The following is a 134227-nucleotide window of genomic DNA, read 5'->3' on the forward strand; positions in this document are numbered from 1 at the left end:
AATTCCTGACCAAGATCAGCCCGATTCAGCCAGGATTCGGATCTACGCCCACCTGGTTCCTCTCTTAAATGTCACTGCTGGGCCTTGGTGAAGACCAAACCAGCTCAGGGTAAGTGCTCAGCATGGCACCAGGCACACAGCAAGTGCTCAATAAATGTACTGTTTCTTGTTCCTGGGGTGACTTCTCAGCTATAATCTCATCCGGCTAGATGATTGATTCCCCCATTCCTACTCCAGGCCCTCCCTCTGACCTGTCACTCACTCTAGTGCTGGGGTGAAATCACGGGCTGGCCTCACCCACACCGCACTTGACCCTTGTCCTTCATCATCATCAAAATGCTTTCAGGCAAAGGCAGACCATCTTCTCTCAGGGAGTCTTCCCGGATGGGCACCTCCCTGCCAGGTGCACACTCCCTTTCTTCCTGGGCTCAGGTTCAACGCCGTGTTCTACTGGTTCTGCATTTGCCCACGGAGGCCGTGTGCCTGCCGTGCTCCGTGGGGCTCTGGAGCCAGAGTGCCTCCCCCCCACCCCGCCCCGAAATCACCAGCTAATGTCATGCGTGGGGCCCTAGGCTAAGTGTTCTCTAAATTTGTTCCCATAGCAACGCTTCCAGAGGGAGAACTTTTATTCTATTTTATTTTGTTGATGTTGAGACTGAGGTTTTCAGAATTAAAGTGACTTTCAGGCTTGAGGTGAACCTGAGGATGGAGGGGCTATGACCTCTGCCCAGGGGAATGAAGGGGTACATCCTGGTGGAGGTGATGTTTGGGGAGGCTCTTGATCCGGGGCTGGCCTGTCCTCAGGCAGGGGTAGGGAGATGAGAAGAGAGGAGAAGATGAGCCAGGAGAGCCATGTGAGTAAGGCTTGAAGATATGGCAGCTCTGGGTGTTTTCAGAGAGCAAATGGAGGAGAGAGTGGTAAGCGGGGTGGGTTGTGGGGGCTCACAGCGTGGCTGGACAGTGAGACCCTGGGACCGAGATCAGGCAGAAGGAGGAAGGTTGCTGGGGTTGGGAAGGGAGTCATGGCCCAGGTAGGAAGTGGATCCTGACCATCTAGGAGGTCCCTTCCACCCAGAACACTCTGCTATTTTACTGCCCTAAAAGTCTGCAGTTCTCACATACTTAAGCTAAATGAGTCTACGGGTTTCGTGTTTGTTACTTTGAACAAGTAGCATCTGAAGAAGATCCCCTAATCCTGACATTTTAATGGTCTAAGGTCATGCGTTTCTTCCATCTAAGCTTCTACTAAAGCAAGAGCTTACAAGGTCGGAGGTTCTATAATTCACACCTGCTGAATCAGAGCCCTTTGTGTCTCAGATCCCGTGATTTGCAGATTCTATGATTAATTTCAGGAAGGTGCTAAGCATGTAGGTGGGGAAGGCAGGGACAAGGCTGGTGCATAAGCATCAACCCCCTCCTTGAGTGTCAAGTTTCCAAGGGTTGGGTACAAAAGAGGAACCAGGAAATAGTTACAGAATGAATGTTTGGGTGAGAAAGGACAAGGCCAGCTTGGGGGTGGGGGCTGGGGTGGTTCTGGGCCAGGTGCAGGGCTGACGGTGGCACCATTAGGAAGACAGTGTCAAGTGCCTCTGTGGGATGGCCGCAGGAAGTTGCAGATAAGGGTTGAGGATTTGAGCTTGTATTTGATGTTGGCACGACGACATAGCTTGCTATGAAGTCAGATTTGCAGTCCCACCCCGTGGCTGCTGGGAAGCCAGGACAAACCCCACATGGGGGTGGCCCAGCCTTTTTCATAGATGGCCAGCGGGTAAATATTTTAGGTGCTTTGGACCAAGATATGTATTGTTTTCTTTTAGCAGAGATACAGTGCCCTTGCATAAGTACAACGCTTTGCCATTAAATTCACTAACAAAATAATACGCACGCTCGCCTGTGCCTGAAAAGTGTGACGTCTGACCATCAACAGATGGAGGGATAAGCATATTGTAGTATATACATATGAGGGAATATTATTCAACCTTGAAAAGGAAGGGAATCCCACTATCTGCTGCAACATGGATGGACCTCGAGGACAGTCATCTAAGTGAAGTCAGCCAGTCACAGAAAGACAAATACCATATGATTCCACTTCTACGAGCTTCCTCGAGTAGTCAAATCCATAGAGACAGCAAACAGAATGGTGGTGGCCAGGGGCTTGGGGAGGAAGGCTTGGGGGGTTAGTGTTTAATGGGTGCAGAGCTTTCGTTTGGCAAGACGGAAAGTTCTAGAGACAGAGGTGGTTGCTCAACTGTGAGAACACATTTAGTGCCACTGAACCATACACTTTGAAAAGGCTTAAGATGGTTGAATTTATGTGGGGTGTATTTTACCACAATAAAAAAAAATTATAATATTCAAAGTCCATGTTTTTCCATGTTTTGACATGATTGGAATGCACTGGTAAAAAAAAATACATATGTATACTGTGGTGATCTGCACACTGTCACCTTAGCTGTGTCACTGTGATTTGTCGTGCCCTGCGCGGCCACGCACAGCGAGGAGAGCGGCGAGATTGTCTGTAACTACTGAGCTCAGTGGTTGTGGGGCGAGGGGACCCTGGACAGCGAGTAGGGAGCAGGCACGGTCGTGTTCCACTGGAACTTTATCTATGGACATGGAAACAGAATTTTATTTAGTTTTCACGTGTCATGGAATATTCTTCTTTTGATTTAACTCCCCTCCCCTAATCAATGTTAAAAAATGTTAAAATCGTTCTTCGCTTGTGGGCTGTAGGCACATCTGCCGGGGGATGGATTTGATTCCTGAGTTGTAGTCAGTCAGCATCTGGTCTAAAACATCAGGTTTTGCGATAATTTGGCCAATGGCTTCCTTGGAGAATTGATAATGTGGTGGACTGACTTTTAGTCTGTTTGCTCTGAATCCGTCCTTCTGCCTCCACGGGCAGGGAAGGATTCGGGCTGCTTGGGCGCTCCTTTGCCTGAGAGATCTCTCTCGGAGGAGAGAGACGCCTGGTGGCCTGAACATGTGGTTAGGATACTGTGGCCCAGATCAGGTGTCTGGCGGAGAAACGCAGGGGATCAGGGGCAGGGTTTCAAGACTGTGTCCCAGAGAGGAGCCCCTCCACGTGATGCTCTTGGATACTGGGGGCTCGTGTCCTTCACCACCGTGGTAACTTTGGGTTTTTTGGTTCCAATCCCAGTTACCTCCTCTGTGATTCCTATAAAATACGTCTAAGGAAAGCGAAATCATTTTTTTTAAGGTCAAGCCGGAGACATTAGCTTGGCATAGCTCTGGAGAGCCTGAGACCTGATCTCTTTTTGCCTGAGAAGGAGATTGGCAAGTGTTAAAGGCAAGAGTTGTGCCCAGCTGAGACTCTCTCCGAGGTGACCAGAAGGAACAAAGAGAACCCTAAAAGGAATTACTTGCTTCAGGGGAATTTAGTGTTACTTAAAGCTGTGTTCATTTCCCTGTACCTATTGAAAGGTGTCTGGGGGACCACTAGTGGCATTTTTGATACATTGGAGAACGAGAAAGTAAATTACTGGTATGCCTTTAATGTGTTAGTTTCTCCAGGGCTAGGTTACTTGGAGAGCATGATCAGAATAGGAAATGGTTCCATTGGTTCCTTCCCCATGGTTGCTGGTTGAAGGGAGGAGGAGAGATGGGGGGTAGCAGGAGCAGGTTGGGGGGAATCTCAGGGTAGGAGGGCTGGAGAAAGGGCTCAAAGGAAGGGGGGCATTGCATCGGCAGAGAAACACTGAGTTTGGGGGATCTGCTGCTTTTATGGCAAGCACAAGGAAGCTGGCTTCATCCTGGTGTGGGGGGAGTGGTGTTATCCCCTCATCCCTCCAGTTGCTTGCTGCAAACACGAGCCTGAGACTTGGCCTGGGTAAGGAGCAGTCAGGACGTGGCCGTTTTGGGAGAACCAGCAAGAAGGCACAGAGATGCGTAGGGCTGGTGGCCAACTGCCCGTCCTAAAAGTGACATGGGTGGGTGCAGATCTCCCCGGGGGCAGGAGGAGAGAAGAGACTTTTTCCACAAAGGAAATGCATCTTGCTCTGGAGCTGTAGGGACAGTTCAAGTCTGCTTTCTAGGGTAACTTTCACTCCCCCTGCCTTTCAGGATCCAGCTAACTGATGGAGTATCTGCTCCCTGCCGGGTGCTGCACTGACCCTGGTGGTGCACCTGCTCTGTGCAGGGCACTGTGTGGACCCTGTGAAAGGTCTGAGATCTTACCCTCCCTTTAAGCTAATAGGCCACCTGTTACCGTTTCATGGACGCTGGTAGATGACCTGAGACCTCTCCTTTGTGCTGAACCCTGGGATTCAGGAATACATAGGAGCAGGTTCTGGCCTCAGGTAGCTCCAAATGGGAACACTAATATAGGTTTCAACCCAGCACCTGCTGAAGCAGGAAGTGCTTGCGTTCAAATGGGAATAAGGGAAGGCTTCCCAGAGGAGGTGGTGTTTGAACCGAGTTCTAAAGGGCAAGCAGGAGTTTGCCAGGCAGAGGATAGAGAAGGGTGTTCCTGGCAGGGGGATGGTGTGTGCACTCTGGAGATGGGAGCAGTCTAGAATGTTCTAAGGAATGGGTCTGGCACGTTGGTCCTGCATCCAGAATCCTGCCCATTTAACCACTTGCTTATTCAGCTCCAGCACCTGTGGGCAGGAGAGAGCACAGAAGAGAGGGTTGGAAGCCCCTGACTTTGAGGATGCCCGCATTCTGCCCAGCACGGCATGATCTGTTCCCAGGGAGGGGCCGGAGGAGGGAGAGGTGGTTTGGGAACACTTTCCAGAGGGAGTAAGTCATTTTATTTTAAAAAATTACTATTGCATAGACAATGCATGTTTGTAGAAAAAAAAATCAAACAATACTAAACTATACAAAGTGAAAAAAAGTGAAAGCTTGCCCTTCCCCACAATCCTTCTTCCCAGAGGTAACCACTTTTAGCCATTCAATGTGAATCTTTCTAGAACATTCCTAACATATATAACCATAATTTATGAAAATTTTTTCCAACAAAAATGGGATCACACTAATATATATCTTATTCTTCAAATTGTTTTTATGCACAATCATTATTGGTGCAACAAATATTTATTGACCAGCTACTGTATTCCAGGCAGTGTTGGTCTACTCTGGAATGAAAGCAAAGGTCAGGTCAGGCAAGGTCATGGTTCAGGCTGAGCTTACTTTTACAAAGAGAAGAATGATAAGCAAGCGAACAAATGTATAAATAATTACAGGGTATTAGAAGTGCTGTAAAGGAAGTAAGCATGATGTTGTCACAGAGAAAGCAGAAGAGACCTATTTACTAGGGTGGTCAGGGAAGGCTCCTCGGAGGAGGCGATGTTTGATGGGAGATTCAGAAGAGGAGCAGGCAGAAAGTCACTGAAAAGCCAGGAAACCAGCTTTAGGCAGAGGGAAGAGAAGCACAAAAGTTTATGCCAAAGTGCATCACCTGAGTCTAATGATGAGGAAACATCAGATAAAATGGAGGGACAGCGTCTGCAAAAACTTCAAGAACGTCATTGTCATGAAATGCAAAGCAAGTTCGAGGAGCTGTTTCAGATGAAAGGGGACTAAAGAGACATGATGACCGGATGCAACAGATGATCTTGGATTTTGTTTTGCTGAAATGGACATTATTTTGACATTTGGTAAAATCCACATTAAGGACCATGGATTAGGTAATAGCATCGCATCGTGTTAGCTTCCTGATTTTGATAATTATACTGTGGTTATAAGAGAATCCTACACTTGTAGGAAACACATAAATATGTATCTATGGTAAAAGGTCATCATGCCTGTAGTTTGGGGAAAAGCATGTATATTAAATATATAAAACATGAATATATATATATAGAGAGAGAGAGAGGGAGAACATTAATGTAGTAAGATGTTGATATTTGGGGAATCTAATTGATCTAGATGGTGGGTATCTGGGAATTCTTTGTATTACTTTTACAGTTTTTCTGTAAATCAGAAATTATGGGGGCAACTGGGTGGCTCAGTAGGTTAAGCCTCTGCCTTCGGGTCATGATCTTGGGGTCCTGGGATCAAGTCCCACATCGGGCTCCCTGCTGAGCAGGGAGCCTGCTTCTCTCTCTACCTCTGCCTGCCACTCTACCTGCTTATGTGCTCGCTTTCTCTCTCTCTCTCTCTTTCTCTGACAAATAAATAAATAAATAAAATCTTTAAAAAAAAGAAATTATGTCAACAAGAAAAACTGCAGACAAAGTATAGGGTTGATTATTCTATTCCATTTTATCTATATAATGATAGATATTAAGAAGTTCCCTTCCAAAAAAAAAGGCCATACCCTTTATCTTGGTCCCCCCATGCTAACATCGAGCCCATGCCCATGCTAACATCGAGCATTAGTAATCTTTTGAATCTCTGCCATATCGTGTAGATTGAAAATGTATCTCATTTGTTTCATTGGGCTCCCCTTATGCTTGGGGCTGAGCGTGTTTTTTTCTTTGCGTGCTGCCTATTTTCCCTCTGTGTAAGTAAGGAAGCAAAGGGGGGTCCATGACCAGACCCTGGGCCCCTTTGGAGGAGGAGAAGAGACGTTGAAGGAAGCCCAGAGAGCATGATGTTGAGGAAGCCGGGGAAACAAAGTGCTTCTGGAAGGAGGGAGGCCAGGTATGTCCAATAAGGACATACCTGCTGAGAGGGCCAATAAGATGAGGACAGAGGAGTGGCCCCTCGGGTTGGTGGCCTGGAGGGCACAGTCTCAGTGACATGTTGGGATGGGAGCCTAATCACAGTGGGTGGAGGGGGGATGGGTGGTGATGTTTTGGAGAGACAGACTGTCCCCACACTTTCGGAAATATTGCTAGAAAGGAGAGTGGAGAAATGGAGTGGGAGCTAGAGGGGAGGTAGGAGGGTGACACTCCTTTGTGTTTGCTCATGGGGACATCCACATCCTGTTTTGAGACAGGAGTGGGCAGAGATAACAGGAGTAAGATCCATCAAACGAGAGGGGACATTACATTCTCTTTTGGGGACCTCCTCCAGTCCCATGGCATAAATCCTAACCAGACACCGGTGCCTCCCAAAGGTAGCTCCTCTCTTCACCCTAACTGCTTCCCTGAGCCCCAGTCGTGGCCATCCGCCTGCCTGGTTGATATCTGTCCGAAGATAGCCAGTGGGCACTCCAGCCCAACTTGGCCAAAGAACTCATGACTTTGGGGCACCTGGGTGGCTCTGTTGGTTAAGCGCCCGACTTTTGATTTTGGCTCAGGTCATGGTCTCAGGGTTGTAGGATTGTGTTTGGCTCCGCACTCAGTGGGGAGTCTGCTTGGGATTCTCTCTCTCCCTCTGCCCCCTCCCCTGCTCACTCTTGCGCTCTCTCTCTAAAAACAAAACAAAACAAAACAAAACAAAACAAAACAAAACAAGACAACAAAAACAGAAACTTGTCAGGTGCCCAGCTGGCTCAGTTGGTAGATGGTAGAGTGTGTGACTCTTGATCTCGGGGTGGTGGGTTTGAGCCCCACGTTGGGTGTAGAGATTACTTAAAAAAATAAAATCTTCAGAGAAACAAACTTCTGTCTGAACCAGCTTCCACTCTTGCCTTCTGCCATTTTTTTCCCTTCTAAGAGAAAGCACCACCATCTTCCCAGTGTTCAGGGCAAAACCCTTTGAGGCGTGTCCGGATCCTTTGGTCTCACTGCAGTGCCCTTCTGAGTGGCCCCTCGCTCTATAAAATCTGTGGACTAAGTTCTGGACTTTGTGGAGAATAACAGGGCAGGTGCCATGGACCGTCCTTTGCCGGATGCCCCCATTAGTAAGTTACACGGAATAAAACTCTGTGTAAATTGTACAGGGTCACCTGCTGTTTTCTGGTCTCAAAGTGCCTTCTCAGTTTGGGGGATACTTTACTGTCCCTCCCACCTTCTAGGAGTGGTATATTCTTGTTCTCCCCTCACTAGATCATTCCAAGAGTGGGTGACCTTGTGTCTTTCACCCTGTACCTTCAATGTCTACCACAGTGCCTGACATACAGTAGCTGCTCAATGAATAATTGTTGAATTGATTTGAAATTACCTGGTTCACCTCTTCATGATTTTTACCATTTTTCTACTGAGTTATTATTTATTTGCAAGAACTCTTTGTTTATTAAGGATATTAGTACTCCGTCTTCTGATTTCTTAGAAGGTGTTTGCTGAAAATGGTGCAAACTTTTCACTGTGGCAGCAGGAGCTAGAACTACTTGGATGAACCACTCCAGCCTCAGAATATACAGAGAAAAGAAAAAAAAAACCACTAATAGACACTTAAAGATTGCCAACTCATATGCAGAATCAAAGGGAGGGACGACTTCCCTTCCTCGGAATGCTGAGGAGCTTGGACTCCCAGATCCTTGCCCTGACTTAGTTAGTGGCACAAGCAGGTGACTTTTTGGCAGGTCTCTTTGTCTGAGCTGAGTCACTCACAAATTGGAGATAATGATGTTTGTTCCTGGCTCATCAGCTTGGGGTGTTTTAAACTTTTCAGGTAGAAGGATTTGGTGTTGGGTCAACAGGTCTGCAAACATTGAGTGAGTTCCCTCTCTTGGCCACAGCCCTGTAGAATAAGACATCATCGATGTTTGAGAAGCTCACTCTCCACACAGGGAGAGAAACAAGTAGGAGAATCAGTCCAGTGGCTACGGGAAATGGTGTGTGTGTGTGTGTGTGTGTGTGTGTGTGTGTGTGTGTGTGTGTTTGTAGAGCCACAGACAGGATACCCACAAAGTGGGTGGTTGCCTAGAGGGAGGGCAAGAAAGGCTTCCAAAGGAAAGGACATCTGAAAGGGGCAAGGGGATAAATAGAATAGAAGTTTGTCCGACAGACAGTGGGCAGGGCAGTCGGAGGGAGGGACGTGCAGGTGCGGAGAGGCTGGAAGGCTCGCAAAAACACAACCGAGATGGGGACGCTGGCATCTGTGGGATTCCCCTCTGGCTGACCCAACTCTTCCTCTACTTCTTGCCTTTCCCGACTTCGGCCTGAGCCAAGGTGGCTTTGGTGGGGAGGTGGCTGACGTGTGACTACAGGAGTGGCCAGCCTCCCTGCAGACAGCTGGAAAGCAGTCCTTTAGGAGGCACTGCTTGGGGAAGCCAGTCTTCGGGGGCTTGTCAAATCTCCCTTCTCTGCACAACAGGGAAAGAGGCAGAAGGAGACCCTGCACCATGGCTCTCTTGCTTGGCCCAGCAGTCTTACCTCTCCTGGGGGAGAATCCTTTCTGGGAGCAGAGAAACCACAGGGATGGGGACTCTCGGGGGGACTGGGAGATACTGAGCTGAAAGGCAGAGCTGGGGAGAGTCTGAGCTACCTTAGTCCAGGGAGGGCAAAGTATTTCACCCTCCCTTGGACCTCTGTCCTTGTTGCTTGGTGCCTCAAAAACCTCCGTATTTGAGGCTGAGATGTGTTTCAGCAGGAAAGTGTGCTGGGATCGATTAGCAATGTCTGCTATGGATGCTGGAAGGCAGAGAAGGGGCCTGCAGGCTGTATTTCTTGCTCTCTCTGACCTAGTCAAATGCCTTTTATAGAGGGGGAGACTGAGGAACAGAGAGTGGCAGTATCTTGTTTGTTGTTCTATTTCTAGTCCCAGGACTATATCTGTCACATAGTATCAGGAAAAGTCTGTGAAACTGGCTTGTGTGAGACAATAACCCAGTCCTCAAGCCTCAATTTTGTGTTCTAGTAAAACTGGACAAGTGGCCGTTTGGTGCATGGATCTTGCACGTTCCCTGGGAGTTTTTCTGCAAAGGGACACCCTCCAGAGGAGGAACTAGAGTGCCTTCTCCTGGCAGCCATGGGCTGACCAGGCTTCAGGAGAACTGATTTTGCCCTCTTCAAACAGATCAATTCAAAAATATTAAGTGTAACAGTAGAATCATAGACCCTCAAGTCTGAATGCCCTCAACAGATTTTATTCCAGTTCAGCAGGGGAAAAACAAAAAACAAAAAACCCAGACATGGGCTCAGAAATCAGCTCGATTTCTTTCTAGCTGTGTGACCTTGGGAAAGTGACCTAACCTCTCTGATTCCATTTAGTTTCCTCATTTGTAAAAGAAGAATAATGTAATCTCCTGCTCAAAGGTTTGAATGAAATATACAAGCACATTGCCAGCCAGAGGCTTGACACTGAAAAGAGGTGTCTGCATTTTACAAAGTGGAAGAAAAAAAAAAAATGAAAGAAAACTCAGCAAATTCAGGTTCCAAAGACACTAGTGTCCATATTTCTAGCAAATATTCATATAAAATGTAGGCACATTTACTGGTCTTCCACCCCTTCCAGAGTATGCCATCCCTCCACTTCTCCCACTAACTCTTCTCTCTTTTAGCAGTTCAGTGTGGAGTTCTGGAATGGCCTCAAAGACCCCAGGTTCACTCAGCGCCTACTATGTGCAAGGGCCCAGGCTAAGTGCTAGGGCCCCAGTTTAGTGTAGACAGGAACAGGTGATGACATTCGGTGACCAGGGAAGTCCGGCTCTGCTGGCCCCAACCAAGTTCCTTCCTCTGGGCCTCAGTTTACCCATCTGTGACATGTGGATATGGGCGTGACCAGAGGAACTGTGGGGTCTCACCCTGCTGTAGCCTGCGGTGTGGGGCGGGGAGGAGGGGGTTGGCTGTTGCTGTTGGGGGTCTGGAGGTGAGAAAGGGCGAACCGCGTGGCGTGAGCGGGGCGAGAGAGGCGCCCTGACCTGTGACCGCCCTGCCCGCCAGGGAGTGAGCCCTCAACCAGGGTTTAGCGAGGCTTTAGCGGAGGATTACCGCGGATGGCCAGCTCTTTGGTGACTAAGCTGCTCATTCGTAGCCCGAGCCCCGCCCTAGGCGCCGGGGCTCCGAGGGACACCCGCCCTCCTCCAATCACGGGCTCCGTCTCATCCCGCGGCCGTGGCTCCGGAGAAAAGCCGGAGCCCATTGGCTGATGGCTGCCCTCCGCCAGGCCTTTGGAAGAGCCCTGGCCCCCACCCCTCCCTGGGATCTGCCGCAGTCTGTTGGGGGGAGCGGTTGTCCCTCTGTTCAGACCCCCCAGTCCCGCCCAGGTTTGCTGCTCGAGGACATCTGTGCTTCCCAAAGCGAAGTCTTGGCGCCCCAAAGGGAGCCCCCCTTTTCGGTGGTCCCAGGCTTCCTTCGGTTTCGTGGCAGCCAGGTGTACTGATGCTGTTGTGGGCCCTGGGTTCAGATGCCACCTTTTCCTTTTGCCTGATCCGTGACCTTGACAAGTTAAGCTCTCCAAGCTCCAATTTCCTTGCGGGACCGTGGTTAAACTCATTATTATTAAAAACAACACGGAGCACTTATTAAGAGGCTACACAGAGCATGGAAACTGCTGGTGTGGTCTGTGGACCAGCAGCACCGCATTTCCTGCAAGCTTGATAGAGACCCAGCGGCTAGACCAGCAGTCAGACCTGCTAAGCCACTCTGCATTTAAAAAAAAAATAAAAAGAATAAGAATAAGAATAAGAATAATTATTTATTTATTTGAAAGAGAGAAAGAGTGAGTTCGGGGCAGAGGCAGAGGGAGAGGGTCTCAAGCCGACTCCAAGTTGAGTGAGGAGCCCCCAGGGAGACAGATTCTTGACCCCAGGACCTGAGCTGAAATCAAGAATCAGAGGCTCAACCTACTGAACCCCCCAGGTGCTCCCCAGCCTGCATTTCAACAAGATTCCAGCGTGCTGTGAGGAGTAACCCCAATGGGGAACTGCGAGAGCCACGACCTATGGGCAGACCCCATCCGCCTCCTACCACCTGCTAAGTTTGGGCAAGTTATTCTGGGTCCAGTTTCCTCCTCTGTGAATGTAGAGGATAATAAGGTGAACTGTGTACTTTTAGAGAGTTGTCCTGAGGATCAAACAACTGAAAAATGAACCCCCCCCCCAAAGCCACCCCACAACAGAACAGCGGCTGGTGCAGAGAAAGACTCCATCCAGGACCGTCCAGCATAAGTGGCTCTCACACCCGGCCTTCGCTGCCTCTCCAGCCCCAGCTGCTGCATGCTTCCCTTTCCTGGAAAGCAGCTCCCAGCTGCAGCGCCTGCCCCTCTGGGCTGGGACTCCCTTCCCTCCTTGCAGAGACCCCTGTCTCCCTCTGTCCATGTCCCCCAGCAGGGAAAGGACATGTGTCCTCCAATTTCTACCATCCTTAGGGCTTTATACATGGCAGGTCATTAATAAGCAGTTGTCCAGTCTGGGCTGACTTGCCCTTGTGGCTCTGTGTGCATATGGCGGGGTAAAGGGGCTTAAACGGAATTTAATGTTAGCCTTTATTAAGTACTTGCTGTATACCCTACATGGTTATTTATCTAGTGCTCAGTAAATAGCTCTGAGTGGGGCAGGCGCTCTTATTACGCCCCTTTTCCCCATGAGGAGGTGAAGGTTCAGGGAGACGGACGGACTCATGGATTCAAGTTCCCACCAAGGGCAGGTGGCTGATCTGGGATTTGGCTTTGTCTCTCTCCTGCTGTGTGATGATGCCTCCTCTCTCTTAAGTCTCTGGGGACAAAGAGCAGGGAAAGAACTGGGGAGAGGGGAGTCTGATCTGGGTCTGGATTGAAGTGGCTCCTTTGCTGTCTCCCTGGAGAGACTATTAGCCTTGGCGTGGCGTGGAAGGAGAGAGGAAAGGAAGGAGAGGGTGGGGATGGGGAGAGAAAAGGAGGATGCATAGGAATGGGAGCTAGCTTTTTCTAGAACACTTCTTCCCCATTTTCCAGATGGAGAGAGCGAGGCTTACTGCCTTGCTGGGAGTCCCGAGATCAGAAGCTGAGCCTCCAGGTGCCTGTCTCCCTCCCCCAACACCCCAGCTTCACCCAGCTCCTGGGCCAGGACCTAGGCCCTGCCCCTGTTTCTTCCAGCCCCTCCCAGGACTCTCCCTTAATCCTTTCTGCTTTGGCCTGACCCTGCAGGTGGCTGAAGATCAAAGGTCCAAAGGAAAGCTTGGGGTGGTGTTGGGCCAACAAGCCTCACTCAGATGGGGAGACAGGCTTCCCAGCAGAGGGTGAGCCTCTTCCCCTGCCCACTGAAGAGGAGGGAGACCCCATGTAAGTCGGGCTTTGAACCCTAGACTTTGTGATTTTAGGGCTGGGCTCTCAACCTCAAGTTCTTCTAGGATTCCGGGGAGATTGGTGCTGTCACCGATTTCCCAAATGGGGAAACTGAGGCTCAACATCTGTGGTTGTTTCCTGTGGCTGTTCTAACAAATTGTCGTGAAGTTGGTGCCTGAGCCATATACATTTGTTACTTTATGGTTCTGGAGGTCAGAATGCTGAGGCGAGTCTCACTGGGCTAAGGTCTGTGTCAATAGGGGCGCATTCCTGATGCTCTAAAAAAGAATCATTTCTCTGGTTTTTCCAGTTTTCATTCACTGGTGCACAGCCTCCTTCCTCCAGGTCCAGAGTTAGCAGTGTCGCGTGCTAGGAGAGGTTCTGTCCTCTCCTAAGGGTTCCTGTGATTAGATAGGCCCAGGTGGCTAATCCAGGATTATTTCCTTATCTCAAAATCCTTAACTTGAAGCATATCTGTAAAGTCCCCTCTGCCATTTTTGGGAGTTCCAGGGATTAGGATGTGGACCTGTTTGGCGGGGGGGATTATTTTGCCCAAAACAGAGGGGTTTTATCCAAAGGGATCTGTCCAAAGCCACACAGCCCAGGAGTGGCAGAGCTAGTACTTGAACCCCAAAACCCTAAGCCCCAAATCCTGGTGACCTCTCCTACTGGACGCCCCTGCTGCTCTGTTTATAACTTCTGTTGACTGGTTGAAGGTTTACCCAAAGGTTTCAGGAGACTTCTAAATTAATAAATGACTTTATAAACAAAGATGTCTCGGTAGACTGGCGCTCAGTAGATACCATTAGTTGGAGGATGGAAATGCCAAAGGTTGGATGGAGGAATTGGACTCCCCAGTGTCATTGCTGCCCTCAAAGAACCAGGCTCCATTGTGGGCACCCTAACTTTGCCTCCATGCTTCTCCAGCTGCCTCTAGGACTTCACCCTAGAATTTGCATGGAGTATAACCATGAGGTTTCATTTAGCAAGAACTGTGGAGAGAAGTGGCAATATGGATGGAGCTGGGGAGCGCCTGGGTGGCTCAGTGGGTTAAAGCCTCTGCCTTCAGCTCAGGTCATGACCCCAGGGTCCTGGGATCAAGCCCTGCCTCAGGCTCTCTGCTTGGTGGGGAGCCTGCTTTCCTCTCACTCTCTGCCTCCCTCTCTGCCTAGTTGTGATCTCTGTCAAATAAATAAATAAAATCTTTACAAAAATATGGATGGAGCTGGAAGATGAGAGGCCATGTCCCCTTTCCCACTCGCCTACCATATACCTAAATAATAAGTAGTGGTCATAAAATCTCTGTAAGAATAGTCAGTGTATTTATTGTGGGGCTATTCCTAAAACTGTTTATATTTGTTAGGATATTTTTCAGCAATAAGGGGAATTTTATTGGCTCATGATACTAACAAACCAACAGGATAACCTTCAGGTATAGCTTGATCCAGCAGCTCATACATGCTCAGTTCTGTGGCTCTATCCTCAGTTGGATTCTCCCCTTGTGTCCCTAAGATGGCATGAGAAGTTTCTGGGACTCTATGTCTCTAGATTCAAATTCAGTAGTAAAGAGAAAGTTCCATGGTAGTAGAAAAAAGTTCTGGAATGGGTTTGTTGGTCTCAGTTGGCCTGTCTGGGGTCATCTGTGTATCTCTCAGTCAATAACTATGGGCAGAAGGATAGGACATGTTGATTGACTTGGACACCTGCCTCTGAAGCTAGAGACGAGGCTAGTTTCTCTTAAAGCACCAGATTGGCAAATTTGGGGTTCCATTAGGAAGGGGGAATGGATGTTGGGCAGTCTATGGTATGGCCCTCCCAATCATTATCATGTCCTCTTTGTGAGGACACATCCCTTTGCTCTTTCACAGTAATGGGCACATTTGTACCTATGGATACCATGACTCTTTTTTGGGCTGGGGGTGGAGAGAGAGGAGAGAGAGGCAGAGGGAGAGGGAGAGAATCTTAAGCAGGCTCCACACCCAGGATGGAGCCCAACATGAGGCTTGATCTCACAACCCTGAGATCGTGACCTGAGCTGAAATCAGGAGTCAGATGCTTAATTGACTGAGCCACCCAGGTGCTCCCGGATACTGTGACTCTTTTGTGTGTGTGGGTTGGGAGGGTGGGGTGAAAATCAGAAAAAAATTGAGGAGAAGAGAAAATGATGGTTAAATAGGATAGAGCCCGGGAGAATTAGCACGTGGAAATTAATGTCACAAGCTCGTACTTTGTCCCCACCTCTGTGAGCCTCAGTTTCCTCATCCATAAAATGGGGATAGTAATACCAGCATCATGAAATTAAGTGAGAGGCACTTTGTAAAAGTGTATAACTAGAAAGGGGGTGGCCATCCAATCCCTCAACAATCATTTATTAATCACCTGTATGTGCCAGGTGCCTTGTTGGGGATCTAATGATGGGCAAGCCAGATGCGGTCCCTAACCCAAAGGGCCCAGAATTTTCCAAGGATAAGAAGTTGTTGTTACCATTATTTAAAGATGCTAATTTCAGAGGGGGCCTCCCCAACTTCCCAACCAACCACGGGTGTGTAGGGACTTTCCCAAGGCCACAGAATGGTAGAGCTGGGACTTGAACGTGGAGCCTCCAGCCCTCTCCAGTATGACCTGGGACCTCGCCCTCCCCACAGTAGCTACTTTCTGGTTAATGGGCCAGACTTCCTTCTGGTGCACTTAGGAGCCACGTTTGATGTTGCTCAGCCTGGTTCCAGGAGCATCCAGGCCCTCATCAAATTACCACTGGTAATTGGGCTGGAGAGTTAATCACAGCTTTGAGGTTCCACTTTCCCCTCCGGCAGCCCTGCACTGCTGCCTGGAGAGGGAGGCCGAATGCCAGCACTGGGTAATGATTTTTGTGTTCTGGGATGAAGCCACTGGGAGGAGGTCAGGCCAGCTCTGCTCAGTATGTACGTATGTGTGCAAGTCATTTGGGTGTGCATTGTGTGTGTGTGCACGCTGGGGGTCTGGGAGTGTCGGAAGTATCGCTGGGTGGGGTTGGGGCCTCCCCAGAGGAGACCTTGTTCCACTTGTCCCTATCTGGGTCCCTAAGACCAAGTTACCTTTCCCTAGTCGGCCTCAGTTTCCTTAACTGTAAAATGGGAGTAATCCTCGCCGCGGTCCTTGTCTTCCTTAGGAGATGTTTGTGAACACCACACAAGACCATGAGGCCAAAACTGGCTGGGGAAAGGGAAGGATGCCCCATAAGGATACAGACAAGCTCCCCACTTTATTAGCTGTGTGCCCTCGTCTTCACCTCTCTTGGCCTGCTTTCATCTGCAGAATGGGGACAATATTGCGAGCCACCAAAGCTCATCAAAGCTAAGACTTCCATCCATTGCCCAACACCAGTATTTTATGTCCCATAAGTAAAGAAAGGAGGTGACCAACCAGGACCCAGTGCTCCCTTACACTGAGGTTATTTTATTCTTACCAGAAGAGCTCCTTTGGACAACATTCTTTATCATAAGTTGGTCTTGTGGATACATTACAAGGAAAATATAAATGAAATAGAAGTGAATTGGTGAAGATGTTCTTCAAGCATCTTCATATTCAGAAGCCAACTTTTCGGAATCACTTTTCAACTCAGACTTGCCAGGGAACAGGTTTTCCCACGATTGTGTCCTCCGTGCCAGCAGGAGTGTGTGTGAGGGGTTGGCGGACTCTTTGAGAGAGAGCTTGTCCTGCAACGTACTTCCTTCCAACCCCTTGACCTTCCTGCATTCCATGGGGCCCTTTGCCCTCAAACTGTAAGAGGCAGAGAGATTCAGAGGGAAGGTGACAGTTTGCAGCCCCTCTGCCAGCTTGGCAGGGGCTCGGAGGGCATGGAGACTACAGAAGTTTGGAGATCCGAGAACAGGTAGATATGAGCTGGAAAACGGTGATCAGGGAAAGGCTTCCAGATGGTGCCCCGAGTTCTCTGACCTCAGATGGGGTGCAGAGCAGTTGTCACTTCTAAGGAAGGTGTACAGTGGCACTGTGGGGTCATGACAGGGTGACCCTGGGCAAGGGTGGCTGAGACCTCACACCTAGAGGCCAAGTGGGGATGTGGACTTATCAGGATGGTCAGGAACCACATGGCAGGGCGTCCACCTCTGATTCTACCCAAGTGCTGGATGGCCCCAGCTCTAGTCAGCAATATTATAATGCTATATTTAAGTTATTTTTTAAAAAGATTTTACTTATTTGAGAGTGAGAGAGAGCGTAAGAGAGAGCATAAGCCAGGGGTGGGGGCAGAAGGAGAGGGAGAGGCAGGCTCCCCACTGAACATGGAGCCTCACATGGGGCTCAATCCCAGGACCCCAGGATCATGACCTGAGATGAAGGCAGATGCTCAACTGACTGAGCCACCCCCAACACCCCTATAATGTTAGATGTAAGTTACGAATTTAAATGTTATTGAGGAAAGAGGAAGGAGTGAGGAATGGGGAGGAAGAATGCCATATTGATGGAACTCACCCTGATTTGCTCAAAGCCGATAAATCTTAATTGGCTGAAATTGATCTGAAATGACCAAGGTTACCCATAGGCTGGTTTAGGCTTCCCCCAGCAGGGAACAAGGAGCCTGAGACATAAACTACATTCAGATGCAGAAAACAGAATGTTTTTGCATCTGTGAGTTTGTGTCCTGGGCAATCCACACTCGTTGCATATTCAAACCCACATGCTTGAGTGTTCCTGACCACATTGATACAGGCAGGAAAAAGATTCAAAGGACAGACATCCAAGGTTGCTATAGGTTTCTTCAGTGGGGCAGGACATGCACAGTCTAGGACAGATACAGGAGCTGACTGGTATTTTAGGTCCCAGACTCCTTCTGACTCATTGGTCCGCCCTCCTCAATACTTGAGGATTGATCACCTTATGATCTGATATGGCTTTCCATATCACATATGCATTCTATCTGGTAGGAAAGCAGAATGGGAAAGGGAGGACAAATTCATTCTTTCTTCCTTTTTTAAGGGTACCAACCAGAAGTTGCACTCACAGCTTCCTGTCACATGACTTGGACTTACCCTGGTCACATGGTCATGGAGGCTGTGGGGAATGCTGGGAAATGGAGTCTTTCCTCCCCAGCCACGGGTCCACTCTTCAAAGGAGAGAGTGGATCTGGGGGAGGGACATCTAGCCGTCTGCTGCATGGATGGTTTTCTGTGTTCCTTGTTCTGTCCATAATTAGTGAAATCATCCTGCCCCGTACTGCTGATTCCATTTTTACTTGTTTCTTCCTTCCTTGTCTGATGGGAGGCAGTGTGATGGAGAAGGAAGAATGAGGGTCTGATCTGGGCTTAAATCCTGGGTTTAACTTTGCCACTTTCTGGCTGGGAAACTTAGGACAAGTCACTTAAATTCCCCGTGGGGGATGCCCAGATGCTCCCCATTCCTGTGAAACAAAACCAAATCCTAAATCACACGTTCCCCAGCGGCGAGGAACACCGGGCGGCTGAGAGCTCTCCGGTGAGTCCCTCTCCAGAAATTGCCCTTAGCCAGAGGGAGCTACCTTGCTCAAGTCCATGCCCTTTCCTGGGACAGCCGAGAGCCCGCTCCTCACCTCAGGGGAGGACATCTCTGAAGGACATTCCAGCAGCAGAGCCTCTGGTGGGCTTGGCTGAGGTCTCTGTTGGGGATGCACTCCAGCCCAGCTTCTCCCCCCACCCAAGCTGTCTCTCTTCCCCCCACTGCCACCCCACAGGTATGGATCCTGAGAGCACCCCTCAGTTAACTCCCGGTGTGCAAATCTCCACCCCGCACTCTGCTTCCCCGGGAGGGACTCTAGGTCAGTTCCCTGGATCTGTAAACTTGAAACAATACTGCCGTGATGTTTTATAAGTGCAACTGCCCAGCACACAGTAGTTGCTCAGTAAATGATAACCTTGGCGAACGCTTCAATGGATAGGATCAACTCTGCCAGATAGCGTTTATATCCTCTGCCCGCATGATGTCATTTACTCTTTGCGACAAGCCTGGGAGAGAGGTACCATGATGATCCCCATTTTGCAGAGGAGCAAACAGGCTCAGAGAGGTCAAGCAACCTGCTCCAGGCGCCCAGCTTGTAAGTACTCAGACGCAGCGCTGACACCTGTTAAGTGGTGGGTCAGGATGACAAGGCCAGAGCCAGGAGGACAGGCTCAGTGACTCCAGGGAAGGAGCCTCTGCCTGTCATCTCAGGGGCTCCTTCAAGACTCCCTCCCATGCCTCCAAGGATGGAGGTGCTTTGCTTATGGAAGTGCGCTGGGCATGGTGGAGCTGTGCTTGTCTCCCGTGATTCTTATTATGATGACGATGGTGCCCATTTGTGCAGCCCTCTGCCTGCCAGCCTGCGTTAAACACTCGACAGGCATCTTGTCATGTACTTCTCACCTACCCCACAAGGCAGGCGGCTGTTCCTGTCTGTTTTCTAAATGAGACAACAGAGGTTTGGGAAGGTCAAGTAAATTGCCTCTGTCCGAGGGCAGGGAGGTGGCAATGTGGGTCACCAACCCCGGTCAGTGTGAGTCTGGAAGGTTGTCCCTCACCATGAGACCTTTGTCAGGATGAGGCCCTGAAGAGATTGCCCTCAAACAGACCCCACATAGAGAGGATAAGTCTACAAGGGTTGGCCAGTGTCCCAGATCAGGGGGTCCAGGGAGTTCCCAGGGACACCCTGGAGAAGCCCCTGCTTCGATGGCAGGCTTGGCTTCTCTCCGGGCAGAACCGCTAGTCTGAGAGGGGAGGTCCTGGGGCAGTTCCTGGTGGGGCGGAAGAGACACAGGCCCTGCCTGAGAGGAGACCCCAGTCTAATGAGGGAGGCTCAGGCCCAGCCCTTGCTCTCCACAGGGAAGAAGGAACAGTGGTGGAAAGGGGCCAAGGAAGGGGAGAAGCTGGAGCAGGAAGCTGGCTCAAGGCCAAGGCCAAGGCCAGTTTCTCCTGTCTTGCCCATCCCCCGTGCATTCAGGCCTCTGTAACAAGCCCGTGAGTAACTGCCCAGCACCTGGGCACCAGTCATGAGGGCATGATGGGGCCTCATGAAGAAGCCACATGACCTGGGGTGGAATGTGCTGATTTGGGAGCGGCCCTGTGTCAGGTTGTGTGTAGGCCCGGCTCCTCCATCCCCCTGGGCTGCCCACCCCCTGCCCCCACCCGTCCCTGGTCCCCATCCCAGTGCTGAGTGGCCCTGGGCCACTTCTTTCCCCTCAGGACCTCAGTTTCCCTATCTTCCATGGCTCAGCCACCTCTGTCTTGGGACCATGGCACTGGATACGCTTCCCCTGCTGGTTCCCATCCCGGCCAGCTCCATTTCCCACACCTCCTCAGCTCTCCATGCCCTCCACAGAGCCCGTTCTGAGGAAGGCCTGAGCTGCTCAGTGGCTTGGCCTTTATAACCTGCTCCCTGCCTGGGCTGGCTGATGTGGCAGGTTCCCCGTCGTCCTCTCCTGCTGCTCTGTCACCTCCTTTCCCCGCCCCTGTCCGCCCCTGGCAAGGTGTAGGGGATGGAGGGCTCTCAGCCACACTTAGTGGTCTCTCTGTGTGAGCAACTCCCGGGGTGCGTGTCCAGCTGCTCATGGGGCTCCCATGGGGGCGGGGTGGCATCCCCAGTGTCACCTGACAGGAGAAATGATCACGGGGCTCACAGCCATTCCGCATGCTCTGTTCTCGATGGGCTGCTGTCTCTCCCTTCCCCACACTCAGAGTTAGTGAGGCCTTCACATTCCGCTCCCCCGGGGGGGTTTGTGCCGGTACCCAAAGCCAGGCACCCCCCAGATGGTGTGCGCTATAGAGCTGGGACTGTATACGTTGAGCATTTTCCTACCCTGGTTCTGGACTCCAGCCCTGGCATGCAGTAGGTGTCCAATAATTTTTTTTTTTTTTTCAGATAAATCCAGTGACTGGATGGTGGAGTAAATGCATGGAAGTTTCATCATCTGTGCAGTGGGGGTGGTTACGGGACTGCCTTTAGGTGTCTGGGAGGAGAAATGAGAAATGCCTGTGGGGGGCTCCGCACAGCTCCGGCTCATAGAAAGTACCCAGTGCGTGCTGACCAAGACTATTATGGGGCTATAATTTGGTAGGATGAAGGGATAGGGACTTGCACCTGACGCCCTGTCAGTTTCTCTTAGATCTCCATTGAGATTCCTGCCTTTAGAGTGAGTCTAGGCCAGTAGCTGATAGAAGAGCTCAGAACCGCTCAGTCCAGAGTCTCAGCCTCCAACTCCTGGGGACTTGTGGGCCACCCAGACCTCAGTGTTGTCATTGGGCAGTGACTGGGAGGGCAGCCAGCGATCCTTCAGGAGGACTTCATCTGAGAGAACAGAGCTGAGGCAGGACCCCACACAGAGGGTGACTCCTGAGGTTGGACCAGCCTTGGGATCAGCCTCTGACTCTCTACTGTGCCCCTGCCGCGTGCCTCCAGCTGGGAGCGTGTGATCTGGGTGAGATGTGGGAGGCAGCTGCTTATAGGGAGTTAGGAGTCAGACACAATAGGGTCAAATCCTAATGGGGTGGCCACGGAGAAATCCCCTCTCCTGTCTGAGGCTCTGTCCTCAAGCTGCAAGCTGGCACTGAGGACTGAGTGAGCACAGAACCCAGCCTGAGATGGTCGTGCTGCTGGCTGCTGCATGCAGCGTTCCGGAAACAGAACCTACGTCGTACACTTAATTACAGCGTATGGTCTTGGCTCTTAAGGATCTTGTATTCTTGCTGAGGAGACAGGATGGGTCAGAAGCAAGCTGGGAGTCCATAATTTCAGCTATGATGTGGGTCCCAAGGGACGAGCATCTTGGCATCAAAGGTGTAGCGTCCGTCACCTAGGTTGGAGTGATCCTGGAGGGCTTTCTGGAGAAGGGGTCCCTGAGCAAAGCTGCAGGGAGAAAACAGGCTGTGGACAGGTGGATGGGAGAATGGAGGGCATTTGGGCTGGGGAACAAGGTGCGGGAGTCATGCTGGTGGGATGTGTGGCCTGAGGGCTGCCAAGGACACTTTTGGGGTGCAACACGGATGGGGGAGGCAGGGCCCACAGGCTTTTGAAAGGATGCTGCTGAGTTGGCCTCTTTAAAGAAAGTTTTTCTCTTTCACACCTCACAGGGTTAAGAGTTAGCTTTAGCAGTTCAGGGGAGAGACAAGGGGGCTGCAGCCTCCCATGTCTTCAGGGTCAGTCCAACCCCTCAGCCTAGCCACCTGGGGCCCTTGGTGACCTGGCCTCTCCCCATCTCTCCTACCTGAGCAGCCCCACCCAACCCTCCGGCCCCTCTGAACAACGCCCTTCCCCCAACCCAGCCCTTCCCAGAACCACGCCCATTCTCTAAACCACGCCTGGCTTCTGAGGCCTTTGCCCTACTGTCCTTGGCCTGGAATGCCCTTTCCCCCACGCCCACCTGGCAAACCCCTCCTAATCCCTTTAAGACTGACTTCAAAGCCACCTCCTCCATGAAGTCTTCCTCCATCTGCCCAGGAGGAAGGGGCTCCTTTCTCCTCTGTGGCCCACAGCACCCCCTGCCTGCATTCATCATGACAAATGGCATTTTGCTCTGCCAATTAGTGGCCGCGTGACCCTGGGCAAGTTATTAAATGTCTCCGTGCCTCAGTGTCCTCCCCAGTAAAATAGGGGCAATAATAACACCCGCCTTGAATGGGTTAACACTTGTAAAGCATTTAGAACAGTGCCTGGCATTTAGTAAGTAGTAAATGTTACCCATGATTAAAATAATTACTGTTGCCTCATAGGGCTGTTAGGAGGATTAGTGAATTAATGCACGTCAAGTGGTCAGCATAGTGCAGGGCACCTAGTGAGCCCTTAACAAATTGGAACCTATCATCCCCATTGTCACTACCATCCCCACCATCACCGTCCTCCTGTCCTCCTCTGGTGGCCCGTGTGCCTCCCCCACACACAACCCCCGAGGCACTGCTGGGACCTGGCCATCTTTTATCCCAGTGGCCAGTTCTGAACTGGCCCCACAGTAGGTGTTCAGGAAGTGTGTTAAGTGGCCGGGAGACTGGGTAAGAGCTGGGTGGAGAGGGCTCAGGGGACCATTTTTCCCTCCTTAGAATTTTTTTTTTAAGATTAATTATTTTAGATTGAGAGAGTACGAGCAGGAGGGACAGAGGGAGAGGGACAAGCAGACTGCGCCAAGCACGGAGCCCGACTGGGGCTCGATCCCACGACCTGAGCTGAAACCAAGACTCTGACTGTGCCACCCAGGCATGTCCTCCTTGGAATATTTTAAAGCTAGCCCCACTCGAGGCTTGGAAACTTCTGTCTAAGCTATGACCTTGCTCCAAGGGGGTGTCCTGTGAGATATAGGCATACCCAGCTCCACAAACTAGTAGCTGTGTGGCCTTGGGCAAGTCCCTTAAAAACACAGGGCCTCCATTGCCTGCTCTGTGTAATGGGGGTGGTGATGGCCGTGGCCAGCATTCGTGGAGTGGCAGCTCCCGTCATAAATGCTTTGCATATGGTGGCTAACTGAATCCTCGTGGCTGCCGGGCGAGACAGGAGCTCTTGAAACAGAGCCGCAGAAGGTGCCAGTGCAGTAATTTGGGTGAAGGGTTTGGCTCCACATCCGGCCCTGGGGAGCATTCTGCTCTAAGAGCTGCCCACAGAGGGGCGCCTGGCTCAATCAGTGGGTAGAGCAGGCAACTCTTGATCTCAAGGGTGGTGAGTTCAAGCTCCAGGACCCTCTGGATGCTGACTAGGACCGAGTCAGGCCCCTGCTCTGAGTCCTGGACCTTGCCTCCCGCCTGCACCAGGGTACGACGGTGCATTCCAGGACTCTCTCTGGAGCCTGGTGGGGCCACTAGCCTCTCTGGTCTGCCTCTGCTGACTCCCCCGCCCCGTGGCATGAGTCAGGCAGCACGGCCTCCCTAGCTATGAGCCGGGCCAGCCACCTACCGTGCATCACGTTTTGATGTCAGTTAATAACAGCCATTACTGTCATTATGAAACATTTACGTGACCATGCAGGTCCAGGAAGCCCCAGAATGCCCCAGGGGAGCTCCTCTCCAGGGCTGCTTGGGAGGAGGCTCCTGCTTCCAGCCAGTTCTGTCCTGCACAGTTGGACGGGGAGCCCTTTTAAGGATGAAGAGGGTATCCCCATCGTGAGGCTGGAGCTCTGGACCAAAGATCTGAAAGAATGCTTAAAATGCATGACGGAGCTGGCAAGAACATAAAGACGCTATTCTAGAGCCAAAAATAAGTTTAAAAAAAATTCAAGATGGGTGCGCCTGGGTGGCTCAGTGGGTTAAGCCTCTGTCTTTGGCTCAGGTCATGATCTCAGGGTCCTGGGATCAAGCCCTGCATTGGGCTCTCTGCTCAGCTGGGAGCCTGCTTCCCCCTTCTTTCTCAGCCTGCCTCTCTGCCTACTTGTGATCTCTCTCTGTGTCAAATAAATAAGTAAAAAATTTTTAAAAATTAAAAAATTTAAAAAAATTCAAGATAAAGAAAGGATGTGGACACAAATCAAGAGAGGAAAGTGAGTCCCATCCTGGCAGACTCCCCTGAAAAGATGCCTGTGAACTAGAGCTTTGTCAGTTTTTCAGTGGAAGCGAAATGTATGAAGAGTGCCGTTCGCCCCTTTTAGTGTGAAGGTTTTTTAATTTTGACGAATGCAAAAGGCAGTTGACCCTCGAATGACATGGGGCTTTGCGACGTCAACCACCCCTCCTCCGTCATGCTGTTGAAAATCCCCCCATCACTCTTGACTCCCCAAACTTAACTACTAACAGCCTACTGTTGGCCAAAACTGGTGACACAAGTCAGTCAACAAGCATCTTGTCTGTTCTGTGGACTGTGTCCTGCATTCCTACAGGACAGTAAGCTAGAGAAACCAAAGTGCTGTGATCGTCGTATGGAGGAGGAAATGCATTTGCCCTACTGTTCTGTATTTATCAAAAAGAAAGCGAAGCGTAAGTGGACCCACACAGTTCAAACTGTGTCCTTCAAGGTCAACCGTAGTTGCGACCCCACCACCATGGTCAAGATCCACATGTTTCCTCTCCTCCTAAATCTCCCTGTGTCCCTCTGTAGTCAGCCTGTTTTCTTGTCTCTGGCCCTTGGCAAACACTGATCTGATTTCTGTCCCTATGGTTTTGCATTTTGTGGGATGTTGTAGAAATGGAATCCTATGGTATGTTACCTTTCATGGCTGGCTCTTTTTTAGCATAAAGCATCCTAGAGTGATTGTGGTCAGGTACGTGTGTACCTTATGACATTGTATGGACGTACCACATTTTCCTTAACCATTTGCTTGTTGAGGGACATCGGGCTTGTTTGTGGTTTGTAGTGATTACGAGTAAAGCTGTTATGTACGTTCATGCACAGGGCACGGTGTGAGTGCAGGTTTTCATTTCATCCGGGTGGATAGCTAGGAGTGAGCTCACAGGGTTGTATGGCACGTACGTGCTAGACTTCATGAGACTGCCCTGCCAAACTGTTTTCCCAAGTGCCTGTGCTACTTTGCAACCCCCTCCGTGACCAACAATGTGCAGCTTTGCCTTTCTTATTTACATTTTAACGATTTTATTTACTTATTTGGGAGAGCGAGGGAGCAAGCAGGTGTGAGTCAGGGGAGGAGCAGAGGGAGAGGGACAGGGAGACTCTGTACTGAGCATGGAGTGTGAGTGGGGCTCGATCCCACGACCCTGAGATCATGACCTGAGCCAAAATCAAGAGTCAGACACTTAACCAACGGAGTCCCCCAGGTGCCCCTGGAACTTTGGTTTTAATAGATGCACATGAGACAGGACATAGAGCCCAAGACCTGACCATGTAGAAAGGGGGATCTGGGATCCTCTGCAGCCAATGTCTTCAGTGAAAGGGTAAACTTGCAAAGTATCTGTCTTCCAAAAGGGCATGCAAGAAAAATGTTGGTCTTGGCTTTGACTTAGGATGGAGGGGGTATAACCGCTTTCCTGAGCCAGCCCTCAGGAGAGACTAGAATCCAAATTCCTACTTCTTGCTTGGTTCAGAAACCTCCAGCTGAGAATTTAAAGTAGATCGGGTTGAATAATACTCCCAGGTCTCCAGCAAACAAATAAACAAACCCCCCAAAACAAAAAAACTAAAATCCTTTTGGGGGAAAACATCAATCAGAGCCTTAAAAGCCTTATAAAATTCCCACAGATAGAGTCCTAATGGTCATGAGCTTGCAGTGAAAAATATTAAAAACACACAAGAACCAAGATTCCATGAACAAGTTTTACTAGAAACAAGAAGTAGGAGGACCAGATCTGCAAACCCTCAGGTACGGCAATGAGAGCATTCATCTTCGGAAATAAAGGCGCATAATCAATTAAACAAACGAAAGTATTGAAAGTAGGAACAAGGAATGAGAGACTATCAAGAAGGACCAGGCACAGTATCTTTTAAAATTAAACAGATGCTTAGCAGATGAACCAGCATCTCCACACCTACGTATTTGCCAAAGAGGAATGCACACCAATATGTCCCGGGAAAGATTTGTGCGTGAATGCTCATAAGAATTTCTGAGAGCTCCCGACTGAACAACACAAGTGTCCACCACAAGGTGGACAGAGAAACAAATTGCGGGATATAGTGGAATGGTATCTAGCAATAACAGGAAATTAACTACAGATACTTTGGACTCCCTGAATTCATCTCAGAAGCACCATGTGGGAAGAGAACCTAGATACGACACACTGTATGATTTCATTTTTATGAGTTTTTCAAAAAAGGTAAAAGCTAATTTCTAGTGACAGAATGCAGATTAGCGGGTGCTTGGGGCTGAGAGTAAAGAGGGCAAAAGGACACGAGGCTCCTTTTTTTGGACGTTGGAAATGTTCTCCATCCTGATTGTGGAGGTGGTTCCATGAGTGTCAAAACTCATCAAATGGTACACTTCAAATAGAGACTTTTACTGGGTGCAAATTATACAACATAACTGCACCTGGGGAAATTATACTTCAGTAAAGTTAATTTTAAAAAAGTAATAAATTGGGGCACCTGAGTGGCTCAGTCAGTGGAGCATCTGACTCTTGATTTCCGCTCAGGTCATGATCTCATGGTCCTGGGATTGAGTCCCGAGTCCGGCTCTGTGCTGGGCGTGGAACCTGCTGGAGATTCTCTTCCTCTCCCTCCCTCTCCCACCCCTTGCCTCCTCCCCACCTCCCCCATCACATGCACACACACTCTCTCTCTCTCTCAAAAAAAAAATTAAATTAAAAAATCAATAGGCAGTTTGACAAAGACTCAATTTGAGCTTCTAGAGATGAGTATATAAAATTGAAACAGAAAATACAACAGATAGGTTGAGTAGTAGATTAAACACTGAAGAGAGAGCTGAGAAGGGAATCGATGAACCTGGAGGTTGGTAGATAAATACCCAGATCCCAGCACAGAAGAATGAAGAAATGTAAAGGATGGCATGAAAGCCTCTAAAACAAATTGACTCCGCTTTCTCGAAAGGGACCTCAGGGAAATAAAGGAGCAATGGTTTTCAAAGGGAAGAAGGCTGAGAATTTTCCAAAACTAAGGACAGATGAATCTTCACATTCAGAAACCCCATCATGAAAAAGAAAAAGAAATACACAACTAGGGGCGCCTCTGTGGCTCAGTGGGTTAAGCCTCTGCCTTTGGCTCAGGTCATGATCCCAGGGTCCCGGGATCGAGCCCCACATCAGGCTCTCTGCTCTGCGGGAAGCCTGCTTCCTCCTCTCTCTCTCTGCCTGCCTCTCTGCCTACTTGTGATCTCTGTCAAATAAATAAATAAAATCTTAAAAAAAAAAGAAATACACAACTAGACAATTACATTGAGATTTCGGAATACCGAGGATAAAGGGAAGACCCTAAGAGCCTGGTAGGAGCAGAGGGACAGCGACAGGGCTGATAGGGGACCTTTGATCAGAGACAGTGGAAGCCAGAGGCCACACCCACAGGAAAGGCCTGGGGTGGGGCGGGGGAGTGGGGGGAACAGCCCTCGACCAGCCGTGGATGCTTTGAGAAGCTATCTTTGTGGAAGGAGAGGGAATTAAGGCAGTTTCAGATCCGGAAAAGCTGAGAGTGTGGTCCCAGATGAGACCCATTTAGAGGAGATCGTCAAGGATGTGCTTCAAAAAGAAAGAACATGATCTTAGAAGGAAGTCTGAGCCACAGATGGAATTGTGAGTAATAAACACGCCAGACATGTGGCTAAATGTAATTAAACACCAAATCTATAATTAGCTGTAATAATGTCTTTTTTGAGGGCTTAAAAAAACAGAGTGAAAATACCAGACAACAGCAGCATGTTAAGTCACGAGGGGGTGACAGGATTTAGAGTTTTCCAAGGTGGCTGTCCTGTTTTGGAGGATACAGTAGCTGTAGTGACTTATGTACGTACACTTTCGGACAGAGGTCTGCAGACTGTGGCCCTGAGGCCCAATTAGGCCCACTGCCTGTTTTTATGCATAAAGTTTTATTGGAACACAGCCATGCACATTCCTTTAGGTATCGTTTATGGCTGTTTTCATTCTACCGACCGCGGCAGAGCTGAGAGGTTGCTATCCAGACTGTGGTCGGCGAAGCCTAAAATATTTACCACTGGGCACTTTGTAGGACACGTTTGCTGGCACCTGCTTCAGGGAAGCTACTGAAAGAAGAAAAACAGAGGCGATAGCATTTAAAGGGAGAGGGGTGGATAGAATGAGGAGAAAACTCAGTTCAAAAAAAAAAGGAGAAAAAAAATCATAAAAAAATCAAGATGATAGATGGTACAAAGCAGGATGGCAGAAGTAAGTCCGGGTGCTTCTATCCCCTGCCTGATTCTCTGCTCCCACTTCAGCTAGAGGCCCCCGCAGGCAAGGCCGGATGCACCGTCTCCACATCTCGCCTCTCTTCTCTCCCAACACACTCCAGTGAGGCACTTGTCCCCGTGGCCCCCTGTCCCAGCTCTGGTCCAGGAGACCAAAACCTCCCGATGGCGGAGCCCAGTGGTTGAGAGCTTCCCGACTGGGATGCCGTGGAGGGAGGGTCCTGGATGGCCAGCTGTGGATTCACTCAGCTCATGGGCAGGGTCCAGGGTGGCCAGAGATCCCCAGTCTGTCACATTCATCCCTGAGCAGCCTTGTGTGTTTCCCAGGGGCCACACCAACATTGGTGTTTTCTGTGTGTGCCGTGACACGGGAAAGGCGGGAGGCCTGGCTGGGGGCCATCTGTCGTCCTCTTCTTAGACTCCCCTGCAACATGTCACACAACGGATCGTGCCCCTTCTTGAAACACTCTCTTCCGGACACACCCACTCCTGCTGGGTTTTCCTCCCACCTTCCTGGGTGTTCCTTCTCAGGCTCCTAGGTTCTCCCCAACCGCTGGTTGTTGGAGGACTATAGGCGCGTCCCCGGGGCCTCATCTCTCTGCTGTTTACACTCCCAGGAGCACTCATCCAGGGTCCCGGCTTCGAAACAGCCCCACGATTCCTGCCGTCACACCTCTAGTCCAGCCTTACCTCTGAACCCTAGAGGGACCGCTGCCCCCACCAATGCATCGGCTTGAGGAGGCCTAATGGCATCTCAGTCTCAACATCCACAAACCAAGCTCCTGATTTCCAGCCCTACAAGCCTACCCCTCGCCCAGTGTCCTCCTTTCAGTCGGTGGCAGCCCCAGGCTTCAGGGGGCCCACCCCCAAACATGGAATAGCTTTTGGCTCCTGTCTTTCTCTCACACCCCACATTTGATCCATCCGTGAACACTGTCAGATCTGCCTCCAAAAAACAGTTTCAGTCTGAGGACTTTCCCCCTGCTCCACCGCTGCTTTCTCGTTAGGGTTATTTTCGATGTGTCTGACCCGTGTCTCTGCTTCACCATGGCCTCCTTTGAGTGGCGGTCAGCAAGGCGGCCAGAAGGATTCTGTGAGAACCCAGGTCAAGTTCATGTCTCTTCTGCTTAAACCCTTCACATGGCTCCTCAACTCGTGCAGACGTGAGGCCCTTCCTTCTGTCTTCAAGGTCAACACGAGTCTACCTTCCACCTTTCTAACCTCCTCTCCCAATGCCATGTCCTTTTCCCTCCACCCCCAGCCACGCTGGCCTCCCAGCAGGTCCTTGGATGTGTCTTGGGGCTTTGCACATTCTGTTCCCTTTCCCAGCACTGAGATCCCCCCACCCCGATATCCCCACTGCTTGTTCCCTTGCTTCCTCAGGTCCCTGCTCAAATGTTCCTCTGCTGGAGAGGCTTGCTGGCCCCTGTACAAAACAGTGGCCTTGGGGCATCTGGGTGGCTCAGTCAGTCAAGCCTCTGACCCTTGATTGTGGCTCAGGTCATGATCTCAGGGTCGTGAGATTGAGTACCCCATCGGGCTCTGCACTGGGGGTGGAGCCTGTGTAAGATTTGCTCTTTCCCTCTCCTTCTGCCCCTCCCCCTTCTGTCCCTCTCTTAAAAAAACCAAAACTAAAAAAACAGCAGCCTTGCCCTGTTCTGTGGCGTTGAGCACCCTGTCTTACCATTGTTGGTGTTAACCTTGATCACCCGGCTCAGGACATGTTGGTCAGTGTCCTCCACTTGTTATGAGTTGAACCTGTATACCCCCGTTCCCTAAATCCATGCACTCGCGTCCAAACCCCCAGCACCTCAGAATCTGACCCCATCTGGAGATAGCATCCTTCCAGAGGGAAGCAAGCCAAAAATGAAATTGTCAGGTGGGCCTGAACAATATGACAGGTGTCCTCATAATAAAAGGGGTGATCTGGAGGCAGACATGCAGGGAGAATGCCCCATGAGTGAGGAGGCGGCCATTTAAGAGTCCCAGAAGTGGACAGGAAAAGGTATTTTCCTGGGGCACTTGGGTGGCTCAGTTGGTTAAGTGGCTGCCTTTGGCTCAGGTCATTATCTCAAGGTCCTGGGATCGAGTCCCACATCGGGCTTTCTGCTCAGCAGGGAGCCTGCTTCTCCCTCTCCCTCTGCCTGCTGCTCTGCCTACTTGTGCTCTCTATCTCTGTCAAATAAATAAATAAAATCTTTTTTTAAAAAAAAGGTATTTTCCTCACAGTGGTCAGAAGGAACCAGCCCCACGGATACGTCCATCTCGGACTTCCAGCCTCCAGAAATTGACTTGAGACAGTCCATTTCTGCTGTTTGAGCCACTCAGTTTGTGGACTTCGCTATGGCAGCCCTAGCAAATATATACACCACGGTGCAGTCACTCTTTCTTCCCCCTCTCCACGCTCTGTGCGTTGGAAGAAAGTCACACGCAACCTGCAATTAAGCTCCACCTCCTTGAGGGGAGAGTGCCTACAGAAGCTGTTTGGAATTCTCATCCATGGATGGTATCTACGTTAGTCATGTGTTCGTTGTCCATGTCCCCCAACCAGACTCGACCTCCTAGGGCTTGGGTGGTGGCTCTTCAGCTCACTGCCATGTCTCAGCGTCTAGAACAGTGCCTGGCACAGAGTAGGGACCCGAATATTCGAATGTCTAAAAGCGATGAGTCAACAATGACGATAATTGGAAATGGACTAAATTATCTACTTTAAAGATGTAGATAGTCCGTGTAGATGAAGAAGTACAATTTTGTACTAAAGGAACTCCCCAAATATTAAATCACAGGAAGTTTGAAGAATAGAATGGAAAAAAGACAGATGAAAAGAAATGCCAACCTAAAGGAAACTGGTATGGCTTTAATATCATGGATAAAACGTTATTAGAGGAGCACCCAGGCGACTTATTCAGTTACACACCTTTGATCTCAGCTCAGGTCTTGATCTCAGGACTATGAGTTCAAGCCCCACATTGGGCTCTACCCTGGGCATGGCGCTTACATTAAAAAAAAAAGAAGAGAGAGAGAGAAAATATGGTGAAAACATTATTAGGAAACAATAATGTTATTGTTTATAATAAAATAGAATAATTATAAATAAATAAATGTATAATTAAGGAGATCACCACGTAATGTTAAAAGCTTTGGTATACTTGCACCTGGGTGGCTCAGTGGGTTAGGACTCTGCCTTTGGCTCAGGTCATGATCTCAGGGTCCTGAGATCGAGTCCCGTATCAGGCTCTCTGTTCAGCGGGGAGCCTGCTTCCCCCTCTGTCTCTGCTTGCTGCTCTACCTACTTGTGATCTCTGTCTGTCAAATAAATAAATAAAACTTAAAAAAAAAAAGGTTCGGTACATTGGAAAGCCAGAATAATTCTGAACTTGTATGATCTAATGACACAAGTTCAAAATATATAAAGTGAACTTCTTGGCTTTTCTTCTTGCCTTTCTTTTGTATATCCTGGACTGGATACCAAAGAAGGTAGGAACCCAGAAACATCAACAAGCAGAGATAACAAAAAAAAAAAAAAAAAAAAAAAAAAGACTCCATAAAAGTCTGCTTTCTCAGGCCAATGAATAAGAAAAGAGGCAGCGGAGCAACAAAGGCCGTCTTAGACAGTGAACCACTGTTCTCCAGCCGCATACCCCAGAAAGAACTGTCTCCAGTATCATCCCAACAGCAAAATTTACAGGAATGGAGATCGTATACAGTGTGCTTTTGGGCCACAATGGAATTAAAATAAATCTGAATATTTTCAAACTCCTGGCAACTAAAAAAATATGCTTGTCAGTGATCCATGGGTCAAAGAGGAAGTCTCAAGAAAAGTAAAAAAAAAAAATACATTGAACTGAATGAAAATCGGAATACATCCTATCAAAATGTATGGGGCACAGAGGAAGCTGTGCCGAGAGAGAAACCTACACTAAATGCTGATGTGGAAAGGTGATGTAGAAGTCTCGAGCCATGTTTCAAGCTCCCACTGTGAGAAGCTAGGAGAGTGAAAGAAGCCCAAAGCAAGCAGAGGGAAGAAAGTAATCAAGCTAAGAGCAAAAATCAACTGTTTTCTGTCCAAAACAGAAGAACAATGGAGAAATCAATGAAACAAAAAGCTGGTTCTTGAGAAGGTCAATAAAATGGACAAGTGTCTAGTGAGACTGACAAAAAAGACAGAAGGCATGGGTTGTCAATGTCAGGAATGAAGCTAGGGATATCCATACAGAACCTGGGGCTATCAAAAGATTAAGAAGGAAATAATACAAACTACACGTGTAAGTCTGACAACTCAGTTGAAATGGCCCCCTTTCTCAGAAAACACAAAGAACCAAGATTCACCCAGTATGAAATAGGTAATTTGGCCCTGTACCACTTAAAGGAATTGAATCCATAATTAACTCCTGAAGGGCGTGCAGCTCTTGATCTCAGGGTCCTGGATTTGAGCCCCACGTTGGTGTAGAGATTACTTAAATAAGTAAAACCTAGAATCCATAAGTAAATAAAAACTCCTAAAAAAGAAATCCGGCCCAGATGTTTTTGCTGGAGAACCCTACCATGCATCGAGAGAATTATCACCAGTCCTGCACAGTCTCTTCCAGAAAACAGAAGAGGAGGTCATTTCGCAATTCATTTTATGAAGCCCGAATGACACCGAAAAATAGAGAGCAATAAAAATATTATACATATAAAATACAAAAAATACAAGAATCACAAAAATCTATGAAGGCAAAGTGGACTGAATGCTGAGCACTGGTGGATTTTAACCCATCTCACTAACTGATGAGGCCGACAAGGAAATCCGTAGTCCATAGAAGGTTTGAGAAAGACAATAGCAGACCCCACCCACTCAACAGACACAAGCACTTTGCATTGATCATAGACGGACACACATTCTTCTGGAGCACAGCAACATAAGTGAAAACTGACCATGCGAGTCCAGTCCAGAAAGCAAGTCTCAACAAAATGGAAATAAATTGCATCCTTCAGACCATATCCGACTCTTGTGCAATGACTTAAAACTCAGTACAGATAGTAAGAAAAACCTATTCCTGTGGAATTTAAAAAAAAAAAAAAAGACTTACTTATTGATTTTTGAGAAGTTGGGGGGAGGAACAGAGAAGGAGAATCTTCAAGCAGATTTCCTACCTAGTGTGGAGCCCGATTCGGGGCTCAATCCCATGACCCATGAGACCATGACCTGAGCCAAAACCAAGAGTCAAACACTTAGCTGACTGAGCCACCCAGATGCCCCTTGTTGGGAAATGTTTTAAAATGGCCTTGTAACTAACTTGTCAGTTAAATTATGAACGGAAATTTTGAATGGAACAATAGTGGAAAGACAACATCTGGAAACCAGTGGGCTCAGCTACAGTTGTTCTTGGAAGTGTCTGCCTTTGGCTCAGGTCATGATCCGAGGGGTCTGGGATCAACCCCGCATCAGGTTCTCTGCTCCTTGGTGAGCCTGCTTCTCCCTCTCCTTCTGCCACTCTCCCTCTCCTTATGCTCTCTGGCTCTCTCTGTCAAATAAATAAATAAAATCTAAAAAAAACCCCCAAAACCAATATGCAGAGTCTGAAATGTTTATGGTGGAAAATAAGAAAGGCAAAAAATTAATCAAAATATAATATATAATATATAATATAATATAATATAATATAATATAATATAATATATAATATAACATAATTCTCAATATAAATTGAGAATTCAGGAAAATAACAAGATTAACCCAAAGAAAGGAATGATGAGTAGAAATGTGGGAGAACTGATGAAAAAATTAGGATTAAAAAAAATCAGAACTTGGTTCTTGGAAAAGATTAATTAAATTGATAAACTTTTGGCAAGATTCAGTGGGGTGAAAAGAGAAACACATAAATAAAGGAACTTAATGAGAGAGGCACGAGAGAGTCTGATGATGGAGACTAGGTGGTTCAAGAAAGCCACCCAGTTCCTGGAGGGGACAGATACCACCTCAGATCTATTGGCCTTGGAAGGACCCCTAGGAGGTCACCCACCTCGCAGTCTTTTGGAAGAGGCAGTCCTGCCCCCCGGGGAGCTTCATAGTCCCACTGGCAAACATGCAGGAGCTCAGGCCTTCAGGGGTATCTGCTTGCTGTCTGATGGAAGTCTCCAGGGCAGGAGCCCTTTCCTTGGATGGTAGTGAACTGTCAGATTACCATACGGCTGCCCACTGATTCCCAGAGCAGCTGCACCCTCCCCCCACTCCACAGCTGGACGAGCGTTCCAGTTTCTCCACATCTTCACCAACACTTGGCATTATCTGTTTTTTTGGTAGTAGCCATCCTAGTGCATGTGAGGTGGTCTCTCAGTGTGGTTCTGATTTACATTTCCCTCCTGATTGCCAATACTGAGCATCTTTTCATGTATCTGTTGGCCGTCTTCTTTGGAGAAATGTCTATGTCTATGTAAATCCTGGGACACCTGGCGGTGGAGTCCCTTAGGCGTCCCGCTCTGGATTTTGACTCAGGTCATGATTGCGGGGTCATGAGATGGAGCCCTGAGTGGGGCTTTGTGCTGGGCACGGAGCCGTGCTTAAGATTCTCTTTCTTCATCTCCCTCTGCCCCATCTGCGTGTCTCACTTTCTCTCAAAAACAAACAAACCGATAAACAAACACCTTGGTCCATTTTGTAACTGGGTTGTTGTTTTGCTATTGAATTGTAAGAATTCTTGATATATTCTGGATAGTAGACCCTTGTCAGAGTGCAGTTTGCAAATATTTCCCCATTCTCTCAAATGTCTTTCACTTTCTGGATTTTGTCTTTGAAGCACAAATTTTTAAATTTTGATGAAGCCCACTTCATCTTACCCTTTTTTAGGTGCTAAAATTAAATTTAGATGAAAAGAAAAACATGTGCAATAAGTGTGAAAACTCAGAGGTACTGAACACATTTCTAGAAAAATATAACTTATCCATCCAACCCGTGGTGTGCTGGTAAATGCTTTACAGTTCGCACCCCAAACCAATAACCCACACATGCACACACACAAAACCCCCTCTATTGGTAGCATTTGCCAATTTCCGTGGTGTGACTTTCCCCACCATGACCAGGTTCAAGCTACAGTGCGACATTGCTGAGTGCAGAGGTGGGCAGAGATGTACAGTGTCCCCTCCGCAAAGCCGGCCTCCAGCACTCTGAGGAGCTGTGACAAGAAATGGACTCCTGCCGTGTCTTCCTGCCCCTGAGGCCCCGCCAAGCCACCCTCCACTCTGGGAGAGTTGCTGATGGTGCAGCCAGCGAGGGCTCATTGGGGTAGGCTCCTGCCAGGGAGCGGTAGCCCAGGAGCTTCCCCTCGCTGGTGGCCCAGCTTCCTTTCCTGGCTCTGTACACCCCCAGAGCATTCCCTAAGGCCTCCACCCAGGTCCTGGCCATGGTAGGGATCTGCCAAATCTGGGGGAGGGCAGGTGGGGAAGGGCAGGGAGGTTCACATCACCCCTCCCTCCTGCCCTTCACCGTCCGCCAGCAGAAACTCCTGGGTGGGGAGGAGAAAACCAGGGGAAGGAGAGAAGCATACTATTTACTGGGCATCTCCTGTGTGCAGCCCAGTGAGAGCCCTGGAACATGAGTTCATCACGACCATTTTAGGGCAGTGGTCCACTCTGAAACTTTGAACCTCACCAGGCTTGTGTAGACTCAGGCATCACAGAATGTCAGTGACCAGCTTCTGGAAATGGAGGCTCAGAGAGGGCCAGCAACACGCCCAAGGTCACACAGTGGGCCATGGCAGAGTTCACCTGGAACCTCAGACTATGGACTCCCATCCCAGCCTTGGAACTGTACGAACGTGGGTGTGGCCCACGAACCCTCTTCAACTCCCCCCACCCCCCGTGCTGCCTTTCACTGGCCTGGGGATCCCCATGGGGTCGAACATACCCAGAAGTCAGGTGTGGCTATGCCTGCCCCGTTGTTTCCTGCAGGGAGCCCCGGAAGCCCCGTGCCAAGGCTACGGGGGAGGCGGGAGGCAGCAAGGCCAGCTCTGAGCAGCAGAGACAGGACCCCCATCCTGTGAAGGCCACATGCTCCGAGCACTCCCCAAAGGAGCCAGGCAACCCCTGGGACCCTCCCGGAGGCTGCGGGTACAAAGGAGACACAAAGCGTGGGCTTCAGAGGCAGACAGCCAGGCTGGCATTCCAGCTCCCCACATAACTGCTGCATGACCTTGGGCGAAGTGTCTTAACATCTTTGAACCTCCATTTCCTCTCATAAAGGTGCCTGGTTCCACAGTGATCGTGATGAGCTCATGTTCCAGGGTTCTCACTGGGCTGGCACACAGGAGGCGCTCAGTAAATAGTATGCTTCTCTCCTTTCCCTGGTTTTCTCCCCGGCCAGGGCATCCTGCTGGCTGACAGTGAGGGGCAGGAGGGAGGGGTGATGTGAGCCTCCAGGCCCTCCCCCATCTCCCCCCTCCCCCCTCCCCACCCCTGTCTTAGCAGATCCCTACCATGGCCAGGACCTGGGTGGCATCCTCAGGGGATGCTCTGGTGGCGTACAGAGCTAGGAGTGGGGAAGGGGGTTCAACCCTAAGGCAAATCCCCGAAATACCCCTGATACAGATCTTTCTGAAACCTGGGTTCCTGCAAGGACAGGTTGAGGTACAGAGTGGCTCTGCTTGACCCCATTGCTGGGAGAGTCCCAGACAAGGGGGCCAAGCTGTGCTGCCGAGGTCCTTTGTGACCTTGGGCAGGTCATTGCCCTTCCTGGGGTCCTCACTGTTCCTTACCACTCAGCCCCAGGCTCCCTCTGGCTCTGACCATTGGAGATTTCTAGCTCCTGCCCAGCCTTGGCTCACACAGAAGCTGTGCGCCAGGCTCCCTGGGGCAGACCCATAAACCAGGCTCGTAAATTCCTGGCAGGACAGCAGGCCTCTCTCAAACAGAACTGTTTCCCAAACAGGATTGAGAAAGGCTAGCTCTGGGCGACCCTGAGTCAGCCCGTCCCAGAGGCACCGTTTCTGGGCCGTTTGGCTGCCTGGCCTTCTGGGCCAAGTGTCTGGGAAACCAGCTCTCTTAGTCACCCTTCACTCTTTCCTGCCTCCATCCTCACCTTCTTCCCTTTGGAGATAAACTTGGGCTTTAGTCCTGCCTCCCTGTGTGGCCTTGGCCCTGCCACTTTTCCTTCTGGGCCTCATTTTTTTCACTTGTCCAACAGGGAGGCCAGTCCTGGGCTGGCCTTCTTCTGGATGGTGATGATACTCAGGGAAGACATTACAGGAAAGCTTTTTTCCAGTAGTGAGTGGATGTGGGATTTAAGAATGACTTTCACGATAGAGCTGGACCCTTCCACAGACAGAAACAGAGTTTCCCTAGGCTCCTCCATCAAACTATAGATTCCTCTAGGACAGAACTGTGCTTCCCCCATTAGATCAGACGTTTTGATAAAGAGGGCGAGAGGGGTTTTATGTAATCCTTAGCTCCTGTAAGGTAGGAGCCATGTTTCCCCCACCAGACTAGCTGATCTGTGTGGTCAGAGGCTGTGCCTCCCCCATCAGATTGGAAGCTTCTCAGAGGTTGGGGCTGTGTCTCCCCCATCACACTAGCTGATTTGTGTGGTCAGATTGGAAGCTTCTCAGGGGTAGGGCTGTGCCTCCTCTATCAGAGAGAAAATTCCCGAGGGACAGGCATTTTGTCTCTACACTCAGTCTGGGGATCCCACAGAGTGTGGTCTGTGTCTACCCCTTCAGATTGGGGGCTTCCCCGGTCCCCTGCCTTTCTCCTTCACAGCCAGCACCTGGGAGGACTGTGTTGTGGGCGGCTGTGGGGTGTGTGGCTGGCCCGTGGGGATATGCAGGGGTTCGGGATGAGCTACCCACCCTGCCAGGCCATACTGGCACTGGGCGCTCTCAGGACAGAAGACCAGGGTCGGGCTGGGTCCTTCCAGACCATGTTGGGGCTGGCTGGCTCTCAGACTTGGCCAAAGCCTGATTGACCTCACGGTAGTTCCCCTGGGGGTGTCACTGGGGCTGGGGGCCCTGGGGGTGCTGTTGGGAAGTGGGTGGAGAGGGGCAGCTAGAGGGCTGGCAGTCGGCCCTAGCAGCACTCTGAGGATCAGCTACCCAATCCTCTCAGATGTGAAGATGTGAAGACCAAGGTCATGGAGCCGGTGCCCAAAGCCCCCCAACCCCCACAGGCCAGTCGGCACGCGGTGTGTTTGCACCAGATCTCGGGGCTCCTGACTCCTGGCTCCACTCTACCGGCCTGCTTCTTGCAGCTGTGCTCTTGGGGAACATCCCCTCTAATCTGGGGGTGAAAAGAACCCCCCTCCCCATACCCCTCCTCGGTTAGCACTGAGCCTGGATAAGTCAGGGGCGAGAGCGTGGGGCTGGTCTGGGAAGACTACGTGCGCCTCTTACCTTTGCTCCCGGCCTCATCCTTCCTCCTCCTCTCTCCCCGGTCCCCGGCCTGCAGCCCTGCCCCTCTGCACGGGAGACTTTCCAAGACTGAGCCCTGAGTAAGGCACAGGTGGATGCCTGCCTCAGAGGGGCGCGGGGTTCCCGGCCGGGGAAGCCAGCAGCAACCACAGACTATCCTGGAAGTCACTTGCTTAGCGTGGGTGGCATGTGAATTTTGTGTCCTGCTCGACTAACCACACGGGGCTGGTGGTTTCTGTTTTTCAGGTTGATTTATGGGCATTTTTCATACATGCTGGACGTGAGTCCTTTGTCACGCATACAGATATCCACTCTCTGGAAATGTAACTCATGTAGTCACTGGTCATTCTGGGAGCCTCCGGGTTGACCGGCCAGGCCCTGCTGGTGCCGGCGCCTGTGACGTGCCCCTGCCCTGACATGAAGAATGAGAGAGAACGCAGTTGGTGAGAAGCCGGTTCCTCTTGCCACACTAAAGTGGTTTTCTTTGGGAATGTTGAATCAAGGAGAATTTCTTCAGAACTCGGGTGGGGTGAACAGAAAGGTTTCCCTGTGTTTGTTTTCTGGGGTCGGTCTTTACATTCTTTGCAGTGAGCACCACTTCTAGAAATTTCCTTGACTCCTTGTCAATTTCCTTGACACATGTCCCAGTGCGTAAATGTGGGCTCGTCTGTTGACCTCTTCCCTGGTTTCTGCCCTGGTTTTGTGTATTACGGCTGGACCCGTCAGGACATGGTGGGGAGCCTGAGCTCAGACTTAGCTGGTGTCAGTGAAGTTAGGGTATAGGAACAGCCCGCCTGGCTCTTATGCCTTAGTTCTGCAGGAGTCCAGGCTGGAAGGCAGGGAATGGGGAGGTGGAGATGCCCCGGTGGAGGCCTGGTCCCTAGGAGAGAGGACAAGCTTCGGAGGTTCCCAGGCTGCCCTTCCCAGAAAAGATAGTAAGAGGAAAGCAAGAAGGAAATGCAGGGTGTGTTGACAGCTTTTAGGGTGTTGGCTACAGGCCATCTGGTAAGACCTGGAACCTGCTTGCCAAAGACTTAATATGATTAACTTTGTTTTCTTCACATCCAGGCCAAGTGGCAGAGGACCTGGCTTCTAGCTTTGGCTCTGTGGCTGGCTGCTATGTGACCCAGAGCCAGTCACTTGCCCTCTCTGGGCCTCAGTCTTCCTGTGCCTTGGCCTTCCTCCTGCAGCCTTGTGGTGGTGGATCCAGTTTGATTGGCTGAGTAACCTGATGGCTCCTAGCCTCCGTTTCCTCATCTGCACAGTGGGGATACACACAGCCACCACGTGGGAGGTGTATCAGGGGGTGTGTCCCCAGCACCCAGGGCAGGTGCAAAGTAGGTGATCCCTCCATGTCTGAGGGTGGGAGCAGGAGTTTGGGGAAAGGGAGGCCCTGGGGAAGCCGGGGGGTTGAGAGGGCTAGGGTTTTTCTGTCCCTCCCTCTGTCTTTCCGTTCGTCTTTCTCTGTCTCTACTGCTCTCTGTGCCTCTCTTCCTCACTTCTGTCCCTTTGTTCCCTGGTTTGAATTTTCTTTGTCTCTGTCTGTCTCTGTTTCTTCCTGTCTCTGTGCATCTCTCTGTTCCCCCTCCCCCCACTTCTCCCTGGAGGCCCTTCTGGCTTCACTGAGCCACAGGGCCAGGCTAGGGTGGGGAGAAAGCTGGAGCTCGGCTCCCAGGCTGCACTGTGCTCCCTGAGGGCCACAGTTGGGGCATGATGGAGCCCAGGGGGCTCTGTCATGGGGTGGCTGGAACCCCTGCCTAGACAACCTCGGGCTGCTGACTGGCTGTGGGCCGGTGGCTGAGAACTCCTGTACAACCGTTGAGTCTCATTTTTTTTTTTTTTTCATTCAAGCCAGCTTCCTGATCTCCCAGAGCTGAAGGCTTGGCCACGCCCTGTTTCTGTCCCTCTGAAATATGCAGTCTTGCCAGTGTGATGGGGGAAATGGGGTTAAAACAGGTGGTTTCCTGGGACAGAGCCTTGGGCCGGGGAGGGGGTTTGCTACTGAGAGAACAGAACATTCCATGGAAGCCAGAGGCAGGCGTGTGACACGGCTTCCTGGAGGTAGTGGACTGTGAGGGTCTAGGAGAGGGACTGGTATGCACCGAGTGCCTACCGGGGACCTGGCCATGCCGAATGCTTTGTAAGCAGGACCTCAGTGTCTTCATCTGTGGAGTGGGGATAAGCACAGCCACCACCTGGGAAATGTCACGGGGGACATGTTAAGGCCAAAGTTGATCCCCCAATATCCCAAATGCTCCTCCAGAGGGAAGTGGGGGGAGAGGGGACAGTGAGATACACAGAGACGAGAAGAAACAGAGAGAAATGGAGACAGAGAAAGTCCAACACAGAGAACAAAGGGACAGAAGTGAGGAAGAGGGCTGTCCATGGTCACCCAGCCAAGGAGTGATGGGCCAGGGCTGGACCTTCCCCCGGACCCATGCTCTGTCCACTGTTCGTATAGCCTGTCCAGCTGCTGACCCCCTGCCAATACTCCTACTGCTCCCTTTTCCTTCCCTGTCTAGGGGAAACAGAATAGTCTGTGTGTCCTGGGCAAATTGCTGGCCCTCTCTGGGCTTATTAGTGGTGACAAACCAGGCCCATGGCTTTCAGGGAGGATTTGGAGAACCCCAGGCTCCCGATCAAGGGCTACAGGTACTGCTAGAGGGGGAGGGTGAGCAGAGGGCTTTGGGCCCCTACTCTGCATTGGCCTGAGTGTCTACTCTTTGGTCTGTTTTCAGTGTAAGCCCCTGAACATCCAGCTTATCTTGAAAGCTTCCTCTTTCCCTGACATTTTAGGAGAGTATGTGTCCCATCCCACTGCCCCAGCCATCAGAGCCCTCTCTGAGGGGGGTGTCTGCCCCTGGGCTCCCTGCCAAGCCCAGGGCTCAGGCCAGGCCAAGGCCAGCAGGGCCCAGATGGCTGGGGCTCATGTCGTGGAAGCTCCCAGGGTTTGAAGGAGCCAGAGAGACAAGAGTTGGGTGGCTGGGACCCAGATGGTCTTACTGGTGTGAGGTGTTGAGGACGGGGTGTCTCTTGAGTCCTGCCATCTGGCCTCTGTGCCAGACACAGGACAATCTTGCCTCCCTAGGGCAGAAGGTTGGGGTGTGTGTGCACGCGCACACACGCGCGCGTGTGTGTGTGTACATGCGTGCCTATGTGTGTGAGTAATGCAGCAAGAGGGGCGAGGCCTGTGGCACCAAGGATGGTAGAATATGGTAGAACAAGCTCAGAGTCCCATGGACAGGACTGTGGCCCTGTTTCCAACCTCATTGGCAGGAGACCTCAGACAACATGTCCTCCTCTGCCAAGCGGAGGCGACAGCAGTCTGCCATCTCGCTCCACTCTGAGAAAGCACGATGGTGCCCGAGAGGCCTGACGCACCAAGCCGGCGCCCTGAAGGGCTCGGTGACCTCTGGCTGCCATCACCACCATGCTTTCTCTCCACGCATGCATGGTTCCCTGTTGGGGCTCTCGGGAAGCTTCATCGTTGCTACCCATTCACACGCCCACAGTCCCCATTAGCCGGCCGCTCCTAGAAGGCAGGCTGCGGCCAGGTCTTGTCCTCTGCTCACGGCCTGGCCCATGGTGGAGCCGCCCAGGAAATCTTGATGGCATAAATATGCCTGAGTGATATGGGGAAAGATGCCGGGCTCTTCTGTCCAATGGTTTCTCCCCTGGGGGCCTGGGGAGATGATGTCTCATAGTAGCTGGACAGGCCAGATCCAGATCGAAGGTCCCTAGTGGACAGGTTTGCCCTACAGGAAAGAGGAGTTTTTCAAGGACCCCTGTCAGGTGGCCCAAGAATCCAGGTTTCTTGCTCCGAGGCTGATTCCCTGTCTTCTACTTCACATTGCCTCTGGGAGACTGTGTATTTTGAGGCAAGTTGCTCTCCCTCTCTGGGCCTCTCTGTCTCTATGTGTTTGATGAGGCAGGTGGACCAAGTTTTCTGGGAGTGCTTGCTGGATGTGAAGTGTTGGGAGATGCCCAGCAGAGGTACCGTCCCTCACCCCCTTTCCAGGAGCAATTCCCCAGCTCTGTGTGAGCCGGTAGAAGGTACTAGACTCTGATTCTCACGGTGGGACCGCAAGTGTGGCCAGATTGATTGACACTGGAAGATACTGGATCTCTACTGTAGCAGCTGTGAAGAAGGGCTGTCATCATGGGGGGAACCCCCAAATTCCCTGCTACTCCCCATTTAATCAAAGTCTTGAATAAAATGAAGACTGTTCATTGAGGAAAGTCTGAAGGATACCAAGCACATTTTTCTAGAGACACTGCACCCCAAAATAGACCCATGAATCAACTCAGAACCAACCATAAGAATGCCATGGGTCACTTAGTTCAAAATCCCACACTTGCCCTGTTTTGGGGATGGGAGGAGGGGAACGTCCCTTAGTTTTCAGGGCCCAGAAGAGTTGGGCTTCTCTTCTTCCACTGGTTTGGTTGTATCTTGTGGGTGCCATGGTTCATGAAATTGATTCTATTTCTCTTTTTCTCATGGGCCACCAGGGAACTCACTGCTAGATCTACCAACCAGACAGATGTCCATCCCTGTCTTTTGTTTTCTTTTCCCACTCTTTGACCTAATTTTCTCATTTGAAAAATGATTGTACCCAGGGTACATTTTGTAAGCTGCCTCCAATTCTTTCTATTAGGATGTGGAATAAAAACCCATGAAAGAAAGGGAAATGTTGAGTCTTGTGTGGAGTGGGCACTGGAGGAAGGGAGGTGGAAGTGGGGGGAGGGGAAGGCGGGAAAGCAGCTGATGGGTAGAACTTCATGGAGACCCCGCAGGTCAGGAAGCAAATTCCTGTGGGGCAGTGAAGGGGGAGCAGCTACAGAAATATGATCGGAACAGGTGTCAGGCACTGAGTGTAGAAGGGGTTGTCAGGGGCCTGGTCTGGGGGCCCTTGAGTGCCAGGCAAAGTTTCTATTTCTCGAGGATTGCCCATATCCCAGGCACTTTACAGACACCATTTTGAACTCCCACATTATTCCAGACTTTACAAATTAGGAGACTAAGTCTCAAAAAAGTTAAATCATTTGGCCAGTGCTGCGAAATCTGAGAAACGGCTGAGCCCAGACTGGAACCACAGATAGTAGGGCTCCAGGGTCTAGACTTTCCCCATCCAGCTGCCCTCCTTTATCAGGGGCCACAGGATGCCGGCGCAGCCTTCTGGGCTGGGGGGTTGGCAGACGGGATGTGTGCTTCAGACGGTTCCTTGCTGCCTGCAGTGCGGAGTGAGGTGAGCCTGGGGATGGGGAGAGCGGGGGTCGGCTCAGGTCCTGGCAGGGACAAGGGTGTGGGTGCGGTAGGGGTGAAGGTGGAGGGGAAGGGATGGGGCCAGAGAGGTTTGGGATGTAGAGCTGATGAGTCAGGTGGGGTGACTGTTAGATGCTGGAGATGAGGGAGGGGACGACTGAAGGGGTTGCCTGGGTCTGTGCTTGGTATACCTGGGGTGGAGGCGGCACCATCTGCTGAGAGAGGCAGGGAGGGGGAGGGCAGACAGCCAGTGGGGGGCAGGGAAGGAGGTGATGCTCCTGGGAGGCTGCCGAATCGGCCACTTGTGGGGGTGGGGCTGGCTGCACCTGACCACGAGCCCCTAGTGCCCAGCCCAGCCCCGCGCGTGATGCTGTTAATGCCACGTGGAGCCTCGGATGTTCCAGAGCTGGAGAAGGAGTCAGTGATCCCCAAAGGTCCGAGGTGCCCAACGGAGACCTGGGTCTGGCTTTCCGGCTCTGAGTTGGGTGACTCATGACTCTCGCCACTTCCTGCTATTAGAGCCGCTGGCTGCAGGCCCTCTGGCTCTGCGGGAATCAGTGGGTCCCCTGCCTTCTCGCGATAGTTGAGTCAGAGCCCCTGAGGCCCACAGGGGATCCAGGATCCTGCCCTGGGAGATCCCAGAGGAGTGAGTCAGTGAAAGGAGCTGCGAGGGCCCGACGGGTGGTGAGCCCTCCGATGCCCAGAGCAGCACCTGTACACAGAACACCCAGGGCACGTCGTCTCCAGTGAATGACTGAGAACCTGGGACCCGGACTTGGCTTCCCATGACTCTGCCGCGTTGTCCTGTGTATGTCAAATCTCTTCTTGGAGCCCTGGTTTACTGTAGTGGAAAATTAAGGGACTCTAGGGGCTTTTCCAGCTGGAAATGGGAGGATTGTGGGAGGCAGGAGGAACTGAGCCTGTGGTGCTCAGAGGGCGCTGGGAGCGGAGAAAGGCCACGTGTGGGGCTCCAGAGATCTGGGCTCTGCTGCCAACCCCCATGACCATCCTCCATAAGCTCAGGCACAGGCGGCACGTGGGGGCTGAAGAGGATCCCTCCCCCCGAGGAGAGGAGCCCACAGCTGATGTCCGCAATCACAAACAGCCCAGAACCCATTCTGACGGCTCGCAAGGCCGGGGGCCGGCAGATTCCTTGCCTGATCATGCCAACCAAGGCTTCCCTGGGCCCAGGTAGTTTACCCTCCTCAGCATCAAATGACTTCCCCAACCTGAACTATTCCTTCCCCTGCCCTTATCCACCCGTTTTTAAATAGTCCGAGTTGGGGTCTCAAACAGTGGCCCGAGGGCCAGATCTGCTGACACTACGGGCTTGACCTACAGAGTTCTGTTTTTAAGAAATCTTGAATTTTAATGCATTAGGCAAAACAACTGTGTTACCTGTGTTACTCCCTTTGCCACAGTTGGTACCCCTCCCTGGGTGCTATAGCTGGCGGCTTCCCACATTTCTTAGCTGCCCAGCCTCTGAAGGCATCTTGGTCTCGATGCTTGGCACTGGCTCCAGAGCCCTGTCTTGTGAATGGGGAAACGGGACATGTGAGGTCCGCCCTTCCGAACTGTGCTCCAGCATCATTTCCCCAGCGAGCCTTCCCCGATCACCTGATGCAAACGGCACCGCACCCCTCTGCTCCTCTAACCTGCTTCACTGGGTCTCAGCACCTCCTGATGCCCCAGTGTCTGTCCTGCTGTTATTCCCTGTCTCTCTTGCTACTCTGTATGTCCCATGAGGGCAGGGGCTTGGTCTTATTCACCACTGTATCACCAGCACCAAGAATAATGTCTGGTGCATGGCAGGAGCTCAAAACGACTGTTGGAGAATGGGGAAAATGAGTCCCTGGACATGGTCGCACCAGCACCAGACATCCTGTCTGCTGCCATGCCTCCGGGCTGTTCTGGGGGCATCCTGGAGTCATGTGAGGGTCCCACGGTCACCCAGCAGCTGGCAGTCCTCTCCCCCTGCGAGGGGCTGTGTTTGAGGCTAACCCGGGCACGTCCTCCCAGCCGAAGGTTCTCCTTGCCAGGGGGGAGGGGGGCAGTGATGTCATTCAGGTCCCCTACCCCTGCTCCTCCCAAATTTGACCAATCAGGCCTGATGTTCCAAGTTCAAATAGATGACAGCATGGGTGTACAGCATGTGCCTTTTGTGGGTTGTGGGCAGGGCAGGAACCTGGGCAGGTCGTGGTGTCTGAAGGGACATGTTCTTAGAGCCAGAGGAAAGAAGGAGGGGGGCAGGGAAGCCAAGAGCAGGAAACTTATTTTTCCTTCCTTCCTTCCTTCCTTCCTCCCTTCCTTTTCTTCTTTACAAGATTTATTTATTTAAAAGGGAGCAAGCACGCAGGCACACAGACGGAGAGCGAGAAGCAGACTCCCAGCCGAGCAGGGAGCCTGACGCGGGACTCGATCCCAGGACCTGGGATCATGACCTGAGCTGAAGGCAGATGCTTAACCAACTGAGCCACCCGGGGGGCCAGTCTCCTTATTTTTTCTTAAAGACAGACTTCATTTTTTCTCTAATGGCAAAAACATCAGCTTACCAAAGTTTTCAAACAATATACAAAAGCATAAGGAAGAAGGTAAAATGAAACAAAATGAAACAAAACATAAGAACCCTGATATTCTATCTCCCAGGGATCCAGTCAACAATTCAGAGCCAATCCAGGGTCCCATGGCCTGGGTTCAAATCCTGCCTCGACCACTGGCCAGGGTCAGATCTTGAGAGGGTCCCTTAGCTTCTCCGTGCCTCACTTTCTTTGTGAAATGGGGATGCACGGATGTTCCTCTCAGTCTCTGTGCCCACTCTCTGCTACTCCCTCCCTCTTTCCTCCAGCTCTGAGAACATTTCCCTTAAGCGGCTGTGAGCTGCCTGAGGCCCCTGCCCCACCCACAACCCGCAAAAGGCACGTCTTGTATACCCAGGCTGTGGTCTGTTTGAACTTGGGTTCCCGGCTTAGCTGTTACCTGCCACCTAATATTGTGGTGAGGATTAGGTGGGTGATGACACGGAAGGGGGTGAGAACAGCGCCCAGCACGTGGTCAGAGGCCAACAGGTGTCTGCTAGCATCTCGTCACCATTGTCACCGTCATCACCCTCATTTTTGCAGACAGCTCTTCATGCACCAACCTGCCTTCTTCCCCTCCTCCCTCTTTCATGTCTGTTTGTCCGTCCATCCATCCATCCATCCATCCATCCATCCATCCATCTTCCTTTAACGGGAATATTCCCATGTACTCTCTGGGAGCCCGCTTTTTCCACTCCACTTTACATTACATATGAACAAAATGGCTTGGGTTCTGCTTAGTGGGGGTGGAAACCCCTTGGGTGTTGTGTTGCTTGGCTCTGTGTCCATGGGGGTAAACCTAGACTTTGCATCAGTGCCATTGGGTGTAAAGAACTTTGTAGATGGGGAACATTTGCCGTCGGATGTGTTGGCCCTAAGAAAGACATTTCAGGAAGATCTTCAAAGTAACCGCATAAATGCTTATATGATTTTTATGTTTCCCGTCTTCCTCCTCGGACAGGGGGTTCCCGGAGCAGGGACTGTGTCCCCCTCCTGCCTGGTCAGACTGGCAGTTCCCCAGGTGAGGGTGCTGCTCCATTTCCCCTCTCTCTTTGGCATCCTCTCACCCCAGACCTGTGGATGGCGGCAGTCCTGGTTGTGCATCCTTATTCCGCCCCTTCAGTGGCTGCCCGGGAGCAAGAGGACCCCATGGCCGAAGGGGTGTCCAGTGCCTCTCGAGGGAACTCCCCTCCGCCTCCTCCTCTTTGCCCACTATGATGGGAGCATGGCGCCCGTAAAGCGTTACCGTCCTTGTGGGCCTTATAGACACTTCCTAACTGGGAACCCCCGGCCCCCCTGCCCACCCCTAGCCCTCCCCGTCTCTCTGATGACAGCTCTGTCCTTCCAGCTGTTGCGGCCCAAGCACTCCCGTCATCCCCGACTCCCCTCTTTCTCTCGCACCCACATCCAGCCTGCCTGCATCCCTTCCCAGCCCTGTCCTCAGGAGACATTCAGAACCCAACTGCCCTCCCCACGGTCATGGTTGCCCCTAGGACCAAGCCACCATCGTCTCAGAGCTTGCGGTGGCTCCGGAGTATCAATGCCATCGGAGCAGGGACTGTGGTCTGTTTGGTTCTTGGCTGCGTCCCCATCACCTAGAGGAGTGTCCACCGCAGAGTAAGTGCTCCGCAAACGCTTGTCAAGTGAGCGACCGGGGTTCCATGAGCACCCCGAGAAAAGGAGGGCTGCAAAGATGGGATTTTGAGGGACGAATCAGGCCTCCCCAGCCCCTTGCTCTGAGTGCCTTGTGAGGTGCCCTCCCCACTGGCTGGCCGTCTCTGGAGCTGGGGTACAAGGCTCTAGTTTCAGCTTCTGGGGGTGGTTTGGTGAGTCAGGAGGACCTGGGTGTCAGCCGTGGCTGTCCTCCTACTGACAGTGGGTCCTCTCCTCCCTGTAAAATGAGGATACCGGGAAGAGTTATGAGCGTTTATTTCAGCGAATGCTGGGGGTCAGGCCCTGTGCTAACCCTCGCACGCATAGCTCACGCATCCCCACATCTGTCCGATGGAGCAGGTATAGTCACTCCTGGGAGAGGAAGCCACAGGAGGGTGGAGCATCTGCCCAAGGTCACAGGTTGTAAGAGGCCAAGCCGGTATTTGAACCCGGAGTCTGACTGCCCCGTGCTTTGGATGCGTGAGATCGGGATCTGCACCCGGCCTGTCATCGGCCCTCAGAAAGTGCTGACGTTGTGACCGTGAGGGTTCGAGCGCCGAGGTCTGAGGTTGGAGTCAAAGCTAGGGAAGCAGAGACAGGGCCCACGGGGAGCTTCCGGGGGCAGCTGAGCCCTGCTCCATTGGGGCCCCCAACGGAAGCCCCCATTTCCCATCTCTCTGAGAAACCTGGGGTGCCTCCTCCCCTGGCCTCCTGGATTGGCAGGCCTGAGTGAGAGGGCTGGGCCGGGAGCCAGGAGGTGGGGACTCGGTTTAGGCAGCTAATCAGGTCACAGGGTGAAATTAAAAGGGAGGAGGAAAGCACCGACCCATCAGAACGCAGGCTCCTTCCTGGCGACTTAGTGCCCAGGACAGGAGCCGGGGAGATAGGAAGAGCAGAGCCCGGGAGCCCAGGGCACGGGATGGCCCCGCAGAGATCTGTGAGGCTGTCCCTCAAGAAGCCCACCTATGCCGTGTGTGTGGTGGGAGTTGAGACGTCTGTGGATGTTCACAGGTGAGAACTGAGAGGTACCCGTCTGGGTGTAGAGTGCTGGGCTGCATCGCAGGACCCCGAGGCCATGGGGTGGGTGCCCGTTGGACACATCGAGTATGCTAGAGGGTGCTGGTAGGCGGTCGTTCGGAGTGTGGAGCAGGTGGCCTGGATGGAGAGCCTGGGTATCAGGGAGGAGCTAGGGTATCAGGCCCATCTTGGGGCTCTGTCTCTCCTGGGCACCTGGGGTCGGGTCTCTGGCCTCAGGGTTCTAGCTCTGAGCCCCGGGCTCTGTGTTCTGACATCAGCGAGGCGCTGGCGTGCGGCACCAGAATGAACTGGTATTCAAGACGGGGAGCAGGACCAGGCCGCCCTGAGTTTCTCTCTCTTTCTTGCCAACAGCCCTTCTGTCTGAGGTGGAGGTGTGGGGTGTGTGGCGGCTTGATCCTTGGAGGCCGGCCAGGGTGATTGGGATCAGGGGGGAGTGTCAGAGGGATGATTCAAGGAGTTAATAAAGGACAAGAACCTAGAACAAGACCCGGGCTTGTGTTTGCCGCAATGATGACGGTACCGGCGGTGAAGGGGGCACCTGAGGCGTGATATCTGAGGGGCCCCAGGAGAATCAGCTTCTCCTGTTGGCTCAAGTCTCTGACCTGTCCTGGCTGTGCCCAGACAGGGGCCCAGGGACCTGGTCTGGCTTCAGTTTCCTCACCTGGCCATGGAGGGAGCTGGACTTGGGGGTCTTGGGGGGCCTTTCCAGCTCTGATACTGTCTGTGGACTCCATTCTGTCTGGAACTATTTAGGGACTCCACTCCTGCTGGATAAGAGGGAGCTGGAGCCCCTGCAGATAAGGGGCTCAGAGGAGGTGGGGGCTGGGGAGTCTGTCACAAGGTGGGATTTGAGCTCCCACTGCCTCCCGGGTCTCAGTTCCTATGCTGTCCCAGTCTGGTTGTGAATGCTGGGTCTGCCTTCCCGCTTGGCCTCCGGTGCGCCTCTGTCCCAAAAACCCTCTGAACCCCGCTCAGAGTGGCCTGGGGCCCAAGTGACAGGGCTGAGGAGGGGGAGCCAGGACCCTTGGAGGCCAGACCTTGGCTCTGAGTCCTGTTGGGAGTCCTGGCATGGGGCTGGTTCTCTCGGATCTGGGTGGGTCGCCGAGATCCCATTTTCTCCTGTCCTTTTAACGTAGCATTTCCCTGGCTTAGCAAATGGGAAAACCGGACGCCCAGTTAAGTATGCATTTTAGGTAAACAACAATAATTATTTTTAGTATATCCTATGGGACCTACTTATGTTTTTAAAAACTGCCGCTTAGCTGAAATTCAAATTTAGCTGGACACTGACTTTATCTGGCCACCCAGCTCTAACACCAAGGGCGAGGAAGGGATCGCTAGCAGGCCCCCGCTGTCCGGATTCCAGACCTCTGCTCTCATCCTGGGGGGTGGTTGTTTCTGGAAGGTCATTTCAGAAACTTGGGCCCTACACGGTGCTGCTGACTAAGGCCGGAAGCATTTTCCTGGGAGCCAGGAGACATGGGTTCTCGTCTGAGCTCAGCAGCTGACCTGCTGTCTGGCGTCAGCCAAGTCACTGGCCCTTGCTGGGCCTCATTCCTTATCTGAGCCCCAACATAGTGAGCTGAGTCCTGTCTTGAGTTCAGCGTGGAGGTCAAGGGTCCCGATTCTGGACAGACTTGGCTTCTCATCCTAGCTCCATTTGTGGCTGTGTGACCCTGGGCAAGCCGCTGTCCTTCTCTGGGCCCTGGTGTTCTCATCTGACAATGGAGTGGGAGGGGGGATAAATGAAACCCTGCGTGTTTAGGGCCCCTGGAAGCTGGAGGAGGTGCTCACAGCTCCTCTGGCCCTGTTCTTCCCGTCAAGTCTCAGAGAGTGGGAGGAACAGAGGACGGATTAGGCTGTGTGTGGGGTGGGAATGGAGGGCGGTTCCCCTTTGGGATCACCAAGCACCCCAGCACCCTCAGATTCGGGCCCTGGCCTAGTGGTGGAGCACAAGGAAGCTGCCTGGGTTGGCCACAGCTCCTGTGCTCTGGTTGACTCTGGGAGGTGGGGGGGAGCACTACTTTGGGGCCCTGAAGTGAGCACTTTTAATTATTTTATTTTGAATGTGGGGCTCAGACCTATACCCGTGAGATCGAGACCTGGGCCGAGATGAAGAGTTGAGCACTTCACCGAGTGACCCACCCAGGCGCCCCCTGAGTGAGCATTTTGAGACCCCCCCCCCCCCCACCTAACAGCCCTTAGGGAGCCTTCATCCTGGGTGTTGGTCTTGACCAGGGGAGTAAATACTGAGGGTCTCTAAGCTAGAAAACGGAAGTTTATCTGCAGCAAGTTGGTTTAAAAGGAAATGAAAGGAAGAAACCGCCCTGCCACCCCTGCCATCTGGTCTAAGATAGGTAGAGAAGTGGGCATGGCATTATCAACCTGGGAAGGCTTGAAGAGGAGCCTGAAGGTCACCCAGGGCCCGGGCTGGCTGGGATGGTGAACTTGGGGTTCCTCCACCCACATTGCCAGGTGTCCCACAGCAGGTTTCTACTTAGCCTTGCCGATTGAAGGGGAAAGTCCCCCCCGCACTCGAAAGAGGAGGTTTGCCCATCACCTGAGCTGCTAGGAGGCCAAGCCCCCCAGGAGAGTCAATGGGGGTGGAGATGTGGGGTGATGAGTTCCCCCAGGTGCTGTGTGGGCCTTGTAGAGAAATATTTGTGTTTGGGGTAATTGTGTGCCACAGCCCAAGGAACCCTTAGAAATCCCCTGACTCAGGATGTGCTATAGAACCCCCCACTCCAAAGGACTAGCTCCCCACCCTGAACCATCACCCCAGCAGACGTGCTCCCTAGCCCCCACCCTGACCCCCCGGGTCTGGTCAGATTGCCCTGGTTGTCCCTGTCCTCGCTTGGAGGTGGGCCCCAGAGGACGCATGCCAAAAAAGAGGGGAGGGTGGGGAGTGTGGGGAGTCCATCCGTGGTGCAGTCTGGCCCTCCTTGTCCGCCCGGAGGCCAGAATGAGAGGCCCAGGCTGGAAGCTGTAATGAATGTTTACTCTCTGGCCCTGAGAAGCTGGCTGTGGGGGGAGGGGGAAGACATCCTCCTGGATCTCTCCAAAGCCTCCCCCAGCCCTGCAAAAGCTTCAAAGCAAAATAGTCCCTTCAGATCAGATGGGTAACGTTCGAGGTGCCCAGGAAAGAGGGACTCCGGGGGCCTCTCCGAGGAGCTGGAAAGAGGCCCCAGGCTGCTGCTTTTTCCTGGAGTTCTGTGTATTTCAAAAAATGAAAATGCCAAAACAGAGTTATAAAACCTGTGGGATATATATTCTTAATGTTTACATTGAATAAATTGATACTTTTAACATGCGCAGAAGTACAGTGAGGTATAATTGTGCGGCTCACAGGGTAATTACCGGATTGCCGCAGACACTAATTCGTAATGATGGACGGACTCCGAGAGCCGGGCTGGACCAGGGTTTGAAATCTGGGTGAGGACCGTCTCTCTTCCTGGCTCCATCCCGGGCCGCACCGCATTCCTTCGTTAGAAGTAATGCTGCAGTTTGAACGTGAGGTGCCTGGAGACTCTGGGTCGGGGTCCTCCCCGCCCTCCACGGGGTCCGGACATGGAACGTGCGCTGTGTGTTCTTGGGATGGAAAATGTTGGTGTCGGGGCAGACCTCTGAGGTCAGTCACTGTTTAATCCTACAGGTGTCCCTGCCTCCCTGGTCCCCCTGGCCACCCGCCATTTAAGACCATGGGCCTCTCCCTGTCGGTCTCTCTGTCCTCCCCTCCCTGCCCCTCCCATCATTTCCGGGTTGGTTTCCCTTCCAGCTTCCATCACTGCTGACCCCCCCGGCAGTCCCGTCTCCTCCCAGTCCCTGCCCTTCCTCTCTCAGTGGGCCCATCCTCTAGGGACCCCGAGAGAGCACTTGAGACACCAGGAATGGGGGGGTTGCTCCCAGGTGAGGTAGATTCCTCCCGACCCCAAAATGCTCTCCGTGTCACATGTCCTCAGCTTTGCTCTGTCCAGAGAAGGTTCTACTCCCTTTTTGGTGGCTGCTAAGTAGCTGTTTAGCTCTGTTTAGCTCTGCCAAGGAGTCCTGAGGCTCGAAGATGTTGTGGGTGTATGTGGGGCTAGAAGGAGCTGGCAAATACCGGGGGAGCTTGGGACGTGGGCCTCAGCTGTGGGCCTGGACAGGTGCCATCGAGACCGTGTGTGGGCGCCCGGCTCTCGGGGCCAGGGCCGAGGGAGCTGGGAAGCACTGGCTCTGGTCAGGGCCCTGCCCTCACAGGAGGTGCAGAGCAGTGTTTGGCCCTCCAAATGCCCCAGAGAAGCCAGTCACCCTGCATTGGAGCCCAAGGCCACTTGAAGCCCTTAAAGTGCTCCAGTCACAATTTACCACCCCGCCTACCCCCACCTGGGTCACAGGCCCCGAGCTGGGAGGGGTGGGCTAAGGTAGGGTTGAAAACTCCAGAGTCGGACCCTGCTGTGGGTACAACTGTGTGGTCTGTGCCGGGCCGAGCCGAGGTTGTTGGGCTCGGGTTTCTCACCTGGGATGGAAGGCCGGCCACCATCATCACTGGGTCCCTCACAGTGGGGCTGGGGCCATCGGAGAGTCAGTGCACTGACCGCGGAGTCATGACCTCTGGCGGGGGGTCCGGCACGTACTTGCAGGCTGTGTGACCCTGGGCCCATCGCTTAGCCTCGCCTGCTCCGCCCCTGCAAGACAGGGATGACGTTACTTGTTGTTCCTACCTGTGGCTTTGGCCCCCATTTTACAGATGAGGAATTTCATCTCGCCTGAAATGCGTACGCACAGGCATGCTTTTCTTTCTGCAGTTGGGGAGCCCGTGGGTGGGAGGGAAGAAGTGACTCACCTGTGATTTCCCATCCATAGCTCTTGGCTTCTCTCGGTGGGGGGAGGTTCTAGTCCCCAGCCCCCATGTGGCTCTGCTGGGGGCGCCTGCAGCTGAGAGCCCTGGCCTCTCCTCTCCAGCCCGCACTCCCAGGAAGGCAGGGGTCCGCTTGAAAGGAGGCCTGCCCGGCTTGGGCCCTCCTTCCAGGTCCTGGGTGTGCCCCTCCCTGGGCAATGACAGGGCATAAGTTACCCATGATTGTTATCACTGGGAAGGAAGGAAAGAGAGAACACAGCCACACCCTGCACCCTTCTAGATTTAGGAGAAAGTGTCTGCCTGTGACGTGGGGTCTGCAAGGGGCCAGCCACAGCCAGCACCCAGGGAGGTCCGAGGAGAAAGCCACACTGGGGTGGGGAAGCTGTGGGACCTTCTGGGGCCTTTGCCCCATGGAGGGCATTTAACAGATCCTACTGAAACCTACCTTGTGTCCAGGTCCCTGCCGGGCTTGGCACTGGGAGGTGATACAGCCTGTACCCACCGGTGAGGGACTCCGGTCTTCGTCTGGGAGCAAAAGGAACTTCAGGATGTGGATGTTAATCACCCACATTTTTGGTCAAGTCGGGTAGTGAAGGGAGGTACAAGGATCCTCTTATCTACCAGCCTTCTCTCCAGGATCTGCCCTCTTTCCATGTCCTTTGTGACCATAATGACAGGGGTTGGCACTGTAGCAAGGGCTCACGGCCTTAGCTCAATGAAGTGTCCCAACAACTCCACGAGGTGTGGACAACTATGGTCCCCATTTTGCAGACAAAGACATGGAGACACAAAGAGGTCGAGAGACTTGCCGCAAGTCACACAGGAGCTGAGATTTGAGCTCAGGTCTACCTGATCCCAAATACCATGAGTTCAACCTCCAAACACCTTGAGGTCTGGGACTCTTCTGTGTTGCTCGTCAGTTCAAGGGGAGGCATGAGATCAAGGTAGAGGCTGAACTTTGGAGTCTGTCCCAGGGGGTCAAATCCTGGCTCCGCCACTGTGTCCCTATGTGTGATTTCCCTTTGAATTTCAATCCGTCTTCTATAAAATGGGGAGAAGAATCCTGACTTCCCCGCTCCGCAGGCAGAGGTCAAGGGGATGGTGTTAGAATGGAATAGCAGTGTGGTGCAGACCATGGTGTACCTGCCCCGTGTGGACCCATGAGGCCAGGGCCGGGGTGACTCCCCCCTGCCCTCCCCGTGCCCGGTGTGGTGCCTGACGCCCAGCAGGTACCCAGGGACTGTGTGTTGAGGCAGGGCAGCCAGCAGCACTAACTGGGAGCTCCCTGAGCCCCTGGGAGCTGGCTGCCCAGCTCTCTGGGACCATCGGCTATGGTAGGTCTTGGCACCCAGCAGAAGCATCCACGGGGCTGGCTATACCAGAGAGGACTTGCTGGGTCCTGCTGGCTGGCACTATGTCATTTCTTCTGGCTTCGGTCCAGAAAACTTAAGTCCAGAGCATCTGGAAGGTAGCACCTTGAGGGCACCCAGGGAGCCGGTGAGTGGGTAAGTGTGAAGGCAGCTGTAGGCTGGCCCCGTTTGCTTGAGAGCTGCCCACTGGCTCGTTCCTCAGCCTTTCCATCCAATTCTGCATTATTCTCCTGCCTTTGCCTCTCCCCAGCACGGTGCCCTGGGCAACCCTCTGGAGCTTGCTTGTCCTTTGCCACCATGCCCCCAGCCCCACCCACCTAGCGGGAGGCTAGGTCAGCACCATTCTGCCCTCCCTGCCCAGGCCCTAGGCTGGAAAGAGGGACCCCAAATCCCTCAACCCTATCCTCTGGGGCTCTGGTGACGTTCAAGCAGCAGCTATGATGAAGGGCATGGGAGGGATTTCTCCAAGTCTGTTGTGTTTCTCCTCTCCTTAGAGACCAGTGGTAAGTTTCTGAGTAGTTGAGGTAAGGTGTGGCCTGCTGAACCCCAGTAGGAGGAAGCTTCTGGGAAGGTGCAGCTGAGCAAAAGGAAAAGCTTTTTAATTACCTGAGCTGTCAAAACACAAAGGGATGTGTGGTAGTGAGCTGTCTGGCCCAGGAAGAGTTCAAACACAGAGCCCTGCGATGGGCAGGAGGTAGGTCAAGATGATCTCTGAGACCTTTCTCTGACCCAGGGCCTGGGCAGATACTCCACAGACTTATTGTTTTAGGGGAAGCAGGAGCCAGGAGGTCATGGGCGCTGTCCTCTTGGCCCTGTACCAGCCTCACTCCTGCAAAGTTCAGGTGCTTGTGTGGGGAAGAGGGGACATGGCTTTCCTGACTCAGTGCCCCACACACTGCCTTGGGTTCCATGCCAACCCCCTCCCCCTCAATCCCAAGGAATCATGTTGAGGAGCTTGTGTTGCAAAGTTTCATTTTCCTTTTTCCTTCCTACGTCTTCCCCAATAACTCACCCTTCCAGTCCCCCTGGGGGCATGCTCAGGGAACACACGTTCATTTTCATGTCAATCAGTACAGCATATGATGGGAGATAAACCTGCTGCTCCCTCCTCCCTTTGCCAGCTGTGTGACCCTAGGAAAGTTACTTAACCTCTCTGAGATTTCTTCATGGGCTAGATGAGGACAGCAACACATACCTGGGAGGGTAGTTGTGAGTGCAGATGACATCATGAGTGTCAAAACCTGAGCAGGTACCTGGCACATGGTAGGTGCTGGGAGAAGCCACCCCAGCGTCCTCCTCCCCACTATTACCCGCGGAACACACTGTCCTTCTGCCTCATCAGGTGGCGGGGAACTACCTGTTGACTTGAAATTCCCCACCTCACCGTCGGCACCTCCTTCTGTGAGGTTTTCTAAGAATTGACTCTCTTCTCCTCACAGCCTCTTTCTGAACCTGGTGCATACCAGCTTTGGGGTGCACGGATGCACACAGGTCGGGCAGTCTGCGGCTCTAGGGGACACAGATGGACTGCGACAGGGCCCCAGGGAAGGTCTGAACCTGTGCTATGGGAACACAGGGAAAGGACACAGGAAGCTGGCCCTTGTGGTCTGGGCTATTTGGGGGGCTCTGGGCTGAGTGATAGTAATGGTGGCAGCGGCACCTAATGCCATTTAAGCACCTACTGTATGCCAAGCACTTTAAATCATCATCTCCTGGAATCCCCCCTCACACAGCCCTAGGAAGTAACTCTTTGGATTATACCCATTTCCCAGAGGAGGAAAGCAGAGGCTCAGAGCAGGTGAGTGACCGGGTTTGGGCCCACATTCTGCACAGAACCCACACTTCTGTCTGCAGAGAGATGGTATCTGAAGTGGGTCTTCAAGAATACAGATTTCTCCTCGACCATCTCCTTCCTCACCCTGCACCCCTGCAGAGGTGGGAGAAGGGCCCTAGCTCATTGGCATCAGCGTGGACATGATGATAAAGACACAATGCTGACATGTGTGGTAATGACTTACACCCCCTCGTCTGACGGGTGCTTTCAAGTCCGTTATTTCATCTGCCTGTGAGTCTGAGTTGGGTCTGGGGGCTGCTCTGTGAGACTCCGCTGCAGGGCAGCCGGCCGGCAGGTGTCAGCTGGAGGCTCCTACCCGAGCCGCCCTCAACCTTCTACCCCTGCTGGTTATACCCCCAGCCCTTCATCCACGGCCCCAGCCACAGATCCGGGAGCCTGAGAGATGAGGAAAAGCAGGGTGAACCCCCTCTTCGAGGCCTGGGCACGGTCCAGGGGAGGATGCCAAGCGAATGAGGCTCTGAGATAGTGAGGGCCTATTGGGCATAACCTGCCAAGTGTGGGCACCAGCGGAAAGCAGCAGACCCCTTCCTCTCCCTCCCAGTCTGCAAAGCTCCTGCTTGGGAGAGCCTTGGCTCTTTTGCACCTTTTCTACCCCAAGAGAGAGCCCAAGGGAAACCACCTGGGTGGGCGTGATGGAACAGGGAAGACAGTGGGAGCCAGAGGGCAGGTGAGACCAGCAGAGGATGGAGGCGGCGGCCCTGGGGGTCAGCCTGGCCCATCGTGGCCCTTCTGCACATCATCACCTCTCCCCGAGGCCCGGCCTTGGAGGGACTGTCCTGCCACCTGCCGGGTAGAAAGAAGCCAAGAGCGGACTCCCAGCACCCCAGAGGCAGCAGCGGCTGAGTAAGGTGGGGGGTGAGAAGCAGGCTGGGCTTGGAAGGGCTGGACAGCCCGAGAGCATCTGTTCCCACTCTTTCCCCCTCTTCTTTTACCACCGTCGTTGTTATTACTGTTCCTATATTTCTTACCCCGAATAGGGAGTTGCATGCCAGGGCTGTGACTTGGAAATGTCAACTTTTGCCCAAAGCTGGGGATTGGCTCCATGGAACCCCACTCCCCTTGAAAGGGCTGTGTCTGGTGATGGCAGTCCATTGCTGGGGCAGGGCAGGAGTCTCCCAGGAGCTGGGAACCTTTCTGCCACCAGCTGGGGCTCGTGCCTGCTTGCTTTTGGGATGTGTGGGGAAAGACTCTGGGGCTGGGCAAGTTGGATTCAAGTCCAACATGGCCACCTGCCAGCTGGGCAGTCCTGGGTTTCTGGGTTTCCCTGTCCTCATCCATAACACAAAGGTTTACTGTCCTCCTGGTCCGTGCCAGACACTGAGCTGGGCGCTCAGATGACAGTAGGTTTAGAGAGTAAAGTGGAAAAAATGCCTGCATTCTAGAGGGAGAAACGGGGGGGACAGGCAATAAGCAAATATGTCAAAATAAGCAGAATACGTCAGGTAAAATGAAGCTGGCTCATGGGGTAAGAGTGTGGTGTTCATGGTGTCTTCCTATCACACTGTCCTAAATTGGGCAGGGAAGACTTTTCTGAGAAGGAAATGAGGGGTGAGGACCCAGTAGATATCTGTGAGTTGAACATCCTGAGCAAGAACTGCAGGTGCAAAGGGCCTGAGGTAGGAGTGAGATGAACGTGCTAGAGGGAGAGCAAGGAGCTGAGTCTGGGAAAAGGGGGAAAGGGAAGCCACATGGTCTGGAAGCCAGTTTGACTCTGTGGAAGGGTCACATGCAGGAGGGACACCAGAGGTTTTTTTGTTTTTGTTTTTGTTTTTTTTTTGTTTTTTTTTAATAAAGAGGACCCTTTTGCAGATAGGTCCAGAACAGACTGAGGGCAACAGGAGAGGAGGCAGGAGACCAGCTTGTTGTAAAAATTCATGTGAAAGTGATTGGTGATCTGCTCTGGGGTGTTAGCTATTGGCGAGGTGAGAGTGTCTGCCCCGGGCATGACATGAAGGTGGAGTCCTTAGGGTTTGCTGGGCCGCTGGGTGCAAGGGAGGGAGGGGACCTCAGGGTGAACCCAAGGATGGAGAGGCAGGGGAAGGTCTTGGTCAGGTCTGGACGGGGCAGGGGTGGGGAGGTAGGAGTTTGATTTTGGACACTATAAATTTATTTATTTATTTGTTTACATTATTGTTTTTAGAATAGAACTTCTTTTAAAAAAATTATTCCAGTATAGTTAACATACAGTGTTACACTGGTTTCAGGTACACAATATAGTGATTCAACAATTCTATACATTAACCAGTGCTCATCATGGAAGTATACTCATTAGTGTGTGTGTGTGTATGTATATATATGTGTATATATATATATATATATATATATATATATATATATATATATATATATAAAACACATCTTTTTTATCCATTTATCTATCAATGGACACTTGGGCTGCTTCCATAATTTGGCTGTTGTCAGTAAGCTGCAGTAAACTTAGGGATGCATATATTTTTTCAAATTAGTGTTTTTGTGTGGCTTGGGTAAACACTCAGTGGGGGAATTATTGGATCATAGGGTAGTTCTACTGTTAATTTTTTGAGGACCCTCTGTACTGTTTTCCAGAGTGGCTGCACCAGTTTGCATTCCCACCAACAGTGCGTGAAGATTCCTTTTTCTCCACATCCTCGCTGACACTTGTTTTTTCTTGGGTTTTGGTTTTTAGCCGTTCTGACAGGTGTGAGGTGGTATCTCATTGTGGTTCTGATTTGCATTGCCCTGATGACGAGTGATGTTGAGCACCTTTTCATGTGTCTGTTGGCCATCTGGATGTCTTCTTTGGAGAAATGTCTGTTCATGTCTTCTTCCCATTTTTTAAAATTTGTTTTTTGTGAGGTTTGAGTTGTATCCGTTCTTTATATATTTTGGATATTAACCCTTTATTGGACATGTCACTTGCAAATATCTTCTCCCATCCCGTAGGTTGCCTTTTAGTTCTGTTGATTGGTTCCTTTGCTGTGCAGACGCTTTCTATTTTGATGTAGTCCCCATAATTCACTTTTGCTTCTGTTTCCCTTGCCTCAAGAGACATATCTAGAAAAATGTTGCTACGGTGGATGTCAGAGAGATTACTGCCTACACTCTCAAAATGAATTAAGGACCTAAATGTGAGAACTTTTTATGGTTTCAGGTCTCACATTTAGGTCCTTAATTCATTTTGAGTTTATTTTTGTATATGGTACAAGTAGTCCGGTTTCATTCTTTTACATGTAGCTATCCAGTTTTCCCAATACCATTTGTTGAAGAGACTGTCTTTTTCACAATGGATATTCTTGCCTCCTTTGTTGAAGATTAATTGACTGTATAATTGTGGGTTTATTCCTGTGTTCTCTACTCTTTTCCATTGGTCAATGTATCTATTTTTGAGCGAGGAGCATACTGTTTCAATTACTATAGGTTGGTAGCATATCCTGATATCTGAAATTGCGATACCTCCAGTTTTCTTCTTTTTCAAGGTTGCTTTGGCTTTTCATAGTCTGCTGTAGTCCATACAAATTTTAGGATTCTTTGTTATAGTTCTGTGAAAAATGCTGTTGGTATTTGATAGAGTTTGCATTAAATCTGTAGACTGCTTTGGGTAGTATGGACATTTTAACAATATTTGTTGTTCTAATCCATGAGCATGGAACATCTTTCTGTTTGTGTCATTTTCGATTTCTTTCATGTTTTATAGTTTTCAGCATACAAGTCTTTCACCACCTTGGTTAAGTTTATTCCTCGATATTTTATTATTTATGGTGCAATTGTAAATGGGATTATTTTCTTAATTTTTCTTTCTTTTGGTATATAGAACTGCAACAGATTTCTGTACATTGATTTTGTATCCTGGGATACAATTCATTTCCTGTGATACTGAATTCAACATATCAGTTCTAGTAGTTTCTTTAGGGTTTTCTATATATAGTATCATGTCATCTGCAAATAGTGAGAGTTTTATTTCTTCCTTACCAATTTGGATGCCTTTTACTTCTTTCTCTTGTCTGATTGCTGTGGCTGTGACTTCCAGGACTATGTTGAATAAAATCATGAAACTGGACATCTGTATCTTGTTCCTGATCTTAGGGGAAGAGCTCTCAGTTTTTTACCATTGAATATGATGTGTTGTTTTTATTTAAGGCCTTTATTATGTTGAGGTGTGTTCCCTCTGAACCTACTTTGTTGAGGATTTTTATCATAAAGGGATGTTGTACTTTGTTGAATGCTTTTTCTGCATCTACTGAAATGATCATATGGTTTTATCCTTCCTCTTGCTGATGTGATATATCATGATGATTGATTTGTGAATATTAAACCACCCTTGTATCCCAGGAATAAATGCCACTTGATCACAGTGCATGATTTTTTAAAATAGATTGTTAGATTCAGTTTGCTAATATTTTGTTGAGGATTTTTGTATTTGTGTTTATGAGAGCTATTGGCCTATAGTTCGTTCTCTCTCTTTTTAGTGTCTTTATCTGGTTTTGATATCATGGTCATGCTGGCCTCATAGAATGAATTTGGAAGCTTTCTTCTTCTGTTTTTTGGAATAGTTTGAGAAGAATAGGTATTAACTCTTCTTTAAATATTTGGTAGAAGTCACCTGTGAAGTCATCTGGTCCTGGACTTTTCTTTTTTAGGAGTTTTTTGATTACTGATTCAATTTTATTGTTGGTAATCAGTCTGTTCAAGTTTTCTATTTCTTTCTGATTCAGTTTTGGTAGATATATGTTTCTAGGAATTTATCCATTTCTTCTAGGTTGCCCAATTTGTTGGCATGTAATTTTTTATATTATTCTCTTACAATCCTTTGTATTTCTGTTGGGTCTGTTGTTGTTTCTCCTCTTTCATTTCTGATTTTGTTTATTTGCATCCTCTCTCTCTCTTCTCTCTCTCTCTCTCGGAGTCTGGTTAGAGGTATATAAATTTTGTTGATCTTTTTAAAGAACCAGCTCCTGGTTTCATTGATCTGTTCTATTTGTTTTTTGTTTGTTTGTTTGTTTGTTTTTATTTCATTTATTTCTGCTCTGATCTTTATCCATTTCCTTCCTTATACTGGTTTCGAGTTTTGTTTGTTGTTCTTTTTCTAGCTTCTTTAGGTGTAAGATTAGGTTGTTTGAGATTTTCTTTCTTCTTGTGCTAGGACTGTATTGGCATAAACTGCCCTCTTAGAATAGCTTTTGCTGCATCCCAAAGATTTTGGACCATTTCATTTTCATTGTCTCCATGTACTTTTAAATTTCCTCTTTGATTTCTTGTTTCATTAATTGAAACATTCATTGTTTAGAGTAGCGTGTTATTTAACTTCCATATATTTGTGTACTTTCCAGATTTTTTCTTGTGGTTGAATTCTAATTTCATAGTGTTATAGTCAGAAAAGATGCATGGTATGACGTCAGTATTTTTGAATTTGTTGAGACTTGTTTTGTGGCCTAATATGTGATCTCTTCTGGAGAATGTTCTGTGTGCACTTGAAAACAACATATAATCTGCTGTCTTAGGGTGGAATGTTGAATATATCTGTTATTTCGATCTGGTCCAGTGTGTCATTCAAAGCCACTGTTTCCTTGTTGATTTTCTGTTTGGATGATCTATCCATTGATATAAGTGGGATGTTAAAGTTCTCTACAATCATTGTATTACTATCAACTACTTCCTTGATGTTTGCTATTATCTGCTTTATGTATTTGGGTGCTCCCATGCTGGCTGCATAAATATTTACAATTGTTCTATCTTCTTGTTGGATTGTTTCCTTTATGATTCTATATTGACATTTTACATTTAAAGTGCCTGTTAGACATCCAAGGGAGATGTTCAAAAAGCAATTAGCTATAAGAGTCTGAAGATGAAAAGTAGGGGTTCTATGCATATCATCATGGCAGGTGGAGATCATCAAGGTAGTGAATGTCACCAGACAATAGGACTGAGTACTAAGCCCTGGGGCTGGGTTGGCTGGAGCCAGCTGGGACATCCTCACAGGAGTGCCTATGGGGTGACCCTGCTGGTTGCTGAGTCTGTTCCAACTATGCATTCTGGAATGGAGGGGGAAAAATCACAGAATGGGAGCTGGACCTGAGCTAAACCCATTGGCCACGTGACCACTGAAAACCTCTACTCTGACTGGCAGGTGGCCATGACATGTGCATCTCCTGGAATTAGCCTCAGTTCAGTGTCCAATAAAGCTGGAAAAGTCTGATCATTTCCTTTTCCCCAGTGTACAGTCACTTGGTTAAAGGCTGTGAATTCCTCTGGAGAAGCCTGGGAGAGAGGGGAATAGTACCCATTTTTAGCAGTACAGGAGGGTCCTTCCCCAAGAGGACCTGATTGTCCATTTTTTAGGAAGTTTATGAGCCTGTTGGCAAACACAGCCATAATAGTATTTATTTATTTTTTTAATTTTAAAAATATTTATTCATTGGGGCCCCTGGGTGGCTCAGTGGGTTAAAGCCTCTGCCTTCGGCTCAGGTCATAATCCCAGGGTCCTGGGATCGAGCCCCGCATCGGGCTCTCTGCTTAGCAGGGAGCCTGCTTCCTCCTCTCTCTCTCTCTGCCTGCCTCTCTGCCTACTTGTGATCTCTGTCTGTCAAATAAATAAATAAAGTCTTTAAAAAATATTCATTCATTTATTTTTGAGAGAAAGAGAGGAGAGAGAGAGAGAGAGAGAACACGCGCATGTGCGCACACACATGTAAGGGGACGGGGGAAAGGGGGAGAGAGTCTCATGCAGACTCCACACTGAGTGTGGAGTCCTATGGAGGGCTCAATCTCATGATCTTGAGATCATGACCTGAACCAAAACCAAGAGTTGGTCACTCAGCTGACTGTGTCATCCAGGTATCCCTCCATGACATATTTAAAATTAAATTCTATATGCTTACAAGTAAATAAGTTATATTTAAAACAAAGGTGACAATCAAAATTAACTCCACTTCCTTACTATTTTGTTATACTATACCAAGATCTATGCTCTGTGATCATTTACCTCTGTCTGGTAGAAATAGTGATGTAGGGGGTGCCATTGTGTGTTTCTTTGCAACTCTTGAGTTCAAGGATGTTGCATTGGTAACTTTATATTGGCCATTCGTGGAAGTCGGTAGGCCATGGAAATTGGCAAAGTCTACAAATCGGACCTCCACTTACAGTTTTACTGATGAAGAAAAGGAGATTAACACAGGTTAAATTTAAAAGCGTGTTATGTTGTGATTAGCACAAGAAGGAGGGAGGTGTTTGTCTGGTATTCACTGGCTCAGCAAAGAGGTTGTTCATATCACCGATGGAGTGAGGTTTATCTCCACGGCTTCGCTTTCATTTTACTCTTGAATGCAAATGAAAATATCCGTCCGTGTTTATGTCACGTATCAAATTTCATGACAACGAATTTATTGGGGAAAGAGAGAGCAGGTTGGGAGGCAACTGCATTTGCGGAGTTGTGGTTGAGTGGCCAGCATGGTTTGGCTGTGGTTTTGAGAGGCGTTCCGTAAGAATCGAAGGGATTTATGGGATTTCCGAGTAGCTTTATAAAGAAGAGTAACATACAGTTATGTTAGAAATATACATACATATAACATATGTTATATAACATATAACATATAATATACATACATATAACACATAACGATAAAGAAACATACAGTTCTTTATCGTTAGGATGCTGTGTGCTGCAAGGCCTTTGTATCAGTAAAATTCATCATCAACTTAACTATGTGCTCTGCCCAGGGCTGTTGGTGGTTTGGGGGGGCAGCCCGCTGCTGCCTGGGGTACGCTGCAGTCAGGAGGACAGAGCAGCGAAGGAGAAGTCAGGTGGAGGAGAGGAGAGCCATGTGCCCCAGAAGTCAAGCGGAAAGTGTTTTAGGGAGGACAGCAGATCATCTGCGTCAGATGCCCCTGGTGGCTCTCTAGAGGAAGAAGAGAAGGGACCTCTCTCTGGATTTGGCACCGGAGCAGTTTCAATGGCATGGCGGGGAGGAGAGCCTGACTGGTGACAGGTTACAGGGACAATGGGGAGACAGGACTGGGCAGCCAGCACACCAACTCCTGAGGTATTTTCCTGTAAAGGAAAGGAGCGGAAGAGACAAAGGTGTGGGTGTCCGAGCTGTCACTTCCCACCACCTCTCTACTTCAGGCAGATGGGCCATAGGCAAGAAACAGAGGCAGAAATTCAGGGCTGCCCAGTCCTGCCCCTGGTTCATTCTGATGCTGCACACCAGTTCCTCTTGGCCATCAGAACACACAGCCCAGACCCCAAAGCCTGGACCCAGGACTCCGAGTTGGAGCCCTTCTTTAGACCAAAGAAAGACCCGTCCCTAGTGCCCAGGAGATGGAGCCACAAAGGGCCAGATACACTATCCCCTCCCTCCTGGGCTCTCCAGCCCCTAGAAATGTTGTCAGGCTGTGGGCAGTGGCAATGAATCTAGGTGGAACATGGTCAGCTGGTGGGGGTTGGTGGGGAGATGCACCTGCAGAGTGGGGAGGGAGGGGCTTCCTGGAGGCTGAGGCGGTGCTTAGAGGGTCTGATGGAGGGGAAGGTGTGCAGAAGAGTGGAGAGGTGCTAGGGAGTGACCTCGAGGTGGGCTAGGGACTCTGACCCTGTGAAGGGAAGAGAGATCAGGAAGGGTGGGGCTGCAGAGAGGGGATAAAGATGTCTCTACTTCAGGGGTTGCTGGTCCCGGTGGAGCTGGGGGCTCAATGGGGTTGGCATGTTAGAGGACTGAGCTGGCAGGTTGGCAGGTGGTATCACTGGGCTGCTGAGAGGGGAGTGTGTGGGGGGTGTAGTATAATGACAAAGTCTGGGGTCTGCCCTGGGGGCGGGTGGCTGAGGCTGGGTGGAGGCCAGGATCGTTGGGAGAGGAAACCCGATGCTGAGGCCTGAGGGGCTACCCCATCACCCATTAGGCTGCAGCGCTGGAGATGGTGGCAGGAGCTGGCCCCCTTCAGGAATGAGGGCAGAGTGACAGAGATGTGGCAGTGACCGGGAGGAGGGGGACTCCTGCCCACCTCTGGGCCTGGGGGTAGGGGAAGTGAGGGGGGAATGGACACCATTGAGAGGGCTGCAGGGCATCCCCTGCCTGCTGTGGGAAACAGGTTTCTATGGCAGTATGAAGGTCAAGGACACACTCAGGGATGTGACTAAGGCCACTGCGCAGGTGATGGTGTGTGGGATTGTCCTGGAGTGGGGCAGATGGGAGATGGGGTCCGATTAGAGGACGAGTGTCTGGGGTACTTGGGTTTCTATGGTAACTGATTAGACAAGGACAAAGGGCATGTAGGATGGGGCTTCCTGAAGGTACCATGGGGCCACGAGTGTGGGCTGGCGCAGGTGGGTCTTGCCAGCAGCCTGCAGGGCCCCAGGGCCCTTCTCTACCCCAGCCACATCTGTAAAGTGAGGAGAGTGAAAACTACTTGCTGAGCATCAAGCGCTGAGTAGGACTTGGGGTTGTCCTGATCGCTGTCCATGATCGCTGTCACCATTGTCATGGGAGGCAGTTTGATGGGCACTGGTAACCATGTTGGGGGGGGGTGTCTGGTTTCTCTGGAGGGTTTAATACCTGGGTGGGTTCTCAGGGATCTGGGAAAGGATAGAGGCAGGAGAATACATTAAAGGACCCCTCTGGCTCTGGATCTTTGCAGTCAGGTGGATGTCTAGTAAGTGGATGTGACCTTAAGTGGCTGATGGCTCTGTCCCTGGGAAGGGCAGGGGAGAGCCCTGACATGGAGGGGACGGAGAAGCACTGACAGGTAGTTCTCTAGGGTATGAGCTCAACCTGTGGAGCCTACGGTCAGAGCAGAGCGAGAGGGATAGGGAAGAGGAGGAGAGGAAGGGGGCAAGTTGCAGCATTCAATGGAGTGATGGGGGGCTCACTGAGAAGGGCAGCTGGATGACTCAGTCATTAAGTGTCTGCCTTTGGTTCAGGTCATGATCCCAGGGTCCTGGAATCAAGCCCCGCATCGGGGTCCATGCTTGGTGGGAGCCAGCTTCTCCCTCTCTCATTCCCCCTGCTTGTGTTCCCTCTCTCCCTGTCTCTCTCTGTCAAATAAATAAAATCTTAAAAAAATATATTGGAGGGGAGAAAAACCCATACTTAAAAAGAGAGAGAGAGAGAGAAGGTGACAGTTAAGCAGAGCCTTGAAGAGGGTAAAGGAATGAGCCTTGTGGACACCTGGGGGAAGATCATTCTATGCCGAGGGAATAGCCAGTGCAAAGGCCCTGAGCTAGGACAGATTGGCAGCTTCATAGAACAGCAGGAAGCTCAGTGTGGCAGGAGTAGAGTGGGCAAGGGGAGCATTGTGGGGAGGAGAGGTCAGGGAGGTGGCAGGGGCCAGATTACTGAGGGCCTTGTAAGCCACTGTGAGGACTTTACCTGTTACTGAGTGTGACAGGAACCACTGCTTTGGGGCAAAGGAATGACAGAATCTGCCTAAGTATGCCGTTTGCGGAAGAGATGGAGGGGGGCACAGGTGGGTCAGGGAGACCAGTGAGGAGGGTGCCCAGCCATCAGGTAGTGGTGGGGGTGGGGTGGTGAGAGGCAGATGACCCAGTGCGTTTCCTCTTGGGTTGGAGAATTTGGAAGTATCAGCATGGGAAGCTTTGGTGTGGGGGTGGGAGGTTGTGCCAGGGTTTGCTGTCTCTGCTCTCTGGAGCCTCGGGGATTGCTCTTGGGCGGGGGTGTTAAGTGCCATGGTTTGGGCCCATGTCCTGCTTGCTTGTGTCTGTCTTAGGTCCTGGGTTCCACAGGAGGTCTGCCAAAAGGGCCCTGCCACTAGAGCAAAGCCCCATGTTACAGAAGGGGAGACTGAGACCAGAGGACAAGATGAGGTGCCCAGGGTGGGTCACATGGGAATCAGTAGAGAGCTGGGTTGGAGCCCAGGCTGCCTGGTGCCCAGTCGGCCTGGTCTCCTGGCCAGTGGCAGTCCCCTGCCACTCCCCAGTCCAGCTCTTAGGGGGTGCTGTTTGTATAGCTTGGTGACCCAAGCCTGCTACCACACTGTGGTCTCTCTCCTGAGCCCCCTGGAAACTCACCTCTCTCCTTTCTGTCAGTGATGTGCCCAAGGGGGCCGAGACCTTCGGCGTCTCTGGGAGCCCCGGAGTGGAGGTCTTCGTGGTCTACGACCTAGCTCGTGTGACGGGGCCCACAGGCAAGTCCCGCTGGCCCCTGGACATCAGTGTGGAGGTGACCGTATCCGTGGATGCAGCCAGTAAGGACTTAAATGATCTCAAGGTAAGAGGCCACGTCTCCACAGTCAGGGGCTGTGTTCCCCACCCCCCACCCAAGCATAACTCCATTCACACATCACCCTTACTGCACCAAACCCCACGAGGCTCAGACATCTGCCTTCATGCAGCACATCTTGATGCCACAGACACCCCGCACATGTACGTCCCCCCTCCCCATGGCAGCAACGTCACCCATGCACGCACAAATGGATACGCCCATAAAAACAGCCTGTCTACTCACCCCTCCAATTCACAGGCACCCTCACATGAATACCTATGTTCACCCTACACACAGACCCCAAAATATGTCCCATAGCAGGGAGGACTCGAGTAACAGCCCGGGCACACGCATATGTGCATGCACGGAGACACAGGTGCCCACCCAGATGTGCCCTGTCCCCATATCCAAGGAAGGGAAAGGCTTTGCTTTCATGGGCAGCCCCCTCATCACTTACCCCCAGGAACCCTCCACATACACAGTGGCCCACTGGTTCGCTGCCATGGCCCTTTCTCCCCTAAAGTCAGAGACTGTGAGCTGTTGAGAGCAGGAGCCCTGGAGCCTGCCATGGATTCAAATCCTACCCCCTCTGCTTACAAGCCTGCAGGATGGGCTGGGAGTGGCCTCATTAGGAATGGGCCCAGTCTCCTGGGGCCATCTTGGGAGCTCACTGAGATGACCTGGGTAGAGCACTTGGCATAGGATCTGGACCACGGGAAAAGCTCTGTGACCGCTGGCTCTTTTGGGGAGTGGGGGTGCGGGAGCGTGTGGCCATTGCTCCCATTTTACAGATGAAGGAACAGAAGACACATGGGCTGAGCAGTTGGCTCATCTTGATGGCGTCCGCCGTCCCTCCCCTCATTCTTCCTCTCTGATATCTCCATGGATTCCTGAGGGTCCAGTGGCTCCCCCGGCACCGGCCCCACCCTCCTCAGCCCTCCTTGCTCCTCAGCCCAGCCCTGGAGCCCCGGAGGCATCCACAGCCTCTCGAGCTGGGGAAGGCAGATCTGAGCCCACGCCAGGAGCCTGGGCATCTTGGACCTTAGGCAGTGGGGAGACTCTAGGGATGCCCAGGCCTCCCCTGCCTCGAAGCAGGACTGTTAGGGTCTCTGAAGGGGGACTGTGCTCACTTAGGGCTGACAATGTCTCCTCAGGTGAAGGTGTCCTACTTCAGGCAGCATCAGGATGGGGCCCTAGGCCACAGCGTGCTCTATCTCACGGGCGTCGGTAAGTACCAGCTCCTGACTCCCAGGATGTCCCCCCACCCCTCCGTGTTGCCCTCTGGAGGGTGTTAGTTGCCCCCTGAGTCCCAGGCCCAGGCCCTCTTCCTCCACCTCCAGGAGCTTCTTCAGAGACCTTTAGTTCACTCGGGGATGGAGACTCAGCAGTACTCAGGGCCACCAGAATCTAGAAACTGTCCATGGCCCACAGCTAGACCCACCCTAGGCCTCCTTCCTCTGGAGGCCACCTGTCACACCTCTGGAACTCCAAGATTCCTCGCTAAACCTCAGGGAGCCGTGAGCCACCTTCTGCCAGAGCCCTGGCCGCTGGTCCTGAGAACTGTGGATCCAGCACCGACAACCTCAGGCCTTGTTCCCAATGGCCAGAGGCAGGGCCACCAAGAGCTAGCAATTCAGCAAGCATAGACCGGCAATGAATTCAAGAGTCCCGGAGACCGGGTCCCTCCAACATCCAGAACCACAGGGGGTGGCCACACAGTCTCCCGGGTGCTTGGTGTGGTCCCCAGAACAGGTCTTCCTGGGTCTCGTGGGCAAATGTTGCCTTAGCCTGGACCTCATGGGCATGGAGGTGGGATGCGTGAGCCTCTGGTGCCCCTCTCCACTCCTTTACAGACATCTCCCTCGATGTCGACACGCATCGCACGGGCAAGGTGAAGAGGAGCCACAGCGACAAGGTGACACTCTCCTGGCTACCCTGGGCTGGCAGAGTTGACAGGCAAAACCAGGGGTGATGGATCCCAGAGTCTGTGGGATCCGACCATGTAGGGAACCCATCTGGAGGCTGCCAAGTTGGCCCAGGTGGGCGTAACTTGCACCGTGTGATCACTGTGCTGCGTGACTCCTGTGTGAGCCCTCTCTGAGCCTGTCTTGCACCACTTAGGGATTGGAATTGGTTCTTTTGCTTGATACATCTTCTTTTTCCTTAGCTGTATTTGAACCTGAAACATGATAAGTGCTTCATAAAAGGTTGCCGAGGGACTGACTGAAGGCTGTGAGAAGGCAAGGCTTCTGATAGAGGAGGCTGGGTGGACAGCCTCAGTTAGATCCTAAAAAGTGAGGAGGAGGGTGGGGTGGTCCCGAGACAATATGGGGATTCCAGATAGAAGTATCTGGAAACCATCCTGGAGGGGTAGAAGGTGTAATTTGTAGGGAGAGATCCTGGAGAGAAAGCATGGACCCCAAGGACAGGCTTTGAGGACAAGAGGGGGTTAGGGCAGCCATGGGTGGTTGTATAGGTTGTTCACTGCTCAAGGTCGCTTGGCTAAGGTGGTGAGTGGGGCTATGATACAAGTCATGTCTTGCGCCCTGGCATAGGGCAACATTTGCCAAGAAAGGTGGACAGGTGTGTCATATAGACTAGCAGTGGCCCTGTGGAGTCCCCCAGGTCTCCCAACTAGTTGAATCCTAGCTAGGGGACTGAGGCCTTCCTTTTCAGAGCCTTCCTTTCCATTTGCCAGAGCCTTCCTTTCCTCTTCCGTGAAATGAGGCAAGTGAGCCCTGCCTTGTAGGGTCTGGTAGGGATTAAGTGAAGGTGTATAAGGGAGAGCTGCGATCTGAGGCAGGGCTCCAGCCATCTTTCCCACCTTGGCTTAGACCTCCTTGCAGGACCTGTAGGACTGAGGGTAGATGCCAGGACCTGGAGAGTTGGGAGAGAGGCAGCCTCTGTACCCTAGGTAGGGCCAAAGCTCAGTGGGCTGGTGAAGGTCGTTTCTGAAACAGCCTTCCTCCTGAGGGAGTGACACTACCCTTCCTCCTCCAGTGCCATGGCTGGGTGGGGCCACCATGTATGGTTGCATAGGTTGTTCACTGCACAGGTGTGGGGTGGCTCTGGGTCTAAAGACTTGGAACTCCAGTCCCCAAATCTATGATTCTTCTTTAAATCCTGAAGTAAACCCAGAAAACCAAAGTCTCCATGTTAACAAAATAGCCCTAGCCAACTCCAGAGCCCCTTCCCCAGGCTCTCTGGGTCCCACTGACCCCAGAGCTTCTTGTTTTGCCACAGAAAACCTGGCGCTGGGGCCCCGAGGGCTATGGGGCTGTCCTGTTGGTGAACTGTGACCGGGACAGTATCACGTTCAGAGGGCCTGACCTTACCAACAGCCAGCTGGCATCACTGGACGGTGTGTGATAGAAGGGTGTGTGGGGACGTCCAGGGCAGTGGCGTGGGGCAGTACAGGCTGGGGGAGGTGGGAGGAGGGTGCAGGGAGAATTGTCTCAAGAGCGCCATTCTCTCCAGACCTACAGGACATGTCCCCCATGGTGCTGAGCTGTGATGGCCCAGACAGGCTCTTCGACAACCACAAGCTGGTCCTGAATGTGCCCTTCTCGGATTCCAAACGAGTGGGGGTCTTCTGTGCTAGGGGTGAGTGGCTTGCTGGGGCTGTTTTCCTCCCTGCTCTGCTTATACTCTGCTTCCCAAACTCTTCTCTTATACACATCCCCCCTCCCCTGCAGCATCTTCTATACCTCCCTCTACCTCTGACCAACGACCACCCCAGCAGCTCACAGCATATTACCTAAGAAAGGGGGTTCAAAAATGAGTCCCATTTTATAGAGGAGGCCACTGAGGCTCAGGGGCAGGAATCCAGGGTCTCTAAGTCATATAACCAAGTGGGGGCGGGGAGCAGGCATTCGGACCTAGGTCTCTCAACTGCCCAAACCCCTTCTCTTTCCACTGTCCACCCCACTCCCTGGTCAGGCAGCACGGGGCAAGCTCTTGAAACACGCCCAGCTCTGTGCAGGCTGGGTGAGGTGGGAGCGGGAACTAGCAAAGCTGAGGCCCAGGCCAGCCCTTGGAACCTGGCTGTTCTGCCAGAGATTTTTTTTTTTTTTTAAAGATTTTATTTATTTATTTAACAGAGATCACAAATAGGCAGAGAGGCAGGCAGAGAGAGAGGAAGGGAAGCAGGCTCCCTGCTGAGCAGAGAGCCTGATGTGGGGCTCCATCCCAGGGCCCTGAGATCATGACCTGAGGCAAAGGCAGAGGCTTTAACCCACTGAGCCACCCAGGCGTCTCAGTGCCAGAGATTTTTATTAATCAAAATCTGTGGCTTAAAAAAAATATACCCATCCTTAACCCTGAGCTGCCTTCACTCATTTTTATAAGTAGCAAGAGGCTTCTCCTGCTCCTTTGTTTCTTCCCCCCTTACCTCCTTCTGTTCAGACTGACCCAAAACTTGTCCTGGCCACCTGAGCCTGGCAGGAGCCAGAACCTTCCTCCTCGTGCACCCATGGTCGAAGTTTAGGCTGAGGGCCCTGCTTTGGAAACGCTTACTGGGACACCGGAACATAAACAAAATCTCAATAAGTGAACCTTTCCCCGCTGTGAATAAGAGCATGCCGGCGTGACCTTTCCCAGACAAGCCTCAGGCGAGGACGGAAGGGGGCAGCGCTGAACCACTACAGGCCAGGGCTTTCAAAAAAAGAAACTGAGGTGAAATTCACATAATAGGAAATTAACCATTTGAAAGTGGACAGATCCCTGGCACTTAGTAGGTCCTTGCTGCTGTATGACCACCACCTCTATCTAGTTGCAAGATTGTTTCCTCACCCCCACATAAAGCCCCATACCCATCAGTGGCTACTCCCCATTCCCCTCTTCCCCCACCGCCAGTCCTAGGCAACCCATAATCTGCTTTCTGGCTTTCTGTCCCTGTGGATTTACCTGGTTCGGATACTTCCCTGCAAATAGAATCATGCAATATGTGGCCTTCTGTGTCTGGCTTCTTTCAGCTTGCATACTATTTGCAGGGTTCATGCACACTGTAGCACGCATCAGCCCCTCATTCCTTCTGATGGGTGAAAAAGGTTCCGTTATATGGACGCACTACCGTTTGTTTATCCATGCATCCATTGATGGACGTTTGAGTATTTTTCACCTCTTATGCCAGCGGCTTTTATCTCTTGATCTGATTTAAAGCTTTACACTGACCTCATGAGATACCGTTGGCCCACTTTTACAGATGAGGAATTGAGGCTCAGAGAGGCTGAGTCACTGAGCCAGGGTCACACAGCTTACGCGTGGCAGGGCTCGAGGGGAGTCCCAGGAGATCTGACACAAAGGTGGCTCTGCCCTGGATCCCTGGCCTCTGGTTTCTTCCTTCCCGTCCTTTGTCCTAGCACTGGCCCCTGCCTCTGGTTTCCCCTAGGCGGGCATTCCCTCGAGCACTACAAGCAGGTACTGGGACCTCAGCGCCTGTCCTACGAAGTTGAGCGGCAGCAGGGAGAGCGGAAAATCAGCTTCTTTGTGGAGGGACTCACCTTCCCTGACGCTGATTTCTTGGGGCTGGTCTCCCTTAGTGTCAGCCTGGTGGACACGGGGGTATGTACAGTGTTGGGGGCTGGTGTGGGGCTTCCTGTTGGGGGCTGAGGGTGTGGGGGAACCTGTTGGGAATCTCCGGGGCTGGGCAGGCTGGGGGGCTGTGGGGGCTTCCTGCAGGGCCCATTTAGTCCTCATTTCCCTCCCAGACCCTGCCTGAGGTGCCCCTCTTCACAGACACCGTGGCCTTCCGCATGGCCCCCTGGATCATGACCCCCAACACCCAGCCCCCCCTGGAGCTGTATGCGTGCAGGTGAGGCCTCACTCCTGCAGGAACCCCACCGTCTCTGGACTGGTAGAGATAGGAACGGAATGCTGGATCCAGTGTTGGGCCCTCACTCAGCGGACAGATGCCTTGAGGTCACCCGTGGGTGCTGGCTGGGCAGGGGAGAGCACGAGGCTGGCTTGGATCGGTCAGCCCCATCTTGTTCTGAGCAGCGAAGGCCCCGGCTGAGGTCACTGGCTCCAGCGTCGGTGTCCCTGCCTCTCCCGTGTCCTACTGGTGGGACAGCTTGGATCCAGTCCGGGCAGCAAGGCTAGGCTCTATTTAGGCAGCTGGTGGTCGCAGGACACCTCGCTCTGGCGTGGACATGCTGCTGGGCCTGCCCAGAACACGGGAGCCCAGCCTCTGGCACCAGCTTTGAGCCCCAACCCAGCCTAGGACCCTAGTCCTTCTGCCGTCTCCCAGAATCCTTGGCAGGCGCCGTGATGGACAGGGGAGCCTTGATTGGCAAGGCCACTCCAGGCCCGTGTGTCAGAGATCAGAGCAGCGGACAGACCTGCCGCGGACTTGGAAACTAAGTCAAAAGGCCGGGAAGGTGTGGAGCAATAGGTTTGCTCTGCACTTGTTCGGAAGGGAATTCTTTCTTTCCATTTGCTCACTAACCCCACCCTGACACCTTTGTGTGGGCTGGAGGAGCGGGAGCGGATGGGGCTGCCTGCCCCTCACTGACACCTTCCCCCAGTCTCCAGGCCTCCTTCTCCATGGCTGCGCCCGCTAGCCTAGGGCCCTGCCTTTGGGCTCCATACACCTGGGCTTGCTCCTGACCATGCAGTTATGATCTGGGGACATTATCCATCTCTGTCTTCTCTAGGGCAGGAATGTGTTTAAACCCCTCTACCCAGGGGCCACATGGGGCCTAGTGCAGATGGGACCAAGGCCCCAGTCAGAGGTCACTATTACGTTCCTCTCTCCCTATGTTTTGCAGTGTGGTAGACTCTCATGGCCCAAATAAGAAATTTCTGGAAGACATGTCAGACCTAGCATTGAAAACCAATTGCAAGCTGATCGTCTGTCCTCAGATTGAAAATAGAAATGACCGCTGGATCCAGGTGGGTGTAGGAGCCTGGGGGAGGGGTGGCCTGGGACGCCTGGGTCCCCGTCCTTTACCCCGACTTTGGGAAATGGGGGCCTCACAGGTTCCTAAGCAGACTTGGTGTCCCGAGAAAAGCCAGGACTCGGTCGGGATGGGGAGCGAGGCACTGACAGCTTAGGGGGACACATTCCCGCTGCCCCATCTTCCCAGTCTCTCCTGTTTCCCCCACATGCTCGGGTCCCAGACAGAGTCCTCTCCCAGTGGCCTCCCAGAGGCCTCACCTGTACCCCTGACCCAGGCACCCCCAGGTCTTAGGAAGCATCTGTGGCTCCGCCTTGGCCCAGGTCTGAGGGGATCACCCCGTTCAGAAAATCACACCTGGGGACACCACCAGGATCTCTTCTTCTGCCCTCCTAGGACGAGATGGAGTTTGGCTACACCGAGGCCCCTCACAAGTCCTTCCCAGTGGTCTTCGACTCTCCCCGAAACAGAGGTCTGAAGCATTTCCCCTATAAGCGGATCCTGGTATGTGGCAAAGGGCTGAGTGGAGGTCCCTTGGGGGGCTCCTCCTATAGGACTTTGCTGGTCCTGGTCCTTGTCCTTTAGGGGGAGCTAAAGGACACAAATGGTGGAGAAATGGGGAGTGGGGGGAGAGATTGGGCCAGAACATGCAAATGACATGCAAACAGCATGCAAATCACCCCGTTCTGGGAAGTGCAGGCCAGTAAAGTCCTCCTGGGGAGCCCTTCTCTCCCATGTGGATGGGAGTCAACAGTGGGGCCAGCCCTGGGGAGACCAAACTGCCTTGTGGGGGAGCGCACCGTTGGCGAGCCCTAATGACGCTAGCTTTTACGAGGTGGGGCCTCTTTTAAGGTAACAAATGTTTTCTGAACCCCTGCTGCAGGCCAGGCCCCATGCTGCCTCTCGTGCCCAGGATGGGGACAGCCCCAGCAACCGTGCACTGCATTCCAGGCACCCGGCCCTCGGGTCACAGGGTCACACCTCAAATCCACAGTTCTGTGTTCAGTCCCTCTTTCCAGAGGCTCAGAGAGGTTAAGTAACTTACCCTAGGCCATGCAGCTAGTGGCACCAAGAGGCCAAACCAGAGGGACTGTCTCTACAGCCCTACCACTAGGCTGAACTGCCTTTGGAGGTGGGCCTGAGCCCTACAGCTCACCATCTCTGCCCGTTTCCCGGCTCCCACACCCCCGCGCAGGGACTGTCCCTCTTTCCAGGTGGGGGCTGGGAGGGGGAAGTCTGGGAGCTCCTGGTCACCTGGGGCAGGAGTTTACCGCAGTCTGGAGGGGCCGGGGCTGGGACCCAGCCCCAGCACAGGCAACGGTGAGCCCCACAGGGTGAGTTCTGCATCAACCAAGGGCCTGCCCCCAAGCCTGGGCCTGACCCTGCCGGGGCGTTCCCCACTCATCTCTGTCCCCGTCTTTACTCTGTCCTCCCTTCCACTTGCTCTGCGTCTAATTTGCTGTTCTTTTCCTAGCTGGAAATGGAAGCAAGATTTTCCAACCCTCTCTCTTCCTGATATGTGTGTTCGGAGCTACAGCCGCTCCTAGCTGCAGCCTCATGAGCACCCAAGTTCTGGTGGGCTGCATGCTTATTACCTTACACTTCAAAACATTGTCTAGTTTCCACTTGGATTTCTTCTTTGACCTAAGGATTCTTCAGAAGGGTATTGCCTGATTTCCCAACATTTGGGGATTTTTGTCGTTATTGTCCTGTTGCAGACTTGGACTTTAATTGCACACCTCCACCCCCCAACCCAAGAGTTGTCACTTCCTGTCCTAACTGACCCCTCCTTCTGGGGTGGGGGGACTTGCTGGTCCTCCCCTAGGGTCCCGACTTCGGATATGTAACCCGGGAGATCCTGTTCGCTGGCGCCTCCAGCCTTGACTCCTTCGGCAACCTGGACGTCAGCCCCCCCGTGACAGTGGGCGGCAAGGAATATCCCCTGGGCCGGATCCTCATCGGCAGCAGCTTCCCCAAGTGAGAGGCTGGGCGGGAGGCGGGAGGGCGTGGGGACCCCCACAGCACGCACACTCCAGCTCCCTCACCCCAAACATGGGTCCCCAGTCTGAGAAGTGGTCTTTATTCCTGTGTGCGGTCCTGGAGTCAAAGACTCGGAATCCTAGAATCTTCTATTTAAAAGCTCATTTCTCGTTGGAGAAAACTCACGAACTAGCGACCCACGGTCTTTGGGCCTGCCAAGTATTTAATGAGCTTCATTAGTCACCAACTTGTATATATAGGGGGAGTTGCCAGATTTCCAGCTTCTTTTGAAAAACGGAAATTGTTGGAGAGGTGATGCGCCATCTGGCCCAGAGGCGGGAGATGGACCTGGTAACCTCTCCCAGAAGGTCAAAATAGCTATTGTTCTAGCAACAGCTTAAAGGGCCCAGGGGTCACCAAGGTGGTTGCCGATGAACAAGTGGCTGGCCAGGACACCAGAGTGGCAGAGGTGACCTGGTGAGTCCCACCCTGGACAGCTGTCATCAGGTGGGAAATAAGGTTTATAGGGGTTAGTGCTGAGACAGGTGACAGTGTCTGCTAAATTCTGCTGACCGAAGAATGGGGTGTGCTGTCCAGGGATCCTGGTGGGGTCCTTGGCTTCCTGCCTGGACATTAAGCCCACCACAGGCACCAGAGGCCACCTTCTCCTTTGTGTGTATGGGTGGCCTGGAAACCCAGTGAAAACCCCAGGGCCTGACTGACACCTAGAGCAGGCAGGCAGTCACAGGAAGGCCACCCAGCCTCAGGTGGTAACCCTGGCAGTCTCAGGGCTATGGATCTGGTGAGGCGAGGTTTCCTGGCACTAACCCCAAGCACGTAGCCGGGTGCCCAAGCTGGGTGCCTGGGGCTGAGGTTGGCTAGCGGGAGGAGTGCTCACCTCGCTGGTGACTCATGCTCAGACACTACTCTGGGACCGGATCCCGCCCACAGCCCTGGAGGCGGAAGGACCATGAAGCCTCCAGGTAGTCCTCCTGGGCTTCAGGGAGGGAGCCAGGAGGAAGGAGCACAGGCTTTGGAGCACAGATGGGCTTGGGTTCGAGTCCTACCTCTGCCATATAATAGTCACACGTTTTGGGGTATACCACCTAAGCAGCACTTACTGTAGTGCCTGACGCATAGTAGGTGCTCAGTTAACTCATTTGAAGCTATTTATTTCAGGCCTACTATGTGCCAGGCATGGCTGATACTAGGGATTTATCAGTGTGCAACAGATACATTAGGAAATGAACAAATTATTTTCTACTCCATGCCTTAGTTCCCTGTCTGTGAGATGGGTCTATTAAAAATCTCTATGCTAGCTGTATCATCAGCACTAGTGGGGATAAAGAATTCATGTTAACTGTCTTCTGGATGTTTCAGTATTGTTTAGCTGGGTCCCCAGCAGTGGGTCTGCTATGAAGCAGGTTGGAACTCATTGGACAAAACTTATTAATCAACTACTATGTGCCATGAACATAATGATTTACCCATTACCTCATTTAATTCTTAGAACAGCCCTATGAGGTTGGGATGATTATTATCCCCATTTCACAGATGATGAAGCTGAGGCTCAGAAAGGGGAACGGAATGCACTCATTCATGCATTCGTTTGCTGATTCCATAAATATTTATTGAAACTTCCCATTTGCCAGGTCTGTGGCCCTGAATAAAAGAAATGTTTTGGAAGCTCCCAGGCTCAGAGCAAGGACTGGGGATAGGAAGGTGAGGATCCCCAGTGCAGCTGAGACCCAGTCCACTGACCATTGTGTAGATAACCAGAAACAAGCTCCTTGGTAAACAGAAGGGGTCCCTAAGACTCAGAGAGGGACACCTACTGCCTAGGATCACACAGTAAGTTAGCAGTATGGATAGAATCCAGATCTCCTCCTTGGGCCCCAGACTAAAATTCAACACTCAGGCTGCTGTCCTATGTTCCTGTCTTCACTTCTTTTGGACCTCAGTAGTGAACAGACAGCCAGCCTACATTCATTCTAGCAGGGAGAATGTTAGGTAAAGTGCACCCTGCAGAGAAACTGACATTTAAACAAAGCCCTGGAGGAAAGATGTGGGTATTTGGGAGGAAAACGTGTGAGGGAGTGGAAATGGTCAGTGCAAAGGCCCTGAGGCAGGAGTGTGTCGGAGACATTAGAGGAACAGCAAGGAGACCTATGAGCTGGAGCTGAGTGAGCAAGGAGGGGCTCCATTGGGGATGAGGTCAGAGAGCTTAGCCGGGCAGAGTTCAGATCATGACTGCGCGTTATTTGTACGTACAGCATAGGGGAATCGTGGACAGTAAGCAAGATACTTAGGGGGCGTCTGGTGGCTCAGTGGGTTAAAGCCTCTGCCTTCGGCTCAGGTCATGGTCCCGGGATCCTGGGATCGAGCCCCACATCGGGCTCTCTGCTTGACAGGGAGCCTGCTTCCCTCTCTCTCTCTGCCTGCCTCTCTGCCTACTTGTGATCTCTGTCTGTCAAATAAATAAATAAAAAAAATCATTTTTTTTAAAAAGCAAGATACTTAGTACTAGGAGCCTCAAGCAGGCACACACTAGGTGCTCAGTAAGTGTCCTGTCCATTCTCTGGTTTCTCCACCTCTGAGCGGTGTATTTAAAATCATCTTTGAGCAATTCTGCCCCCTGGTGGTGGCTTTGATGTGACAGGCAGAGCAGTTCTGACACTCCCCAGGCTGGCTTGGGCTGACGAAGAACCTTCTTCATTCCTGACACTTTCTGCTCAGGAGCAGGTTCCAGAGTCTCGCTTGTCTCCATTATCTTACTGTGTTTAGGAAGTCTTTTAAATCACCAGCACCATCTTAAAATAACAGAAATACAAGAAAATATTTTCCACAATCTTATCCCCCAGATCAAATCAGTGTTGTCATTTGTCACTGCTTGTCGAGTCTATGACATATTTGAGTGATAGAGACCATGGACTATTACACAGTTGTTCAAAAGCATATCATTTACAAACAGTTTTTAGTTTTTGAGCATCTAGTACATAAGAGGTGCTAGGACCCCAGAAGTGAATGTGGACAAAATTCCATCCCTCCTGGAGCTTATGTTCCGGTGGGATGCCAGGCAATACATGAGATAGAAAGTACACCAAATAGTGCCAAAGAAAAATAAATCTGGAAGGGGATTGAGGGACTGTTTTAATTTTCAAAGTCCTCATAGAGAAAGAAGATGACATTTGAGTTAAATCTGAAGATGGAAGCGAGCCATGGGGAGAGGGGAGGTGGGCAGTAATTCCTGGTACAGAGAACAGCATGTGCAAAGGTCCTGAGACAGGACTGTACCTGTACCTGGTATGTTCAAGGGGCAGCAAGAGGCCAGCTCGGCCAGAACTGAGCAGATGAAGAGGAAAGTGGAAGGCGGGAAGTTGTCGGGATTGGTAGGGGCTGTGCAGGTCATGGTGAGGACTTTGCATGTAAAACGAGGGAGACGGGTGGTGGGAGGATTTTGTCTGGAGGACGGAGGGAGCCTCCGTTTGGTTAGACTGCAAGGGAGCAAGGGTGAAAGCAGAGAGACCAGGGAAAGAAGCAAGCCACTAGGATTCTTTTTCTCTTTCTTCCTTTCTTCTTTCTGCCCTCCCTCACTTCCTCTCTCTCTCTCTCTCTCTTTCTTTCTTTTTTAAGATTTTATTTATTTGAGAGAGAGAGTAGGAGAGGGGGCAAAGTGAGAAGCAGACCTCCCTCTGAGCAGGGGGAGTCCCATCCCAGGACTCCTGGATCATGACCTGAGCTGAAGGCAGAGGTTTAACCCACTGAGTAGCCCAGGAGCCCCTGCCACTAGAATTATTTAGATGAGGGAGGTGTGTGGGCCAGATGGTGGCAGAAGAGGAGAGGGGAGGGCTGGATTGTGTTCTGCTTAAGGTACAAGCACCAGATTCGATGTAGGCTGGGGAGCTTGTCCATGATAGGTCCTTAAGCCAGGCAAGCAAAGCCATATTAAAAAACATTAATATATTAAAACATATAACATATTAAAAAATGTCTCTCTCTATATATATACGTGCGTTTGCACATGGTTACCTGTGCTAGGGAAAGGTGGAGAGAGCCCAGAGTATATCAGACATGGCTCTGACTTTGGACAAGTCCTCCCCTTGACCTTGCTAGGCCTCAGCTGCCCCATCTGTGAAATGGGGACATGGCCATGCTGGAGGCAGTGTGGAAACCCCCCCAGGCCCAGGCGGCTTTTGGTAATGTCTCCTCCCACAGCCCTGGGACTCCAGCTCCCAAGACCTGCTCCCTGGTTTGGGCCACCTCAGCCCCTCCCTCTCCTAGTAAAGGGTGGTGTGAAACTGCCCAGAGCTCATTTCAGGAACTGCTAGACAGTCCGTGTTGAGCACAAGGTGACCAGGGCAGTGGTTCTCTGGCACGTGAATCAGCTGAGGGGCTTGTTGGAGTGCAGATCCCACATCCTTGGATGCGCCACGTTCTTCAAGACTCTGAGATGTGGAGGAGGTCAGGGCCTAAGAACTCTCTGTTGAAACAAGCAGCTGCCCCCACCAGAGTCTGACTCCCAGGTGGTCCAGACCTCATGCTTCGGGAAACACTGGGCCGAGGGAGGGACTGGCCAACTCCTGGTCATCTTTGGAACCTGAGGCTGGGCACCTTAGGTAAAGAGTCAACCTCTCTGAGCCGTGGGATGTGAGGTCAGGGTCTTTAGTTCCCTTGGGCAGGTGGAGCTCTCTTGTTTGGCTCTTTTTAGGGGGAGGGGCTGGCAGGGCCTTCCTGGCCTTGGGGAGGATGCTTTGTGTATGGGAGGGCTGGAGTCTCTGGGATGATGGTCAGGATGGACAGTGAGTTCTGGGGAGCCCCTGGGAGCTGGAGCCAGGAAGTGGGGACGAAAGGAGCCCGTTCAGAGGGACATTATGAGGCCTGGACAGGGGTGGGAGGCTCAGAGAGTGCCTGCAGGGAGCCAGCGGATGGTAGGCATGAAATGACCCCACTCTTTCCCTCCTGGGCCAGGTCCGGTGGGAGGCGGATGGCCAAGGTGGTCCGGGACTTCCTGCAGGCCCAGCAGGTGCAGGCACCCGTGGAGCTCTACTCTGATTGGCTCTCCGTGGGCCACGTGGATGAGTTCCTGAGCTTTGTGCCCACCTCTGACCGAAAGGTACATCCCTCTCTCCTCCTGCCTGAGCCACCCCCTCCCCCTCCCCAACCTGATGGGAAAGGATAGGGCAAAGCTGCCTGGAACCAGCTCACTGCCTATGTCCATAGGGAGCTCAGAGTCAGGGCACCTTGGGAACAAGATGATGTTCATCTGGGGGGCTTCCTGGAGGAGGTCAAGCTCAGATCAGGAGGGTGCTGGTTAGCTCCACCACTCATACACTCATTCTCACACTTGTTGGGTATTTGCTCTGATCCAGACCTCTCAGTCTAAACCCAGAGATGACACTGATAATGATAACTGGTAACATTTAGTGAGCACCTATGATGTGCGTGTGTTTTAAGTCATCTAATCTTCCAGCAATTCCATAAGGTGGGTAGTATTATCATTGTCCCCATTTTATGGATGGGAAAACTGAGGTTCAGAAGGGCAATTACTGGTAGGGTAAGATTCAAACCTAGACAGAGGACTCGGGACCAGCCTCTTAACCACTCAGTTCCACTGCCTTGCAGAGAGGGCCCCTTGCTCAGAGAGCGAGCAGCCTGGGAGCGGAGGCTGACCAGTGGCCAGTGGCTGAGTTCCCTGGTTGACAAGGGCATCCAGGCAGAGAATGTCTTAGACAAAGGCTTGGGGGTGCGAACCAGCTTGGAGGATTAGGGGACTTGCTGAGAGTTCTTTGTGGCTGGTAGGTGGCACCCCTGCATGGTCTGGCCTCTGAATTCAGGCCCTTCCTGAGTTTGGGGTCTCCTGTACCTAGGGGGACCCCATCCACTGAGACATTCTTCCTCCCTCTGTGCTAGGGTTTCCGGCTGCTCCTGGCGAGCCCTAGCGCTTGCCTCAGACTGTTCCAAGAGAAGGAAGAGGAGGGGTATGGGGATGCCGCCCAGTTTGATGGTGAGTGCCAATGGCCCAGTCCCCCTGCGGGGATCCTGCCCTCTCACTGCCAGCCCTGGGCACCGGGGATGCCTTTCGTGGCTATGCCTTTGCCTTGCTCCGATCCCTCCGCTTAGAGCTGGACATCACTAATTCTTCTGACACCCTCCCCTGGGAGCAGGGCTGTCAGTCCTCCCTTTATTGGGCCGAGGCAGGGAAGCCAAGAGGCCAGTGAACTGTCCCAGGCACACACAGGGGGTGACCTCCGTAGTAAGAGTGGGTGGCTCCTGGCCACACCCCAGGAGAGGAAAGCCACCGGAAACAATGTGCACACTGCTGATCTTGCATCCTTTCCCTTATCCCTTTCCTGGGAGGGGTGCCTGGCTCAGGGCTATTCCCAGGATGAGGCAGGGCTTTGGGGCTCGCTCAAGAGTGGGGGAGTGGGGGAGAAGCCAGGTGCATGGTCAGGGCCACTCTGTAGGCCTGCCTCTGGGAGTTGACAGACTGTCCAAGGATCTGGCTGGGCCCCCTTGAGCACCTCCCCCTTCCCACCATGGATCTCAGTGTTCCCACCTGAGAAATGGAGCACAGGAAGGGGTGTGGCAGAGCTTCAGGACCTAGGTTCAAATCCTGGGCTGGGAGATCAAGCTTGTGTTCCAAACCGCTCAGTGCCTCATTTTCCTCTGCTCTGAGTTGGGGGTGATAATTAACCCCTCTAGCATTGTTTTAAAGATTAGTCATAAATTTAGGAGGGTGCCAGAGCATGGTGGGTGTTCAGTAATGGTAGCTGCACCTTAATGACACAGCACTGAGCCAGGAGTCTCTTCCCCAGGAGCCTGTGCTCCATCCCCGGGAAGCACTTGCAGCCAGAGCCTGGGCCCTGCAAGGTCTCCTGGGTCTGACATTCTCTGTCCTGGCTTTAGCCCCTGGCCCTGAGGTAGGAGAAAAATCCTGGCCTGGATTTTACAGCCCCAGGCCCGAGATGGCTCTGGGCAGTCTGCCCTGAACCCCCGTCCTGCCTTCTTTCTCTCAGGGTTAAGTCACCAGGTGAATAGAAGCATTAATGAGATGCTGGCCGACCGTCGTCTCAGGAGCGACAGTCTCTATGTACAGGTGAGGGTTCTTGGGGGTCCCCCAGTTCCCAGGAGAAGCAGCCCCAGGAATTGCTGGGCTGGGGATTAGGGGCTCAGCCCAGGAGCCTCTGACTGTCCTGAGGGCTGCCAAAACCTGTGGGTAAGGTAGGACCTCTGCAGTGGGAAACCCAGGGTCTGATGGAGGAGACATAGCAGTCCCTCAGGGAGCTTCCAGTCTGATGAGGGAGATCTAGCTCTGCTCTGAGGAAATGAGATTCCAGGTTCTGGGGAGCGGAGTGAGAGGAGAGAAATGTGGAGAAATGGGGCCCCGTGGGGGTGAGGGGTGGGGCAGGTGGGAGTCAAAGGGACAATGGGTGAGGGTGGGAAGAGGTCTCTGGGAGGGGCGGGGCTAATGCCAGCCAAGTGCAAGGTGCAGGACCTCGTGGCAGCTGTGCTCAGTAAATGGAGGAGGCCCTTCCCTTCTCCTGAGTGGAGCCTGGCACTCTCTCCCTCACTGCTGAGATGCACAGGGGTACACCTCACGCTGCACCTGGGGCAGTGTGGTGTAGTGGCAGGCACTTTCGGAACCAAAACTGCCTGGGTCCAAATCCCAGCTCTGCTGCGTCCTAGCTCTGTGCCCTTGGGCAGGTCCCTGAAGCCTCAGTTTCTCTATCTGGGAGTGGCAGGGGCCCATAGCTGTTGGGAGGCTTGGAGGAGTGAAGGGGTGCCCAGCGCCGTGCGCTGGGCCTGACACGCAGTTGGCATTCAGCAAGCGTTAGAGCCTCCCCGGCTCCCTGGGTGCCCGCTGCCTCTCCCCCTGCCCCCAGAAATGCATCGACTGGAACCGGGAGGTGCTGAAGCGGGAGCTGGGTCTGACTGAGCGGGACATCATCGACATCCCCCAGCTCTTCTCCCTGAAGGGCTCCTATGCAGAAGCCTTCTTCCCTGACATGGTGAGAGCGCAGAAGGTCATTGCCTTTCCCTGGGGCCCGACAGGGCCCAGAGGGGTGTCATTTGGGGTTCCAGAGGAGAAGCACTTCCTGTCATCTGAGGGCCGCTGGGCAGAGACTGGGGCGGGTGGGCGGCTTGTGGACCTCTCCTGCATATGTTTGCTTTTTGTGCAAAGCATCTCCATCGGTGGCTGTCAACCAGGGCAAATTTGCCCCTCAAGGTCATTTTCTCATTGCTACGGGGATGGGGGAGCTATGGGCATCTCGTAGATGCGGGCCGGGGTGCTGTTGAACCTCCTTCCGTGCACAGGCCAGCCCTGAGCGAAGGGCGTTTTTTTTCTCCCAAGTGGAAAAAGGAAGCATCTTTTGGTTCCAGCGTTTCAGGCGTCCTTTCCTGGGCCTCAGCTGCTGGCTCTGCCCTGCACCGTGGCCCCCTACAGGCTGCTCCCCAGTGCAGCTCCCCAGGCCAGCAGGCGGGCCCAAGGTGGCTGCCTCCCCGCTGTCATTAAGTCAGCAGCTGACAAGCAGATGCCCAGGTGTGATCTCACCGGTGTGGCCTCTGGGAGGGGCCCGGTGATGCTATCAGCACAGCACTAGCTACCCCATTAACACCTTGGGAAAGGATGTCAGGGTGTTGGCAGCTTGGGCTCCCGGCACAGGAGACCCTCCTTCTTCAGCCCGGGGCCTTTCGCTCTAGTCCCTGTCACTGGACAAGCCAAGGGGTGGGAGTGAATCCCGAGGGCCTGCCTGGAGGCACGTATGTGGGGCGGGGCTTCCTTGCCCGATGTGTTCTCCTACATCCTCACTGTGAGGTCCTAGCAGAGACTTCTAAGGCAGGGCTTCATGACCTTGGCTCTCCTGATGTTTGGGCCCAAATTCTTTGTTGTGGGGGCTGTTCTGTGCCTCATGGGATTGCTGCAGCGTCCCTGTCCCCTGCCCATGAGATGCCAGTAAGTAGCACTCCCCTTGCTGTGACAACCGGAATGTCCTGGGGGCAAAATCACCCTGGTTGAGAACTAAGGCAGTGTTGTGTGTTAGAACTTTCTCAGGTAATGGAAATGTTCTGTGTCTACACAACACAACATGGGAGCCACCAAGCCACTGAGCACTTAAAATGTGGCTAGTGTGGCTGAGGAATGAAATTTATGCTTTAATTAATTTCCAACAGCTGCTTGTGGCTGCATGTGGCTGCCATATTGGTCAGGGAGACACTAAGGGACACCCAGGTTCTGGTTCTGGCTGAGGTTAGGGGAGAGCCTGGGACACAGCCCATGACCTTGGCCAGCCCTCTTTTGGGAGCCCTCGCCCCAACACACACCCCTCTGTGAGAATCCCTAAACTTCGGTCCAGACCCTACTAAACGATCCCAGTATGTCCACACCGGAAGAGCCCCATAGGGAATGCTCACTGAACCCCCTCATGTGTCGGATGGGGACACGGGCCCTCCGAGCTGAATGGTTGACTTACCTAAGGTCACCCAGCAAGCGAGGAGCCTTCAGTCTCCTGAATTCTCATCTCCTCTCCAGGCCCTTTGTCCCTTTACTTGCCCCACTTCCACCTGGCATATTCTGGCCCGTTCGTGGGCAATGGGGTAGCTCAGGGCCAAGGCCATGGGATGGACCCCAGAGGACCGTCCAGCTTCATACTATTCCCAGCTGCGGATGGCCCTGCAGGGTAGACTTGAGGCCAAGGGGCCACGGCAGGGAAAATGTGAGAGCGCGGAGCCTGGGGTGGTCCATCCCATGCTGAGATGACCCATCACGAGCCTCTGGACAGCAGGTCCCCAAAGAGTCCCCTTGGAACACCAAGGGCAGCTCCTCTGGCCATCAGTATGGGGCCGAGGTTTTCTCTGAGACCTTTCCATACCCTGTCCTAGGAAAGCTTCCCTTCCCCAGGGTTAGGGCCCTCAGCCAGGGAAGCGGAAGTGCCCCTGGAGACTGAGAAGCCCCCAGGGGCTCTAGCCCCTTGCCCCAACTCTTCGGCCCCCCAGCCAGCCACAGTGCTACCAACTCTGGCAGAAGATAAAGAGCATGAGTTTGGGCGTGAGTTACACCCACATCAAATTTTAGTCTCTCTGTTCTCTTTTTTAAAAAGATTTTTAAAAAATTTATTCATTAGAGACAGAGAGAGGCAGAGGGAGAAGCAGACTCCCCGAGGAGCAGGGAGCCCAATGCGGGACTCAGTCCTGCGACCCTGGGATCATGACCTGAGTCGGAGGCAGACGCTTACCCGGCAGAGCTACCCAGGCACCCTCATCTCTCCGTTCTCTGATTGTGTGGCCTGGATTATCTTACTTAACCTTCCCCAGCCACTGACTCAGAGGGAGGCTGTGAGGTTTAGTGATGCCGTATCTGGCACACGGGGGATGTTCAAAAAACCATAACACTTATCAGGGCTTCCAGGGAGAGTTGAGCAAGCTGTGCACTGCACACCACACCAGAAGGACATTCACACCGTGGACCTCGTAGATATTTGTTGTACAAACTTTCTGGCCGATGATGGTGAAGGCTTGCTCTAACTAAACTGTTAGAATCTGATGATATTTTGAGAGGAAGTATTGGAGGAATAGTGTCATTCATATAAAGGCACCATGGATGTCCTTGGCAGCCCTACTTGGTATTAATCTTCTCTTCCAACCACGAATCCGTTTCTTCTTTCCATTGACCCTAGTTTTTGAGCAAGCGCCTGTCCTAGCAGCCCAGGGATGCTGATGAGGATGGGATGGACCTGGGGACGGGGCCCCGTGTGGGGGGCGTCCCCTGGTAGCAAGGCTTCCCTCGTCTTCTCTCTTCTGCAGGTCAATATGGTGGTCTTAGGCAAGCACCTGGGCATTCCCAAGCCCTTTGGACCTATCATCAACGGCCGCTGCTGCCTGGAGGAGAAGGTTCGCGCCCTGCTCGAGCCGCTGGGCCTACACTGCACCTTCATCGACGACTATCTGTTCTACCACGAGCTGCTCGGGGAGATCCACTGCGGCACCAACGTGCGCCGGCAGCCCTTCTCCTTCAAGTGGTGGCACATGGTGCCCTGAGCCCGCCTCCGCCCGCCATCCCCTCCGCCCACCTGCCAGGGAGCCACGCCAGGGTGACGGCGAAGACCCTCCAGCCGGACTCCGGCCTCTGAGGGGAGCCCCTGGCGCTTCTTCCCGAGCGCCTGCAAACATGCTGGCCACCGCGGGGCCCGGGGATACGGGGATACGACCGTGGACACCACACACACACCCCTCCCTCTGGAGGGGCCTCCGCGGCCCAGGGAGGACTGTCCTCATTCCTCCCTCCGCCTTCCTGATCTACCACTCCTAGAGGTTCTAGAAAAGAGCAATGGCCTTAATGTGTTCACGGCCGGCTGTGCCTGGTCATTCTAAGTAGCTCCCCCTCTGTTCTGCTGTTCCTCCCGTGTCGGCACCAGGAAGGGGTCCCAGAGGGCCTGGGCTCTGGGGTGGGGGCGTGGGCCGCAGGCATCCGTGGTTCTTATACGAGCAGGAGCAGGGAGGTGAGGCACCGTCTTTACTCTACCAGCTGTCCTGGGACCTCCCGGGACCTCTCAGCCATGTTTATAGAGACAAATAAGGACAGGAAAACCCGGCATCTGAGGGCCTGTTTAAAAAAGAAAAGGCAACAAAACCCCTTTAATACCTGACTCCATCCTTAGAAGGGTGCTTGTTACCTGGTTAGAAAGCCTTTAATTACGAGTGCTGGCTGCTTCCGGCCCCCAAACACTGTGAGGCTGGAGAGAGGCCTCAGGGGGACACACAGAGGCAAGCTGGCAGGAGGCCAGGGTGGCAGAGGAGGCCAACGCCTGAGGACGAGCCGCGGGGCCTCGTCCCCACTTCGGATTTTGGACTCTGGATGCAAGACGGGGGGGGGCTGACCGTTCCAGATGTCACAGGGGGCAGGGGCCCCGATGTTAACAGAGGGTGGGGGGCCATTAGGTTATCTCTGAAGGTGGGGTTTAATTTCCTTTAATTGTCTTTAATTATTCCCCTTGGTCCCGCAGGCAGTGGGAGGGAAGGCTCGCCCCGTCTCTCTCAGCAGCTCGGAGACCCTGCATGTAGCCTGGGTTTCCGCTGTGGAGTCAACCCCATAGCAGGCCTATATCCCCCCCCATCCCCCCCAAAGAGGGCAAGAGAACTGCCACGGGGGTGGGGGTTGGTTAAGAGGCTGGTCCCCGGTGAGGTCACCGGGACGTGCACAGGCAGGCAGGCTTGGCCAGTGCCGGGCAAGCGGTGGCCCCTGCCCCAGGCAGGCGCAGGCACAAGGGAGCCAGCCTGCCCCCTCCCCGCCATTGCCAGGGGCTCTCAGCCCCAGGCCTCCACCAGCGGGGTTTTCAGTGGCCCCTGCTAAGACCAAGACCAGGCCAGCCAGCCACTGTTAAACTCTGTGAGCCACAGAACACTTAGCAACCAGAAACTTCCATGGAAACCGGACATATGAAGCGGATGAAACAGAACTGCTCTGGTTTAAGATGTCAGGGGTGGTGTACCCGGGTTCTCCCCTTCCAGAAGATTCTGGGGACCCCATTTGGAAGCCTCTGGTCGAACCTTTGCACTTTCTGCTCATAACCATGACGCAGCCTAGACTGAGCCAAGGAGAGAAGGGAAGTTCTTCGGGGGCCAAGGGCGTGTAGCCAGGGTTGAGATTCCCCAGGGAAAGGCTGTGGGTGGAGGGGAATGGGCATTACGGAGGGATCGGGAGGATGGGGAGCAGGCCTTCTCAAGCTACCCTGAGTGTGGGAAGCTCTGGAATTAATGCTAGAGTTGTCCGAGGGCCCTGATGACCCCCACTGAGGATGTTCCGGTGACCAATCATCTCCTACGTGATTAATAAAAATGTCAATATGCATTTCTTCAAGTGGCTGCCTCCTTAGTTTCTATTCGTTGGGCTGCAGGGAGGAGGGAAGGAGGCGGGGGAGAACCTTCCTTCCCGTTCCACCCACCATGCCCCAGCTCCTTGGCTCAACTGCGGGCCGTGGGCAGCTCCTGCCTGGCTGGGAGAGCCCCCAGGGCCGGTGCCAGGCAGGCAGGCAGGCAGGCAGGCTGATTCAGCGGGATGACTAGCACAGGCCCATGGCTCTGAGGCCAACTGCCCTGCTGAGATGAGTATCAGAGGAGAGGTGGGTCCTAACTCTTCCTTCCCTGGGCTATCTCTCTCTTCCATCTCTCAGATGCAGGTGGGCTGGGCCCTACTGGCAGAGGCAGGAGACTCTTCAGTGGGACTGGTGCCCAGGGCCAAAGGCCACTGTGATCCCCTTTCATTCCTGCCTCTAAAGTGACTGGGTTACCCAGCCTCAGTGTTCTGGTTTCAGGAGCCTGAAAATATCAGCCCTCTCACCCTGTGCACAGGCTGCTGCCTCAGGTGGCCCCCTTTGATGCTCATGCACTCATTCACTTTATTCTATCTTTTCTTGTGGACTAAAAGGCAAAACGTTGCTGCCCATCAGTCATTGACACTTTAGTCTGAACGAACCGCAGATGTAGTTCTACCAGCTGGTATCAACCGGGTAGAGGCGAAGGCCTGGCTCTACTTGCAAAGGGAGATTACAGGGCTCTAAGTCGGAAGCTGGTCCTGCCCCAGCACAGTGGGCCGGTGCCCAAGGGAAGCCCTTACTTTCTGCACCGATTCCCCTGCTGTGTTCATAAGCAGGTAGGGAGATAGTTTGGACATCCTTCTGAGCCCTGACTCTTACCCAGAGCTGAGTCAGCCATCACACCATTTTCCAGCCAAAAAAAGTAAAGCTGTCATTGAATCTAGCAGCCCAGCGGCTCTTCTTGAGAACATCCTTCCCAGACTCTGGGAGAGAAGGGCATCAGCCTTGGAGACCCGCCGAGATCCTTGAACGGCTGGGAGTTCACCCACTGGGAACTCTGGGGAGCAGGTCCCAGTCCCTCCCTTGCCTCAGACTGGCAGCACCGCTAGAGAGAAGGGAGGAAGCTTCATCTATCCAGCATCTTTAGAGCCTGGCTGGGTAGGGTGTGTCCCCGCCATTATCTCTGCCCGGGTGGTGATGAGCCGCATTTTCTAGAGGTGAGGAAACCAAGGGTCTGAGAGAGGGAACGTAACCACCCAAGGTCATGTAGCTGGTGCATGGCGGAGTCTGGATCTGAACCCAAGACCCCTCTGCCCAGAGCCCTTGCTGCTTCAGGTGGCTGAATACCCACTCTGGCCTCAGTTTCCCCGCCTGACAAGTGAGCCTCCCTGCCCTGATGTTCTAAGCTCTTTCTAGCCGGAAAGGGTTTAACTCGCACCACCCGCCCCTTCCACAGGCCTTTGGCATGTGAAAATAATGACAACGCCAGTAATAAAATAATGCCGAGCTCCACACTACAACTCTGCCCACGTCGTCCCATGGAAGCCCTGCAACAGCATTTTCAGAAGCGACACGTGAGGGACACAGCAATGAAGTGACTCGCCCACCCCGCGCAGCCAGGATGTGGTTGAGGCAGGGCTGAATCCAGTCCTGCTTCTACACTCCATGCTCTTAGGAAAAAGTCTGCTGTTCCTCAAAGTTTCTCAAAATGCTCTGGGGTGCTTATTAAAAAAAAAAAAAAATCCACATGCCAGGCGGTACCCCCTTCCCGGCGCGTCAGACTGGAGGCGGGGCCTGGGAATCTGCATTTTCACCGGCTCCTTCAGCAGGGTAGAGAAGCTCCCCACCAAACCAGATCATCTCTGAAAATGCAGGAAAGGGGGTGAGGAGGAGTGTGGAAAGGGAAGGAGGCGCCCAGGTCAATAACCCACATCTTTGCCTCCTCCACCTCTCAAAGCCCTCGTGGCCCAGCCAGATACCTGTGGGGACTTGCTCCCTTCGAGGGAGAAACTGACTCCCTCCATGCTGGGGGCGGAGCAACAGGCTCATAAGCAAATGATGGGTTCCTTCCGGCCAATTCTGAGCTCCCGGCTCTGGGAAGGGGCTGGGCTTCCAGGACTGGAACCAATGAGCTAGCACCCCGGGCTGAAGAGGCGGGGCCGGTGTCCTTTAAACCACACGTCAAGGGATCTGCGGGGCAGTGTTGGGTTTGGTGGCCCAGGCCCAGTCCCAAGGCCAGCATGTCACTGCAGAGAATCGTGCGTGTGTCCCTGGAGCATCCCACCAGCGCCGTGTGTGTGGCTGGCGTGGAGACCCTCGTGGACATTTATGGGTAAGAGCCAGAGGCCTGGGGGTCTGCGGGCCGTTGGTGCTGAACCCCTTGGTCTCTTCCCGCAAGCTGTACAGGGCTTCCTCGGGGCGCAGGCCTGGCTCCGCTGCCCTCCCCCAAGTCAGGGGACGTGCAGTGGTTGAGCTCTAGTCCAGGGCCTTGGAGGGTGCTGGTGTCATGGGGGTTTGGGCACAGTGGAGGACCCTGTAGGCTGGGTACACAAGAATAGGAAGAGGTGTGTACCCCAGACATGGTCCCCAGCTTATGGGCTCTGCAAAGAGCATCAGTCATTTCTTTAGAAATCATTTATGCTTATGTAGCACTTCCTGTGTGCCAGACACTGTTCGAGGCGTGGCAATCTCCTTGAATTTAATCCTTGAACTTAAACGCTTCAGTTTAACCTCACAACAACCTCTGAGCTAAGTTTTGTTGTCAGCTTCATCTCATTTGATGGATGAGGAAACTGGCACAGAGAGGGCAAGCCATTTGCTTAGGTCACACAGTCACTAAGTGTCAGTGCCAAGATTCAAACCCATTCATGGTCAAGTGTCTTATGATTTTAGCTGTGTGCCACTTGAAGAGGAAGAATATGGTTTCCTCCATCCATTCAGAGCCCACCTGATATGGCCCTATTGTGTGCCCTGGCCATGTCCTTAAAGCCAGTGGCTGGAGGTAAGGCCCCACCTTCTCTCTCTCCCAGGAAGAAAAGGAGAGTTTGGGCAGGGTTTTAGGAACTGGGCTTTGGGAACCACTGGGGAGCTGGCTATGTAGCTTTTTGGGGAGACTCCAGTGGTCCCAGCTCCAAGGCTGAGCTGAGGATGCAGGTAGGAAGGGGATGGGGAAGAGAGAAGGCAGAACTATGTCACCCTTCCCTTGTCAATGGTCTTGCACCCTCTCCTCAGACCAGGTTTTGAAACCTCAGCAGTACTGACGCGATAATTTCCAGCTGCAGAGGGTGTCCTATGCACTGGGAGATGCTGAGCAGTGCCCTCTACTTCTACGGACCAGATGTCCGTGGCACACCCCCACTAGTGACAGCCAAAAATGTCTCCAGACATTGCCAGTTGTGCCCTGTAAGGGGTGGGGGGAATCACACCCAGTTGAGAGCCAGTAACCCAGACTAAGACTTTAAAAATTGGAGCGAACTTAGTCGGAAGCAGAGATGGGGTTGTCCCCAGAGAGTTAGATGAGAAGGGGTGAGGGGCTGGTTATGGGAGGGAACCAAGTCTGGAGCAGACCTGGCCGAGCTAGGCATGGGGAGCTAAAGCCTGGCTGATGGTGGGTGGGCAGTGAGAAGTAGGAAGGGGATTTGGAGGAGGGCACAGCCACAGAGGCTGTACCAGGAGGAGTGACAAGGGAGGAAGGTGTCTGGTGCCACCCCCTCCTGGAGCGCTGCGTGCCCATGGCCGTGACTCACCTGCGTTGGCTGCCTCATGCCCGTCGGGCAGATGTGCCTCCAGTTTGACCTGCCCGGGAGGCTCAGGGCTAGCTCCTCCCCTGAAGAGCTTCCTTAGACGATGGAGGACGAATTGGGGCTACCAGAGGCAAAGGCAGCAGTGTCTTGCGGGTATGAGAATGGATGGGCCATGTTGGGGTTCTCAGAGGAGACTGGGGGGGACAGCCACAGGGTGCAGAGCAGAGCCTCAGGCACCCTCAGATGAAGGATTCTTGGACTGCTATGACCAGACCATCTTGGGGGAGAGGGAGAGCTGCTGGCCCATTCATTCACACATTCATCGAGTATTTCTTTGAGGTCTAGCGTGGGCCGGGCACGGGGACACAGCGGTGAACAAGGAGGCGTGGTCCCTGCTCTCTGAAAATCCTGTCCCTTCAGAGTCCTATGAGAGGCTGGACCACCTCACGCTTGGTGGAAGGATTCCTGTCTTGCTAGGGGAGAGGGACTGGGTCAGCTCTATAGTCCCTCCCAGCTTGGAGATGTCACCGCAATCCTGGTGCTCACACGGCGGGCCAAGAAGGGAAAGGACAGTGGGTGTGCTGGCTCAGTCCTGGCTCTGTGATGACTTAGCAGCTGTCTGACTTTGGGAAAGTCACTTAACTTCTTGGAGGCTGTTTCTTCACCTGTAGGATGGACATGGTCCTGTCAGCGATGATACTTAGAGACGACTCCGCACCAGGCGCTGCCCGAAGTGCTTGGTGTTTAGTAACGAATTCTCCCAATTCCATGAGGGGGAACTATCATCATCCCTGTCCTATAGATGAGGAAATAGAGCCACAGAGAGGTTGAGTAACTCGCCCCATGTCACACAGCCTGTGAGGAGTGGGGGAGCCAGGCTGCAACCCAAACACGTTGACCTTCACTTCAGAGGACTCTGGGGAGGATTGAATGAGACTGTGTGTATGGAGCACATCCCATCCTCCTCCTCCCCCTCCCTCTTCCCCTCCCTCCTCCTTCTTTTTCTCCTTCCTCGACTTCTCCTTCTCCTCCTCCCACTTCTCCTCCTCCTCCTCCTTCTTCTTCATCATCATTTTAAGGCTCTGCCCAGCCCTTCAGACAGTGGAAAGCCTCAAGTGTCTCCACACCTGCCATCTACAAGATGGGTACAACCTCTAAACCCTACTGGGAGGAGGAGGAAATGAGAAAAGAGAAATGAACATAAGCCAAGCAGTCAGGGCAGGTTTTCGGGAGGAAGGGCCCCAACCAGAACCTTGAAGGATGAGCGCAGGCAAGACCATTGGGGAACTCTGTCTGTGGCAATGGACTGAACCCTATCTTCTTGCCTTCCGTTGAGTGGGAGATGACCCTGACTTTTTAAGGGGGTTTTGGTTTCCTGAGCAGAGATTTCTAGGGGGAAAGGGAAGGGAGGGAGATACACAGGTGTGCTGAACCTCCCTGGGGACAAATTTTTTTTTAAAGATTTTTTTTTATTTATTTGACAGACAGAGATCACAAGTAGGCAGAGAGGCAGGCAGAGAGAGGGAGGGAAGCAGGCTCCCTGCTGAGCAGAGAGCCCCATGTGGGGCTCGATCCCAGAACCCTGGGATCATGACCCGAGCTGAAGGCAGAGGCTTTAACCCACTGAGCCACCCAGGCGCCCCCCTGGGGACAAATTTGTGGCCAGGGTTGAAAACCACTGCCCTGGTTGGACAAGCTAACAACTCCTGTCCCCTCTTGCTCAGCAGAGACAGGTCAATGGAGTGAAAAGGCAGAGGGCATCTGGGGGCCAGGATTCCTGCATTTTAATCCTAGCTCAGTCATCCTTTGCTACCTCATCTTGAGCCACTTTCTGTGCCTTCTTGGGCCCTGATGAGGCTGACATTGAACACTGGGTTGCACGCTTTGCTCATGGAGGTGTCTGAACCCCGTCCCTGGTTTGACAAAGTGGCTCTCCATCTGCTTCCCCCAGCTTGTGCTGTGTGAGAGCGCTGACCTGCCTGGGCAAAGCGGGGCCCTGGGAGGCTGGTGCATCGCCAAATCTCCCAGTGACCTGGGCTTTAGGAAAAGGGTTCATGGGGCCACCATTTCTCAGGGGTACATTTTCTCAGTGGAAGAATGTAAGACTAAGGAGGGGCCGTGGTATTCTGACCCAGGTGATGGTGAGGCCAGAAGACTTGGGACCTGGGAACCTCGCTGGCCATGAGTACTGCCACCCAGAGCCAGAGCTGTCTGGGCCTTGATGTTCTCTGCCCCCGTGGACCACGTCAGTGGGGACCATGGTGGTCATCTCATCAACCTGTCTGTTTCAGCCACAAAGACCTTTCCTATCAGTTTTTTGGCTCTGAAATGTCTGGTTTCATTTTCCCAGAGGCCAAGACCCTGAGCCCATGAAAGGGGAGGATGGGTTAGGGTTTGCAGAGGAGCGGGGGATCAGAATTGGTTGAGTCCCAGCTCCATCACCGACCAGCTGTGTGACTCTGGGCCAGTCACCTGTCATCTCTGGCCTTGTTCCCTCATCTGTACAGTGGGGATAATAGGACCGACAGTGTGTGGCTGTGGGGATACCTCTGTCACCATTGTCACCATCATTGTCCTCACCATTGAGGGGTGACATAGAGCAAAAAGGAAGACCTGACTTGTCTTGATTCCTAGGACGAGGTGGGCTCAGCCTGAGTCCTTCCCATGCTGCCCAGGGAGACAGCCCACCCTTAGCCATGGTCCTCAGACGTCACTGGGCATCAGTGTGGCTTGAAGGACAGGTTCTGGGGACGCTGCCAACAGCACAACTGGGTCTGGACTCTGCATTTTCAAAAAATAGGTCTGAAGTTGGCCACCGTGATGGTGACTAGCTGTCCTGGTTTGCCCAAGACCTTCTAGGTCTTCGCACTGGAAGTCCTACACTGCACGACACACACGGTTTCTGACAAAACAGATCTGTTGGTCACAGTAGCATGCTTCCCCTCCCCCTTTGTCAACTGGACTTGTAGGGCCTGCAGGGGGGCCCCTGGACGGGCCAGAGCTGCTCAGTGTGGGGAAGGCCCTCAGCCCGTCCCGTGTGTGGACAGCTTCAGTGAGGGAAAGCTGAGCTGGGCCTGGGGCACAGTCTAGAGCAGCACACTGGCAGCTCGGGGTGGACAGGCTGGAGGAAACTTTGTCCTGCTGAGCCTCTGGCTTCTTCCCCTGCCCTCCACAAGATGGGAAGTCCAGACCCTCCTGTACCTGAGGCAGGCTCTTCTCCCAGAAGCCACCATTTTGATCTTCTTAACAGCTTCCCTGATGGGGCGTGAGCGCCGGACTGGGGGAGTCTGGACCCCTACCTTCTAGTCCCTTCTCTTCTGGGCCTCAGTTTCCCTGGAGTAAAGTAAGGCATGAGTTCAGGTGCCTTTAACTTTCACTTGTCTCAAGCGTTTACATGCACTGACTCCTTTAATCTCTACTTTATAGACGGAGACACTGAGGCAGAGGGAGACCAAGCCTCTCCCTCAAGGTCACATACCTAGTGGGTGGTAGGGCTGGGATTTGGACCCAGCTTGCCCACACCCGCAGGCTTAACCCCCTCACCTCAGCTCCAGGGTGTTGTCCCTCCTGATCAAGAACTTTTGCTGGTTCCCCATGACAGCCCGAGTTTACCCTTGACCTCCTAAGGCTTCACTGTGAAAATAATTCCCCTCAGATGCTTCTCCTCCTCGTCCTTGGTTCCCCTGCCTCTCTCCAGGAAGCTGCCCCCAGCCCCCCGCCCCAGTCCACCCTCTCAACCTGCCTCTGTCTGCTCATTTCCCATTTCATAATTTACTTGACTATCACCCTTCCCCCATCTCGGATGGGCGGTTTTCCAAGCCTTTCCCATTATCTCATCTGAGTCTTGCAATTGCCCGTGAGGTTGACCAAATGGGTGTCATCATTCCACTTTGTAGGGAGGCTGGGTCATTTCTCAGGGTCACCTGGCTTAGGTGCGACCCAGCCCAGTCTAGAATCTGACTCTTGACTCTGGTCCTGGCACCACTGGGCTCTCAGTATCTTCCCCCCAGGCCTAGCAGGATCTTCATCAGATCCCTGGTGCCTCATACAGGGAGGTACCCCAAACCCAGGGGCTGGGGCGGGGGAGCTGGGTGGGGTCCCCTACTAGAAGGATCATCAAGCTGCTCACCCCGAGCTCACGGGTGCCCAGGGTCCAAGCAGCAGTTTGAGGTTAGGGGAAGTTTCATGAAAAGTGTATAAGCCTCCTGGGGAGCTGGAGGCCTGGTGACTCAGGGAGTGGGGCTGAGGGTGCCCCCTGGGGTGGGGTGGGGGGGCCCTTCATACCCAGTCTATCTCCACGTGTCTCTGTCTTTCTGGCTCTCCATCTCTCTGGGTTTTTCTACATCTCTTTGTCTTTCTCTGTCTCTGTCTTTCTCTGTCTCTGTGTCCCCATGCTCCTCTGTCCAGGTTCTTTATGTCCCATGATGGGCCTGGCTCCCATACCCAGGGCACAACAGGACCGAGGGTACCACCAGCCCTGGAAATTACAGGCTTTGGGAATAGGGTTGCCAGATAAAATCCAGGATGCCTAGTTAAATTTGAAATTCAGATAATAAATTAATATTTTTTTAGTGTAAGCTTGTCCCAAATATCGCATGGGACGTCCTTAGACTAAAACAACTATTCGTTGTTTATCTGAAATCCGGGTCCAACTGGGTGTTCTCTATTTTTGTTTGCTAAATCTAGCAGCCCTCCTTGGGAGGAGAAGCAGGTATGCTGGCCCCGCCCCGCTGGCGAGGACGCCTGGGAGGGCCACGCACTGGGCTGGGACCCGCCTCATGAAGTGGAGCTTGGGCTTGGCTTATTTCTTTATTTATTAAAAAAAGCCTTTTGAGAAGTATCAGGATCCCACTGGTGGAGGAGTAAAGAGGGTGTATTGGAGGAGGACTGCTCTCCTCCCAGTGGGGCAGGGAAAGGGATAGGGCCTGGAGTCGAATCGCTGGCTGTGCTAATTTGGGGAAGTCTCTTGCTCGTCCTGAGCCTCTGTTTCCCCAGGTGTAAGTGGGAGTAATAATCCCTCCTCCCGGGGCCACAGTGAGGATGAAATGAATGCTGGTTGGAAGGGCTCAGCCAGGCCTGCCCTGGTGAGCGTGCAGGGGATGGGGGCCTCGGGGGCTAGGGTTATCATGATTACTCTTGGGGAGGTGGTGGGTGAGAATATGGATTCAGGAACCAGAAGGCTTGGGCCTTGCCACTTACTAGCTTCATGACCTTGGACGGTTTACTTAACCTCAGTTTCCCTATCTGTAAAATGGGAGACAATGGTAGTCTGCGTCTCCTAGGTTTATTGAAAGGATTACATGATGTAATAGACCTAAGAACCTGGCACCGGGCTAGCATATAACCAGAGCTCGACAAATATCAGCTCCTGTTATCCCCCAAGCACATGTGTATGCTGCTTCCTCCAGGAAGCCTTCTGGTCCCTCTGGCTCACAGTGGCCTGTCCCTACATGGGATTCCACTGACCACTGACTTCCTGGCCATAAGCCCCATCTGGCTGCCCAGGGCAGGGCTGTTTTTAACTCCCTGATGGGATGGAAGGTTTTGGGGCAGTGGGGAGAGCAGTGGGTATATCTGCCTCGGTCTGGCAATGCCTCTGGGCACAGTGGGCGCCCCGGGCACCCCACAGACAATCAGAGGGTGAAAGGACAGATTTCAAACAGGACTCCGGACTAGCTGGAGGTGGGGTGGGGGACATGCAGTCCCAGGGCCAAATGACATAGACTTTTTAACTGTACGAATAATGACTGGTTGTTTGACTGAATCTGGCCCAGTTTCCCAGGTGACACTGCAGCACCACGGAGAAGCAGGGGCTCTGTGTCAGAGACGCAAGGCAAACCTGGCTGTGCCATTCAATGCTGTGTGATCTTGGGCTTGGTACTTGATCTCTCTGAGCCTCAGTTTCTAACCTTTGCATTGGAGATGGTACCACTCACTTTGCAGTCTTGTAAGAATAAAAGGAGTGAGGAACTACAAGGCACTTGGCACATGGTGGGCACGCCACAAGATTTACCGCCCTTCCCTAGGGAACACCCAGAGGACATCCCACCCGCTAAAGAGGGATGCATTGGGACCTTGAGGGGAAGACTGTTCTTAAAGCCATGGTCTTAGAATTGCACTGGGGTCCATTTGCTGGCTGGTGTCCCCTGAGGTCCTTGTGCCCAGCTTGGCACCAGGGGATTATAAAGTACTCAATTGGGTCCTAACTTTCAAAGAGCTTGTGGTTTTGTTGGGAGTTAAAATAACTCACAAGGGAAGTGTTAATGAACACAGAACCTGGGAATGTGAGATTGTGAATGCATTCGTGTGGGGTCCAGGCTTCACTCCCAGGAGCTTGCTGTGGGGATCTGAGAGGATTGGGGTGGTCAGGGAGGGCTTCCTGGAGGAATCAAGAGTTTGAGCCAAAGCTCAAGCATCTGAAGAGTTATTGCATCCCTCTAGAACTTCCCATGGCTTCTTGTCCTTCCCAGGTCGGTACCTGAGGGCACAGAGATGTTCGAGGTCTATGGGACCCCCGGCGTGGACATCTACATCTCTCCTAGTGTGGAGAGGGGCCGGGAGCGCGCGGACACAAGGCGGTGGCACTTTGATACAGGGTTGGAGATCATCGTGGTCATGAACTCACCCAGCAACGACCTCAATGACAGTCATGTGAGCAGTCCCCTGGTCCAGGGTGGGGGTGGGTGGGGCCGTGATCTAGCTCCACAAGGGCTGGCACCCTCTATTTACCCAGATGGCAGGGTAGCGTGATGGGTAAGTACCTTCCCCTGGAACTAGCCAGCTCTGCAGCTTACAGACATAAACTGTGTGTCTGCTGGCAAGTCACATCAGCCCTCTGGACCTCGGTTTCCCCGTCTGTAAAATGGGGATGATCACAGCACCTTTCCTCCTGGTGTTGGTGTAGGGTGGAACATGAGTCAACATTGGCTCCTTTTCTTGTTTCCCAAGACCCCGGTGAAGGGAGGTGTCCCCATTTCTCTGTGTCAGGCCTCAGTTTCCCCATCTACAGGCTGAGGGTTGATTAGGAGATCTCTGCCACCCTGAATAAAGGAGAGAAAGCAGAAATGCGGGGATACCAGTGACGGGGAGACTCCCTTCTACAAGGTGCCTCACCTCCTAATCCACCTGCTCCCTGACTTACTTCCCTTCTCAGGCACATAACTTCCCTTCCTCTCCTCATTCAGCCACCAAGGGTGAGTTTAACAAGCCCTAGCTGTAGGCAGGGTTCTGGCCTCAGGGCAGGGGGCATTTAAAAGAGGAAAGAAATGGGGTGGCCCTGGAGCTTGGCCCAGGTGATGCCCCCTTAAAGGGGTCATGGGAAGTAGCTTGTTACGCAGGAGTGACAGGTTTCCACTCCGCGTCAGGTGTGGTGTTGCAAAAAACTGACCTTTTAAGGACCACTGACCATATGCCACGCCCTGGACAGCCATGACCTCACACAGGCCTCACAGCAGCTGCGAGAGGCAGGGTCTGATCTCCATTCCATCGGTGGGGCCGCCAAGGTTCAGAGTAGCTGTGTTCTGCACAGAACTGCCTGACACCTGGGGGGCAGGTTCCCTTCATCACCCCCTCGTCTTTTCCCACCCACATATCTGAGCTGAGCCCCTCTGTGGAGCTCTGTGATGCAGGCGGACAGGTAAATGAACTTATTTACAGATAAGGAAACCGAAACCACTTACCCAAAGTCAGCAGATCTAGTGAGTAGCAGAGTTGGTGAGGTTCAGGACAGAGTCCCCGGGGCAGGGCAAGAGGACCAGCCAGCCGGTGAGGGGCTCCTCCTGGGTGCCCTGCCAAGCTGGGGGCCATGTGGATGCCAAAGACCAAAGGAACTGAGGAGGGTCAGAGTGTCCAGCCCCTCCCCTTCCCCCATCTTTGCCCTGGATCCAGGTAACTGTGTGTCTGAGACCACTGAGCCCCAACTCGGGCTTGACAGTTGGGGGGGTCAGTGATTGCAGGATTTAGGGGTTCCCAGCACTGAGGGGTGAATGGCCTCTGTAAGATCCTGAGCCTTCTGACAGAGCTGAGGGACCCCCATCAGGAGGGACCGTGCAAGCAGAGAGCAGTGGGTTGAAGGAGCTTTGACACGTGGGCCTGAAGCTGTGTTCTCATCAGTCATTGTCATACCAGCCTTTAACAGCTATTGGGGCTTGCCGTGGCCAAGCACGGCGCCGAGCATGTCACCCACCTTCCTTCTTTGATGGTCACAGCCTACAATCAACCCTCTGGGGTAGGGACTATTATTATCCCTACTTTACAGCAGGGGACCTTGAGGCCCGGAGAGGGCAAGTGACTCTTCCCAGGATAGTCACAAGTGGTGGATCCGGAATCGGAGCCCAGAGCTCTGGAGCAGCTTGCATGATGCCGTCTGCCCTCTATGAACAGTAGCAGACATGTCTGGGGCCCTTCCTATGGGGTCAGTCTGGTACGTGCATTGTTTCTAAGTGGCACTATAATCCTCTGCGGGCAGCGGGGACCCGTATGCCTGCTGTTCTGCAGATGAGGAAAACAGACAGCTCAGAAAGGTGAGGGACCTCAGCCAAGGTCAAAGAACCCAGAGGTGCTGGGCTCAAGACTAAGCCTGTCTGAGTCCCCCAGATAAGAGAGGGTCCCTAAACCCTACCCAGTCAGAGACCTCCTCAGTTTATGAGCAGCAAAACAGAGATCCAAAGGGGAGCTGGGGATTGTCCAAGTCCCACGGTAATCATTGGCGGCACTGGGGCCCAGGTCTCCAGGGAATCCCTTACAAATGGTCCCATTTTACAGATGGGCCAAACAAGGCATGGAAAAATAAATGGCACAGAGACTAACAGAAGAGCTGGGTTGGTAAACTCAACTTCAGTGCACAGAGCTTCCTGAGACTCTCTCTCTGTCCTGCCAGACCCCAAGACCTGTCCTTTGGGGTGGGAGATATTGGCTTCTGCCAGCTTGACTCTAAGCCCATTTCTCTACAGGTTCAGATTTCCTACCACTCCAGCCATGAGCCCCTGCCCCTGGCCTATGCGGTGCTCTACCTCACCTGTGTTGGTAAGTTGGGGCCCATGCAAGGGCCTGGGCCAAGGGTGGGGGGTGGCTGGGAATGACAAGGAACAGGGGTCTTTTTACAAACATCAACTCATTTTATTTTAAAAATTCAAATAAGGGTATATATTAAAAATTCTAATGGGATAAAAGAGTATATATATGGAAAAGTAAGTTTCCCTTTCTCCCAACCTAAGACTTCCAGTTCCCCAAGCCCACCATCCTTCTAGAGATCTTCTGTGCTTGTGCAGGTGGACACAGGCATACCTGTACACTCCCTCCTTTTGGAAGCAAAGGGAGACATACTCCAGACCTGGACCTTGCTTTTCCACCTTAAGATTTTTGTGCCAGTTGAACACAAATTGACATGTAAACTCCATGCACAGTAACTCAGATTGATTAATACAATAAAGGAAAAGGTAGATAACATGAATGAAAAGATGGGGAATGTCAACAGAGAGATGAAAACTATAAGGTGTCGGGGCGCCTGGGTGGCTCAGTGGGTTAAGCCTCTGCCTTCAGCCCGGGTCATGATCTCAGGGTCCTGGGATCGAGTCCCGCGTCGGGCTCTCTGCTCAGCGGGGAGCCTGCTTCCTCCTCTCTCTCTGCCTGCCTCTCTGCCTGCTTGTGATCTCTCTCTCTCTCTCTGTCAAATAAATAAATAAAATCTTTAAAAAAAAAAAGAAAACTATAAGGTGTCAAATAGAAATGCTAGAACTAAAAATCACAGTAACAGATTTTTAAAAAATGCTCCTGGTGGGTTGTCTTGGTAGACTTGACACAGCTGGAGAGAGGATCAGTGAACTTGAAGATAGGGCAATGATAAATTAGACTGTACTAAATTTTAAAACTTTTACACAACAGAAGACAAGCAAAAAGTCAAACTATAGGGCTGCCTGGATGGCTCAGCCCATAGAGCACGTGAATCTTGATCTCAGGGTTGTGAGTTCAAGCCACACCTTGGCACAGAGCTTACTTTAAATAAAAAGGGGACAAAAGTCCGAATATGGACTGTGAGAAGAAATTTGCAATGCATACAGCTGATTCGGTACACATAGATTGTGGAGAACTCCAATCAATAGGAAAAAAACATAAACTAACGAAATAGGCAAAGACTATGAACAAACAATTCACAGAAGACAAAGTCCCAGTGACCAGAACCTAAATAGAAAGATGCTTAATATTTAACATTGCCAAGGATGTGGAATTGGGAGCTCCTGGATGGTGGGTGGGAGTTTGCATGGGTACAAGCACCTGCAAAGCACTTAGCAAGAAAGCTGAAAATGCTCTGTCTGCAGGAGGCATTGTTAGAGGCAAAATATGCATTATTGGACTTGTGCCAGACTCCTGGGAACCCCATAGTGACTCATGCTCTTTCCTCCCCTTACAGACATCGCTCTGGATTGTGATCTGAACTGTGAGGGCAGGCAGAATAGGAGCTTTGTGGACAAGGTAGGGTGACTCAACCTGGACCCAGAAAGGGGCATGGAGTTTGGCATTGACCTAGGCTGGTTTAGGAGGGGCAAGGCCATTACAGGTATCCCCCTGCCTCCTAGCTGGTGCCGAGGTCGGGAGAGCCACATGGGAAGTAGGCATGGCTGGGGGTATTCTTTCACCAGGAGAAAAATCATTACCAAGAATTATCAAGCATATACATGCCCAGGACTGGGCTATGCCTTGCTTTGTCGGGAAAAGTCCTTCTGGAATGTCAGTCTAGCTCAGGGGTCAGCAAACTTTTTCTGTAAAAGTGAGATAGTGAATATCTTAGGCATTGCAAAGTGTCTCTCTTGCAACTCTTCAGTTCTGCCATTGTAGTGTGAAAGAGCTGTAGCCAATTCAATGGATGTGACTATTCCAATAAAACTTTATTTACAAAAACAGGCAGCGGGCCAGAGGTGGCCCCCAGCCCTGGCGTGCCAATCTTCTGATTTAGGCGAAAGGGGAACTCTGCCAAATATGAGGCTGTTAAAGAACTTTGGGCTGAACTGTTGTGGCACTCAACGCATTGGGAGATCTTAGCAGAAGGTCAAGGTGGGCTGTGTGAACAAGGAAGACTTCCTTTGAAGTCCACTTGAGCTAGGCTCTAAAGCGATGCAAGAGGGAGGGGATTCCAGGTGGAGCGATGAGCGGGAGCCAAGGCCTGGAGCCGGGAACAGATCTGTAATCAGGAAGTTGTCTGTTGAGAAATAGGACATTGGCCCAAGACATACTGCATTTGGCCATAAAAGACCTCTGTATAGTTTGGACTTGCTCTTGTGGGCAGTCTGGAGCCACGGCCGTGTCTGATGCAGGAAGTGCTTCCGTGAGGGCAAGCACAGGGAGGGCAAGGAGGAGGAGACGGGGGTCAGGAGGCTGGCCAGCAGGTTGCTGGGCGGGGGCAGAGGACAGGTCTGAGCCCCATCACCAATAATGCTTTGCCATTGGCAGCGGGATTGGGTCTGGGGGCCCGGTGGGTATGGAGCCATCCTGCTGGTGAACTGCGACAGGGACAATCTGAACTGTCATGACCAGGACAACCGAGACCAGCAGGTGCGCTGCCTGCAAGGTAAGGGGGTGCCCCGGGTCACTGCTCAGCTACCCCGTAGGTCGCACTGAAGGGAGTGCCAGGGGCCAGAGTTCCAGCTCCCAGACACACTTTGATGTCGCTCAAAACCTGCCTCACGCAGCTGACCCCTCCCAGCCTGTCTGTGGCAGATCCAAAGCTTCCTATCCGCACCCCAAATCCAGCCTCCCCACCAGGCACCCCGGGCCTGCATTTCAGGATGCCCCACGTTCTAAGTCAGTCCCGCACTGCGCACAATAGCCCCGTGCGGAAGACCACAATAGTGGCCTGGGGAGCAGGCAGGTGCCTTATGCCTGGGTGGGCACAGTTTCTCTGGAATGTGGGCACATCTGTCCCTCATTTCAGACCGGGGAGCACTGAGGCTTGGGGAGGGAGGGGCCTGCCTGGTGTCAACAGGGAGTGATGCTTGGACTGAGACCAGACTCTCAGCTGTGTGCCACCCAGGTGGCCTGCCTACCGCACGCTTCTCACCTGTCCCCGGGCTCAGGGCAGGCCGCTTTGTACTTCCCGTTGCTCTGGGCAGGTGAGGGAGTGGAGGCCCAGAGAGGGTCGGACACATTCGCGTGGCACACACTTCAGACATCCTTATGGTTTGTTCTTGATGGTTTCTAGCATTTTCACAGGCTGGGCAGAGCCGGGGCTCAGAGACCCAAGTCTTGGCGCCCTCTGCCCCGGGAGGGGGGTGTGTGGTGGGCAGGAGGAGAAGACATGGAGTGTCAGGGGCCCATGGAGTTGCTGCCCCATCTGGTTCCACAGACCTGGAAGACATGTCCGTCATGGTCCTGAGGACCCAAGGCCCTGCTGCCCTCTTCGATGACCACAGACTCATCCTCCACACTTCCAGCTATGATGCCAAGTGGGCACGGGTCTTCCACGCCTGCGGTGAGTTCGTGCCCATCCCCTCCCCTGTGCCCACTGCCCCGGGGGCGGGTCTCAGTTTCTCCACCTTGGACTAGAGGGCAGGCTCTGCTCTGGCTTCCAGCCTGCCCTGGGGGCCAAGGAAACATGGTCAGATGGGGAAACTCTGAAACAGGTGGGGCCCAGGCCATGGCCCAGGGTCGTTGGATTAGATACATTAAAATACATTCAGGAGCACCTGGGTGGCTCAGTCAGTTAAGTGCCTGCCCTTAGCTCAGGTCATGATCTCAGGGTCCTGGGATCGAGCCCCAAGTCAGGCTCCCTGCTTAGCGGGGAGTCTGCTTCTCCCTCTCCCTATGCCCCTCCCTGTCAAATAAATAAATAAAATCTTAAATAGACATATTTAAAAATATAATTTAAGCATGTTTGGAAATTCTTATCAAAACTTTCAAACACACAGAAAAGTAGAGAGAACAGCGATGACCCCTGAACGCCAGTCACTCAGATTCAACAATTACCGCTGTTTGCTTCTCTTGCTCTCTCTGTATCATAAAGCCGCTCCCTGACACGATGGCTATTGTCCCTGCAGAATTTAGCATGCATCTCCCCCCAAAACCAATGACAATTGTTCTACAGAGCCACATTATGAGCAAGGACATAAAATCCCTTTTAAAGATACAAATGCAGGCGCCTGGGTGGCTCAGTGGGTTAAGCCGGTGCCTTCGGCACAGGTCATGATCTCAGGGTCCTGGGATCAAGTCCCACATCGGGCTCTCTGCTCAGCAGGGAGCCTGCTTCCCTTCCTCTCTCTCTCTGCCTGCCTCTATGCCTACTTGTGATCTCTCTCTGTCAAATAAATAAATAAAAATCTTTAAAGATACAAATGCATACAAGTAATAAAATGCTCATTTTTGAAAAGCTCAAAGAAGGGGCGCCTGGGTGGTGCAGTGGGGTGGGCTTCTGACTCTTGGTTTTGGCTCCAGTCGTGACCTCAGTGTCCTGAGATCAAGCCCCACGTCCGGCCCCGCGTTCAGTGGGGAGCTTGCTTGTGATTCTCTCTCTCCCTCTGCTCTCTGCCCCTCCCCCCACTCACACACATGGACTCTCTCTAAAATAAATCTTTTTAAAAAATTAAAAAATTTTAAAAGACCAAACAGGACAGAAGCATATAAGGTAAAACATGCTCATCCCTACCCCTAAACCTGACTTTTGAAAATGCGTTCACTGTTAACGATTCTCTATGTGTTCTTCCTGACTTTTCTCTGTAGGCATCAAACGTGCATGCGTGTGTGTGCACGTGTGTGTGTGGTGGACGTTCCTTTCTGAATGAACGCAGCTCTGCCTCAGTCTTTTGCACAGCTGCGTGGTATTCTGGAGCACAGGCGTGCTGTGGCTCACCCGCTCCCCTGAGCCCACGGCGGTTCGCGGTGTTCTGATTTGACCACAACATAGGTTCCTCGAGTGCAGGGGTCTTGCTCACGGCTGTATCCTGAGCCTGGAACCTGGCCTCCTAGGTGCACAGTAGGTGCTCAGTAAATACTTGTTCAATGACTAAACAGCGTGAATACCTTTGTACATGTATTTGTAGCAAAGACACCTAGAAGCGGGATTGTTCATTAGGAGTAGAGGTTCCTTTGCGAGAGGCTGCCGGGCTGTCCTCCAGAAGGTCTGAACAGGCGTCTTAGAAAGGCATGGCCTTTTCACTGGCTCGCCCACACTGGGGATCAAGCATCTTCTCTCCTTCGCTGATGGGAGGGCAGAGATGGGGGCTGCTATCTGGCGTGTGAGGTTGGCCCAGCTCCTCCTGCGTCTGTCGTGCTCTGTGGGCCCACCTAGAGGTCACAGCCGTTCCTCCTGTCCCCTCCCAGGTCCTGAAGACTCGTGCGAGGCCTACAGGCATGTGCTAGGCCAGGACAAGGTGTCCTATGAGGTGCCCCGCTTCCACGGGGATGAGGAGCGCTTCTTTGTGGAGGGCCTCTCATTCCCCGATGCCAGGTTCACGGGGCTCATCTCCTTCCACGTCACCCTGCTGGATGACTCCAATGAGGTGAGGGGTGGCCGGGCCAGAGAGGGTGAGAGAGGGCTCCATCCCCGGGAGAGATGGGCACCAAAGGTGTGGAGGACCCCAGACCTCTTGACCTCCCCCACCCCTGCTGCGGCCCCTCTGGAAATGAGGAGATGCCAGGGGCATCAGCCAGGCCTCTGGACTCCAAGGTCAGTGCTCTTCCCCGTCTGCCCATCTTCTGCTGTAGGATTTCTCCGAGTCCCCGATCTTCACCGACACCGCGGTATTCCGCGTGGCGCCCTGGATTATGACGCCCAGCACCCTGCCGCCGCTGGAGGTGTACGTGTGCCGGTGAGTGTGGGAGGCGGGCGTGGGTGTCCTCCGGAGGCTGGCGGCCCCTCCTGCCTCCACACCTGGCTCGGTCCTGAGTCGTGCTGCCTGGGGTCGTCCACAGTGTGAGGAACAACACGTGTTTCGTGGACGCGGTGGCGGAGCTGGCCAGGAAGGCCGGCTGCAAGCTGACCATCTGCCCGCAGCACGAGAACCGCAATGACCGCTGGATCCAGGTACCGGGGCTGCCGGGCAACGTCCAGCTAGGACGCCATTGGCACCGTGGAGGGAGAGGCTGGCCCATCCTAACTGGGGGCGGGGCTGGGGGGTGGGGTTGCTTGTGGATATCTAGAAGGACCTGGGGGCTGTGACTGTCCTCCCCAGGGCACTCCTTTTTCTTACTATAGACCTAGAGCTCCCTCCCTCTCCCTAGAACTTTCTAGAGACCCAGGCACACACTGACACTGGATTGAACCTGCATTCACCCACAGGATCTGGGCTAGGCACGGGGCTGGCCCTGAATGGGATGGTGGATGTGTGGGACACAATCCCTGTCCTCAGCAGCCCGGCCCTATGGTTCCCCACGGAAGGCGACTTCGTCCTCCAAGGGACGTTTAGCAGTATCTGGAGAAATGGCTGTCACCCTGATGATGCTACTGGCTTCTAGTGGGTAGAGCTCGGGGCTGCTGCTATGTGTCCTACACAGTGAAGGCACAGGGTAGCCCCACAGCAAAGAATTGTCTGGCCCCAAGGGCCATGAGTGCTAAGGCTGAGAAGCCCTAGTGTGGTGAGCTATTGCAATAACCCGTCTCCCCCTGCCCCTGCAATTGAAAATGTCGTAGGGGTGCTGGGCCATCTTTGCCTCCAGGACCAGAGAGGTCAGGATGAAGCTGGGCTAGATGTTGAGAGATCTGAGAAGGAGGCAGACCTATACCTCCTTTGGTCCCCTCAGCCCTGCCCTTGACCAGGTGTGGAGGCCAGAGGTGCTGGCTGATGTCTAGAGATTTGTTTGTCCAACTCAGGCCACCCCGAGCCTCTCTCTGTGGCCACTCTCCCTGATCCAGCATGGGGACAACCCCCAGGGTCACATCCACGTTCTAGTTATTCCCCACCTGTCTTGCTGTGTGACCATAGGTGAGAACACACCGTCTCTGAGCCTCCAGCCCCTCCTCCAGCCAGCAGGTGTCAAGAACCCCTGTCTTCTTCAGCCCAAAGGGCAAAGCTTGCCTGAAACCAAGAACCCGCAAGAACAGTTCTCCCCAAAACGCTCAGTCCCAAATGAGGCTTCGTTGTCCACAGGGTGTCTCTCTCATTCGCAGGACGAGATGGAGCTGGGCTATGTTCAGGCACCACACAAGACCTTCCCGGTGGTCTTTGACTCCCCCAGGAACGGGGAGCTGCAGGACTTCCCTTACAAAAGAATCCTGGTGAGTGGTCGGGGGCCACAGGCTACAGCCTGGCTCGGAGAATAGAGGAACGTTTTCCAAAACCCCACCGGGGTGTAGAGTGTAGGGCACGGTACTGGGGACCACGTTCTTTAGGGACAGGAGCGACCAGATAAAATATGGCAGATGCTTAGTTACGTTCAGATTTCAGGTCAGCGATGAGGAACTTTTGGTATAAGTATGTTCCCAACCGTGCATGGGACATAGTTATATTAAAAATATACTCGTGCTTTATCCGAAATTCAAAGGTAACTGGGCGTCCTATACTTTTTATTTACTGAATTTGGCAGCCCTAGGTAAGGGCGGGGTGAGGCCGTGCCGCTGTTAAGAACACAGGCTTTGGAGGCAGAAGAACCGGGCTCTGTTACTCAGATGCTGTGTGGCCTGGTGTGAGTCACTTCCCCTCTCTGAGCCTCGGTTTCTTCATCAGCAAAAATGATGTGATAGCCCTGGCCTCAAAGGTGTTTCTGAGGCTTCTCTGTCCTGGGCAGAGGGAGCACATAGCGCTGTTAGCTGAGATTAATATTGATAATAAGAACTACTGTGAAGATGGTCCTTGGGGACCAGGACCTTCTAGAAGAGAGAGGGGAGACTCCCTTGATGCTGGGGAGACCATGAGGCCCTTCCAAACCCTGCTGGATCACAGAGGTGGTGGTAGGAGCTCTCGCCTGGGCCTCAATGTTGTTTGAGTTGTTTCTAAGAGATGGCCCAGGGGAGCTCTCCTGTTTTTCTGACTTGAAAGACTGAGGTTCCATCCCCAGCCACTTGGCCCCCAGGAACAAGCTGCTCTAGAACAGCCAGGTACTTGCCCTTGGGCTGTACTTGGCAGGAAGTCTGCTCAGAGGGAAAGGGGCAGGGGCCATAGCCTCAGGCTCCATGTCTAATGGGGAGTTTAGGCAATTGCAGCCCTGTCCACTGTCTCCCTGTGACCACGGAGATAATGTGCTCTAATGTGGCAGCAGGCCCAGAGTGCCTGTGTGTTTCACAACTTTAGCCCCTATGCATGTGTGAAATATTGAATAGGTCAGATCCCTGTCTTTGACTCAGTATTTCCATCCAAAGAATGGACAGACACCCCTGCCCCATCCTGAAGGAGCTCAGAGCCCAGCAAGTTGGCTCAAGCTCTTTCTGGTGACCCCCACCCCAGCCTGACTCAGTTTCCCCTGCCAGGGTCCAGATTTCGGCTATGTGACTCGGGAACCACTAGACAGCTCTGTGAGTGGCCTGGACTCCTTCGGGAACCTGGAGGTCAGCCCCCCAGTGGTGGCCAATGGGAAAGAGTACCCCTTGGGGAGGATCCTCATCGGGGGAAACCTGCCTGGGTGAGAGAGGGGCAGGGAGAGGTGTTCCTTCGGTGGAGGGTGGTGATGGTGGCAGGGGTGGTGGGGGTGAGGGATCATTCCACTCCTGGGAGAGAACCCACGAGGAGTGATAAATTCCTAGTACTAGATGAGGTAGGGGAGGCAGTGGGCTGATGACCGGACACTGTCCATTGACCTTGGTGAATTTTGAGAAGGCCATGGTGAGCAGAGACCTAAGATATCATTCAGTCCAGCCTTTCATTTCACAAGTGAGCCCAGAAAGGGTAAAGTGACCTGGTATAGGTCACACAGAATCCAAAGTTGTGACTAAACTTAGGTCTTCTGTTTCCAAAAGAAATGATATAATAACAGTCTATTAATTAATAGTTCTAAAAGAAAAAGCTTCAAGTCTCAACAGTCCTAGAGCAATTACATTTCAAGAGCTTGTTCATACTATAATGTAAATGACTACCATCAGATATTTTCCTGAGAACAGGAGAAGGAAGGTATAGGACATGAAAGATGAGATGTCGTAATACACACACACACACACACACACACACACACACAGAATAATAGATTATTTGTTGTTCAACATGTGACACGGAGATACTGATGCAAAAGAAAAGGAATTATATGGTGATGGTTTTTTGTTGTGGAATAGACCAGGGCATTGAGCCATCCAAATTCAACAAAGCAGTTAGGACAAACTTGCAGTCAAATAACAGGTGAATCAAAAGGCTTTGGAGGGACTCACTGCCCTCAACTTGCGATCCCACAGAAAGAGGAAGTTCAAGGTGTCTGGGTGACTCAGTCAGTTAAGCGTTCAACTCTTGATCTCAGCTCAGGTCTTAATCTCAGGGTCCTGAGTTCAAGCCCTACCTTGGGCTTCAACCGGATGTGGATCCTATTTAAAAAAAGACAAAAAAGAAAGAGGAAATTTGGGCCGTGCCATTAGATACTTATGTGGAAGTCCAAAGAATAATGGGGGTTAAGTTCACGAGCGTAAAATGCTAGGGCTCTGTGTTCCTTGGGGTGATCTTGTCCACCTCTCTCCCCACTGATGAACAGAAGGTGAGGCCAGAGCAAGAGAGACACAAGTTAAACTCCCAGAAGAGCCGCCTGGCCCCAGGGGATGGAATAGGATGGTGAATGTCTCCAGGAGCCAGTGAAGATGGGTCGGAGGGCGGCTCTGAGCGTTTGCTGGGATGGCAAGACCTGGGGGTCACCGACTGGGTGGGGTCAAGCCGTCCTGCCTCCAACTGTTCAAGAGCTCAGCCTGAGCAGAATTTAAAGGACGCAGTGCATGTTTTTTGTTTAAAAAAATTGGATATTGCGGAAACACAAACTTTGTCATTCCATTTCTGCACAGACATTTTTAAGCTAAGCAATGTTTTTGACCCCTCGGGCCCCAGGTCCAGCGGCCGTCGGGTCACCCAGGTGGTGCGGGACTTCCTCTATGCGCAGCGGGTACAGCCCCCCGTGGAGCTCTTTGTGGACTGGTTGGCCGTGGGCCACGTGGATGAGTTTCTGAGCTTCGTCCCTGCCCCCGATGAGAAGGTAAGGACAGTGGTGACCTGCCTGTCCCTGGTGCCTGGGTCAGAGGATGAGCTCCAGGGGGCCGGGCTGAGTCCGGGGAACTCAGGCGGTTCTGTCCTCTCCACACAGGGCTTCCGGATGCTCCTGGCCAGCCCTAGCGCCTGCTTCAAGCTCTTCCAGGAAAAGCAGAAGTGGGGCCATGGCGGGGCCCTCCTGTTCCAAGGGGTTGTTGGTGGGTACCCACGCTGTGCCCCTCATCCCAGGCTTCCCGCCCCCTCCCCTATCTAAAGCAGGACACGTCATGGCTTGAAAGACAGATGGCCAAGTCTATCCAGCAGGGTGGTCCCCCCAAAGAGCCTCACTGTTGCTGCATGCCTTGTCCCCACCGGCCCCTGCTGCCTGCGGCTAGGGGCAGGGACATGGCGAGCCGCGTGGGCCTGTGACCAGTGTCATCAGACAACGCCCTCTCCTTAGAAGGTTTGAGGCTCTGCCGTCACTGTCTTGAAGTTCTTAACCATCTGAGCTTCGTGAGTGAAACCTCTTGCTGCCTCCCAGGGGTGAGATCCCTTCTGTAACCCCCGAATCCCTGAAGCCTTAGCCATGGGCAGTGGGAGCTGGTGGGGCCTCCCCTCTCTGCCTCCCCTTCTCAAACCCTTCCCCGCTGTGGCGGTTGTTGTAGCAGGAGCCTGGGCTTGGGGAGGCCTGGGTACATGGGCCCCTCGGCATCCCCAGGGGTGGGGGGTGGGTCCTGGCATTAACTGTCCCTGTCGTGGACTGGCAGTGCCCCAGGTCATGGGGTGGGCACCTCGCAAGGGGTGAGCCTCTTGTCCACCCCCGAGCAAGGGAGCTAGCACACCCCTGTGCGGATTCTGCCTGTTTACCGTGGCTCGGGGGAAGGGGAGACATCTGGCCTGATGTGGGTCCTGTGGCTCATGGGCTGGGATGCCAGGCAGCCGGTGGGCTGTGCACACGCGCCAAGTTTCAGCTGGGGCTCCCAGCCCTGCGGGCGTCTGTGCTCACCAAGTGGGTGTCCTGTGACCAAGGGAGCATGACGTCAAAGAGCAAGTAAAAAACCAACATGACAGGGTGGGAGAGAGACCCTGGAGGAAAGAAAAGTCCTTTTATTTTTATATGTTTATTGAAACTTTTTTTCCTGTTCTTTGAACAATGGGTCCCACATTCTCATTTTGCTTGGAAAGAATTCTGAGAGCCATTGCTGGCTGGGGCTGGGGGCGGTGCGCCTGCTTGCTGGGATGCTCATTCCCATCCCCACCAAAAGTGTGTGAATCAGAGAGGACTGGTCCCCTCCGACAGGGACCCTGGTGGTCTCAGAGCAAAAATCTTTGGCTGAGGGCACTATAGCTTTTCTTGGCCTCATGGGAGATAAAGAATTTCCTGGACCAAACCTCCAAGGGAAAAGCTTGTGTAGAATTCAGAAGCTCTCAGTAGAACTTTGCAGTTCCTTTCTCCCTGCTTACGATCCTCACCCCATTCCCAAGGCCACCCTGGAACCCCAGGTGTAAAGTGGAAGAAACACAGTCTTCCCAGCCCCTTTGTTCCCATAAGGATCATGGCTAAATACCTTTGGGTCCAGAGCAAACCTGAAAAAGCCTCAAATCCAGAAGTTACGGATCAGGTGGAGGGAAAGCCATCATCACCTTTCCTGGAAGGACCACATCCTCGGTGAACAAGACCCAGGAACAGGCTGAGTGGGTTTCCCAGCCGTCCAGCTGGGAAGGAGAATGTGGGAATTCATGGCCATCAGGCCACATGAAGCCACTGTGCCCCAGGAGACCAGCATATCTCACTGGCCACACTGTGTGCCAGACCCCCACTTACTATCCCCTCTCCCTATAGACCCAAGAGCACGGGAAAGTCAAGGGAGTCACTGGCCCAAAGGGCTCAGCAGGAACACAATGGAGCTGGGACTGGACCCCAGCTGGTGGACCCCAGCTGGGGCGGAGGGGATGCTGAGCCTGCAGACGGGCACATGGGTCCAGGGGGCCCTGTCTTTCCCCTTGGTCAAGGTTTGCTGCCTTTTGTGAGCACTGGGCTGGGGTTTGAATCACAAGCCCCCTGTTTCTTAGCTGTAAGCTCCTGGGTGAGTCTTTTTGCTTCCCTGACCTGAAGGTGCCCATCTGTAAAGAAGGTGACAATGCACACCTTGTGGGGTTACAGGGAAGCTAAATGAGGTGTCAAATGTGGAGAACTGAATCCAGGGCCTGCCCGTGCTAAGAGCTCGCTGGCAGCTGGGATTGTGAGCCTAACCTCCCCTTCCCCGCCCAGCCCATCAGGGAGACTCCAAGGAGACTCTTGGCCACGAGTTCCCCTCGTGGAGGGCAGGGACAGGGCCCATCAGGGCTGATGGACAGGTGGATGACCCAGCCCCACTACCATGGCCAGCGGGAAAGAAGAGGGATCAGCACCCAGTGCCCTAGAAGGGGCGGACGTTTCCGGTGAAAGGCATCCCCACTTCCGGCGTACTCAAATAGAGCTCTAAGTTCTGTGGCACTCAGCCACCTATCCGTCCCTCCCACCCCCAGGCCAGGCCGAGCTCTGCTGGGTGGTGTCTACCCCATGTCCAGAAAGGCCAGAGAGCTACTGACTCGCAAGACCAGTAGCTGTGAACTTGACCTCTGCCTGGCTGCCTCCCAGAGCCAGTGACCCTCAACTCTGGCATCGTTCCTGCCCCTCCTCTAACATCTCTCTCTCCCTCTCAGGGGATGAGCCAGTCAAGACCGTCTCCATCAACCAGGTTCTCTCCAATGCAAACCTTATCAGCTTCAATAAGTTCGTGCAGGTACAGGGCTGTGAGGAGAAGGTGGGCATGGCTGGGGACAGCAAAGGGGACAGAGTCTGAGGCTCAGGGTCCATGAAAGCCCAGGCTAGAACTGGCCCAGACAGAGGGGCTCCCACCCCTCCTCTGATCCAGGAGAAATGGGGGGTAAGCCGTGTGCATGTGAGGAGGACACGCATCCAGGCAGAGGGAAGGGCACAGACGATAGCCCTGAGGTAGAACGAAAGGGCATGGGATATTTGAGGATGAGCCAGGGGGTTCTGGGGAGATGAGGGGAGGCTGGGTCATCGAACAATGGAGGGTATTGCAAGGACGTTGACATTTGAGGCCACCAGGGCATTTGGGCAGAGGAGGGTCCTGATTGGACTTTTGCTTTGAAAGGATCGCTCTGTGGCTGTGTTGAGAACATATCAATATTTCATAGCAGGGGGTGGGGGTAGTGACATTAGGTCCCAGCAAGAAACACACGGGACCTCAAGCTGGAAAACTGGAATAGTTTAATCAGGGAATATTTATTTATTTATTTAAAGATTGTATTTATTTATTTGACACAGAGAGAGAGAGAGATCACAAGTAGGCAGAGAGAGAAAGAGAGAGCGGGGGAAGCAGGCTCCCCGCTGAGCAGAGAGCCTGATGCGGGGCTCGATCCCAGGACCCCGAGATCATGACCTAAGCCGAAGGCAGAGGCTTAATCCACTGAGCCGCCCGGGTGACCCGTTAAAGATTTTATTTATTTGAGAGAGAGAGAGAATGAGAGAGAGAGAGAGAGAGTGAGCATGAGAAGGGGGAAGGTTAGAGGGAGAAGCAGACTCCCTGCTGATCAGCGAGGCGGATTTGGGACTCGATCCCAGGACTCCAGGATCATGACCTGAGCCGAAGGCAGTTGCCCAACCAACTGAGCCACCCAGGCGTCCCATAATCAGGGAATATTTATAAAGGTGCAGGCAGAATCTGAGGAAATCAACAGGAGACTGTGTAATATTCCCAGGTTAGAGAGAGGGGAGCTGTCACTACCCCTAGACCTGATGGCATTAGGGAGGGAACGTGCTGCTGGAACCTGGAGAGGTCACCATGAAAAGAGGGCTTGGAGATAGGACCTGTGACTTTCCTGGCCAGCCCACAGTGACTTGGCTGTGAAGGAGCTTCAGGAACAAATACCCCAACAGCATTCTGCTACCCACCCCCTGCCTCCTATCAGTGCCCCATCGGCAGCATCTAGCCAGAAGCCAGTGGGCACAGGAGCCCCCAATTCCAAGCACTAGGCTTCCAAGCCGCAGAGCAGAGGAGAAGACCATACCATAGGTTCAGAAGGGCAAACAGAATACCCAGCATGCTGTCATCTAAGAAGGAAATGCTAAGACAGGGTTAAGCATTCAGGAATCCTGTTAGGGACAGTGCCTGGGAACCAAGGACAAGGAAACCTGTCCTGAGGGGAAGGCATTTTCACAGTGGAGCCTTAGGAGGTCAAGGGTAAACTCAGGCTGTCATGGGGAGCCAGTGAAAGTTTTTGATCAGGAGGGACAACACCTTGCAGCTAAGGTGAGGGGATTAAGCCTGTGGGTGCTGGGCCCTGGCAAGCCGGGTTCAAATTCCAGCCCTACCACCCACTAGGCATGTGACCTTGAGGGAGACGCTTGGCCTCCCTCTGCCACAGTGTCTCCATATATAGAGTGGAGAAGATTAAAGGAGTCAGCGCGTGTAAACACTTGAGATGAGTGAAAGTTAAAGGCACCTGAACTCATGCCTTACTTCACTCCAGGGAAACTGAGGCCCAGAAGAGAAGGGGCTAGAAGGCAGAGCTCCAGACTCCCCCAGTCAGGTGCTCATGCCCCATCAGGGAAGTTGTTAGGAAGAGGAAGGGAGCTGGAGGGAGCTGGGAGACCAGACCTTCTGTGGGTGAGGGGGTAGGAAGCCTGAGGGAAGCATCCTGTAGGGCCATGCAGTCTCAGACAGGTTCAGCAAGGTGGGGCCCTGGTGGGGGGCAGTCCGCAAGCCAAGATGGCCATGGGTCTGCCTTATTACCCTTGTTGCACTCAGCATTGGCCATTAACAGCTGGTGGGAGGTGTGGCCGTGGGATTTCAGAGCTGGAGCCAGGCATCGAGGCTCTTGGTCAAGTCTACCCCACCCCCCAGCTGGAGATCCACGAGGAACATAATGAGGTCTGCCACAGGGTATGGAAGCAGAAGAAGCAGGGTGACTGGTTCAGGCTAGGTGGGGGCTGGCTGTCCACCAGGTGGGAGCAGTGGAGGTGGTGGAAAGAGGTCAGACTGGGGGTATATTTTAGAGGTAGAGCCTACGGCACTTGCTGAAGATGGGTATGAGGTAAGGGGGAAGGAAGCACTGGAGGGATAGCAAGGCTTTCGGCTCAAGCAGCTGGTGGCCTTTATGGAGCTGAAGGACACTGGCGGGGGTAGGGGTGACGTGTGTAGAAATGAAGAGTGTGTCTTTGGACATGTTTTATCTAATGTGCCAATTAGCCATCCACTGAAGGTGCCCAGTGGTGGTTGTATGTGCAAATCTGAGATCAGGAAAGAGGGTGGGCTCTCTATGCAGTTAGGAAGTAGAAATGTGGGAGTTGTCTGTGTGTAGATGATGTCTTAAACCATAAGACTGAAGGATCTGAAGAAGGGAAGAGGGCTAAAGATGGAACATTCTGGAACACTCACAAAAAGAGAATGCTGTGGAACACTCTGGAACTAGCCCAGCTAGTAGGATAGGACTGTGAGAAGTGGGACCCAGAACAGGTGTATTTTGACAAAGGGACACAGAGGTAAGGTTTGTGTGGAGAGTTTAGCCCATGGGTATATGGGCAGCCTGTCTCCTTAACCAGACAGGACCTCTTGGGTCCCCACAAAACTCGCTGATAAGGTCTCTCCAACTCTACCCACCCCCCTAGAGCTGCATCGACTGGAACCGGGAGGTACTGAAGCGGGAGCTGGGCCTGACAGAGCGGGACATCATCGACATCCCCCAGCTCTTCAAGACCGAGAGGAGAAAGGCGGTGGCCTTCTTCCCTGACTTGGTGAGGCCACCATTCGTGAGTTAAACCTGTTTCATCAAGTCAGGCTCCAAGCTTTTGCTCCCCAGAAGGGCAAGATGTTTGGTCACTGCCATGTGTGGGATTGTGGGGGCTGGTGGGGGTGGCAGAGAGAATCAGGGGTCCCAGGATGGCCAGCAGATGGATGTCTAGTTGGCTGACTGTCCTGGTCACTACAGAAGGCTCACTGGCCAAGCCCCTTGCTCAAGGACCATCAGGCAACGGCCCTTCCCTTCACCCAGGGACCCACCTGATATTCATGGAGGGAATCAATGATCGCATGAGGTTACGTGTGCATAGCACTCAGTATCAGCTAGGAGCTCAGACACCCCCTGTGTCCCCTCTGTCCCAGTTTATAGCTGTTCCCCCAACACCCATATATTTAGGATACACTGTCAGAGAAACGATTAAGGTTGCTCCCTGCTTTCAGGGAGTTTCCAGTCTAATCTACTGCTAGGAAACTCTCCTCACCTCCCTTAGGGTGTGTCCCACTCAAGGATATCTTTTGTATAATGTCATGTGCCAGTTGAGAGGTGGAACAAAGCAATTCCAGCCTGAGAGGTAGGCCTGGAGATCCAAGAAGGCTTCTTGGGGGAAATGACCTTTGGTTGAGGCGGGAGCGCTTTGCCTCTGGAACACCAGGACTGCTGGGGCTCCACCCCATGGGTTCTGATTCAGCAGGGGGCGCTGAGGCTGCTCTCCGAGGACCACACTTGGAGTAGCACTACTATAGATGACCCAACTCTCCACCCCTTCCCTCCTTTCCCCTCCTCCAGCCCCCCTTCACCTCCACCCCACAGAGGAACTCAACTCGCCCACCATCAGAGCCTTACAGAGAGCCTGTCCACACCACCATTGCTTCATCCCCCATTTCCCTTCCCCTTTCTGGTTAACCTCATGCCCTCCTCCATTTCCCCATTTGCAAAACTCAGTTTCCCCTCCTTTTATCATCCCCTTCCTTCCTGCATGTTTAAGGCGGATCTGCATTTACGTAAATGCCTCCAGCCTTTGCAGGAAACAGGGCCACCCCAGCCAGCCTTAGCCAAAGCAGGAGGTTTAGTGTAGCATCACCACACAGAGACACAGACACGGGCAACGACCCACTGGACCGACCCACTTTGTCAACTTCAAATACCACAGAGAGAGAGAGAGAGAGAGAATCTGATTGATCCAGCCTGGGTCAGATGTCTTCCCTGGTCCAATCAGCTACAACCTAGGAAGTTGCGATTCTGGCCCACAAACATGGCAGCCACCATAGTCCGCCCGTAAGGAAGGATGTCCCCGGAGAAATGAGCTGTCCCTGGGAGCTCCGTGGTTGTTCCCGTGGGATGGCACATCTGGCTAGAGTCTCAGCAGCCCGGGTGCCTCTCCCACTGCGTGCAAGTATAAAGACCTCTGCTCAGGGCTGCCCGCAAGACAGGCGCCAGGTCCTGCCAGGTGTGGTGCAGGTGTCGAGGCGGAGCTGATGACGAGGTGCTACCCCTGAGCTGGGACCCCGCTCCTTTGCAGGTGAACATGCTGGTGCTGGGCAAGCACCTGGGCATCCCCAAGCCCTTCGGACCCATCATCAACGGCCACTGCTGCCTGGAGGAGAAGGTACGCACCCTGCTCGAGCCGCTGGGCCTGCATTGCACCTTCATCGACGACTTCACCCCGTACCACATGCTGCACGGGGAGGTCCACTGTGGCACCAACGTGCGCCGGCAGCCCTTCTCCTTCAAGTGGTGGAATATGGTGCCCTGAGCCGATCCCCCGCACCCCTATCCTCTGCCCCTGGGGCAGGACATCAGCCGGCCCTGAACAAAAAGCATCAAGAGACCCCAGTGTTCCAGATAGCACCCTGAGGGTGACTGTCTTTCTCAGAAGCCTTTTCCCTTGAAGTGTTCACACCTCACCACTGGCAACCCATTTGGTTCTTAAACTTGATTCTTGTTGGCCTCCCAAGAAGAAAGCCCTCACTTCTTGTGGCCTCTCATGAGGATCGACATGACCCATGGGGATTCCTCCAAGCCCTCTCCTCCCCATCCCCAAATCCTCTGTTTGGGTTCAAATTTACTCTGGGGTCTAGAAATATCCATGTGTCTGATTTGCCCTCTTGTCCTGTGTGTCCTAATGGAGGAAGGACCCACAATTCTGCTTGGGTCCAATTGCCTCTCACTCTGCAGGGGAACACCTTAAAGTCAGATCCCTCCACCCAGAAGAGAGTCTACCCATAGCTTCCCACAAAGGGAAGGAGGTGGGGTCCTTGTAGATAAGGTTGGATCACCAGTCTATCTGTCAAGCTTCTGAACAGATGCTGAGCTCTCTACCCAACCCAGTGCCCAGCAGGAGCTTTTGCACAGTTGGTCCTTTCTAGATGTGTGTTGAAGGAATGACTGTTGGCCCTTAGCCTTATAAATGCCCCATCATCTGACATTCAGAAATCTGGCTTTGTCCAAAAACCTCCAGGAATTTCCTGGAGATGAAACTATGTGGGAAATTCTTGGATTTTAAGAAGGCTATGGGTGCAAGGGGGAGAGAGGTCCTTCATAACGCTTAAGATGCTTCCCTGGCCCCAGACCGCTCTCTGCAGGAGGGCAGAATCAGTACTAGGCTTTGGTTTGCCCTCTGGTCATCCATCTCATGTCCTGCTGTGCCTCAGGAGAGGGGCCCAGATGGGCAGATCCACCGAGACAGCTCACAGTGGGCCAGCTCTGGGAATGACCTGCCCTGAGGGCCAGGGGAGGGGGTGAGGGGTGGGAGGGTTCCTCCAGATGTGTGCCAGATCCATATGTGTTCTGTATGCATCTAGCTGGGTTTCTATCACTGGCTAATAAAGCTACAGCAACACGAACGGTTTGGGTCTACTTCTGGCCCTTTTTTGGGATTAGAATGTAATAGAATGGAGAGATTGTTTGTAGCTGAGGCATAGGCTTGCCTGGCCCATGAAGAATTGGGGGAGACAGGTCTATGTTTTGGTAAGATGGGGAGGTGGTTCCGCATTGACCACAGGAAGAGTGAGTGCTACTGTGGACAGTTACAGTGATTTAGCCACATGCATGCAAGCCTGGGGGTCAAGGGTCAGGCCTCCAGGGCCAAGTGAGCGAGGCAGGGGGAGGGTCTGAGCTGTGGCCGGAAGGTTGCATCGTGAGTGTGGCAATGGGGGAAGCCGGGGTGCATGGAGCATGGGGCGCCTGCTGTGTATGTGTCTCAGCATCCTCCTTCCTGCCCATGTGAGGCCACGGGTGCCCCAGAAAAGGCCAGGTGGGCTTTGCTTGAGAGCCTCAGGAAATCACGCCCCCTGCTCGGTGTCCGTCTGACCCCCTACCAGGGTGCAAAACGGAAACACACTCAGGCTGGCTCCAGGACGGGTCACTTCCCAGTGGTTAGAGAAGGTGCTGCAGCTTCTCACCCAAACCCCTTCCTCACCATGATTTACTTAGATTCTCTGGACCAAAACAAACTGAGTGCTGCTGGAGGGGTGGGGAAGGGATGGGGTGGCTGGGTGATGGACAATGGGGAGGGTATGTGCTATGGTGAGCGCTGTGAATTGTGTAAGACTGATGATTCACAGACTTGTACCCTGGAAACAAATACATTATATGTTAATAGAAAAAAAATAATGAATAAACTTTGCCAAAAGTTTAAAAAAAAAAAAAGTTTCTCTGGACTGGACTCTCAGTACCCCTATGTGGCCAGATGTTAACAGAATAAGCCCACCTCCAAGGGAAGATGGTCCAAATACCGATGCTGAGAAAATCCCTTTTTTTTTTCTTTGAAAATCCAATTTTTTGAAAGGGTTTGCGGTGGGGAATGTGACTTTCTAGAAGTCAAGTGCTGAAAAATCAAGAGTACTAGGATGAGTTTGCAAGCAGGCTTTTCCCACCCGCTCCGCCCATGCCTTCCCAACAGAACCCTAGAACCCGACAGAAAGCCCTGGAAACTTCTTGCTTCTCCAGTTCACCTCCCATGCTTTAGGCTGGTGTGGGTGGTACCACTGAGTAGCCCCAGGCACCTGACCCCCATGCAGAGAGGAAGCAAGACAAGCTCTCATTTGGGCCGCCACCCGCGGCACTCACCTGTCCACACGGGGAAAGATAGAGCTCCACACGGGGAAAGATAGAGCTGCCGTATCTGTTGTGCACTACTGCTGTGCGGAGTCACCAGAAACGTAGTGGCTTAAAACAACACAGATTTATTATCTTACAGTCTAGAGATCTGAGGTGTGAAATGGGTCTCACTAGGCTAACGTCAAGGTGTCAGCAGAGCTGTTTCTTCTAAAGGCATTAGGGGAGAATCTGTTCTCTTGCCTTTCCAGCTTCTAGAAGCTGCCCGCATTTCTTGGCCTGTAACATCATCTTCCTCCATCTTCAGAGCCAGTGATGTGGGCTCTCCAGCTGTTTCTCTGATTCCTCTGCCTGCCTCTTCCACTTATAAGGACCTTCGTGATTACACTGGGCCCACCTGGATGAGCCAGGCTAAGTGGCCATCTCCAGGTCAGCTGATTCATAACCTCAATTCCACCTGCAACCTTGATTCCCCTGGTCCACGTGAGGGAACATAGTCACAGTCTCTGGGGATTAGGATACAGACATCTTTGCGGGGTGGAGGGAGCATTCTTCTGCCTCCCGCGGCCTGCCAGGCTCCCCGACTGGGCTTTCTGGTCTCCACGAGTTGTAGCACACATGTCCCCTCTGAAATCCAGCTCAGCTCCTCAATGAGTATCAACAGGGTCATCAGGAGAAAGATGTCATTGGTGGACCCTCCCTCCAGGACTGGTATTTGGTCCCGAACCCCTGGTGACGCGAGGCTGAGACCTGGGATCCCATGAGTTCAGGTTGGTGGCTCTTAAGGGCACTGGGGGTTGCGTCATCAAACCTGAGTCCCAGGGCCCTTGGGTGCTGGTTCTCCCCCTGGAGACCCGCAGGAGGACCAGGATGAGGGCTGTGTTCTAGTGGGGGAAGCCCCGCTCCTGCACAATGCACTACGATTTCTCTGATGGAGGTCAGCCTTGACCCTGGAAAGGTTAGGATGGGTGTCTGGGGGAGGCTGAAGGTGGCAGCTCGGCTGGGCCTGTTATTTAAATCCCAGTGGAAGCTTTTCTGGCAACCTTATGAATTCTTCATTCATTCAAAATCTATTCAACAAGCATCTGCTGTTTGCCGGCAAAATCTCTAACCTCGGTTTCTCCCTAGGGAGATAGCAAGTAAAGAGACCTAGATCACTGGATCAGTAGAGGTGTGGAGTGTGGGGTGAGTGACAAGGAGGCCCGTTTTCCCAGAGCCCTACCATGCCCACCTTGGAGTGCAGTGCCCCTTACCCTTTCCCACTCCTCAGGGTCTGACTTAGGGGTGGGCAGAATGGAGTAGAACGTCCGCACACCACAGCCCCTGGGCAAAGCAGCACAGTACAGTGGGAAGGCCATGTGCCTCGGAGACAGACAGTCGGATGCTGAACTGGTACTTTGCTCTGAACCTCTCTGGGTCTCTTTTCTCCTCTGTGAAATGGGCGTCATAATCGTGCCCGCCTCACCAAGTTTACGCCTGGCTTCCGTGAGACTCTCCGTGGGGCAGAGCCTGGCACATACTGCGTGCTCAGTAAATGTTGCCTGTTGTTGGACAGGCTCCCTGGGCTGTCCTCCAGCCACTGCTGTGTAGCGAGCCCCTCATCCTGCCTTCTACCAGGGGGCAGAGACCCTCTCAGGCGCAGAGGTCAGACATGGGAGGGAGGGTAGGGAAGGTGTTCCAGGCAACTCTCAGAGGAAATCCTGCTGGTCTCAGCTGCTTGAGACCGACCCAGGAGGAGGCTCCGACCCAGACGGGGAGCAAGGGCCCGTCTTTCCTGTGCAGACCGACAGCTCTGGGTGACACCAGGCCTGCCGGACTCATGCTTCATTCCCAGTAGGGATAAGCAGCTGCAGGGCCTGGGCAGGCACTCGGTGAACTCTGTGGTCTCCTGCACCTTTGTCTGCAGCCCTGGAGGGTGGAGTGTCAGGCTGGGGCAGCTGGGGCTCCAGCTGGTCGACAGGACCGTCAGTGGGAGCCACTGTTCCCCACCAAATCAGCATCCTGCCTCGTCTCCCCCAGCCCGATGGCGGTGAGTGTGGCCCACGTGCCAGCACACACCAGACACCTGCCATGCCTCCTCTCATTTGCCCTTGACAGTGGGCTAACAGTCAGTACTGTGGTTACCATCACTTTATCGTCAAGGAAACTGAGGCACAGGGTAATAAAGGAACTTGCCTGGGTCCCAGAGCCATTAAGTGGGGAAGATAAGGTTTGAGCCCAGACAGGTGACCTCCAGAGCCTGGGTTCTCATGCAGCCACTGCCATGGCTCTCACCCCATCTGCCCCTGAGAGTCACCCGGGAGGCTGGAAACCAGCAAGGTGTAGTCTCCATGCTTTGAGGGTCTGCCTGGACATTGGGGTGTTGCATGGGGCTGCTGGGGGATTCTGACATGCAGCCAGGGTTGAGCATCCATGACCCGAGCCATATGGCCTTCCTGAGCCTCTCTGCTCCTCCCCCCACCTGGCATTCCTCTCTGCCGCAAGTTTGGGGGGCCCTGGGATCCCACACCACCTGGGCGGCAGGGTCATTTCCAACAACCAGACAGTTGCTGCTACGTGCGAGTTTTCTTGCAAGGCCAGTGGTTCTTAGGGTGCACACAAGATTCCCTGGGAGAGTCATTGAAAATACAGATGTCTGGGCACCCCCACCCGTCCCACCAGGCCTCCTGAGCCAACTCCCTGGGCCCAGCTGTCTGGATGCTGTAAAGCTTCCCTGATGGTTCTCATGGTTCTCCTGGTTCTGAGTTAAAATTCTGACTACTTTCTGTTCATCATGGCAACACCTAGACCCAGCGTGAACGTTTACCAAGAGGCTGTCTTTGAATTCTGGTGTGGTTCACACCTTGGACCATTATACTGCCGTTGAACAAAAATAAATGGCAACGATCCCAAATGGACTCGGAGGGATTTCCACAGGCGCTTGAGTGGGAGCTGGCTGTGTGTGTTCTAGAACCTGGCCCAAGGCCTCCAGGTGGGCATGGAGGGAGCGAGCTACCGTGGCAGGGTGCTGGGATAGACGGCAGGGCCCCATCTCTGCCACAGGGATGAGCTTGGCTGTGGCTCTGAGGTAGGGTGGGGGGAGCTCTCTCAGCTGGGTGTGATGTGATTTGGTCTACATTCTTGGAGAGAATGTTCTAGATGGGGAATGGGTTTTGGGGTAAGAAACATAGTAGGGAGCAAAGACACAGGTCGGAAGGCTGCTCGTGCTCAGCTAGAGACAGCAAGGCCTGCTCTGGGTTCACCATTCTGGTGTGGCAACCAGAAGAAGAAGATTGTTGATGGGAACAGTGCTGGGAATGGAGTAAGGCAGGTCACGAGCGACTGCAGAGTTCCAGGCTTCCTGCTTATTGATGTACGATGCAGTAGAGCACAGATACAACAGAGTCTTTAAATCTCTGTAGGATTTAAAGCATGGCTTACAAAGTGAAAACCTATGTAGTCAGCACCATTTTCTAAAAAGAAGGCATTCCAAACCCCCTGGCATCCTGTGGGGTGACCCTTCCCACCCCTCTCCCACACCCAGGACGTCTCACCAACCTGAAACTTGGGTTTATCTTCACTTTCCTCTCCTTGTAATCATACCTCGTACAGCAGCGTCTCTGGACGGCCTCCCGGTTAGTGCCGCCTGTTTCTAGAGTTGATAGCACATGACCCTATCCCGGCATTATTCTGTGACGTGCTCTTTTCATCCAACACCGTGTTGGCGAGATGGGCTCTGGCTGTGTGTCCCCGGCGTGCATTCCTTTCCGCGGCTATGTAGGAGTCCACTTCATGGACGGAATTTACGTTTTTCTGTCGGTGGGTGTTGGATGCTTCCCAGGCTGCGCTGCCATAAACAGCGGTGCTACCACCATTCCTGCAGGTGTCTCCCAGGGTGCGCATTCATGTGTCTCTCTAGAATATATATCTAGAAGGTTTCTAGCCTCATTAACTGGGGGAATGGTGATGCCATGGAGGAGAAAGGGAAAGGACCGGTCTAGGGGGGAAGCATTTGTTCAGGGAGGCTAGCTGTCCCGGTGAATGGGATCTAACATGTGTAACGGCTCAGACACAGCCCCTGTTTACTTCTTCTCGTGCCAACCGTCTAAGGTGTGCAGGTGTGTGTGTTGGGGTGGAGTGGGGGAGTTCTGCTGCACACAGGCACTCAGGGACCCAGGCTGCTGGAGGCTCTGCCGTCTTGCACCTGTGGTTTCCAAGGTCACCCTGGACACTGGCCTTGAGCAAGTAGAAAAGAGAAGAGAGGCAGGAGAAATGACATCAGGGACCCCTATCACCGTGGAAACATAGCGCCTGCATGTGAGTGCTGGGGACTCTGGGGACACGGTCCTTGCTGGGGCAGCTGCCTGACAAGTCATGACTGCATGACAGATGAGGGAAAAGGAATTCCTTGCTATTTGCTAGCCTCCTCGGAGCCAGAGGAGGAAGAGAGTAGGTGGGGAGAAATACCTTTCCCCGAAGAGACCTCCCAGGTCCCAGCAGTGAGTTTCAAGCCCCTTCCTCCCATCCCCCTGGGGCCAGCTGTGCTATGGCTCCGGATCTCGCCCACTGATGGAGAGCACAGTCAGCAGCTTTCCAGACAGAGATTAGTGAGTCAAAGTTTCCTTTGGTGCAAGCAGATAAAAGCCCCACACCGAGGACCGGGTGACAGACGAAGGTGTGTGGGACAGTGCCTCTTTCTGTCCTTCCTGGTTCCCTCTTTGTTGAAGTAACTGGTGTGCCAACACAGAACTGGGCCGAGGGGTCCCTACCAACCTCTCCCTGCCCGTCTCTCAGGGGTGAGAGTTCCGTGGATGGACACTTTCCTTGAACCTGTTAGGTGTTTACTGAGCACATACTATGTCCCCAGGCAATAAGCAGCAGTGGTGGTCGTATAGCTAAGAGTGGGGGCTGGGGAGGCAGGCTGCCAGGGTGTGCTTCCTGTGACCTTGGGCAGGTGTCTTAACCTCTCTGAACCTGACTTTCCTCATTGGTAAGATAGGGACAGTCCTTCTCCCTCAGGCTGGTGGTGTGGGCGACATAAGAGATTGTCTAAAGTGCTTGGCAACGTGCCTATCCCTCAGGAAACAGCAGCTCTGTGATGGGGACCCATAACTTGGAAGCACTTAAAACACAGATGGGTTTTGGCTCTAAAGCCTTGAATTTTCTGCACTGTCCCTAACGAGTCCCTTTACCAACCTTTTTCTAATAATAAGCATTTTTTTTTTTAACATTAAAGCTGGGCACGTAAGAATTCTGGCTACAGCAAAGCTTTAATGAACATGGCAGATCCTAGCACCCTCCACCCATCGGGGGAGGCAGGTGGGCTGTGGTGTCTCCCCTTTGCCCGCTGCGATATGCCAGCAGCCACCCCCCGAATGACTTGAGGCTGAATAAGCAGTGGGCAAGTTTTCATGAGGTCGGGGCGGGGGTTGGGGGGCTGGCTCCCTGTTCTTCCAAGTGCGCCGCCCCCGCCTGGGCATGGAACCAGGGCCTCCTGCTTCTCAGCATTTTCTTGCTATGTTGGTGGGAAGGATTTGAGATGGTTTTTGATGGCCTATCAGGGGGTAGGAGTCACCCTTGGAGTTCCTAGAAAGGAATGCAGACTTGAAAAATCCAGGGTGAGTGGTGTTGGTATGAGGGCTCAACAGACGTGTGTGTGTGTGTGTGTGTGTGTGTGTGTGTGTGTGTGTGTGATCATACCAGCAGATGAAAAGAAACCACCGTTAAGCCGGCTCTCTGAAGCAATGCTGTCTTTGAAGAGTTTAAGACCAGCTTTAAAGTTTACTCCGTAGTTTCGTTTTTGAGCTCTCCTTGGGTCTGTCCGTGTCTCAGCCTCCTGAGAAACTGCATCTCAGTGTTAATTATCTTAACCTGAAACATCTCAATCGCAGAAATTACAGCCGCCCCAGGGACTTCCCAGGGTTCCGGCAAGCAGGAACCTGAGCGGGGCTGGGCGGGGCGTGATTCACAAATGAGTTTTTATGTGAGTGACACTACCCAAGAGGGTACTGGACAGCTCATTTGCGATTGTTACTTCTTTTCCTTTTTGGATTTTATTCCCTTGATGGGAATTATTCCTCAAGGGATTTGAAGCCATTTATTATAAGGAAGGAGTCAGCAAACTGATGGTTAAAAAATAGAGAAAAATGGAGACACCAAAGCAGGAAGATTTTAAGAAATAAAGGCCATGGAAAGGACCAATACACATATGACAATGGGGACCAAGCTTGTGCGCATGGTTAAGCTCAGAGTTGGGATCTGAGCTTCCCAGCAGCCTATGCAAGAAGGGAAGCGGAGCCAGCCAGCTCCTTCTCGAGGAAGGCAGCATGCCAAGTGATCCCCCCCTCATGCAGGCCTTTATGAGAGGATGTGGAGTGGCCAAAGCCCTCAACCCCCTGCAGCAGCGAACCTGATGAGAGCTCTCCTAAGTCCGAGCCTCCATTTCCCATCAGTAAAATGCCAACATAATGCTTATCTTCCCAGATCGTCTGAGGACTAGAGCCGTGCCTGGCAGACCGGGAGCACCCTGGAAATGTTCCTTTCTTTGCTTTCCATTCTCCACCCCCTGCACGATTCATGCCTTATTCATCCTCCCAACAGCGGCTACTTGATCCTCGCCCCTGTTTTATAGGGACAGGATCATCCTGGCTGCGTGTCCAGCTCGGTGGCAGACTCTGAAGGAGCTGGTGTGGACCCCACCTTCTTGAAGCTTGAGAATTAGTAGTGAAGCGAGGCAGACGGACAGGGCAGCGTGGCATAAATACGATGATCCGGGCAGGATAATAACGTCCGCATTTTTGCGCTTAATCTGAGCACGATACCGCACTTGAGGAGGACGGCAGGAGAAAGGACACCTGTAGACGGAGCCACGCGTTCATAGATACAAAAATTATTAGCAAAATCTTAGCAAGGAAAATTCAAAAGGGATACCCTATCGGATCAAATGAAACGGATCCCAGGAATGCCAAGTTTCACCTTGGAAAATCAATTCAACAGGGGCGCCTGGGTGGCTCAGTCGGTTAGGCGGCTGCCTTCGGCTCATGTCATGATCCTGGGATTGAGCCCTGTGTCAGTCTCCCTGCTCCCTGGGGAACCTACTTCTCCTTCTCTCTCTGCCTGCTGTTCTGCCTACGGGTACTCTCTATCTCTCTGTCAAAAAAATAAATTAAATCTTTTTAAAAAAGAAAATTAATTCAATAGATTAATAAATCAGGAACAATTTATACAATGATCTCAATAAATCAGGAAAAAATGGTTGACAAAATTTCCATCCATGACTTTAAAATAAAATTAAAGCTTCAGAAGGAGCTCCTTTAACCTGATAAACATCTACAACAGCGCTTCTCACGGGGCTTGGTCCCCAGAGCAGCAGCAGCCAGGAAACTGATTCAAAATGAAGGCCTCAGGCCTCTCCCAGACCTGCTGAATCTGAAACTCTGAGGTCAGGGCGTAGAGGGGGGGCAGCAGGCTGCATTTTAATGAGCCCTCTGGGTAACCCCAGTGCAGCTGGACTTCGAGAACCACTGTTCCGCAGGAAACCCACATCAACAATTACACTTAATGAGGGAGTGTTGAAACTACTCTCGTAGGATCAGAGGACCAGGGCAAGACAAGAACACTATTGTCATCACTTCTATTCAGCCTGGAACCAAAAGTTCATGCAGTACAGTAGGTAAGAGAAAAACGCAAGTTTAAAAAAAAAAAAAAAAAAAGGGCACCTGGGTGGCTCAGTGGGTTAAAGCCTCTGCCTTCGGCTCAGGTCATGATCCCAGGGTTCTGGGATCGAGCCCCGCATTGGACGCTCTGCTCGATGGGGAGCCTGCTTCCTCCTCTCTCTCTCTCTCTCTGCCTGCCTCTCTGCCTACGTGTGATCTCTGTCAAATAAATAAATAAATAAATACCTTTAAAAAAAAAAAAGAAAGAAATGCAAGTTTTAAGGACTGGAAAAGAATGATTATATGCACAGAAAATCCAAAAGAATCTATAGACTATAAAAACTGATAAGAGGGTTTAGACAGACTATTGCTATAAAACAAATACACAGAGATAAATTGCATTTCTGTATACCAATGGCAAATAGAAAATTTAAAAGTTAAAGTTGCCAGTTATAATAGCAATAAAAGAGTAAAAAATAAAACAAAACCCCCAAAACCAGATCTAACCAAAGATGTGCAAAAAACTCTATGTGGTATGCTACAGGACCGAACTATAAACATTGGAGAAGATCTGAATTAATTCAGAGAAATGCCATGCTCATGGATGGAAAGCTCCATATTGAAAAGACGGTACACTGGGGTGCCTGGGTGGCTCAGTTGGTTAAGCATCTGCCTTCGGCTCAGGTCATGATCCTGGGGTCCTGGGATCAAGCCCTGCTTCGGTCTCCTTGGTAAGCAGTGAGCCTGCTTCTCCCTGTCCCTCTGCCGTTCCTCCTGCTTGTGCATTCACGCTCTCTCTCAAATAAATAAATAAAATCTTAAAACAAAAGGTTACTCCTCCCCAAGATCTATAAGTTAATGCAAACCCAATCAAAACCATTGCAGTGGGTGTGTGTGTGTAGAACTTAAAGGCTGATTCCAAAATTTATGTAGAAGTGCAAAGAGCCAAGAATAGCTAAGTGAGTCATTAAGATGACAAGATGAGAGAATGAGCTCTCCCAGGTATTAAGACTCGTTAAAAAGCTCTAGTCATGAGGGTAATGTGTAATTCATGTGCAGTTGGACAGACAGTCCAGCTACCCAGATCAGAGGGTCAGACATCTTATTATCACATGGCAGTGATTGCTTATAAACTCCGTATACTGGTCTGTCACCATTTACCTGTATTACAGATCTACTTTCTCCCAGTTTGTGGTTTATTTTTTTATTCACTTAATCTGTCTTTCACAAATAGAAGTTCTCCATTTTAATATAGTTAATCATTCCTTTCCTTTATTTATTTTGTTCTTTGCGGACCATTATTCTAGAATATATAAAGAAGTCCTACCATTCAACAAAAATAAGAAAAAGAAAAACAATCAAAAAATAAGAAAAAGAGAAAAAAAGGATAAAGCGGCGGATAGCCCTTCACAAAACAGAAAACACAGGTCTCCAATGAAGAGATGGAAAGGTATTCAGCCTTGTTCTTAGTGGGGGAAACTCAGAAGCAAACCACAATGATAGACTATCACATGCTCACCAGATAGAACAAAAGGAGATATATATGTGTGTGTGTGTGTATATATATATATATATGTATATATATAAAGGAGAACTGTTAGGGGTGCCTGGGGGGCTCAGTCGGTTGAGCATCTGCTTTCGGCTCAGGTCATGATCCCAGGGTCCTGGGATGGAGCCCCGAATCAGGCTCCCTGCTCAGCGGGAAGCCTGCTTCTCCCTCGCCCACTCCCCCTGCTTGTGTTCCCTCTCTCGCTGTGTCTCTCTTGGTCAAATCAATAAACAATATCTTTTAAAAAGGGGAGGGGCTGTGAGCAAGGATGTGGAACAATTGGAACACTCACGAATTGCTGATGGGAATGAAAATGGCACAATCACTTGGAAAAAACAGTTGGTTACTACCCAGTGAATTAAAAATGCCGCCCTCTGCCAGAAATTCAACTCCGAAGTAAATGCCTGCAGAAACTCTCGCACTGCGCCCCGAGAGACACAAATATTCATGGCAGCTGTTGTCGGATTGTCCCCAGACTGGAAAGGATGCCCGTCACCAGTGCGATGGCTGGCTAAATTGTCGGACATCCATATGACGGAACATTGGAAAGCAAAGAGGAAGAGCCATTTAGGGCTCACACGGCCACGTGGATGCATTTCACTCAAGGTCATTCACTCAAGGTCATGTTGAGTGAAGGAAGCAAGTTGCAGAGGAATGGCACGTCCTTCCATTGACACCAAGGCCAACCAGACAGAGCTAACCAATCCAGTAAAAACTGTAAAAAAAAGCAAAGGGATGAGGACCAAAAAATTCTTCTAATTGTTAGTTCAGGGTTGGAAGGGGGCTGTAGTGAGGGAGGGGTCCCCAAGTAGCTTCCAAGGTACGGAGGAGTTTCTATTTTTTAAACTAAGTGGTGTTTCCACGGTGTTCACTTTATTATTCCTTAAAATGATTGAGCGTTTGCCCTCCTCCATATGCACAGTATGTTACACAGCTTGAAGAAATGCACGCAGACGGAAAGGCAGCCTCAGAATGCCTGCGTGAGTGAGTCCAGTTCAAAAACGCAGCTCCCACTGGCTGGAAAGAGAGCAGATCCCCCGGCCTCCAGCAGGCAGCTAGCAGAGGATTTGCCGTCCCTTGAAGAGGGGCCCCCAGGGGCACCTGCCTGGGAGCCAGCTGCCCTGACGTCCCAAAGGTCAGAGAAGCGGAGGGCGCCTGCACCCTGGTGACCGGAACCACGGTGCCATCACTGAGCCGCCTCCCTCCGGAAGAGTATCTGGAAAGTCTTGACCATCTCCTGCTGGGGGCATGTAAGTGGGCGTGGGGGAAAGAGGAAGGATGAGTCACAGGAGGTAGAGGTCTTAAATCGCGTCTCCTCGTGGGGGCTCCAGGCGTCCAAGAACGCACCAAACTATAGGCAACATGTTCCCTGTGCATTTTTCAGGGAGGATGTGTCCCCAGCTGTCTCCTGCTTCTTGAAGGGGTTGGAATGCCCCTGCCTTCCTGTGGCAGATGCTATCAGTGCCCCCCCGACCCACGCCATCCCCTCCCTCTTCAATTCACAGAACCTGGCTCCAAGCACCGGCACTAGCACCCTGCCTGAGCCTTCTCTGCCCGTCAGAGCCTGCTGACCAGAGGCTGGGGCACTGACGCCCCCAGGAGCAGCCCTCACCCAGCAAGGGATGGGATGCGTGTATGAGTGCCCTAGCTGCCTGCTGCTGGGGTGGGCGAACTTTGGGGCATGGGCTCCACACTTCCCAGCACTCCCCAGTGGCTTAAGCTCTACCACCCTCAGGTGGTAAGCAGCTCACTAACACACCTTCCCTGGCTCGCCTTCCCTGTC

The 134227-nt window shown here is 52.5% G+C and overlaps 2 protein-coding genes across 2 annotated transcripts; both read left to right on the forward strand.

The window, feature by feature from the left end:
• The first annotated feature begins 49477 nt into the window (after window positions 1-49477).
• Window positions 49478-88927, forward strand: PADI1 (peptidyl arginine deiminase 1). The gene is made up of 16 exons (XM_032863560.1): window positions 49478-49615; window positions 68716-68896; window positions 70045-70117; window positions 70744-70805; window positions 72134-72251; window positions 72368-72493; window positions 74280-74452; window positions 74599-74702; window positions 75658-75781; window positions 76183-76290; window positions 77612-77763; window positions 82735-82879; window positions 83677-83770; window positions 84783-84862; window positions 85650-85775; window positions 88570-88927. Exons 1-16 carry the CDS (start codon window positions 49524-49526, stop codon window positions 88801-88803), a joined length of 1992 nt encoding a protein of 663 aa, XP_032719451.1. The 5' UTR covers window positions 49478-49523; the 3' UTR covers window positions 88804-88927.
• Window positions 88928-92801: 3874 nt separating this feature from the next.
• PADI3 (peptidyl arginine deiminase 3) lies at window positions 92802-121065 on the forward strand. The gene is made up of 16 exons (XM_032863561.1): window positions 92802-92910; window positions 100792-100972; window positions 103273-103345; window positions 104730-104791; window positions 105767-105884; window positions 106659-106784; window positions 108629-108807; window positions 109013-109116; window positions 109220-109331; window positions 110415-110522; window positions 111711-111862; window positions 113257-113401; window positions 113510-113612; window positions 116101-116180; window positions 119075-119200; window positions 120725-121065. The coding sequence occupies exons 1-16, from the start codon at window positions 92819-92821 to the stop codon at window positions 120956-120958; spliced, it is 1995 nt and encodes a 664-aa protein (XP_032719452.1). The 5' UTR covers window positions 92802-92818; the 3' UTR covers window positions 120959-121065.
• The last annotated feature ends 13162 nt before the right edge of the window (window positions 121066-134227 follow it).

This window comes from Lontra canadensis, unplaced genomic scaffold (genome assembly GCF_010015895.1).
Source record: "Lontra canadensis isolate GAN:19392208 unplaced genomic scaffold, GSC_riverotter_1.0 scaffold25, whole genome shotgun sequence".
Classification (NCBI taxonomy): domain Eukaryota; kingdom Metazoa; phylum Chordata; class Mammalia; order Carnivora; family Mustelidae; genus Lontra; species Lontra canadensis.

Excerpts from the sequence above, each read along its gene's own strand:
- PADI3 (XM_032863561.1), top strand. The coding sequence starts at position 92,819 with ATGTCACTGCAGAGAATCGTGCGTGTGTCCCTGGAGCATCCCACCAGC. Across the intron at positions 92,911-100,791 it reads ACCCTCGTGGACATTTATGG|GTCGGTACCTGAGGGCACAG; the intron begins GTAAGAGCCAGA and ends TGTCCTTCCCAG. Across the intron at positions 104,792-105,766 it reads ATAGGAGCTTTGTGGACAAG|CGGGATTGGGTCTGGGGGCC; the intron begins GTAGGGTGACTC and ends TGCCATTGGCAG.
- PADI1 (XM_032863560.1), top strand. The coding sequence starts at position 49,524 with ATGGCCCCGCAGAGATCTGTGAGGCTGTCCCTCAAGAAGCCCACCTAT. Across the intron at positions 68,897-70,044 it reads AGGACTTAAATGATCTCAAG|GTGAAGGTGTCCTACTTCAG; the intron begins GTAAGAGGCCAC and ends ATGTCTCCTCAG. Across the intron at positions 72,494-74,279 it reads GGGGGTCTTCTGTGCTAGGG|GCGGGCATTCCCTCGAGCAC; the intron begins GTGAGTGGCTTG and ends GGTTTCCCCTAG.